This window comes from Ixodes scapularis, unplaced genomic scaffold (assembly GCF_016920785.2).
Source record: "Ixodes scapularis isolate PalLabHiFi unplaced genomic scaffold, ASM1692078v2 PGA_scaffold9__187_contigs__length_104089568, whole genome shotgun sequence".
NCBI classification, from domain to species: Eukaryota; Metazoa; Arthropoda; class Arachnida; order Ixodida; family Ixodidae; genus Ixodes; species Ixodes scapularis.
This window is the reverse complement of record NW_024609884.1, coordinates 48,562,887-48,683,757: the sequence shown is the minus strand read 5'-3', so window position 1 is coordinate 48,683,757 and position 120,871 is coordinate 48,562,887. Positions and strand designations below refer to the sequence as shown.

General features: G+C 46.1%; 2 protein-coding genes across 2 annotated transcripts; one reads left to right on the top strand and one right to left on the bottom strand.

Moving 5' to 3' along the window:
* Positions 1-4,534: 4,534 nt before the first annotated feature.
* On the bottom strand, positions 4,535-90,699 carry LOC121833785. The gene is made up of 5 exons (XM_042287409.1): positions 90,514-90,699; positions 89,851-90,036; positions 61,960-62,067; positions 11,074-11,225; positions 4,535-4,928 (listed from the first exon to the last, which is right to left on the bottom strand). The coding sequence occupies exons 1-5, from the start codon at positions 90,697-90,699 to the stop codon at positions 4,802-4,804; spliced, it is 759 nt and encodes a 252-aa protein (XP_042143343.1). The 3' UTR covers positions 4,535-4,801.
* LOC8034073 (elongation of very long chain fatty acids protein AAEL008004) lies at positions 46,583-48,231 on the top strand. Its single transcript, XM_002407631.4, has one exon. The coding sequence runs from the start codon at positions 46,666-46,668 to the stop codon at positions 47,479-47,481; it is 816 nt and encodes a 271-aa protein (XP_002407675.1). The 5' UTR covers positions 46,583-46,665; the 3' UTR covers positions 47,482-48,231.
* Positions 90,700-120,871: the final 30,172 nt, after the last annotated feature.

Genomic DNA, 120,871 nt, shown 5'->3' with positions numbered 1-120,871 from the left:
AAGTATGAACTTGTACTTTACTTAAAGTATTTTTTTTTTCTGGTACTTCCCCAGGAAAGTACAACTCCCGACTTCAAAATACATTCCCTAAATTTGGTCTCATTAAATTTGTGCCACAAAGGGATGATTTATGAAGAAATGAATGCCCTATAAGTTTATTATGCTAAATAAAACGTGCCCCCCCCCCCCCCAAAAAAAAAAAAAAATTAAAAAATAAATTACACATTTTCGAACGCTCATTTTCCTCCCAAACGAAGCGCTAGCGGTCCGATCCGTATGCCAAATTGTGAGCGGTAAGCATTATATTGTTCAAAAGTTATAAGTGATTTTCTGAAAAATTTTAATAGGAAATGGGGCAAATTTTTGCCCGTTGGCGTTAACTGGCGCCATTGATTATTCGAGAGCTCTGTCGGCTGCCATTTTCCCATTGAAAGTTAAAAAAAAAAAAAACTTAAAACTTTTGAATAAAATAACGGTTACTGCTGAAACTTTGACATCTGGATCGGAGTGCTAGCGGTACATTTGGACGGAGAGTGAGCGTTTGGGGATGCGTAGTTTATTTTTGAGGTGAAAATACCTCGTAATTTTCGGGGGACACAATGTAGTTCTTCTGCGAGAGTAAAACAACCATACTCTGTGGTCACTTGACTTTAACCAATATTCTCCGCCATTTGCGAAAACAATTGGTGCCCCCCGATTACCCGGTCAATGCATAACAGTTTAAAAACAAAAACATTGTATACATAGAGAGGGGAACGAAATGGCATAATGAACGATGGTATTAAAAAGTACTTGTATTTTACTTTGAAAGTACTAAATCGTATTTACAGTAGTTTACTTCTAGTACATTGCTCCCGGTGTACTTACTACATTGCTTGAAGTACATAACCTCTAATTTACATTGTACTTTACTTCAAGTACCTTTTTAGATGTACTTTACCCAGCACTGACAATACCTAAATTCCGGTGCGAACTACCGAATCTCCGTATACCGTACCAGGTTCAGAGACCAGCTTTAGCAAACCGAAGTCAGATTACGATAAACGCTGCGAAATCACATGATGCTGAGTGATGACAGCTTGAAGCGCATTGAAGCGAATGTTTTTTTTAGCTTAACTTAGCAGTATTTATGTCAAATGAATCTTGTACAGGCAAACGAGTCATGTAGGTATCTTTCCCGTATATTTTACGATTAGACAGTCAGCGGTGTTTGGAGCCGTAATGTGGTGTCCCGAGGCGTTTTTATATCACTGACGTTATTGTGTATAAAGTGATAGAAAAATGAGAGGCTTGATTTCAGGTCACGCCTCTGTTAATCCGAGCAAGCGCGTGCTATTACAAGGAAACTCCACGGGCCGTACGCCATACGTGCTCGCATAGATTGAAAAGCTATTATTGTATTCTTACAGGAACGCTAAGGAAAAACAACCTCGAGGGTTCGCTTCGTGGTGAAGGGTGTGAGGAGTCGGCCAAATCCCTTGAAACCTTTTACGACCGCCCTAACCCATCAATCATCGCAGAGTAAGTAAAAAAAACAAAAACAAAAACAGCATTTTTAGCATTTTTTAAATCTTGATTTCCCAGAACCTCTCTTTACAAATTATTCTAACAGGGAGAAGTGGCTTTGACCGAATAATTTGTTGAAGCAGATCTGATTGTTAGAGGTTAACGCGCTGGTAGAAACGACACCAAAACATTAAACACAAGGGCGCACACCGAAAATCGGACGACACATCTTTCGTCCGATTTCCGGTATCTCAACTCTCCCGTCCCCTCCAGGAAACTCTAAAAAGAACCGACGTCTTCCTTGAGACTGCAGGGAGTTACGTCCGCAATCGTTTGACAGCGGTCATTCGTTGGGTGGTCGTTGATGCGGTATGCGGGTGTCACCTTCAACGCCCGGAAGGAAGACGGAGAGACCTCAGGAAGGGAGAGGACGTGAAGGACCTCGGCAGCGACCCGAGAAACCACAGAAAACGTGAGTCAAGTGAGCCGGATTCGGGGGTGACCCGAAGCTGCGGTCTCCCGGCAAAGACCCGAAGAAACTACCGACACTGCTCAGTTGAACACGATACACCGGCTACGGTTTTTGGCACATCGACCATTTGACGACGAGGGGTCATCTCCACGTCGTCAAACGGTCACCTGGAGCAAAACCTAACCTATTTGCAACTCGAGCCCACCTCTCGCCTTCTCAACGGTGGCAGGAGCTATCGGCCTTTTTGCTGCTGTCACCGCACGGTTCTAATAGACGTGTTCGTGCATCATGCAGTTTAAACGGAAAAAGCGAGTACGTTAAAAGAGAAATTATTGCGTTTGCAAATTTTAAAAATCAATATACTAATTTCTTAACGCACTGCGCCAACATCTCCGCCACCTGTGATATGCTCCTGTCGCGACCGCTTCGTATTTGTAGCCAAATAAATTAATTTTAGCATACTGACGAACGTCAGTGAGCAGGCGCATGAGAAATCCTGGAGAATCTATCCAACACGGTAACGGTTTGCTATAGTCCCTACTATCTCGGGCGCTGAACGTGACGTACCGGAACTGTGGTCACCATCATGAAGAATGTGAGACTGTTCCGAAGTTTAGTGCGCTTGTAAATATTCAAGCTGTGTTATTTATTTTTATCTTCGCGTAATATAACGTTTTCTGTTCCCACGATCAGGCGCTTTCTTTTCTTTACTCAGGAGGCTAGCTTGAATCACTACAACAGGGTATATCGTAGCAGCTCTAAAGTACTTACGTTTGATGAGGAGCAATGAACATTTGATGCCAAAGTACTTATGAAGTTCGAGACCCGCGACTGGCGAAGTTGCGAGCCGCTCGGCAGTGCTCTTTAGAAACGTTGGAAAGCATTTGCACACCTGACACGACATAGACACTGCAGCTGATATGTAAACATCACGTTATCAATCGAGAGAAAACACTCACCCGAGGTTCCTGCGCAAAGCACCACGCGAAACAAATGATGCCGCTTCACCTGTCCTGAGAAACGTGAAGTCCTCTGTCGGTGAAGCAATTTTTATTTTCCACAACCGTGGCGTTCCGAAGAATGCTTTTGCTCAGGGCTACTGGCAGACAAAAGTTCCCATAACCCAGGCCTGCCTCTAAATCGGCAGAGCTCGTGTTTTTCTACTCTGAGCGTGGTGCCAAAACAGTGACTGTTGCGCTGCGTGCAAAGCAAACGTGCCGCCGGATCAAGTTCGTCGGTTGTTCGCTACATATTCGCACCGTGGACTTCAGCCTCTATGCCGGCATCTCATTGGCTATGGAGTTTTTAACATAATCCTTCGTGCTTGCCACGCCGTGCTATTCTTAAGCCGTCAGTGACCATACATTCATTAGAAGCCTGCAGCGTCTGTTTTCACGCGAAGCACTTGGGAGAGCCAATCGCTGCAATTTACTGAGCGAGCTCGGCAAATAACAAATTTAATAGTATGCTTAAACCTTAAAAAAAAAAAAAAAAAAACTGTCTGCGCTGTGGTATTGAGCCTGATGTTTCATCGTGCTCCAGGGCGCCGACCTTCCAGTGGGCAGTCTCTCCTCTATATAGATTCGACTGTTCACTTTTGTAATCACTGAAACCTTAAAGGAGCCTTGCAACGATGGTCACTTGTAATGCTTTTTTTTTTTTTCTCGCTTTACACGAGCTTATTGGCAAGTATACTGGCACGCAACGTCACTGACCAAGAAACTCCTTTGTTGCGGTGAATTATGGAGGACTAAGGTGAGCGTTTTTATTTCAATCAATCCTTCGCAAAACTTGATAAGATAGCTGGGGGGTCGAAGTACTCCCCAGTGACGATATTTGAATGCGGCCCATAGACTGGACCCGAGCATTGCGTGAGCACTCGATCTGGGTTTGCGATAAGCAGTACATAGCTCGACAAGCATTGCATTCGGATAGTGGCCCGTGTCCAATCGGGGCTATGTCGACAATAGCCGAACCCTAACAATGTCTGGAACTCGGCGTGTGTCCTGCGCCTTGCCAACCCCAGCGAGTGGCTAGGATCAACATTGGCGGCATGTAATCGGCTCCATATCAGGTGGCCGCTTGTTCTGGCCGCGAGTTAAAGGAATGAACGCTGCTCGTTTTTTTTTAATTTTTTTTTCTGCGACTTCTATTGCGTGTGGTGCAAAACGAACGCCTGTGTCATGGGTCATTAACGTCAGGGATTCGTTCTAAGCGGTATTTACGTAAAGTACAAAAATCGTTCCATCACTTCTTTAAGAAACGCAGGGTGTGCCGAGTCCCGGACATGCTAGATGATCGCTTCTTATATAGGCCAATGCGAGTTTTGCATTATCCTATGAGAACAGAGAATAACGAACCACTTAGCAAAAAGCGATACGATATGAGCCTCGTCCTGCGTTTATTAAGCTCGCGGTGACAGTAGCCATCGGTACTTGAAGTAGAAGGAAATCTATAATAAAAGCTACAGTCGTTGCATCATGATGTGCCGTACGTGTATGTTTCGCTTTTACAAAAAAAAACAACAAACAAACAGGAAGAAACGGTCGAACTGTTTTCCAGCGTTCACTTTCACGATTCGCGCGTATTTGCCAATCGCGGCTAACGCGATGAACCACAAAGTACAGATTCTCTGATTGGCTGAAGTAAAGTGTACGTCAATCTGCGACACTTCACTAACTAAAGAGGGTATTATATACATAATGCATGCTTGAACTGTCGCACTGAATGAAGACCGATGCTGTGCGAGGCAAGCCGAAGTTGTAGCGAGCAGCTCGCCCTTGAGGCTGGTTTGTTGCCGCCCTACGACAGCGGGGGAATGCGTTACAAGTACTCGGGATAAACGGCGGTGGATTCCCTTCGCGATGGAATGACGGTGGATTCTCTTCGTACCGGAACAGCGATGGATTCTCTTCGTATCGGAACCGCAGGTGCGGGCACGGGTGTTGCTCTGAAACAAAACCCAGGCAACTGCGTAAGGAAGCAGTGGCTAAAAAAAATAAATGTGTCTAATAAAAGCGGGAAAAAAAACACACACACACACACACGGGGGGAGGAAACTCACAACAGTAGAGGAAAGAAAACATTTCACGTAGTACTTTTAATAAGAAAACGGGTATTCAGTGAAAACATTTCACGTAGTACTTTTAATAAGAAAGCGGGTATTCAGTGCACCTAAATTTCAAATATGATTGCGGAAAAAGCGTGCTTGCGATTTCTGAACAATAAATACCCACGCGTTTTTTTTTTTTTCTTTTTTTGAAAACATAGCGAAGTAGCACTATTTTACCATGTTCCAAATTTGATGCAAATTTCGGCTGGTTTTTCGCACTCTTAAGGCCTATCTAGTGCGATGCATGACGAGTTTTCCGAAAGTGAACTAAGCCCATGGAGACGTGGCCTATTTCATAGGCCGGAAGTTTATTAAGCGATTAGCCATATATTGTATCGATTGATGTAATGATTTACACTCTACGGTACTTCGCCAAGCGCAAGTCTGAGAAAAACATTTTGCTATTCATTTCCTGAACACAAGGTGCGCTTTGAGTATTTAAGCACGCTGAAAATTGAAAGGTACAAAAGTAGGGACACCGTGCGAGCCGTGTAAATGTTGACGACTATTCGAGTTCCCCATCAGCGAAAATGGGCATCTATATGCGTACTAATCGAGGCGGTCGAACGCGGCTGATTAGTCTGGATATATAAAGCCATTTGCGAGTCCTTCGCGGCGTGGACTATTATTCTCGTCTACGCATCGCTAAAATAGGCCGAAGGAAAAACCGCGGGAATTTTTTTTAGAATTCTAGAAACCAAAGATAGCCATACTATTGTGTTATCCGTGCAATCGTTTGCGTGAGTATCCTGCTCAGATTTCCCGGTTGTAACCTTCCGAAAAACACAATCGTATAAGTTTCGAAGTAAGGACAGAACGGGCGGATTGGTAGGGATAATTAAACTTGAGGAAGAAAACGTTTGTGTTCGTCCGTCTCTTCTCGTTTTCTTTCTCAAGTTTAAGTATAAGTTTCCTTTTTTCCTTGTTTTCGTGCTTGAAAAATGAAAAGGATGGTGCATGTACGGAGGCAAATATACCAAAAACTAAGTTGTCCTACGCGTTGGTAGCGAGTTTGCTTTTGCGTGGCTTGGTTAGTATGAAGAGGCGCGGTTTTTGGTTATGTTAAACGTGTTTCTGTTTCCTTTCGAAGTAGAGGCAGTGAAACTTATTGCTCGTCTGCATATTTCTATGCGAAGTTACAGTGAGCGCCGTGTACCAGGGGTCCGACTGTTTTGCTCTTGCCACGCATGAAAGCATATATTTCAGGGTTGTTATTACACGTTTTTTGGGTATATATATATATATATATATATATGTGTGTGTGTGTGTGTGTGTGTGTGTATAGGCTCGCTGAAGCAGAACGGATACAGGGTGTGACTGGTAGCACTATGCTCACCACAAACAGTATATATATACAAAAAATGCAAATTCTTACGCATGCGGGTGGTCACTAGTACCGTTTGCGTAGTTTGAGAATTTCCTGAAATACATGCCATACTGGCTCATCTGCATACAAATAAAACAGTTGATTTCTACTATTTTTCATCCACTAACAAGAAAAGAATAAACTACCTGTTGGTTCAAGGTTGTATCAAAACGTAAGATTTTAGCGGGACTGTGGTAGACTTTCGTGTCAAGCTTCTCAAAATCTTTAGGAGCAAACAAGGGATCACTCGATAACAAGGCAAGAATAGTAAGCCACAGTACACGTAAAGATTCACGTGCTTGAGAACGACGGCAGTATTTACAAGCGCCACTGCGCTACACCTCATCGTGGTTGCATGCAAGATCGCTCGACACCACCTAACTAACTCCTGCCGAATGTCAAACGGGACCGTCGATTATTAGAATAGATCCTAAGTAACTACTTCCAGGACATAACATTGGGATAAACCGCAAAAATGTGCAACGTAATGTACATGTTAAAGGATAGGAGACTTGGAAAATGCCATGCGAGAGGTCGAACAGGATCAAGCTTTTCGATTCAAAGCCTGGTGTGTGCGCATAACGGATACATTAAAAATAAGCGATGACTCGCTACAAGTGGCCGCTGCGGAGGCTGACGTCGCATTGAGTTTAGCCATCCGCTCTTGTTTTGGTTTATAGTTTCCGTGTCTGCCTCCTTACGGCAGAGCAGAATTTAGTTCGCTAAATTCAAACAACGGCTATAATTCTGACTACGGTCAACAGCTCTCTCATTGGTACGTGTCAACTAAGGTGAATACTTCAAAAGGTAATTCATGCATTTTGGGTACCTAATTACCAAATTATTACATTACCTCGTAACCGAACGTCCGCCGCGGTCGATAACATTATTTAAAAAAAAAGATTCTATACATCCGTTAATCCTTGCACATAGCATGACAAAACACACAAAAAACAACCTCGCATCCCTGTTTCTATATGTGTTACGCAGAGAGCCGAGCGCTGCGATTTAGAAAGAAAACATAACTAATCCCGAGACCCTGAAATATTTCGAAATCGACACTGCAATCTGCGCTGCCATTTTGAGCATGGCTTTCTATGCACTTTTTATTTACTTATTTGTTTATTTCAGTACCCTCAAGGCCCTGGGGCATTACAGAGGGGAGTGGTACCAAGACAAATTTGAAATACAAACATTATACAAACACTAAAAGCCAAGCACTACAAATGTTAAAAATATTTGTAAACAGGTTAAGAAATTTATAGAACAAGGAAAACAAAGAAAGAAAAATATTAACACAAGTAGGCGGTCACCGCACTTTTAAACAAGTCAAGGGACCTTATGTTTACCAATTGCGCGGGAAGGCGATACCACTCCGAAGATGTTCTTGGAATAAAAGAGTTATAATAGGCTGAGGTAATGCAATGAGGAATTCCGACTTTAAATTGATGATCTACGCGCGGCGAGATGAAAACAGGTTTTAACATTAGTTTGTTTTTTAGCGAAGTATTGGAATGATAAATATTATAAAAAAAGACACAAACGAGATATTTCTCGGCGTAATGAAAGAGCAGGAAGTGATAAATTAGTTTTCATAGTTGAGACACTAGATGTGCGATGATAGTAAATATAAAACGGGCACCGCGATTCGGTAGGGCTTCAAGATCAGTCACGAGAGTTGAAAGACCCGGATTACAGATTGCTGCGGCATAGTCTAGTTTGGAACGGACAAGGGTTTTATAGATTAGTAGTTTTGGGGACACTGGGGCTAACCTAAAGTTTCTCTTTAGGTAACCAAGCATGGAGTTAGCGTTGGCGATGATGTGGTCAATATGAGCTCTCCGTCGAATCATATAGTGATTCGACGGGAGATATTTATCGCTTTACATTTGGTAGTATTAAGGGACATTTGCCATAAATCACGCCAATCAGCCACAGCTAGTAAGTCATTTTCAAGAAGGGTGATGTCAGTAGCATTAGCGACTTCTCGATAAATTACACAATCATCAGCGAGGAGGCTAATAGATGATGATACACACAGTGGTAAGTCATTTACGTAAATTAAAAACAACAGGGGCCCCAAGACAGACCCTTGCGGTACCCCAGAAGTAACAGGTTTCATATAAGAATTTACATTGTTAGCATGAACGAACTGTGAACGACTAGTTAAAAAACATGTTATCCAACACAGCATCTAAGGATCGAGATTGAGTTGACTGAGTTTAAAGAGTAAACGTTTATGAGTAACTTTGTCGAAAGCTTTGCAGAAATCTAAAAAAGCACAGTCATTCTGGGATCCACGGTCAAGTATGGAAAGCACATAATTAATGAAGGGCAGTAGTTGAGTCTCACATGAAAGGGATTTACGAACGCCATGTTGGGATAGAGAAAAGAAGGAATTAGAGTCCAAGTAGTTAACCAAATGAGTGAATATTATGTGCTCTAAAAGTTTACAAGGTGTGCTGATTAAAAGGAAATGGGGCGATATTTAAGAGGACTCTGTTTATCGCCTTGTTCATGGAGTGGAATCACCTTCCCTGTTTTCCACTCCTCAGGCAATACACCAGATGCAAGAAATTGCTCAAAAATGTTGAAAACGTAAATTGCGATATAATTTTTAGTATTCTTAATGAGTGTGGAGGTAACACTGGGGGGGGGGGGGGGGGGGGGGGGGGGGGTCAACTCCAAAAGGCGAAGATGTTTTTAAGCTATCAATCAACTTTACAATTCCGTCATAGTCAATTACAAGAGGATCCATAGGCGAAAACTATAATTAGGGTACACAGGGTGGGAGCACTCATCATCGACACAAAACGCTTTTACAGAAAAGTCATTTAAAATGAAGGCACAATGGTCATTTGGAATAACAACACCATTATTAGTGAGCGAGATATCATTCGTTTTGTTTCCATTCATAACACGCCAAAACTATTTAGGAATGTTAAGTAACATGGAGGGTAAAATCACATTAAAAGTATGTTAGTTTAGCGTCCTTGATGGCTAGTTTATAAACATCCTCAGCTTCGCAATAGATTTCCCAACGTGCGTCACTACAAGAAAGCTTTGCAGAACGGAACAAACGTTTCTTGTTGTTATTAAGGCGCTTAAGTGTTACATTAAACCATGGAGACAAGGAATTTGGTTTAATGAACCTATATGGATTGATAAGTTAATTAGAGATACTAATTTATTTTTAAATATGGACCAATTGCTTTCAACTGAGCGTTCAGAAAAATTAGGAAGGAATTCGTCAAGGAAGCCAGCTAATTCGTTATTTATAGCACCAAAATTTGCTTTACTATAGTCAAAGAATCGTTTTGTTGACTTGCTAGCATCAGTCATTGGTGTAAGTAACAAGAAATGCATAATGAAGTGATCGCTAATACCCGGTAAGTAGGATATAGAAGGGGCATGGTTGGAGTCAGAGAAGAAAATGAGATCTAGTACAGTGGCCGAAGACATAGTGACTCGAGTAGGTTCAGTAACAAGTTGTGTTAATGAAAAATTCAAGCAAAGATTGAGGAAATCAGAGTAAATTGCAGAATTGGAAGTGGTAGTTGGGAATGCTCCTGACCGGTCGATCAGGGGCAAATTGAAATCGCCAAGTATAAATAAAGGTGAAAACAGAAACCTAGATGTAATTGTGCATAACGCGTCATGCAGGGCAGAACAAAAAGTTGTGGACGCAGTAGGCGGACGATAACAGGAACAAAATAACATTTCTATGGGCAGAGATTAAACGCACGCAAACCAGTTCAAGCTGGGTGTTAACGCTCACTTGGTAACATTCCAGATTTACATTCACTGGGATTAGAACCCCGCCCCCCCCCCCCCCCCCCCGCCTATCAGTTCGGTCACAGTGATAAAACCTATAACACTGAATGCAATCAAAAATTTCATTATCGCGAATAACACTCGAAAGCCAAGTTTCTGTAACCATAACAATGCCACCCGACGCCGCGTCAATGACAGAGGACAAGTAATCGCGGTTGCGAACAACACTTCTTATGTTTGTAAATAAAACTGAAATATTTTTTGAAAAAAGATTAAGAACGAAAAGGTTTCTTAATCGCGACATTTTTTAACTTCAAAGTGGCAGATTTGTTGACGCAGTGTTCGATTAGTTTGGGCCGCCCTCACAGATTTGGTTAGTCTCGTAATTGAAACGAAATAGTTTATTCCCCAGATGTAATCTGTCAACGCGAAGTTTGTAGAGGCCTCTCTGGGCTCGGGCGAACTGTTGAAGTATTTTTCTGGAGAATTGAATATTCTTAGGGTAGTTTTCGCTGACCGACACGTTGGTGTCTTTTAGCTTGGAGCATGATCTCAGCACAGTTTCTTTGTGTTGAAAGAAAGAAAATTTTACGATAATAGGTCGGTTTTTATTAGGATTATAGTTGACTTAATGCGGCGAGCCAATGTTTTAGCGTAAAAGCGTCTGCTCCGTCCCCTGATCGAGGCAAACCTAAATGCGAGAATGCATGGTGTCTCGGAGTAACAGGCGCCAGCATTTGGGCGCTCGGAGTCACTGACGACCTGCTGAGTATGGGAGACGTCAACGTTGGTTGTGTCGCACGCAGTTGGTTCAACAGGGTATATACATTGTATAATCCATACCTGGATGATTTGAACCTGGCTATGCGGGTCTCGACCAAGATTCCGGCAGTGACATCTTCCCCGACGTCTCCACGGTCCCCCTCGGGCCGCTGCTTGAGCAAGTAGCGGGTGGCCTGAACCAGGTGGAGTGCCGACGCCGCCAAAGCGAGGCTCTGAACGATAGAAAGAGATTTTCAAAAGCGAAAACAGTTCACAAACCGGTGGTATACCATGAACTATTCACCGTCTCACTTGAAGTCCAACTCCAGCCGACGCCACTTCTACCACTGCAATCGAGCAGCTGTAAAAGTGCAACGTCACGACGCTTAACGTCTTTGTCCGTTTGCTTTGACCCGCTAAACCAGTGACACAAATGCATGCGCCGAAATCCTCCGCTTTTTAAGGAGAAAGCCTTCTATCGTTCAGTTAACTTTCAGAAAGCACGTGGGCGACACGAAGGTTACCAAAACGAAAGGTACCCTTGAAACGGCACCAAAAGTGCGTCGTCAGAGAACGCGCTGTCTTCGGAGGTTTGCTCTCACGTTTACTTGACCCCTCAGGCGAATTTGAGACAATGAAATCAAGAAGGATGACAAAGCGAATTAAGAGGAATCAAAGTGAATTAAGTAAATCATGTCTGTCTTTAATGCATCGGCGCTTGGGCTTTCACTTTCAAGTCGTCTTACGGATAACAGGATAACATAAGAGAAACCGGGGTGACAGTTGGTTTTTCTTTTATTGTGCTCCTTTCCATCGCTTATCACACGGGCGAAAAATGCCAAGTCACTGAGATGTAAGCGCGTGCGCAGCGCCTGACCTACCGCACAGCAGAGCAACAGCGCATGCTCAGAAGGTGCTCCATAGACCAGCAGACAAAGATGGCAGCGCGCAGGCGATGTTTGCAAAGGTCTATAGTAAACGCGTAGTCTTTTATTTTCCTTATGTTTCTCTTCGGGTTGAAGGTCTTTCCCTTAAAATTTCTAAAACGAATGAGAGTATCACTTTATAAGCTAAACTCTGAGACGCGGACAAATAAAATAACGGACAAGACGACAAAACACCTATGTGTCTCAGAGTTTATAGTTTCTGGTGCTTCCTAACCAGCTCGCCTGCATACCTTCGCTTCTTGAGATGAACACTTCAATAGTTTATGTGTCAACGACGTTTACCGAACTCTGATTGTCTGCCTGATTTGAAGGTTTGAAGCTAGTGTGTATTTGTACCAACAGCTGCACTTTGGTTACTGCTCTGAAACTCGTGATAAACGAAATATTTGGCTAAATAGGAAAACCGGGACGTGGAGAATGACGCATATATTTTCAATTAAAGCCTGTTTTGTGATGAAATTATTTTATTAAGTAGTGCGGAAATTTTTCCACCTACGAAACTCGACCAAATTACTCGTTCTTACTAAAAAAAAAAAAAAAAAAAAAAACCTTTGCGTTGCTGGACAGAACAATCAGGTTCAGTAAGAGAACTGCCATCTCGCCCCCCCCCCCCCCCCCAAAAAAAAAAAAAAAAAAAACGACACATAAAAACACAAAACAAAAAATCTTTGACGCCATACACGCGAAATTCGAATGACGACAGATGGTTTGGTGGCGTACAAAATTATTCCAACCGTTTCGCTGACGGAACTATGCTACTCAAGTGAACCGCTTGTTGTCGTTATCATTACCACCTCTCCTTTGAGAATTGCTTCCTCGGAATTTATAACAGCAAAGGTAAGTGAACATAAGGCGATCGAGTAAACACGCGCTTTTGATGCTCTACTCTGAGGTGGGTACACACATTACGCACGTGGACGGTCGTTTCCTCTCCCGAGGCAAACGATTACCACCGACATCGAGGCGTACACAGTGAAAAAAAGTTGGATCAGTCATTAGAGTACGTCACGAAATCGAGTGTTGGCACGGCCAGGAAATAACAGCAATTTGTGAGCGTGGGCAGACGTATACCATTCGTGGAAGAGCCTGTCGGTAAAATTTTAATCTTTCTCCTAGTAACGAGGTCCCATCCGTTTTTACCTAGAATCATTACTCATGGACGTTAGTGCACAGTGTACGCCCAGTGCGCCCGAGGAAACATCAGTTCTGCTTAATGTTTGATGTACGTGAATTTTGCCATTCTACTACCCTCGGATATTGTAAAGAACATTTGCAAAATTGTTCTCTTTGACTGTCGAAACTCCTAATTAAAGGTTTAAAAGACAACTCCGGTCAATATATACTTTTTTTATTTGGGATTACGACTGTTTTCAGCTAAGGCAGTGTCCCTGAATCACAATGCATAATTATTTTGTTTTCGATATTCTGTGTACAGAGAGTTTTATAAACAGCACGGCTCAAACTTTGGTTTCGGGCGTCTACGGCAAAGCCGAAACTATCTGCTAGAGGGATGGCAACACTTATGATGAGCCGTACGGCAGCGACGTGACGTCATCGTGGTGTTGTGGTACGCGGTACAACCAATGAATCGCAGCTCCACCGCGACGTGACATCACAAGGGTTCTGCTCCAATGTTCCTTGACTAAAAACTCACCCGCGTGCCACCCGCTTAAAGAGCAGCTGGTCGCATTTTTAAAATCGGTCTTAGTGGAGTACGCGGTTTGACTTGCACGTAATATTTCGGCTGTGATCCTATTTCGTGCCACTAAAGCAATAACAGTAATTTATTTTGGTTTGGTTTACGACCGGAGTTGCACCCTTTGAGAAAAGTTATGTATTTTACGAAATATTTGTTGCATCATCGCGTAGAAGATGGTAGATTCGTTGAGGACATAGCGTGCTATCAGGACTTTTTTTTTTCTTTATCTCACATTATTAGGATTTGTAGTGCTGGCGATTTAGGTGGCCTTTTTGTCCCGGATCTTCACAGGTGACGAAACATCTGCTCATCGTTCCTTTTGAGTCTGGGGCGAAAAGGCAGACAAAAGAGTGGCGTTATCCGCGATCGCAAAAGACATACACGTTCAAGATGATTCCTTCCACAGGAAAGGTCACGGAAAGGTCATTTAGGGGCATTCATCGAGAGATATTTGTGAATGTGATACCCGGGATGGAAACCGTCAATTCAGACGCCTGCATTACAAACATCCGAGAGCTTAAGTAGTGCCACCGACGTGTGCGGCCCAACTGCAATCTGGGAGACATTTTGATCAGCACAACAATGCCTGTCCTCATGCAGTCTCAGAAACCCAGGAGGCAATGGCCAAGTTTGATTGGACAGCACTCCCCCGTCAAACTTGATGCCGTCAGGTTCTCATCTTTTTGGCCCACTGAAAGATGCACCGCACATAACGTAGCTTGAAAACGCCATAGCGTATTTAGTGGAATGAGGACATGACTACGTGCGAAGTAGACGAGCTGGTGTACACAGCTGGTAAGCAGGGAAGGCGTATACGCCCTTGTTACACGCTGTCGTGATGCCTTAGAAGTGGGCGACGACTACGTCGAACAATAAATTATGTAAACAGCAAAGAGGCTGGGATACATTGTGTGAGTTTCATGCACTTTGAATAAACCGTTTTGGAGGAGAAAAAATCACGTGACACGCTTTTTCAACTTGTTTCTGTTTAGCTTTCCTCCTCAACTCATAAATCGCGCATTGTACCAAACAGTTCAAGAAGTCGGAAAGGGGGGAGTCCCCTCTTGCTCGGAATCTCGCTTTTGTAGCCGGACACAGCTATTGTCCCCCTAGAAGATTAGCCCGTCGCTCAAAATTCCGACCCCGTTCACCCCGAAGCTGACAGTGCTGTGGAAGCTACGTGCTCGTTGGGCCAGCCACACATTTTCCACGTGATCACGCTCTCTCGCGCATATCGACCCGCAGAGAATGAGGTCAGGTGATGAAAGGGAGGCGGCTGATTGGTCCGGCAAGCGCGTAGCTTCCACCGCAATGTCAGCTTAGGGGTAAAGGGATTAAGTGAGGTCCGATGTCGTGTGACGTACGCTTGGGCCCTGGTGACGCGCTGCGGGGGCCCGGTTATGGTGGCTAGTAGCCCGGTGACGCGCTGCGGGGTCCGCGGATGTATCACAGTGAAAAGGCGGAGAGTTTACGAAGGGAAGGAGGTACGAAATAGTCCGCTATGTTTTGCAAATTTTCGTAGCGAAAGTCAGGCTTCTGACTTTCTACCTTTGTTCTTTTGGCCCACTGAACGACGTGCTATTAGTAAAATCCCAATATAAATTGATTTACTCCAGCCCAAAATTCGTTTCATGGGTCCTTTAACTTTCTGACCAACTTTCGTATCAGTAGTCCAAGTTGAATACAAACTTCAACTTGCTGTTTATTAAAAACAAAATTCTAATAATTTTAGAGCACCAGGAAATGACTATGGCGGCGTCTTCAGGGTAAGGAGTGGACAAGACAGTTGTAGGGTTTAAAAACTCTTACCACATTACTATATCTAAATCAGTAACTTGTTTATTCTATATCGTTCCCCCTTGTCGTCGTCTTAATTTTTCGCTGGAGTCTCAAAGCTTTTTTTGTTTGCTTTTTAAAAAGTACGAGCTCATTACAAAATCTCAGTTTGGATTACAAAAACACCGCTCTACAGAACTTGCCTTATCTGAAAAGAAGTTTATTTTACATAATCTAGAACTTAAAAAATAGTTTTCGGAGTTTGTATTGATTTTACCAAAGCTTTTGACTATTTAAACCACAAACTGTGATTACGAAAGCCTAAATATTAGGCACTCGCTATGGTGAGGGGGCCCCGTCACTGTAGTGCAGCCGGCAAAAGTGAAGGGGCCCCGTCACTGTAGTGCGGTAGGCAAAAGTGAGGGGGCCCCGTCACTGTAATGCAGCCGGCAAAAGTGAGGGGGTTCGTCACTGTAGTGCAGCCGGCAAAAGTGAGGGGGCCCCGTCACTATAGTGCGGTAGGGAAAAGTGAGGGGCCCGTCACTGTAGTGCGGTAGGCAAAAGTGAGGGGGCCCCTCACCGTAGTGCGGTAGGCAAAAGTGAGGGGGCCCCGTCACTGTAGTGCAGCCGGCAAAAGTGAGGGGGCCCCGTCACTGTAGTGCGGTAGGGAAAAGTGAGGGGCCCGTCACTGTAGTGCGGTAGGCAAAAGTGAGGGGGCCCCTCACCGTAGTGCGGTAGGCAAAAGTGAGGGGGCCCCGTCACTGTAGTGCAGCCGGCAAAAGTGAGGAGGCCCGGTCACCGTAGTGCGGTAGGCAAAAGTGAGGGGCCCCGTCACTGTAGTGTAGCCGGCAAAAGTGAGGGGGCCCCGTCACTGTAGTGCGGTAGGGAAAAGTGAGGGGCCCCGTCACTGTAGTGTGGTAGGGAAAAGTGAGAGGCCCCGTCACTGTAGTGCGGTAGGCAAAAGTGAGGGGCTCCGTCACTGTAGTGCAGCCGGCAAAAGTGAGGGGCCCCGTCACCGTAGTGCGGTAGGCAAAAGTGAGGGGGCCCCTCACCGTAGTGCGGTAGGGGAAAGTGAGGGGCCCTGTTGCGGATTCCAGAACGCGATTTCCACCCCGGCTGTCGTCCTCCGAAGCACGCGCCGGGGAAACCCGAGCCGACATCTCCAGCAGCCCGAGCGCGGCGATGGGGGCTGGGGTGAGGGCAAGACGGGAGAAGGAAAGCGCCGGACGCGCGTGAGTCGAACAAAGGAACTCGAACGGACGAGATCGCGACGACGCCGACTTCAACAATGACTGTATTTCTGTAATCGAGTTGGTATAATATAGTTATTTTTGCTTAATTGGGAATTCCTTTAATTAATATATATAGAACCGCGCTCAGCTTCTGCCACAGAAAACTATGGTGCCGAAACCCGGGAATGAACATCAAACGATGTGAGCGGATTTGATCTTTGTGACCGCCTCACTGGAACGCTGTGAAAGAGCTGGGTGCGCGTTCGTGAACGACAAACGATGGAGCGGCTTAAAGGAAAACGTGAAGTCAAACGGGAGCAAACCACAAGGCTAATCAGCGAGGCGTCGGCGGGACTGGAGACAGCGGATCTGGCCACGGTGACTGCCTGGCGAGAACGAATCAGCGCATGCAACCAGTCGCTTCGGTCTCTAAATGCGGAGATCGAAGACCAAGTGCCACTAGAGGAGCTCGTCGCGGAATACACGACTGTATCCGAATACGACGACGATGCTACCAGAGTTCTAGCGCTGCTGGGCTGCAAGATTGCATCGCTACGACAAAAGGAACTGCCAACGCCGGTGCCCTTGAACGAGACCAGATCGGCGACAGCTTCAGTACCTCCTCCCAACAGGACAAGCGGAGTGAAGCTCCCGAAGTTGCGACTCCTGACATTCAACGGAGATGTCAGCGGTTGGCAGAGTTTTTGGGAACAATTCAGTGGTGCTGTTCACAACAACGACACCATCACACGATCGGAAAAGTTCCACTACCTTCGCACACTCGTCACCGGACCAGCTGCTGCCGCAATCGCAGGACTACAGGCCACGGAGGCCTGCTACGACGATGCCATCCACATCCTGACGCAGCGGTTCGGCGACAGGCGAAGAATTGAACAAGACCACCTGGCGAAGCTCCGATCGCTGCCGCCGGTGGCGTCCGCGAATGACACGAGGGGACTGAGGAGAATCTACGACCATGTGCAGACCAACATCCGAGGGCTAAGAGGTCTCGGCGTGGGATCGTCGACTTACTGCACAATGATGTCGGACATTCTTCTCAGGGCCCTACCGAAGGAGATTGTGCTGGACTACCACAGGCGGCAGTCGGGCAACACCGCCTACAGAGCGTCCGGGACGTCGGAGAGAGATCCAACGTCGCCGAATGCAACAGGACAAGACGCCGGCCGCTCGATCGACTCGCTCTCCTCTGCACGGATCTGTCCCTCGCCGCTGCAATCCGAAGATGCCGAAGGTGAGCTCGCCGAGATTCTTGGGTTTCTTCGTGTCGAGGTAGAAGGCAGGGAGAGAGCCGGAATCGCCGCAGAGACTCGCCACCCGAGGCAGACCCCAGCGCGTGAGGGCTACATCGAACGGCGGAGACACACGACGTGGCCAACCGCAGCTGTACTGAACACAAACGCAGTCGGCTGTTTTTTCTGCCGATCTGCAAAACATCAAACTGAGTCCTGCACTGGCGACCTCGTACTTCAACAGAAGAAAAGGAGGTTGGCAGAAGACATGAGGTGCTTCCGATGCACAACAAGAGGACACCGGGCCAAAGACTGCCGACGGAAGGTGAAGTGCGCGTCATGTGGAGGAAGGCATGCAAGCTCGATGTGTGACCCCAACTGGACCCCACCGAAAAGAGTTAACACCAATCTCAACACCACGAGCGTCGTTAACTCCAACGTTACGATGGACTCGGGTGTGCTTCTGCAGACTTTCCGAGCTTCCGCCGTAGGAGACCGTGGAACCAGCCACTTTCGGGGCGTCATCGACGGAGGAAGCCAGCGGACTTTCATACACACGGACGTCTCAAGAAAGCTAAATCTCCGAGTGATCGGTACTACGAACCTTCAGTTGAACACCTTCGGGGAAACTTCGACACGCGCCCAACGACGCAGGCTGGTTGAGGTGCGCCTTCGTAGTCAGCAAGACGGAAAAGAGTGTGTCCTCGAGGCTATCGAAGTACCTTTCATTTGCAACGACATCCTGCAAGTTCCGGTGGAACACGACTTCGTGAGAAGCATCGAGGCTGACGGAGGACTCATCGCGGACATGACACCGACCCAAGGTACGGAGCCCCGACGTGGCATAATTTTTCTTCTTGGATCGGACCAGCTTTGGAAGGTCACCCGAGGCGAGGTCCGTCGGTTCAGAGAGAATGAGAGCATGGTTGCAATCGACACAATTTTCGGTTGGACCTTCCAGGGTCCGATTTCCTTGCACAGCACCCTGTCGGGTGGTACAAACACGATGGTTTGCGTTCTGAAGATCAGCACGCGGGCGCACGACGAAAATGAGGCGACACTCCGTCGCTTTTGGGAGCTCGATAGCCTCGGAATTACGGACGAGCCGAAAACCAACAGCGAGGAACTGGAGGCTGTAAAAAGCCAGTTTGAACGCACAATCACGAAGGTAGACGGACGTTATGAAGTTGCATTGCCGTGGAAAGAGACTGGACAAGACCTCCAAGACAATCGAGTCATGGCTCACAAACGACTGGAGGGGCTCCTCAAACGACTATCCCGCAACGAACAGCTTCTTGATGAGTACGACCGATCCATCAGGAACTACATGACGGCAGGGCATGCAGAAAAGGTGCCCGAGCGGGCACCTCAAGCTGACACTCAACGAGTTTACTACATGCCACACCAGGCAGTAGTACGCAGCTGCTCCAGCACCACGAGACTCCGGATCGTGTTCGATGCGTCATCACATAGGCCGGGATGCAGCCCACTGAATGAACATTTGGAAAAGGGCCCCAAGCTTAACGCCGACCTGGTGGGAATCTTGGTGCGATTCAGGCTATTTCAGGTCGCCATCACAGCTGACATTGAGAAGGCGTTCCTGCAGATAGGCGTTCGCACAGAGGACAGAGATGCTCTCCGATTCTTGTGGTTCGAAACGAAGCCAACATCAGGAGCAGCAGCAAACATCGAAGAATGGAGAATGACCAGAGTGCCGTTCGGGACCACCTCAAGCCCCTTTCTATTGACCGCAACTCTAATGCACCACCTGGATAACGTGAAGGACCAACACAGGGAGACAGCTGATCGTTTGCGAAATGCGTTTTACGTGGACGACCTACTTATCGGAGCCTCCGACGTTGGTGAAGCCAGACAGATTCACGATGAGGCCAACGCAATCATGTCTGAAACCGGAATGCGACTCCGCAAGTGGACGTCCAATGCTGCGGAACTACAGTGTGGATTTGATGAGACCGAGGAACCACAAGCATCTCAAGAACCAAGGAAGGTTCTCGGACTCGTGTGGCAGCACAACCAAGACAAATTGCTGATTCCCATGGAAGGAGTATTGCATTTCGTCAGCACTGCAGCAAACACCAAGCGTTTTGTGCTACAGGCATCGGCTCGAGTTTTCGACCCCCTGGGCCTTATAGCTCCGTACATGATTCGGGTCAAGATCATATTCCAGCAGCTGTGGGAACGTGAAATCGGCTGGGATGCGGAGCTGCCTGACGACCTTTCCGAGCTGTGGCAGCGGTGGTGCACGGAACTGCCACTCTTGAAGGCTCTGGCCGTCGGCCGCTGCACCATGCGGTGCCCAGCAGAAGGCGCCAGGTCGGTTCAACTTCACGTGTTTTGCGACGCAAGCCTACTCGCCTACGGGTCGTGCGCCTACCTTCGAGTGGAGGGCGAAGACGGAGACACGTCTACATGCTTCGTGCTCGCGAAGTCACGAGTGGCGCCGCTCAAGCGACTGACACTCCCTCGTCTAGAACTAATGGGAACGGTCATTGGGACACGTCTTGCCCGCTATCTGAACGACACAATGAACCTCCAGATGAAGACGTTATATTGGACGGATTCGACTATTGCACTACACTGGATTAAAGGACAAGCCTCAAAGTGGAAGCCGTTTGTAGGAAACAGGGTGAATGAGATTCAGTCCGTAAGCGACCCCGCAAGCTGGAACCACTGTCCTGGAAGTCAGAACCCAGCGGACATGCTGACGAGGGGAATTAGCGCCGAGACATTGATCGAAAGCGAACAGTGGTGGCAAGGGCCTGAGTGGCTTTCAACATAACCTTGCAACTGGCCTAAGGGTCAGGTATTCTACGACAGCATCCCAGAGGTGCAAGAGGAACGAAAGAAAGAACACCACGTGCTGCACACTGCGGAGGTGAAGGGGCCGGAGCTCCTAAATCTGAGCAGTTACAGTCGCATAATGAGACCCCTCAGGGTTACCGCCTGGATGTTTCGCTTCATCAAGAATAGCCGAAACAAGCAAGAACGGTCTAGGGGTCCACTTACTGCAGAGGAGCTCGAGCAAGCCGAGAATTACTGGATTGTGAAGGCTCAAGAAGCATACAGAGCGGAAATGGGCACCGCGCGTGGAACCCGAAGCACAAACAGCGAAACCGCGTTACTGAAGCCCTTTGTGGATGCGGATGGACGAGTGAGGGTCGGTGGAAGGCTTCAGAATGCACAGACCGATGTGACAGTCAGACATCCGCTGTTATTACCGCCATCTCACCCCCTCACTGAACTTATTGTGAACGACGCGCACCGAAGGACGATGCACGGTGGCGTCCAAGATACCTTAAACGAAGTACTTGAACGCTACTGGGTACCACGTGTGCGTCAGCTCGCCAGGAAAGTAATAAACCGTTGCAACGCCTGCCGGCGAGCAAGACTGAGGCCAGCCTCCGCACCGACTGCTCCGCTGCCGGAAGAGCGCGTCAACCGGGCCGCCCCCTTCGAGGTGGTGGGAATTGACTTTGCTGGACCACTACTGGTGAAGGCTTCACCGTCGGACCAAAAGGCCTACATCGCTCTGTTTACCTGCGCCGTCACACGAGCCGTGCACTTGGAACTCGTGTCCAACCTGACGACTGAGGCCTTCGTTATGGCCTTTCAGCGGTTCACTGCACGTCGGGGACTACCGAGCGTCGTGTACACGGACAACGCCCTCACCTTTAAAAAGGCAGCAAAGGACTTGTGCGGCATGGGGGACGTGCTAAGGAACCCACACTTCCTGGACCACTGCTCACAAAATCGTATCAAGTGGAGGTTTATTGCCGAAAGAGCAGCGTGGTGGGGCGGTTTCTGGGAGAGGATGGTACAGACAGTGAAGCGGAGCCTACGAGTGATACTCGGAAAGAACAAGTTTGGATTCGAAGAAATGACGACCATACTACAAGAAGTTGAAGCCGTCGTAAATTCTCGACCCCTGGCTCCCGTTCACGACGCTCCACACGAGCAGGAGGCGTTGACGCCAGCGCACTTTTTGTCGGGGGGGCGGCTGACGGCGCTCCCATCGACCAGCGTGGAGAACGTGCCAGTTTCGACAAGGGGGGACGTCACCAGACGGTCGCGGCACCGACAAAGACTACTGGACCAGTTCTGGGGGAGGTGGCAAAAGGAGTACCTCCTCCAGCTCCGCTCAGCACACCGGGCAACAGAGACACGCACGAACGACCTGCGGGACGGGGATCTCGTCCTTGTCCATGAAAACAAAACGCCACGGCTCATGTGGAGGATGGGGCGGATAGAACAAGTTCAGCGGGGTCGGGACAACCACGTGCGTTCGTGTTTGGTGCGCCTGCCTGGTGGGGTTACACTTCGGCGCCCCGTCCAGCTCCTCTTCCCCCTTGAACTATCCCAGTGAACGAATTCTGCGCATCGCTGGGGGGAGGGGGGAGGATGTTGCGGATTCCAGAACGCGATTTCCACCCCGGCTGTCGTCCTCCGAAGCACGCGCCGGGGAAACCCGAGCCGACATCTCCAGCAGCCCGAGCGCGGCGATGGGGGCTGGGGTGAGGGCAAGACGGGAGAAGGAAAGCGCCGGACGCGCGTGAGTCGAACAAAGGAACTCGAACGGACGAGATCGCGACGACGCCGACTTCAACAATGACTGTATTTCTGTAATTGAGCTGGTATAATATAGTTATTTTTGCTTAATTGGGAATTCCTTTAATTAGTATATATAGAACCGCGCTCAGCTTCTGCCACAGGCCCCGTCACTGTAGTGCGGTAGGCAAAAGTGAGGGGGCCCCTCACCGTAGTACGGTAGGGGAAAGTGAGGGGCCCCGTCACTGTAGTGCGGTAGGCAAAAGTGAGGGGCTCCATCACTGTAGTGCAGCCGGCAAAAGTGAGGGGCCCCGTCACCGTAGTGCGGTAGGCAAAAGTGAGGGGGCCCCTCACCGTAGTGCGGTAGGGGAAAGTGAGGGGCCCCGTCACTGTAGTGCGGTAGGGAAAAGTGAGGGGGCCCCATCACTGTAGTGCGGTAGGGAAAAGTGAGGGGCTCCGTCACTGTAGTGCAGCCGGCAAAAGTGAGGGGCCCCGTCACCGTAGTGCGGTAGGCAAAAGTCAGGGGGCCCCTCACCGTAGTGCGGTAGGGGAAAGTGAGGGGCCCCGTCACTGTAGTGCGGTAGGCAAAAGTGAGGGGGCCCCATCACTGTAGTGCGGTAGGGAAAAGTGAGGGGCTCCGTCACTGTAGTGCAGCCGGCAAAAGTGAGGGGCCCCGTCACCGTAGTGCGGTAGGCAAAAGCCAGGGGGCCCGTCACTGTAGTGCGGTAGGGGAAAGTGAGGGGCCCCGTCACTGTAGTGCGGTAGGCAAAAGTGAGGGGGCCCCATCACTGTAGTGCGGTAGGGAAAAGTGAGGGGCTCCGTCACTGTAGTGCAGCCGGCAAAAGTGAGGGGCCCCGTCACCGTAGTGCGGTAGGCAAAAGTCAGGGGGCCCCTCACCGTAGTGCGGTAGGGGAAAGTGAGGGGCCCCGTCACTGTAGTGCGGTAGGCAAAAGTGAGGGGGCCCCATCACTGTAGTGCGGTAGGGAAAAGTGAGGGGCTCCGTCACTGTAGTGCAGCCGGCAAAAGTGAGGGGCCCCGTCACCGTAGTGCGGTAGGCAAAAGTCAGGGGGCCCGTCACTGTAGTGCGGTAGGGGAAAGTGAGGGGCCCCGTCACTGTAGTGCGGTAGGCAAAAGTGAGGGGGCCCCATCACTGTAGTGCGGTAGGGAAAAGTGAGGGGGCCCCATCACTGTAGTGCGGTAGGGAAAAGTGAGGGGCCCCGTCACTGTAGTGCGGTAGGCAAAAGTGAGGGGCTCCGTCACTGTAGTGCGGTAGGGGAAAGTGAGGGGCCCCGTCACTGTAGTGCGGTAGGCAAAAGTGAGGGGGCCCCGTCACTGTAGTGCGGTAGGCAAAAGTGAGGGGGCCCCATCACTGTAGTGCGGTAGGGGAAAGTGAGGGGCCCCGTCACTGTAGTGCGGTAGGCAAAAGTGAGGGGCTCCGTCACTGTAGTGCAGCCGGCAAAAGTGAGGGGCCCCGTCACCGTAGTGCGGTAGGCAAAAGTGAGGGGGCCCCTCACCGTAGTGCGGTAGGGGAAAGTGAGGGGCCCCGTCACTGTAGTGCGGTAGGGAAAAGTGAGGGGGCCCGATCACTGTAGTGCGGTAGGGAAAAGTGAGGGGCTCCGTCACTGTAGTGCAGCCGGCAAAAGTGAGGGGCCCCGTCACCGTAGTGCGGTAGGCAAAAGTCAGGGGGCCCCTCACCGTAGTGCGGTAGGGGAAAGTGAGGGGCCCCGTCACTGTAGTGCGGTAGGCAAAAGTGAGGGGGCCCCATCACTGTAGTGCGGTAGGGAAAAGTGAGGGGCTCCGTCACTGTAGTGCAGCCGGCAAAAGTGAGGGGCCCCGTCACCGTAGTGCGGTAGGCAAAAGTCAGGGGGCCCGTCACTGTAGTGCAGCCGGCAAAAGTGAGGGGGCCCCGTCACTGTAGTGCGGCAGGGAAAAGTGAGGGGCTCCGTCACTGTAGTGCGGTAGGCAAAAGTGAGGGGGCCCGTCACTGTAGTGCAGCCGGCAAAAGTGAGGGAGCCCCGTCACTGTAGTGCGGTAGGGAAAAGTGAGGGGGCCCCATCACTGTAGTGCGGTAGGCAAAAGTGAGGGGGCCCCATCACTGTAGTGCGGTAAGGAAAAGTGAGGGGCTCCGTCACTGTAGTGCAGCCGGCAAAAGTGAGGGAGCCCCGTCACTGTAGTGCAGCCGGCAAAAGTGAGGGAGCCCCGTCACTGTAGTGCAGCCGGCAAAAGTGAGGGGGCCCCATCACTGTAGTGCGGTAGGCAAAAGTGAGGGGGCCCCATCACTGTAGTGCGGTAGGGAAAAGTGAGGGGCTCCGTCACTGTAGTGCAGCCGGCAAAAGTGAGGGGCCCCGTCACCGTAGTGCGGTAGGCAAAAGTCAGGGGGCCCCTCACCGTAGTGCGGTAGGGGAAAGTGAGGGGCCCCGTCACTGTAGTGCGGCAGGGAAAAGTGAGGGGCCCCGTCACTGTAGTGCGGTAGGGAAAAGTGAGGGGCTCCGTCACTGTAGTGCAGCCGGCAAAAGTGAGGGGCCCCGTCACCGTAGTGCGGTAGGCAAAAGTCAGGGGGCCCTCACCGTAGTGCGGTAGGGGAAAGTGAGGGGCCCCGTCACTGTAGTGCGGTAGGCAAAAGTGAGGGGGCCCCATCACTGTAGTGCGGTAGGGAAAAGTGAGGGGCTCCGTCACTGTAGTGCAGCCGGCAAAAGTGAGGGGCCCCGTCACCGTAGTGCGGTAGGCAAAAGTCAGGGGGCCCGTCACTGTAGTGCAGCCGGCAAAAGTGAGGGGGCCCCGTCACTGTAGTGCGGCAGGGAAAAGTGACGGGCCCCGTCACTGTAGTGCGGTAGGCAAAAGTGAGGGGGCCCGTCACTGTAGTGCAGCCGGCAAAAGTGAGGGAGCCCCGTCACTGTAGTGCGGTAGGGAAAAGTGAGGGGGCCCCATCACTGTAGTGCGGTAGGGAAAAGTGAGGGGCTCCGTCAGTGTAGTGCAGCCGGCAAAAGTGAGGGGGCCCGTCACTGTAGTGCAGCCGGCAAAAGTGAGGGGGCCCCGTCACTGTAGTGCAGCCGGCAAAAGTGAGGGGGCCCCGTCACTGTAGTGCGGTAGGCAAAAGTGAGGGGGCCCCATCACTGTAGTGCGGTAGGGAAAGTGAGGGGCTCCGTCACTGTAGTGCAGCCGGCAAAAGTGAGGGGGCCCCGTCACTGTAGTGCGGTAGGCAAAAATGAGGGGGCCCCATCACTGTAGTGCGGTAGGGAAAAGTGAGAGGCTCCGTCACTGTAGTGCAGCCGGCAAAAGTGAGGGGCCCCGTCACCGTAGTGCGGTAGGCAAAAGTGAGGGGGCCCCATCACTGTAGTGTGGTAGGGAAAAGTGAGGGGCTTCGTCACTGTAGTGCAGCCGGCAAAAGTGAGGGGGCCCGTCACTGTAGTGCAGCCGGCAAAAGTGAGGGGGCCCCGTCACTGTAGTGCAGCCGGCAAAAGTGAGGGGGCCCGTCACTGTAGTGCAGCCGGCAAAAGTGAGGGGGCCCCGTCACTGTAGTGCGGTACGCAAAAGTGAGGGGGCCCCATCACTGTAGTGCGGTAGGGAAAAGTGAGGGGCTCCGTCACTGTAGTGTAGCCGGCAAAAGTGAGGGGCCCCGTCACCGTAGTGCAGTAGGCAAAAGTGAGGGGGCCCGTCACTGTAGTGCAGCCGGCAAAAGTGAGGGGGTCCCGTCACTGTAGTGCTGTAGGGAAAAGTGAGGGGCCCCGTCACTGTAGTGCGGTAGGCAAAAGTGAGGGGGCCCGTCACTGTAGTGCAGCCGGCAAAAGTGAGGGGGCCCCGTCACTGTAGTGCGGTAGGGAAAAGTGAGGGGCCCCGTCACTGTAGTGCGGTAGGCAAAAGTGAGGGGGCCCCTCACCGTAGTGCGGTAGGCAAAAGTAAGGGGGCCCCGTCACTGTAGTGCAGCCGGCAAAAGTGAGGGGGCCCGTCACTGTAGTGCAGCCGGCAAACGTGAGGGGGCCCCGTCACTGTAGTGCGGCCGGCAAGAGTGAGGGGACCCCTCACCGTAGTGCGGCCGGCAAGAGTGAGGGGGCCCCTCACCGTAGTGCGGTAGGCAAATGTGAGGGGGCCCCGTCACTGTAGTGCGGTAGGCAAAAGTGAGGGGGCCCCGTCACTGTAGTGCAGCCGGCAAAAGTGAGGGGGCCCGTCACTGCAGTGCAGTCGGCAAAAGTGAGGGGGCCCCGTCACTGTAGTGCGGTAGGCAAAAGTGAGGGGGTCCCTCACCGTAGTGCGGCCGGCAAGAGTGAGGGGCCCGTCCTGTGTTGTATGTGGTGGGAACAGTGAGAATTAATAGCGTGTAATTTACAAGCACATTAACCCACGCATCGCGGTCCTGTCCCTGTCCCTACACGTAAATATAGCGTCTGTGACCTAAATAAAAAATAAAAAGTGAAAAAAAAGTATCGCCCAGAACGCGATTCGAACCGTGGACCCCCGCTCGTGAAGCCGACGCTGTACTTCAGCGCCACGAAGCACTTCTGGAATGGAGGTATCCATTGAACATCTGTATCGGCTGCTGTCGCCCCGCCACCGTAGTGCAGTTCTTAAATATTATGAAGTTCATGGTCAAGCCTTACTTCTACTAAAATCATATCTTGAAAATCGGAAACGATATGTATGTTGTAATACTTTTTTATTTAGTAAAAAATCAGTATTCTCGGGTATACCAGAAGGAAGTGTTTTAGGATCTTTTCTTTTTAATGTGTATATAAACGATATCGTAAATGTTAACCATAACACTAAATGTATAATATATGTGGATGATTCAACATTCCTGTATGTTGCTGATGATAGGGAGGAATTGGTGTCTAAAGTTAATTTAGTGTTTGATCAAATATCATTATGGACTAGGATGAACGCTTTAAAAATAAATACAAGCAGAACTAAGGCAATTATATTTAGACCTAAACATAAAATTGTCCCTTCCTCACATAATATAATTTTAAACTCGGTTAATATTGAATTATTCCAAAATTTCAGGGCACTGTGTTTTTTTATAATGTCCTGGGACTATCATGTAACATTTTTAAATAAAAAATTGTAAAAGTCAGTAGGAGTGATACGTCGGCCTCGCTATATACTTCAAAAATCGGTTAAAATATTGTTATAGAAATCGTCATTTAATTTCATTAAAACTATTGTTCCTTGGTTTGGGTTATTACCACGGCGACAAACTAAGAGAAAATGCACCGGATGAAAAAATAAATAAATAATGATACGTATAATTGCAAATGTACCTTATCTTTTACACAAAGAAAACATTTAAAAATGCATAGCATTCTCAGTATTTATAACCTCTACAATTATAGGCTATGGACAAGACTGAAAACAGAACTTCAGTATGACACTTCGTTATAGATGGAATTGTCCAGCTTACAACCACGCGTCGTAACAAATGAAATTCATAACCCTGATTACTGGTATTTACCGACATGTCGATAAACACAGAAGAAGAAATGTTGGTCTACCGAATCTCAAGACTTCTCAATTTGTTGTATTCTCTGGGTGTCTTTATTGACAAATCACCTTTCAAGGAATTACGTTCCATTATCAAATCAAAGCTTTTTTCAGAAACACTGGAAGGAGTCCCACACAAAAAGCTGTTAGAAGCAGCTTGACTGGGTCTGGGACCCTTGTTACATTGGCAGCAGCTTTGGTAGAGTACACTCTGTTTGTATAAACATATAATGTAATAAAAAAAATGATACGATACACTGAGTTAGAAAGCAACGAGGATATAAATAAGATCGCAAACCTTGTTTGCTGATCGTAAATATGTCTAGGTTGTTTGCGATCCTCGTCGCCAAACCTGTGGAGGCGGCCTAGGCAGCGACCATCCGAGTCGGAGCTACATTGCAAACTGTTTTAATTCTCCAAGCAGAAAAAAGAGAAAAGAGAAGAAAACAAACCAGCAAAGAGCAGAGCGCTGCGGAGCGCGCGCTCTTGGCACGTGGCGTTCGGCAGCGTCGCAGGTGTTTGGGAGACGCTGCCACAGATGACCAGCAAAGAAGGAACAAACGAAGGAGGGAAGAAGGTAGATCGAAAATTAGGCTGAAGATAATAGCGAGTCATTTATTTAAAACGAGTGGTACATTGTAATGTAAAAATTTTAAATTGTAGCTTGAACGGGAATGAGGGAGGACCCATGCCTCTCAGCGGCGTATGCTTATATCACTGTCGTGCTTTGCAAGGTCAGAAACAGTGCATGGGAAGTCTATGCAAGATGCAGATGAGAAACGAATAGAACAAAGTAAACGATATTCGTGCATGCCAATACATGAAATATTTGATATTTTGAAAATAAAGGCTCCCTACTGTCTAAATAAGAAACATTGACAATATGTCTTTTTTTTTTTGTAGTAAACGTATATGTTTTTAAGATTGGATTTTGTTGTAGTAGCCCACTCGTGAGAGTAATTAAATTGGGATCGAAACAATGCCTAATAGATTTTAAGTTTAATGTTGACGGGTAAAACACTGCGGCACCTAGCGCAATACCAATTACCCGAGAGAGTTTAGTTATCAAATAATTCACATGACAATCCCAAGTCATATACTCTGAAGAAGAAAAAAATACACCTAACGTTTTCTGTTCTTGGGCTAGTACGATTGATGATGTACCCAGTGGAAGAATATGATTTATAAAAATTGGTTTAGTTTTTTACCTGAGCCAGATTGCTTTGGTCTTCATTGTATTTAGCTTAAGACCATTATTATCAGACCACACTGCACACTTCGTTAGAAGAGAATTGGCTTTCCATAACAGTGTATCAGCATCGGTCGCAGAGAAAAACATACCCGTATCATCCGCATATGTAACGAACTGCACTTGGTTGTCGATACTAACTCGATCATTGATGGAAGAACGGCTGCTTCATCATGTAGGCATCGAATAAAAAAGGACCTAGTATACTTTCCTGTGGTACACCACATAGAACATGTTAGAAAGAAGATAAATAACTACACACTGTTTCCTATTTGTTAAATATCACTGCAGTAAAGCGAGTGGTACGCCCCGGTCCCCATTTCGACTGAGTTTCATATGTAGTATTGCGTGATTTAGAACATCGATCGTGTTTCTGAAATCAATAACACACCTAATGTAATCAACATTTTTTTTCTACATTTTGAAGCATAATTTCTTGTTGCGATAACAAGGCGGCTTTTGTAAATTTACCCTTGCCAAAGCCGAACTGAGAGTCTGTTAATATAGAATGTTTACAGGAAAAAGTGGTCATGGCGTGTAAGAATAATTTGTTCAAGTGCCTTAGAAAAGACTGGTAACGATATTGGTCTGTAATTATTTATTACGTTCTTATCGCTTCCTTTATGTATACAGCGTGCAAGCTCGTATGTTCCTTGCGTACTTCTTGCTTTTGTTTACCCCCCAAACGCACCCAGGTGATTTTGTTTCCCCCTGACCTCAACCAACGACGGTGCGCGCTTGGCTGCCTCGTCATCGTGCGTTCCCTGCGCCTTCACTATGTTGCCCTTTGGTTGGCGCGCTCCTCCTTGCGTTCCCATGCGCTGAAGACGCATTTTGGAACACTTGCTCGCCGTACTACCGTGACTTTGGCCAACTTCATTCTGACGGGAAACTCACCAGATTATAAAGATACCTTATATATATTATATACAGGGTGTTTCACGAAAGGTGGACAAAATCGATATTGCGAACACTACGCGTCGCTACATAAAAAGGCTTGTGTCGTTTTGGGCCTGGGCACGGGGCCTATTTAGGAAAAATATTGAAGTCCGGGATAACTAAGTTGTTAATTATTTTTGCGTAATTAACGTTTTTTAATATTGTGTTTAAGGGCATGGTTTCAATTAGAAATTTGCTCAGCATCTTCAGAAAACACTAAATCAACGTATTGCAGAACGATAGAAGGCACGTGAAGCCTTTTACGGCTTTTTGAAAAACCGCACAAATTCGAAGGGTTTTTAATGGTACATTCCGCTCGCAGATCTCGAGCGCTCCAAAAGCGTTCTATTTGGAGCGCGCATATTCCGCTCGAAGATCTGGCTCGAGCTGGTCATCTTCTGCTCGTAGATCTCTGGCAGCGCCCGCTCCACGGAGCGCCTCAAACCCCGCCGAACTTGCTCTGCGGGATTTCACAGATCTTTCCGGAAGTTGACAAAGCGGCTAACGTGATTTCCTTCTAAATCGGCAGTGCGCGTGCGCGGCGAGGTTGGAGAGGTCGGCGGGCCGGTCGGGCCACGGTCGGGTCGTCGAGTTGGATTTGTTCTGGTGCGTCGGTTGTTTACGCGGGATTGTGACGGCTCGAACGCTTCTACCTCGCGTAGATTAGGGATACAAAGCCTGGGCTGTGGAGCGTGGTAAATCGTAAGCGCTGACATCTGTGATCGTGAGGAAGAACGAGAAAAAGAACGACAGAAAAGCCGGAGGCAGAAGCAAGGTTAGGCCTGTTCATTCTGCAGCCAATGATTGTTTACCTTTTTACACTGCATTCCGCCGTTGTTTTCCCGTACCATAAAGCAAGAAGAGATTAGGCAACGACCGTGCAAGTGATGGTTTGTTATCTCTGTGTTTATTAAAGTCGTACCAGAAATCTGAACTCCACCGCTGGCAATCGCTGTCCGTGCCCCGCCGCTGCGAGGCTGTCGAAAGGTACGTGACGGTGCCGAACGCGGACGTCTTCGTTATTTGTGACATGGGCGCCGTGGTACGTATAATTTCGCCCGGCCTGTGTCGCGTGTTATTTCTGCACCTAAGCAGTCAAAGTTGTCACTGGTCGTCGGAAAGATCAGTCGGCTGAGGCGTTGGTGGGCTTGTTAAGTTCGAGCAGCCGCCATTTTGAACCGCTGAGGGGGAAGCGGTGGGGAGGGGTGGGGGGGAGGTCGCTCCAAAAATGTAAGTTTATCTTCCCCTCGTCGATTCGCAGTGGGTCCCACGGAGCAGAATTTTGCCTCCCTCGCGGATTTTGGAAAGCGCTGCGGATCTACGAGTGGAATTCACCATAAGTTTCGGTTCGCTATCGAGCGCAACTCGGCCCCGACGGCACCGCGCCCCGTGAAGAAATAGTGACACCAGCCTCTGCTGCGTCGCACAATGACAGCGCAGCAGAGGTTCGTGGCACTATTTCTCTACGGGGCGCGGTGCCGTAGGGGCCGAGATGCGCTCCGATAGCAAACCTAAACTTAAAAACCCGTCAAATTTGTGCGGTTTTTCAGAAAGCCGTAAAATGCTGCGCGTGCCTTTTATCGTTCTGCAGTTTGTTGATTTAGTGTTTTTTGATGATGCTGAGCAATTTTCTAATTGAAACCATGCCCTTAAACGCAATATTAAAAATTCAATTACGCAAAAATAATTAACAATCTAATTATCCCGGACTTTAATAATTTTCCTAAAGAGGCCCCTGGCCCAGGACCAAAACAACGCAAGTCTTTTTTTGTTGCGACGCGTAGTTTTCGCAATAGCGAATTTGTCCAATATATATATATATATATATATATATATATATATATATATATATATATATGCAAACGTAGGGTGCGCAGACACAGCAGCCGTAGGAGGATAAAAATAGCAATCTAATTTAACGGCGAAAAAATAAAAAAAGAGTAAAGTGCCCGAAAAAAAGTTGTATTAGTTTACAAGAATCAAGGCTAGGCACAGGAACGCTAGTTACGCTGAGGAAAAAACTTAAAAAAGGACGGAATGAAAGTCAAAGTTAAACACAAGAACTTACAAAAATAAATTGTTAAATAAAAAATAGAATACAAAATTATAAAAAAAAATTAGGAGAAGGGGCCTGACCGTCCGTCAAAAAACAAAATCAACAACAAAATTAAAAATAAAAATATAAATAAGAAGAGGCCTGACGTCCGTCGACGTTTCCACAGTGCCACTGTCGAAACGTCGACGGACGTCAGGCCCCTTTCTTATTTATACTTTATTTTATTTATTTTTTATTTTTTATTCTATTTTCCATATAACAATTTATTTTTGTAAGTTCTTGTGTTTCAGTTTGACTTTTACTCCGTCCTTTTTTAAGTTTTCTCCTCGTAACTAGCGTTCTTGTGTCTAGCCTTAATTATTTTTATAAACTAATACAACTTTTTTCGGTACTTTACTTTTGTTGTTGCGTGATTTCTTTTGCCATTAAATTAGATTTTTATTTTTAGCATCCCACAGCTGCCCTGTCTGGCACCCTACTTTTGCCTATAGACGCTTTGCAGCAGCTGTGCATGGGCGCCGCCATAACTGACCTTCAGTTTTTGTTCCCCATTATTACTTTTACTTCACTTCATTATTATCATAGCAAGCCAGGTTATTGACATCTTAGATTTTATTCTGTCTTGCTCCCCAGCATTGGTCTTTGTAAAGGCTCGTCCACACCAATTTCAGTGGCTCGGTATCTCGGTAAAACAAGAGAAGGTCAGCAATGGCGGCTGTATTCTGGCGCGTGTACAAAGCGTCTATACATCAACGGAAGAATATATATATATATATATATCAGGGTTCTCCCCACGGTGGGCGGCAGTGGCTTTGTCGCCCACCGCTCCAACTGACCGCCCACCACTCGATTTTTTTTTAATGCCGCGGGATGACGATGCGATTGCGCCTGCGCACATGGCTGCAGACCGTCGCCGTAGTACACAGCAGGTCCGCGCACCGCCACGTTATCTTTCGCTATCGCATCGCTGACTGCCGCCACTGCCACACTGCTCAATCAAAGAGCGTGGGCGCCACGGCGTGTTTTTTTCTTTCTCTATCTCAGCGGCGCGCCGCCGGCACTGCCCGGGGGGCAAAAAACATACGCGACGAACCTTCTCCCCCGCCCCCCCCCCCCCCCCCCCCCCCCCAAAAAAAAAAAAGACGGAAAAAGATTATTTGAAGCTTTTGATACCGTTAGCGATTCAATACTTCTGAAGAGGCTTTACAGCTACAAAGTTTAAGGCCCCCCCCCCTTTTTTTTTTATTAAGCTTTTTTTCAGATCGCTTACAACTTGTAATTGCAGCTGGGGCACGGAGCCCGCGAACAACATTAAGGACAGGCGTACCTCAAGGCTCAATCATATCTCCACTCCTATTTAATTTCTTTGTTAATGACATTTCTACTTTTCTTTCCCAAGTCAAACTTTATCCATATGCAGATGATACTGTAATTGTTACTCGACATATTAACTTCGAAGATGCTGCCCGCTCACTGCAATGCGCTGCAACTGTAGTCATGGATTGGTTTCAAAGAAATATTTTGAACGTTAACGCAAACAAAACTAAGCTTTTTTTTTTCATAATCCTCTTAAATATGTGCCTTGATTTCCCTTTCCTTTTACATAACTCAAACTGTGTATCTTGCAAGTGTGTTCCTTTATTATATGTTGAATCTGTAAAGTACTTAGGAATTTTGTTCAACTGCTGTTTAACTTGGAATGCTCAACTCACGTCCCTCTGTAAAAAGTTGAGGAGTACTTGTTCTCTGCTATATAATACAAAATCACTTATGGCCTCTCTCAGATCGCAGACAAGTCACCCATGCCCTTGCATATAGTGTTTGGAAACTGTTCCGGCTTCTGGCATGAGAAAATTGACTGCATTTTGAATAATATTTTGAAAAGTGTTCCTTGCGGCATGCAACTGCCCGACTTTAGACATTTCCAGTTGCCCGGTCTCAAAACAGTTTTTATTTAGACTGTTGTCTTACGTTACTTTTAAACATCTCAATTTAAAAAAAAAAAAAAAAAAAAAAAAACGTTGTTTTTTGTTTGCTTCGTTTTCAAGATACCTTTCGCCCGAACGAGATATAAACAGTATACACGCGACTTTTACGTGCCTGAACTCTTTAATAATCTGCGTTCTGAAATTCTACAAGCGAATTCACTGCGTCAACTGAAGAGAATGCTGAGACATCACCTGCTCGAATGAGATGTCGCCTAACGTGTACCTATTTGTTAGTATCTGCGCAGTATGTGCATAATAACCTGTCCAGTTTTGTACAATCCAAACTTTTTCAGTTTGTTTTACAAAATGATATTTGTGTGTGACAAACTTTACACTGCTTTTGTTCATGAAATTTCCATTTTTTTTTCTATGATGTTTTGTGCGGCATCACACAAGGCATTGTTATTTAGTTGCCCCCGCACTCTTGTATGCTTTCATGAATGTGTCCTGAATACAAGTGTATTATTATTATTATTATTATTATTATTATTATTATTATTATTATTATTATTACTACTACTACTACAACTACTACTGGTTCAGCAATACATAGGGATATGTAGCTGACGCATGACACGTGCTACCTGGAGGTCTTTAACGCGCGTCACACAGTGATGATTACACGGTCGCACACCGATACGAAGCCCATTCATATTTAAACTTGCAGGGCCGTGAACCAATCCTACGTTCAGGAGCTGCCATCTGCTGTTCTTTTTATTATTGTAGCTGCTCCAATCTACGGCGTTTGAAAACAGAAAACTACTGTAAACAACTTTATTTTCGCGAAAACCTTTTTTTTATTTTTTTATTTCATGGTATAAAGAACACCGCGAATGATTCATCACGCGAGTGCATATTTACCACATGGTAAAAAAAGATGCATGGCGCTCCCGAATGCGAAATTTCGTGCCTGAGAATTACCCTCGCAACCGAGGTTGCAAAATTCGCAAAAGATGAAGCCGCAAGTAAAGTCGTTTACAGCCATAAGTCGTATATGCAGCCAATCAAACAACGTACCTTTCTTTATACGAGTCTTGGGGCTGCGCCGTTCACGGGGAACGTTTTCAGCAGAGAAAACTGCGTGTTGCCGCAGCAGGCAATATGTTTTCCTCCGCTCTTGTATAGCGGACCTTGAAGACGACAACTGCACGGAACGTCATGGCCCGCTCAAAGCGCTGGATGACGCCAACAAATGTCAACAAATGTGGAGGAGACAAAAGACGAAGGACAGACTTTAACTAAGGAAACCGCAAAGCTTTGACGGCTCCGCCCACGACGGGGAAAGAATGAGCACAAAGAGGAGGCAAACCTTCTGTGAAGCGCGGCTGTATTGCGACGGCTAGAAACAAATTTGGTCGTCCAGTCGCATCATTTGATACCGGAATATTATGCATCAAGTCATCTTTTTCTTAGGGGGTCTGGCTAGGGTATAGGAGGGAGGGTAGGGGATAAACAAATAAAGGGATTTGGAGAAAGAAAAACAATTATTCATTAGCTTTTCTTGGCAGCAGGTGCATTCCGAAGGTGGTCCCAACATGCGTGTGCTCTTGCGGTCAAAATTTGCGCTTCCCTCGTCCCATCCAAGTCAGAAAAAATACGACCGGAGTTCGGTAGAAGTAAGGGCGACTTTCGCAAATTCCCATGGACGTGGCAGGACCGGTGGTGGCATGCTGCTCTAGGAGTACGGCAGGAGGAAAGTTTCCGCCGCAGAACCCCCCCGGATCTTGGGTTCACTTCCCGATCCTGACGATGGATGTCGACGTGGACGGCCACTGTTTTCACCAAATAAAGTTGAAGGAACACTGAGCTCCCCAAAAAGTAACAATTTTTTTTAGATGATTGACACCTCGAAATAGAAGCATGTTGCGCTATCGCTGAAACCTGTCTCGCAACGTAAACATCCCGCTTTTTTTTTATTAGTTTTATTTTGTGCCATACGTGCCCTATTGAATCTGACGTCACACTGCTTATAGACCCTTTTACTGTTTAGAAACATGAACTGCCGCTTGTGTCCCAAGCGACTTCCGGTCGCTCCGTCTTTGCAAGCCTGTTGAGCTTGCTTATATCGTGCACCGGTGCTAGAAAGCATAAATGCTACACGTACACCAAAGTGGAGATTTAACGAGGGCCCTCGGCTGGACGCTTTAACCTCTTGGAGGAGGCAAGTTGGTTTACAAGAATATGCGAACATTTTTAACAGACCTCGCGCTTCTTCGTTCTTTTGGCGTTCACCTGGAGAAATGGTGGTTAAACGTTTCATCGATATTTCAAGCAGCGGTGTCAAGGTGGGCTTTGTTCATTCTTTTTATGAACCGGAAGTTCTCTGGAACGTCAAAGACGGGAGCACCGCCTGGTGGCGTTTGCCATGAAAAGGGTCTATACATCATACAAAAGACAGTCTGCATACAGATTCGAACGCGAGATTAGTGCTTCGAATGCCACATGACAATGAATTCAAGGAGGGAACTTGGCACGCGGCATTCGAGCCACGGATATTGACGTGACTTGTTTTTGCAGACTGTCGTTTGTACGATGGATGAACAGTGTGATCCCGGCTTTAAAGAAACTTGTTTTTAGAATTCAGGGTCCCTTTAAAGGAGTCATGAAACGATGTCGGGTTGGAGTGTTCACGACTTTACAGAGGCGTACTTGTCCCACCCTGGCCCAAGTATAACTCGCACAGACCACCACTGATTCAGAAGCTTCTTGGTAGCAGTGAAATTGCCCGAATAAAAGGGGACCATTTCTTTCAGTCTCGCCTTCGCAAAGCCTGATGACGTAACTGTGAGATCGAAACCACCCGCCTGACGACAGCCGAGTGCGGCTCATGGATTAAACACGAGAACTGTGAGCACTCGACTTCGTTTCGTAGCAATCAATGCCTCGGTGGACACTCGGGTAGTGGCTGGTTTTCAACCCTCAGCACGCGTTTTCTACTCTGCCAACCTCAATGCGTGGCTATATGATTAACGTTGGCGTCATAGGATAGGCACCGGACCACGTGGCCGCTTGTTCTGACTTCAAGTTGAGGGGATGAACGATGCTCATATCTCTCGAATTTATTTGCCGACTGCCATTGCTTAAAAAAAAAAAAGACAATCTTATTCGGTTATTAACGTTAGGCAGTGATTTTCAGTATAGTAATTAGCGAAAGTAGAAAAAATTGTTTTATGGCCGCCAATTAAGCTGAACATGAACATATACACACGCAACTGAAACGAAGGAAGGCAGCTGTACATGTGTCCAACCCTTTCTCTAGTCTTCGTGATTTTATGTGCAAGCTTGACCTATCGGTGACACAATGCAGCGACGCGCGGCCGCGCACGTTCGCCGACGGGCGGGGTAATGCACGCCCAAGATCCAGGTATAGTCTGTTGCAACATAAGATCAGCAGTAGATGCTCCGCCCCCAGCGCGAGCTTTCTAGCTTCCATACCACTATGGCGCCCGCGAAGCCACACACACAGAAAAGTAAGGAGTGCGTAGGCAGAGCACCTACTGCTGATTTTAAGGTGTATTGCGCTGGCTATCTGACCACTCCGCAGCGTTCAACCAGTGAAGCCAAGTCGCAGAACATGTTCCTCCTCAGTGTATAAGCAATAACAACGTCAAATTTGCGTTGTTGTTTCTACGAGATGAAAGAATTGCAGAGGTGATTTTATAAACGGCATGTGTTAACGGTCATGACGCGGCCGATCAGATGTAGTTGAAGGCGATTATACCGGATTGCGTTACAGCTCGGGCGTGTTTACCTAAGGAGGAAAAGAATTAGAAGGAAAGGTTTTGACACTGCAAAACAAGTATAGCCACAGACTCCGAAGCGCTTCCCTTATCTGCAGAAAAACAGCGATCGGTCTTACTTCAGATTAAAGGAGCTGTGCAACAATTTTTGTACTGTGCACAAATACCGCTTAAAACGGATCCCTAACGTTAATGACCTATGAAACACGCGTTCGTTTTTCACCCCACGCAATAGAAGTCCCAGAAAAAAATTTAAGAAAAACGAGCAGCGTTCACCCCCTCAACTCGCAGCCAGAACAAGCGGCCACGTGATCTGGAGCCGATTATATGCCGCCAGTGTTGATCATAGCCACGCGCTGGGATTGGCAAAGCGCTGGACACGCGCTGAGTTCCAGACATTGTTATGGCTCGGCTGTTGTCGTCGTTGCAGCGATTGGACACGGGTCACAACCCGAATGCTTCTCGAGCTAGCAATTGTCACGAGCCCAAGTCGAGTGCCCACGCAATGCTCGGGTCCAATCTATGAACCGCATTCAAATATCGTCACTTGGGTGTACTGCGATCCCCGAGTTACGTCATGAAATTTTGCGAAGGAGAGATTGAATGAAAATGATCGCTTTTGTCCTTGAAATTACACCGCAACGAAGGAGTTTCTTGGCCAATGGCGTTGCGTGTGAGTATCCTTGAGTCCCAGGTGTGCCAGTAAGCTCGCGTAGAGAGAAAAACATTCCAATTGAATATCGTTGCACAGCTCCTTTAAACTTTTCCAGTGGGTTACAACAGCCGTGGGTGTTTTCAAAGTTTCTGTGGATTGCAGTCGTAATGGAAAAATAGTGATGCTGCCAGGTTGCTTATGTCACATTCAATTGGAGCGCACGCAGCACCGAGAAAATGCTGCCCCCAAGGCCGCGCCACCGCGCGGGTGCAGCGTATGATGCACTACCTAGGGAGCCTTCATGTGCGCTTTGCTAGGGTGATGCCATCCTTTGTAATACCACTCGCCGACAAACCAGCAGCCATTTTGTTCCTCGGCGATAATCCGTGGGGCTTATAACCCTCCCGGAAACAAGCACCTTATCTCAGAAGTTCGGAGCAGCGTTGTGGAACCCACGGAGGGAGGATTAGCATTTTCCCCCTCGGATGGGATTACCGATGGACACAAAGGCCACTTTCCGGCGCACGGGAAAACAATGAGAGGAACAAAATGGCGGTGGACGAGGGTGTGGGAAAGGGAAACAGGCAGTTGGCATCACCCTATGCGAAGCGCACATGAAGGCACCCTAGCACTACCAAGTGAACACGAAGCATTCCGCCGTGCAACGCGCTTGGCGCGGTCACTTCAAGGGCAAAACATGAACGGGTGGACCATTCAACAAAATCCGCCGCGAGTGGGGCGGCGGCGCGCGCCATCTAGCGAGAGTCTCCCGAGCCGCCATGTTTACCGAGACGAGGAAGACGAAGCGAGGGAAAGAAAGGGCCGAAAGAAGCGGAGAGTGGTAGCTCAAGGCCGCACCGGACCGCAGTGCGCGAAGCTGCACGGTCTCCTTTCGACGGTGCAGCAGGTGCAGCAACGCGCCGGTGTCGTGCGCCGCACCAAGTCCCAAATGAACGTAGTGCTGCCGCACCGACACGACCATGTGAACGCGACGCGTCCATCGGTGCAGTGCGGTGCGGTGTGGTGCGCCCCAATTGAATGTGACATTAGATGTGCGGGTGCGGGTGCGGGTGCGGGTGCGGGTGCGGGTGCGGGTGTAAACACTATGTGCGTAATGCACATAATGTTTATGGTACCGAGCAAAATATGTGCGAGGACGTTCTGTAGGAGGGAGTATTTGTTTTTGCAAAGTGGCAATGTAACGACCCGACGACGGTTTTGCAAAGTGGCAATGTAAGTTCGGTTCACCGTATTGTAATATGCGCGTGAACAATATTCAAGGAAGATCCATTGGGGGATCTTTAGGGAATGCGTTAGCATGACTTTTGTTAAACGTTACACAAGTCCCCCTTCGGGAAACGTTAACGCTGACCCTTCACTTTTCTGCTTTGGATTTCTCTTTTGGCTTCCTCTTTTCCTTCCTCTATTTTTGCTGCCTCTTTTGGTCTTCGTTACGGTCCTTGAACTCATTGCCATGCGGCATTCGAAGCGTGGATCTCGCGGTGACTCGCGTTTCCAACCTGTATGAAGACTGTCTTTTGTATGATGGGGCAGTGTAACCTCGGCTTAAGATCTGCCTTGCCGCTTATACTTGGACCAGCGATAGTACTTCGTTCACACTCCATCTCATAGCACAAACCAAAATATGTGTGCTCCGACCACCTGCAAGTTCAGACTCCCCCCAGTTCACAAAACTGAAATGATCTCAGCCCGCTTGTCTGGTTCGTTGGTTGGAACGTTTTCCGCGCTTACCCAAGCACGGCATTGATCAAGGCTCGTTCGCTCGTCTCGCAAGATGTTTCAGACCGCTTGTCGTCTTCTGTACTGTACTGCTTATTGGCGAACAACGCTTACCACGTCAAAGAAATCGCGACATAAAATAAATTGCGTTTTAACACAGCGGCGCCTCGTCTAGTATCGATGAGACGTACTGCTGAATAGCGGCGTGTCAAAGTTGCCGCGACTCTCATTCGTTCGTGCTTACGTTGAGCGATCAGTCAGCTGTGGATGTCCTTAAATGTGCTGGCTGCCCGCGCGTCATAAAAGAAAAATCGACTGCCCACCGCACCAGGGAAGACTGGTCTCGCTGGAACGCAGTGCCCACGGCGAAACGATCCCCCCTTCGACCGTTCCGCTGCCAATTTTTTTTCATCCTTGCGTTGCGTGGCCTGCAACTACAACGTTTCTTTTTATATATTTTTTTTTTATTTTTCAAATGTCTGATTAGCTGCCCGTGCATCTTAAAAACGGACTAATTAAACACTGGAGTCGATCGCGCAGTAATAACTGTCACAGAAAACGACGATATCAATCAATTGTGATGCCCACGGCGAACCAATTCCCCTTTTGACCGCCATCTTTGATTTCCGCAGCGTCCCCTATATTCACTGCAAGTTGCGGATAAAGCGAATATGCGACGAACAAAGGAGAAACTTTGCCCTGTGGCACGCTTGCTTTGAGCGCGGCGCGACAGCCCCTGTCCTCACCGTCCTCGCGCAGAGCGATCGCCACCGGGCGAAATTCATCCCTTTTTTCGCTCCATGGAGGTCAGCCTTTAGTGTGTGAGTATATTACTCTATAGCAGAAAATCATGATCGGCTGACACAGCAATACAGAAATGTCAAAACTGAATATATATCTCTATGTACAATTTACCAAAGCAAGAATGTCAGTATAGCCGTCCAATACTGGATAGGGCCGGCAAACGACATTTGTGGACATTTGTTATTAAACTTAGCGTCCTTGGATTCGATCTTCTGAAGCAGCGGGCTCTCGTAACCTAGAGCATGCAGCTAACGGAAATTCGCAGTCGTGAAACAGTTAGTCAGAAAGTACGGTATCATCTACAAAATATGTCCGTCACTATATCAAGTTAGATCCATTCGGGGCTTGTATATTCGACGCTTACGTTCTTTCAACTACGCACTTATATCAATTCAGTCGATTCTTATGACGGTCAAACCATTCGCTACTGCGTAACTCGGGGCCGCACATAGCGTGTTTAATGCTACATCGGCTCATGCCAAGACAACGGCAGCGCTCGGGTTGCTTCTCTCGAGAAAGGGATGAAAGAAACCCGTTAGCATACGTTGCTCAGGTAAAGGTATTCGACCTCGCCGGAGAGACATATATAGCTTTCGCCTGGCGTTCACAGGTAGCACGACTGTCGGGTTTCTTGAACCACGGTGCAGCCTGAGAGAGAGAGAGAGAGAGAGGGGGGGGGGAGGGGGAGGCAACGCCATGAGGAATTGGCCTTGAGTGTGTTTACGAAGTTCGGCGGGACTCCCCGAAATCCGGGGATTGAGCTGACGCGGTACACTGCTCTCGTTCCTTTCTCTCGGGCGACACTGCGCCACGCAGCCTAATCCAGTTCAGTTGGGACAGGGAAGGTAGGTCAGAGCAGTTGGCTCACTTATTCTACGCGAAGAGCGAACAATGTGACTGAAACAACTCGTGTCAAAAGAGCGGATGGCTCGAAAAGATAAACCACCAAGGAGCCCATGAGTATTCCCGCGGTGCTTTGCTACAACAATCAATAAAATCGCGTACAACAACAAAAAAAAAAAAAAAAATAGAAAAAAAGAACGAGGTAAGGTTGAAAATGGGAAGACCAAAGGGCAAATTCAAGAAGTGAGCTTAGGCAAACAGAGGGGATATCGTGCTCTGTGAGAGCGCTTCCGCTACATTTTTATTTTATTCGACGTCATACGTCATATTCGACGTCATGAGAATAGTGGTTTACACCGTAGATGAAAAATTTAGCCAATGCAGCGTTACTGCTAGCCTGGAGTCTTTAACGTGCATCGTGCAGTAGTGATACAAGATCACACTCCAGTAAGATGATCATCTGGGTAGAAAGAGACGAGGGGCAAAACTGAGCCCATGGGATCCCTCGGTTCTGAAGCGCGAGCTTGCGCTCCATGTGCTCCGAGCTGTGGTACTCTAACACCACCGTTGGCTAACACACTCAACTACTGATCCTTCATTTTTCTCGTGACGGTGGCTACTCTTACCTTTAAACTTCCTTGGGTTATAACTACCACGTTGATTAGGGGTTCAAATGCGAATTCGACCGAAGTTGCTTCACAACCGAAGAACCCTTCACCGACTTACTCAGCTCCAGTTAGTGTATGATCCCATCACAGTATTCACAACAATTCCCCACGAACGCGACTCGTTTTATATCTTGCAGGGTTCTGATCTGATACACTGCGAAATTCTGCACCACCTTTTTTCCGGGCACTCTTGTAATAGACGGCAGTCGCAGCCGCGCAGTAAAAGTCTCATTAGTTGTACTTTGCATTTGAGTCACGTTGTAGCAAATGGGAATGGCATGCACCAGTCGTTCTTTTCAGCGTTCCTCCTGCCTCTAGGTACAGTTGTTGTCACTCTTTGATCAGCTAGCCTCTTCCACTGGGATATCACACTTGAGGCAACGAGGTGCCTGTTCAGTGAAGCGTTTAGTAGATATAATTTACAACATCAGTCGTGTTATGTCTTGCCTGCGTCCCTTTATGAAGATCTCTATATAGTGGGTTTAAAGAAATAACTAACGAACCGTTAGCAATCAATATCGGATGAGGGCGACTCTGAACAACGACGAAAGCATTGAGCCCGAGAGGTCGAAATCCTAAGAGAGTTTGACCATAAACAAAATTAGTGAGACTTGTTCACCGTGAAGTGTTGCTGTCCCGTTCTTTGTGTTGTGTCCATTATCCCGCTGTGTCTTCTAGTTCATTTTGATAGGTACAATAACCTACGGTACAATGAGTTACGATACAATGACCTACGTGATTGGCAGACTCGGCTATAGCTACTTGTGTCGTCAGCGATTTCAAGGGAACCCTTTCAACTTAAACAAAGAAGTAAAAAGGAGTGCTAATTTTAATACAAGGTGCTTAACTACAGTCAATAGAATCAGCTTACCACACTCTCAAGCCTATCTCCAACGCGGAAAATATATATATAAGTTTTACTGATTGTGTTTTACAAGTTTAAAACCAAAATAAAAAATACATTTGTATAATTTTTTTTTTCGCTTTACGCGAAAATAATGTTAGCATTACTGCGGTCTTGAATCTTCGTGGAAGGCGAAACAGGAAACGTGAATTTATAGTGCGTGTTTGAGGGTAGAGTGGCAGCCTGAGGACTGCGAGCCGGGGGGTCCCTAACAAAGAAGTGACCGAGGACACTGCTGGGTAAAGCAAGCCGACATGGCTATTGCCATCAGTGCCGGAAGCGCAGACGCGATTGCGGCGGGGATCTTAGACTAGTCAGAAGCAGTGACCACAGATTCCAATTTTGACGTGCGGCGCGACTCAAATGCGAACGTTTCTGTAGGTCGCTCCGTTTCACTTCTGATATTGTGACGCCTGGCACAACCCCTCGATCCCCAAGTTATAAAAAAATAACTTCACACGTTAGGAAAGGTATGTTTAAGCATCTCATTACCACAGTTTGTCCTCGAGCGCGGGACTGTCTAGACATTGAGATAAAGAATGGCATACGAACTCTCTTTTTAATTGCAGCGAAGAAATTGGAAGCAAATTACTATCGGAATTGTTAAAAGTATTTTTGTATACTAGACCAAATTTATAATCAGTTTGTAATTTGGACAATACTTATTTTTCCAACAACATGACTGTGTGGCTGTCATACCTTTGATTGTATAACAAGACCAATAATTTTCTGCGATACACCTACAAGATGAATATGTGCAAGTGTGCTGTCTTCTCGTACCAGTAAAAAGTAATTAAGGCGAACACAAGTCAAAGAGGCATAAATAAGACAGAGCACAAACGAGGGTAATGTATTTGTGTGCTTGCAACTACACCTATAATCTTTAACAGCTCTCTATCATTTGGTCTGCTTTGTCCCACCGCATGTATTTGTTAAAACTTACACCAAGACCGTTCACATTTTACAGTATTTCTAACGGCATGAGCCTATAGTGAGAATGCCTCATTATTGTAATATGTATTCCTTTTGACCTGAATATAACAGCTTTTGTTTTAATGTTGTTTGTAATTAATTACTAACAAATTCAAACCATTACGCGCATTACGCTTTTATATATATATATATATATATATATATATATATATATATATATATATATATATATATATATATATATATATATATATATATATATATATAAAGAGATTCGCCGTTATTATAATGCCATAAATGTTATATCCCGAAAGAAATATATGGTGCTGTCATCTGCATGCTTGATTTGTGATCAATGTTTACTGAGTCGTCGATAGTGAGCACACAATGGCCCTGGATCTTGGCTGCAACCGGATCCCTTTATCAGCTCCTTGCCGTGTAATGTTCCGCAACCAGACATTCCGAAAGTTTTATTTGGACGGCACCTTGTGGTATCAGACATCTAAGTTTCTTGCCATATTTGATTTGCAACACGGCACGCCACAATTTTCATGCATTGCGTTCTTCGCAATGCCAATTAAACCCCTGCACCTGTTAAAATTACTATATGAAACGACCGAGAAATCAGACCGCTCACACGAGCGAAGATAAATGCCGTGGAGCGGTAAAAACGCCTTGACTTTGGCCGCGTCCAACGCTTGCACCACGCCTTTGGCTTTCACCGTCTCACCCCCCCCCCCCCCCCCCCCCCCCCCCCTTCACTATCCATCACAGCAGACGGAAGACTTCTTCCCGTCATAAGCGCTCCTTCGTTAGCATGAATAATCGGCAGGCCGCTCCTGGGGCAGCGGGAGAGGGTATCGGATGATGGGGTCGAGGGGCCGTGGATGTGGTATAAGTTTACTCTTTGGACAAATGCAAGGTGTTTCATCTATGAAAATCTTCTAGCAGCACCTGTTAGTCAGGAATCGCTTTAAGGAGTCCCCTGAAATTGAGCATAGGTCATTGTCTGCTAATATGCAAGAGCTACGAGTGTGGACATTGAGCATGCGAAGTATCAATTGCACGTGACCAGTGTCCATAGCCACGCGACCTTTCTGTAAAGGGTACGGGCGGATTGACGCACATTGGCGTCGCGTGCACTTTTTTATGTTGTCACAATCTGACTTTTTTTTTTTTTTATGCTTCATTCCACAAACAGTACTGGAGGAAAGTGAGAAAGAAAATCGGTAAGGTAAAGAAGTGCTGTCTCAGGCAAGCGTGTACATTTTCTGCGTCAACAAGGTGCGTCTTCCCGTAAGTCCATTCAGCGACACACCTCGGTTCAGTCAATTTCGGAATGCTGCGGAAACAGGAAAAGCTGGAGCTGTCACTTGCCGGCGTCATAGCTCAAGCGTCGTCTCTGGTGTCTCGGCGCCTCTCGAAAGACAAACGAACGAGCAAATGGAAGGTCGTTGAAGCCAGCGAAACAAGCAAACGAAAGAGAAAAAAAAAAAAAAAAAAAAAAAAACAGAAAGAAGTTATTTGTTTTTTGTTTTTCTTTCATCGTCTGCTGCCTTGTCGCGCCCGCTAAATTACACATGGAGCGTGAAGGGGACTTCCATCTGCCGGGTTAAGGTTGCACGGTCGCAGAACCGTTCCCAATCAAAACGTTAGGAAAAAGTGAAAAATAAAAACGAGAGGAACACCCAAGCCCATTAATTAGAAACAAAAAAGTGTGGCGAGGCTTACTATACGAAACATGTGACAATGGCTCGATAGTCGCGAAGGTCTCTTCGTTTTTTTTAAGACGTGGAGAGATAAAAAAAATAAAAATAAAAACGCGTACGACTGTACACAAACGGGGAATCGCACCACGGACGTCATAAGAAGATTGTTTTCTGTTTCCCCCTACTACGCTCATGCCGCAGTAAAAATAGTCGAAGGCCTGATAAGCTGGCGGGAAAGAGCGGAGGAAGAGCGATTGAAAAAAACCAGTTCTATTGCATAGGTGTTCGGTAAAGCAGTTCGCTGCGAGGCACGCGAACAAAAAGCGAGAGTAATAGAACTTACCTCCTTCCCCATCGTTGACGCTTTCTCCTCTCCATCGCTTTAAATAAAGGTGAGTATACCTCCATACCACCAGGTTCGTCTTTCCCAAAGCAAAGGCTGACACCGGAGAGGTCGGGTCCTTCCATCCTTGCTGCCGAGTGCCACTGAAATTGCCGGGATGTCGTCGGCGAACATGACTGCAGCCGAAGTCTTTCTGCGCCGCGACCCGCGCACCCTTGGTTGGGCATTAGTCGGCAGCAAGCAGTTTCTGGCCACGCTGCTGCTCAGCTATGTATACATTGTCAAGATTGGTGGGCCACGCTTCATGAAAAGTCGCAAGGCCTTCGACAACCTGAAGCCAGTCATTATGCTCTACAATGCTTCAATGGTCTTCATGAACGCCTACTTCGTGGTCAACTTTTTGACCAGATCCTACTTCGGCGGCGGCTACAACATAATATGCCAAGGCATCAACTATGAAGCTCGAGACCAGATTACGCTGGAATTCCTGGAACTGTGCTGGTGGTACCTCTGGGTGCGGGTCGCCGACTTCCTGGACACCATCTTCTTCGTGCTCCGCAAGAAGGACTCTCATGTGTCTTTCCTTCACGTCATCCATCACGTCTTGGTCGTGTTTAACGGGTGGTTCGGACTAGCGTACGGCGCGGACGGGCAGGTAGCACTCGGATTGGCCCTCAACAGCTTCGTCCATGTCGTGATGTACTCGTATTACTTCCTTTCACTGCTGGGACCGTCAGCCCGACCTTACCTTTGGTGGAAGCGGTACCTCACGCAATTTCAGCTGGTTCAGTTTGTAATTATGTTCATTCATTGCATGATCCCCGTAATCAAGGAATGTAACTATCCGAAAACGCACTCGTTAATCACTATACCACAGGCCTTATTTTTCTTTGGTTTGTTCATTCGCTTCTACTTTAAGTCCTACAGCCGAACCTCTAGTCAGCAGCGTGATACCAAGGAGAAAGATCAGTGATACCTTGCGCTGGACTCGGTTGGCAAAACGTACACGAGAGCGATTGCTTAACTTTCAGAGGCGCTCAGCAACGTTAGTGAGAGTTCTGTATTGCAAAGCACGCGCTTTATTTGCTGCACCTCGAAGCGATGTAATCGCATCAAGGCGCAGCCTCTAGATGTGTCCGTTTTTTCTGTTGTTTCTTTTTGCGGCACGCTTTGAAACGTACGAGGTCGTATGCTACCAGGTACATCGATAAGCAAGCGATCTCAGGGATTACACTTTGATGTAGATGATCTGCAGTTGACAAGATTTATGCCGGACCAAAGTTGCCCATTGCCACCTGTCTTACTCTTCTGTTGCGTAGAAAGCGGGATTTTGAAGGCGGTGTTCTGTTTGGGGTGGTAGGATTGTGATGGTTGTGTTTTATTCACTAGATTCAGTCAATAGTTTGTTGCCATAAAAGTGAATGCTTGTAAGATAGTCAAAAAGCGGTAGGCATAATCATACACCAGTGCGAGCAGGCTCCTCTGGATGCTGCTTGTTTAATGCCAGCGTATACTGAACAGGTTCCACGAATGACTTGAATGAAATGACCGGTAATTGTTCTTCAACAAAACAAATGTTAGATGGTTTTGTTGTTCTTGTTTTAAACGGGGAGTGTGCTAGTTAGTTAATAGTTACTGTTGCTGTTCATGTTCGTGCCCCATTTTTGTTACTGCAGTCATACTGATGACCTTGCATTGTAAATAAAAGTGTTTATCTTTTCTAGTTTCTGTAGAGTCTATTTCGAGATTCTACCACGAATTCTTGTTGTGGTTTCACAATGCCACGATAAATGGGGTCTCAAAATATGGGCCATATCTGCAGGCTCAATCTTCCAGGCGGCTGGTAACCACGACAGCGGATATCATCCTTCACACATGTATGGATCGTGGGATGACGACCCTACTATTGCTGACGGCAGTGAAACAAAACAAAAACAAAGGTGAGTCAAAACATTAATTTTTCTTGGTTTATTTTTTTGGATGGAAGTAAATTGTATACAGATTATGCTTGATGTTCAGTCGTTTTGCGATCTGTTTAGATACAACGTGAATATAGTTGAATAATAATAAAACTAGCAGTGTAAAAGGGTTTTACTGTGACTGTCAATGAAAGCAGAAACTCCTTTAACCCTCATAAAGGATTTTCAGCTTTTAATAATGATATCTTTCAGCTGGGTGCTCGTGAAATGCTTTTACCCAAAATCTTGAGCTCCGAGTAACTCTGACGGAAAAGCCCTCTTGGCGCTGTAGTGCATTCTCTGATTCAAATATTTTAAAATTCAAGAATGCCTTCAACCGAGAAGGTTACAACTGTTTGCGTGGTATGTTTACCTGTGGTAGTTTGTATCAAGGACGAAATTCATGACTTATAAGGATGAACGCACTTTATACTTTATACTTTATTTCCTGGGTATTTTTTTTTTTTTTTTGTTGATTGTTGAGTCTAAAAGTCATCATTCATGTCGACCTGCATGCTGGTTTCTTGTCAAGTGTAGAATTGGATTTAATATTATTATCAGTATTTTACCCCCCCCCCCCCCTTTTTTTTTTCTTTCTCTTTCGCGATTGCCGCAAATTTGTTCCTACCAACTTTGAAAGGTTATTCAGCTCTCTCACGAGCCTGTTCCTTTTAGTGTGTTTTTGTCGTGCGAGTGTATAAGCTTTGGACTACCTACCACTTCTTACATTTGTAAGATTTATTTAAAGCCAAATGCACGTTTAAAATATTATTGATGTGTGATTAGCTCGCTGCCTAGGCCAACCATATCACGAAGTTCGCGTTACTAAACACACGCTACTTCTACTTTTAATCTCCTTTCCGCTACCCCGTGCGAATCTCGCTCATGCTAGAATATAGGGCGTCACGAAAAAACAAATTACACGTTTTTCTTTACCACAAAAATAAACTAGGCGTCGCCGAACGCTCATTCTCCGCCCAAAAATAGCGCTAGAAGTCACAACCAGATGCCAAAGTTCCAGCCCGATCCGACACCTTATTCAAAAGTTATCAGTGATTTTCTGAAAATTTCAATGGAAAAATGGCGGCCGACGGAGTGTTCGAATACATGGGCTCCATTTTCCCATTGAAATGTTTAGGAAATCACTTATAACTTCTAAATGAGGTATCAGATCGGGCTGAAACTTTGGCGTCTGGTTGTGACCTCTAGCACTACCTTTGGGCGGAGAAGGAGCGTTCGGCGATGCCTAGTTTATTTTTGCGGTAAAAAAGACCGTGTAAATTTTCTTTTGTGACACACTGTAGATAGCAACACATACGGGAAATCACTAACTTTCCGTCTAAATCGGAAAAAAAAAAATCTTCGAAAAGCAAGGACGCGAATATTTGTCAATATACCTCGTTGTTAAGTAAGCCAACTTCTAAACGAAAAAAAAAAAGTGATGTTGTTAAATTGCCTAACCTTACCTGCTCGCTGACTAGCCATTATTTTCTAAAATCGAAGTTTCAGGAGCTTGTCTCAACATTACGTGCGTGTGATCGCGGGATCAGTATTTTTCGTCAGAATGCCGCGCATCACGGACGCTACTTAATTCAGCTCGTTGGTAACCGGCTGAGCAAAGAGTTGGACGCATAGAATAATAATAGATAAAGTTGTCTCGTTTTTTACCAGCTCTTTATTTCGACACCGCGGCTCGGCGTGCAGAGTTCCTGCTTGCACTAACAATATTGCGCTTGCCTCAAATTACCGGGACTAGAAGGCGGTGCTTCTCCACGTACTATTTCCCGAACTAATCTCTTTACCGTCTCGTAATATTCCTAGAACGCAGTCTGTTTCACTTCACGCCACGTTAACACTTTCGCTTATTCAAATCCGTGCGTGTGGCTGTGAGGAAGCTGTGTTTCGGCTTTCAGAAGAGAGAATTATTCCACTAGGTGGGGAAACTTTCTGCTGTCTCATTTATTGGATTTCACTAAACTCTTATCCCAACGCAACTAAAGTAATTTGCCGCATTTGTTTTTTCTTTTTTACAGTGGAGGCAGATTATTCTGTTTATAGTGAAACAGTTTCTTTCTCGAAACCGCCTCATTTAGAACTTTACGTGGCACGGAAAATTTCCGCGGTCGCTCAATACTTGTTTTAAAAAAGTATCAAACAATAAGTGGTTGCATTGCTATGGCGCCTGCTAGGCAAGCTTCCCGTTTCACCGTTGGTCGCGGATTGAGCATCAAGTCACTCGAGTCTTGTTTTCCCGAGCTGGCATATTGTTTCTTGAAGAATTGCAACAAAAGATTTTGACCTCAGCATTCAAATTTATAGAATATCTCCCTCGTACTACCGCCACAGTAAATCTAGAGTTTGCTAACGCGCTGAACTCCTGCCTGACTCCGTATTATATGTTGTCCCTCCAATTATAACTAACATATGCGTGTTCTTATACTGGCAATCAAATTGTACCATCGCTCAAGAGATATTGTTCACTTATAATATTATCATGAGTTTCGATTTTTCACGACTTTCTCAACTGTGTACTGTGCTGTGCATTTTCAGTTTGTCACGAAGTTAGAAAGATTCAAGAAAGTAACATAATAGTAACCAAGCCACTCAGCAATCCAGCGTGCTGTCTTCCGTACCCTAAGCACAGAGCACGACACAGCTAACAAAAGCACGGGGTCGGCGGATATCATTCAATCCACTAGTATTTTACAATGTCCTCATGTGCGATGCCAATGTAGATGCTAAACTTTGATGTTCAACATACGAGGTCTGTTAATTGTATTATGAGACTGACACAATAACTCATCTTTGTTTATAGGCATTAAAATTATAATGCTGGTCCCCCTTCAATATACTTCCCCTTTTTACAACCACACACTATTGCAGCCTTTTTTCCACTGGCTGAAAGCGTGGGGTCGATCAGTTTCTGTCAGCTGGTTCAACACGACTGCCGTTTTCTTCTTTACTTCATCAGTTGATTCAGATCGTGTTTCTTTAAGCCCCGATCTTAACCTTAGGGAAAACAAAAAAAGTCATTTTGCCAAATATGACAAATTTGGAGGATGTTCAAGTGTAACCATGCGTTTGTCGGCCAAAGACTCCTTCAGCGAAAAGTTCTGTGTGAGCAGGCGTATTCTGTTTATAGAGAATGAATCATTCCTCCAGAGTTCTGGACTATTTTTTTTTTCTGACTCTTCCTCTCAGTTTTGTCAAAAGCTGGTTCACTGATTTACCTTCTTGAACCCATTCTTTAAAAATTACGCTATTGATGTCAAAAAAGCGATGAGCATGTCCTTCCATTTGGAATGCTTTGGCGTACTTTTTTTTCATCCTTGGTGATGACGATGTTTTACTGCGCATGGACTGCATTTTTTGTTTAAGGGTCGTATTGAAAGATCCACGTTTTGTCACAAGTGAAGATATTTTTTTCTTAAAGGTTCGTGTTCACCTCAAGTTGCTGCAGAAAGTCAGCGCAAAATTTCTTGAGCCTCTCTTTTTGTTCTGGTGTGAGATCCCTGGACACCATCTTGGCACAAAATTTTGTCATGTTGAGATCCTCATGCAAAATTTTCCACGCGGTACATTTTTCAATGTACAGAGCTTCAGCTATCCTAAACTGAGTCGCCGTTATTATTTTTTTTTTAAACAACCCGGATAGCTTGTTTCAACATTTTCTTCGATTTTTGAAGTGAAAAGTCGTCCAGGGCGTTCATCACCTTCAACATTCTCACGTCCTTCACTGAATATTTTATGCCACTCTAATATAATCTCACGAGACATGCAGTGTTCCCTGTAACTCTCAGTAAGCATTTAAAGAGATTCGGTGATGTTTTGTTCAAGTTCATTGCTCGACTTTTAAACTGAGCATTTTTCTGGTACACAACATAAAACACGAGTGCTTCAAACGGTGACTTATAATCAACTGAACGGCCGAGAGGGCTGATGTTTTCATGCAGGTTCAGACATGTTCAATGTTACCACTCAAGTGTTCACAATCGGTTATCCCTGCTTTATCTAAGAGGTAAACACACAGTCTCGTTACGTATTATACAGACCCTTAGGCTGAACTGCCTAATGTGAAAAGGCGCCAATGTCGGGTTCCCGCTTTTTCTGCCGAGCAGAACACCAACGCAACGCTTCGTTTGGTAGGGCCAATTTACTACTACTCAAGTTTCCAGCCTCGCATCTGATAGATTCGGGTTCTTTTGGCTTCAAACGTCCCATTTATGGTATGGACGCGTAGACAGCGGAAAACTATGTCTGCCTTAAAATTACGTCCCACTGTACGTGGGCAATTTGGACAGTGCGGTACTTCTAACTTAGGTCTTTAACCTGTATTCGTAAAGAAGGCGACTTTGTCAATGCCTCGTGCGCTCGTAGCTATAGAAGGGCACAAACGGTTATGTAAGCAGAGAAGGCAGGTATATACTAATTTATTATCATTTTTCCGCAATTTCCCGTGGGATGTACAAGCGTGAGTTTCTTTTCATGTGATAACAGCGTTGTTAAGGCCTCAGAAATCACATGTGTCGCCGTAAAAATAAAGTACAGGATGTTCAGAAAAAAAATTACAGGGTGTTTTTAACCGCAACATTGAACTATGCATCGCCGAACTCTCGTTCTCCGTCAAAATGTAGCGATAGAGGTTCAAACCAGATGCCAAAGTTTCATGCACTAATCCTTATCATATTCAAAAGTTATAAGTGATTTTCCGAAATTTTCAATTGGAAAATGGCGGCCGACAGAGCTCCTGAATACATTGAGCTCTAATACTCCAATTACCGAAAACGGGCGAAAATGGGCCCCATTTTTAGGGCGCCTAAATTCCACGCGCGGCGGGGAAGGAATTATATTTCTCAGCCTTTCGCTTTGTTGTATAATATTAAAATATTGTTTTAGAATGTTGTTGATGTTAGGCGTGTTGTTTGAATATGTTAAGACTAAGTTATTTTTACGAACCTCACTTCGATTCGGCGGCGTGCCAGTTAGCAGTTTATCGCGGTCTAGTGCCCTGGGTCTCTCGATTGCGTTGTCAATGACGGGTGGCGGATAATTTTGCTCGATGAGGGCGCCCCGAATGTGGCCTGAATTGGCGTTGAAGTCACCCTCGTCCGAGCATATCCGTCGGAATCTGTGCGCCTGACCATACGGAATAGGGAATACTAGTTTTACAGTGGCGGGGTAGCAGCTGTTGTAATGCAAATATTTCAAGCTGTCTGTAGGTTTCCTGTAGAGTTTTGTTTTTAAAGGGATACTACAACGAAATTTCGGCGCTCATTTTTTGGTCTATATGTGTTCAAAGGAGCGGAATCACATCGAACATACCAATATCTTGTTAAAAAAAGTCACGGAAGGGAATTTTAAAACGAATTAAACGATTAGCACAGAGCACCTGGTGGATGTCGCTAACGCCTCGCTTGTATGCCCGTTTAGGAACCTTGACAGCTAGTGACGGAGGTTGTCTCGCCTCCGGCAACGACGAGAGAAGTGGGGCAGAAGGAACTCCCCTCTTTCCGAGAATGCCTTTTGTGTGTCGCAGAAGTCGCTATTGTCCCCCTACAAGATTATAAAAGATTAACCCGTCACTCAAAATTCGTACAAAAGCAGCCACTTCGGTGGCTGGAACGACTAGGCCATCCTTTCGACGTCAGCCTCGCCGTAGCTTTGCTCGTCCTGAGACGACCTACGTCACGATTGCGTTGGATGTCACGTGGTCTCCGCTGGGCCTTCTCCGAGCGCTTGCCAGAGTGGGCGGTTTATAACGAAACGTACAGCCACCAGGCTCAAAATACAAACGTGCGATTGTCATTTACGGATATTGTGGATCATATTCAACCTATTTTTGAACACGACGGGAATATTTCACATTTCGTTGAAGTATCCCTTTAAACTCTCTCCCACCACCACGACCGTGACGTCAAGAAAGTTAACCTCGGTTCGGGAGCACGTGTGCGTAAATTTAATACATGGGTGCGCCGAATTAAAATACCTGATAAACTCTAAAAGCTGGTCCTCCATGTGTTCCCATATTCAAAAAAATGTCGTCAGCGTATCGTCTGTAAAAGGAGGGTCGCAGAGGTCTGTCCGAAAGAAATGTTTTTTCCAGTCTATTCATAAAGATGTTTGCGTAGTTGGGAGCCATTCTAGTACCCATTGCGGTTCTGCTGACGTGCAAGAAGAAGTTGTCGTTAAATTCAAAGCTATTAAGTTCTAATACAAGGCGGGCAAGTATTGGCAAAGTGCCACAGTCGGGGAAGTCGTGGCGCCTTACGCTCTCGTACGCATCAATCAGCGAGGTAATTCCGTGCTCGTGAGGGATATTTGTGTAAAGTGAAGAGACGTCTAGTGTAACCAGGAAAGAGCCAATTGGAACTACGACCGTTGAGATTTGTGAGAGAAAATGGTCAGTGTCCTTAACAAAAGAATCAAATGTCGGTGGAATTCCACTAATAAGGCGGTCTATGAAACTTGAGATGGGTTCAGTTAGTGTACCCGTGCCGGAAGTAATGGGGCGGCCAGGGTTCCCCGCTTTATGTATTTTTGGAAGCATATAGAAGATATTTCTATATGCTTCCAATATTTTGGTTATTTTGGAAGGATATTTTGTTTGAGAAAATCAAAAATCGTCGTTGATTTTTGCCCCTATCTTTCAGGTCGGTGAGTGCGTTCAGAACAATGGCGGAATCTGCTTTAGAGGATCATGTTCGGGTGCCTGATAAAATGACGTGTTTCGTAAATGGCGATGGCCTCCATCTAATTTATCATTTGGTGTTTTCGGCTTTATTGCTTTTTTGTGTGTGTGTGTGATGTAAGTTTTTGTTCTTACTGTTTACTTTCCGGGACTTCAGAAAAATCGTGCCAAGTTTCCTCAATCCGTCATTCTGATGAAGAGAGGACGATCATTGTCATTTGCTGCCGGCCGCACATCTTCGTAATATATATATATATATATTACGAAGATGTGCGGCCGGCAGCAAATGACAATGATCGTCCTCTCTTCATCAGAATGACGATTGAGGGAACTTGGCACGATTTTTCCGTAGTCCCGGAAAGTAAACAGTAAGAACAAAAACTTACATCACACACACACACACACAAAAAGAAATGAAGGCGAAAACACCAATGATATATATATATATATATATATATATATATATATATAACCCGCCGTTTGCGCTCTCATTTCAAGAATGCTCCCAAAACATACGTATATATTTTTTGTCAACATTAAAAATTCCTCCAGCAAGCACGTGCCTGAGCTGAGAAGAAGACACCCGTAAGCTACACGTCTTCCGTTTGCAGTCCAACCGTCGCATCCGCCACTATTTTCCTCGGGAACCAAGCAAGCAGCGGGCCAAAAGTGCATCGTCATGGCGCTCGTTGTCTTTGTGCGTTTCCTATATCACCAGATAAACCAATCACACCCAGAAACAAACAAACAAAAAAAAAAAGATCGCTGCAGGTTCGGTGCGCGTTCATTGTGCGAGATTCGTTTGGTCCGTGGCAGCGTATACGCACCGAGACGCTGAGCGCCGTCTGGTCATAGCGCCGGCTGCAGTCGGACCAAAGTGAAACGAGACGATAGACCTTTGCATTGTTTATCACCCGGGGCAAAAAATGACGAGTCACTAATCTGTGGACGCAACCGCACACAGCGTCCGATATACCGCGCAGCAGAGCAACAGCGCACGCTCAGAAGGCCTTCCACAGCCCAACGGAGAAAGATGGCAGCGCTCAGAAGGCGATTTTCGCGAAGGTTTATGGATAGGCCACTGTAAAAACAAAAACAAAAAAACGTGTCTGGAAAAAAAAAAAAAAAAGACCGCATCTCCACGTGGTGAATGATGTTGATTGGGCCGAAGCTCTGGTGGTGCTGATGATACTGAGTTTATTGTTCATAGGTAGTGCTGATTTGTTTTTATTGCTCATAGGTAGTGCTGAGTTCCGGGTTGCGTTTCGACTTCATTATTACTGCTTTATGGTCGGTGAAATGCAGAGCCAGTGGTTCTTCTAGCGGATCAGCTTGGATCCGCTAGAAGCCGTGGGAACGCATCTCCACCGCTTAAGTCAACAGTCCATGTCAGAAAGAGAATGTGTGGTATGGAACGTGGTTATATACGCATTTGAGCATTTGACCGCAGCGCCCTCTCGTCTACAAAGGTTGAGCCAATGCAGGCAAAGTTTAACGCGATTATATACGCATTTGACCGCAGCGCCCTCTCCTGTATAGGCGTTGAGCGGTTACATGCAACGTTTCCTCCATGACAGAAACCCCAGCTCTTGAGTTACTACCACATCTCAGAGCCCCCCACTCGTCCCGCAGTCGTGGCCGAGAAAATAAAGAAAAACAATAAAAAGCAGTCGTGCCCGAGTGATTAAAACGATGGACTATAAATCCATTGGGGTCTCCCCGCACAGGTTCGAATCCTGTCGACTGCGCAAACATTTTTTTTTTTTCTTTTTATGTGAGCACGGACGCCGGCCGGACGGACGCCGGCCGGACGGACGGACGGACGGACGAACGGACAGATGGACGGACAGACGGACGGACAAGGCTAGACCCTAAGGAGCTTCGCTCCTAAAAAAAGAATTTGCCTCGGTAGCGAATTTTCGTTTAGGAGTCCCGGATCATCTCCCGGCAGGGGCACTGGAGGTTGAACAACTTTCAAATCGAAGCGCGCTCGCTCGCTCACCCGCCTGCCCGGTACCATTAAATTAGAACCAACGAATAGACCAAACGCGCGTCTAAATGGATACTTCTTTTAGAGAGACGTGCATTTCAGACTGACTTGCGGCGTGCCGAACTTTTTTTTTTTTTTATCTAAATAAATTGTTTGGGAAACCCGCAGAAACCACTGATTCACTCGCGCTCAACTCTCGCATATGGGCGCCATAACGACTCGGGCTTGTTCGATACCGCGCTAGACGACATCACTTTCCTAATGGATTGCTCGCACTATATTAGAATTTGACATTGAATTTGGTGGAAACGTCGAACATACTCGTCCTGGCTAGCGGCGGCTCAAATGATCGACCTGCCTCGGTTGTGTCTCCCGTAGGCCTGTGTTTCCCAAACTGTGGGTCGCGACCCCGACAGATTCAGCACGGTGTCGCGAAGCGGCTCTTAATTTTAAAGAAATGCGACCGTGTCTGCTCTTCGGTGACGTTGATGACAATAAAAGAGCAGGTCGCAGCTCAATCGAGCCGCAACTGAGAGGTGCGGAGCCCAAACTCCGCCCTTGTTTTGAGACAAACCAAGCTCACTTTGGCCATTAGGAAAGGTTACTCCTACTGGCATGCGTGTTTTATTTTTGCGATGGTTTTTTTAGCCGAGCTGATTTAGTCTGACTATGTTAACTGGTAAATAAAATTCCAGCGTTAATTTTGTGTATTACTTTTCATGCACTAAATTCGAAAAGCTTGTGGCATCGCGGAAAGCCTGAGAGGGGTCGCGACGCGTTTTTTTTTTTTTTAATTTTGGGTGGGTTGTGGTGTGGCAGAGAGTGAGGAGCACTGTAGTAAGCTTTATTTTATATACCCTACTAATCAGAAGCGCAGCTATTTTTTTAGGCTGTTTTAGTTATTTTTTTATTTCATGAAATGGGGGGATGGGCAACCGCTTGCGCGTGTAAAATGTTTTGTTTCAATGGTGCGTGTATTCCGTGGGCACACCATATGACAGGCTATTTCTTGAAGACATAACACACAGTTCTTATACATTAAACTTTTCACCCTAACCGTTTCGAGTCGATGATATCCCCATGACTTCGACAGCAGACATGAAAGTGGCGGATTATCAAACAAGCTAGTAAATGGAGAAAGTGCTGTCGTAGAAGATGGGCCAGGGTCGGTTTGTTCTTAATAACCGTTCTCTTCTCCTGTTTCTTTCATGCAATCGGCATCAAACATCAAAGTGTTCACTGCTGCTACAATATACGGCACTTTTCTTATCCGATGTTGCAAAAAGCTGCCTTTCCGCGGGTCCTTCTCTGGTGTTTGAAATGTTTGGCATATGAGATGGAGAATCCGGAAATATAGTTGGTACGCCGTTCTTTGGCCAAGAATGCGCGTCGTGCAGTGCTAACCAGTACGTTTTTATTGTATTCACCCGTCCAGGTTTTTGATAGATAATCAGCTTCGACATGCCTCTTACAGTCACGATCTGTCGCCTGAAGTTGGCGATCTTTTCTTTGTATTGCACGTCGCCAGATGTTCCGATGTACATCTTTAGAAGCAGAAAATAGCAACGACTTCTAGCGACAGCTCTTTTGCCCTCCCTGCATCGAGGAACAAAACGCTTTGCCCATCGCAAGATTCTTAAAGGGTTCGTGAAACGATATCGGGTTGGAATGTTCATGAATTTATCGAGACGTACTCGCACGGACCGCCACTGATTCAGAAACTTCTTCGTCGCGGTGAAATTGCGAGGATCAGAGAACTATTTCTTTCAGTCTCGCCTTCGCAGAGCTTGATGACATAATTGTGGGGTCGAAACCAGCCGCCTGACGACAGTCGAGCACGGCTCGACTCCCGTCACACGAGAATTGCGTGAGCACTCGACTTCGGACCATAAGAATCTGTGCCTGCGATGATGAGAATAGCCGAACTCTAATAATGCCTGGAGCTCAGCGCGCCTTTCATGCTCTGCCGACCTTAGCGCGTGGCTATGATTAACGTTGGCGGCACAGGATAGGCACCAGGCCACGTCGCCGCTTTTTCTGGCTCCAAGTTAAGGGGATGAACGATGTTAATGATTCTCGAATTTATTTGCCGACTGTTATTGCTTAAAAAGAAAAACTAAGGCAAGTTTATTCGTTTGTTAACGTTAGGAAGGGATTCTGAGTAGTATTGAGCGAAAGTATAAAAAGTGTTCCATGGCCCCTTTAAGTAGCATGACGAAATTACTCACCAAACAATATAAAACATGGCAACGAGTGGGTCTCGAGTGACTTCATTTGAACCCCATGCACATATAAAAATGTAGGTATTTTTCCGGCGCAACCTTTTTAAATCGGAAATTTATTAAAAAGACACGCTTAAAGGGGCCCTGCAAGCACTTTTACTGGTTTTGAATTTGCACCGAACCTGAGCGCACTGTATGTAGTAACTTAATGAAACTTTTCTTTTTCTCGAATATCGCTTTATTTTAAAAGTTATAGGCAAATTAAAATTACAAAAACAAGCAAAAAATAACCTCCTTCATGACGTCCTTGGTTGCTTGAGTGGCCGTGAACTAGAGGAGGGGTATAGTGAGCTCAGCGAGCGCTCACGGCTGCCGCACTCTATGTCGACGGCGCGAGAGGGCGCCACTACTAAAGCAGGATCTGGATAGGCTGTATGCAGCGGGCAACCAGAGCGGCTCTCATTGCATTTGCTGCGCGATTAAACACTAATTCGGCATGACACTTCATTGGCCACAAACGACAGCAAGCACGGGGTAAAGATCAGATCAGAATGGGAGCCACTTCGCGCTGCCATACCACGAAACGGCCAAACCGCAATACAAAGCTGCTCGCCGAAGGCCTTCGGAACGCTTGGAGCCGGTCGGATCCTCCAGTCCGTGAACGACCGCAGCGCCGCCGCGTACATCCGGGACCTTTCCGTGTCGGCGCCTGATCCCACTACTCCTCTCTAGTATGCGCCGCCTTTTCCACCGCTTGGTGGCGGGTATGTCAAAGGGTCATTTCTTGTTTCCGTACTTTATAAACTGCATTTGTTTCTTTTCTCATCTAAAATACTGAACAAAAACTACTTCTATAAATAATTGAAACGGTTCGCGCCACTTATATTTTGTATTTCGACTAAAAAGAAGCTTCTAGCGGCTCTGACCAGTAGTAAGCCCAGGACCAAAGACGTCACATTTCGCGCGCTTTCGGTACCGCGGGTCGCCCCCGTCGGTGGAGGAGGTTTCCGCGTTGCCCGGTGAAAATATGATGCACTGATATTTAGTTACTCTCTCCGTGCCCGCTGGCTTGCCCGAACCCCAAGAGACGTGGAAACCGCAAAAAAGGTAGACGCTTAAATATGATTGCAGGGCCCCTTTAATAAAGTCAAAGAAAGGAAGTCCCGGAAATTGTGTGTGTCTCATATCTGATCCGCCAAGCCCCGAGCTTACCGTTAACGCCTTCTGACGGCGCTTGTCAGAGCTGCGAGTGAATCTTCGCGACGCTTGCTTCACGGCGAGACTACACCGTTCAGGCACCTTTCTTCTTTTACATAAACCTCGAGTCGGTCCACCAACGCCGACAGGATAGGGCGGCACACCTTACAGTATCGCCCCACGACACCTATTACACAGACGCGACAGTCCAGTCCCAGTCGGATGTCACTGCCGTTGTAGGCCCCAACTCCACTTCCACACGCCTCCTCAGGGAGGTCTCATCACCAACCACCGCGGAGGTTCAGGCAATCCCAGAAGCCATCAGTCTCCACGATCACTCCACCCCCGCTATAACCGTTCACACCAACTGCCAAGGAGCACTCCGGGAATTGTAATCCCATACGCTGCCGGGCCACATCCACATTGCACTCACCGACTACATGAACACAGTGTTGCGAAGTACTTCAAGTACATTGTCAAGACGTTCTACTTGAAGTAGGCTCAGAAAACTTGTACTTTACTTGAAATACATTCTCCGACTTAAAGTTTTTTTCTTTTTTTTTCCTTTTTTTTTTCTGGTACTTTTCAAGGAAGGTACAACTCCCGGTATATTCCCCAAATTTTGTCTCGGTGAAATCAAGCTCTTTGAAGGACCACACGCTCGCGTCCTTGGCTTTCTCACTACTATACACAACTTCCGAGGTCGAGGACCTCCAAACAACCGTTTGCTCTTCACTGGCTGCGCACGTTCGTCGGATACTCCGGAGGATGAAAAATCATCCTCATTCCCAGGAGGGGGATGAGGAGTCTAACCAAACCAACGACCAAACGACTTAAAACTGAGTTCTTTAACGACCAGGAATTGAGTTGCAAGCAAAGTTTATTCAATTTATCTTTCTCTCTCTCTCTCTTCCACTGTAGTATAGGCGTTTCATTCTTTTTCAGTGAAAAGCGCAGGTGACGAGGAGAAACAACGCTTAATACAAGCTCATAAAGACTGTAGTGACCCAGGGTTAATACAAATGATGCCATCTTTCTTAAAACTAGTTCGTTTTTATGATACATTGTAGCTATTTACCTACATTCATTACAAATAACGAACACCTGTTTCACTGAGTAGCTGTGTCGCCGACATAGGTGATCAAGTTATAAACTGGTAGCTAGGTTGCGGCTACAATTCACCATGTGGTCACTACAGTTCCTTGAATCAGTTAGCCGGATGTTTAACAGACCTTATGGATACCCTGTTAAATCACGACTTATGATTTGAGCGTAAATTCAAAGCACGACTTTACACTCGTATATCGCATTCATAGCCCACTGTCAAGTGCTGAACTCTATACAAGAATATGCAAGAGGCTTACGAAAGATAAGAGTGATGATGTTGAATTCTTACACTTGCCGTTCGTATGATGTCGTCGGACTGGGTGTACATGGAACTGACCAGCGTAGTCACTGCGCCACCCAGGTACAAGATGGCACCAACACCATGGTGCAGGAGATACTGCAATTTCGTTAAAGAAAGAAGTAAGTAAGTAATGTTCCTGCGTTCTGTTTTTTTTTTTGTTTTTTTTTTTTTTGCACACTGCCTATTGCCATCGTCGCTTAAGTGTGCGTGACAGGTTGCACGCCTCAAAGATGGCGGTCTACGTGTGACGCGGCTTAATTACTTTCACTGCGCACCATGGGTGTCATGCAAGGAAGTAGGCATATGTGTATTGCGATCTTTTCTTTTTTTTTTTTTCGGACTACATCTTAGTTATTCTAGGAATGATGAGTGCCAGAAGTAACTAAGGCCGTGAATGATTTTTCATTCATGCTGGTGCCGACCTCAGATGGCACATCAGTAAAACTCTATTAAGGGAACACTAACACCCTCCAAAAACTCATTATTATTTTTTTCTATCTTTTTTGCCAGGCGGTTCAATGTGGTGTGAGAAGACTACCCCTGTCTTTACTGTGCAACAGCGTCACGTATATTTTAATAAAGTAAAAAAAAAATGCAACTGTTCGAAACCGGAAAGGACCGGGAGGGAGAGGAAATGTAGAGAAGGCGAGAGTTGGGGGGGGGGGGGGGGGGGGGGGGGGGCAGGTTATGGGGCTGCACCCGGCCGTGCTTCCTTTTCTTTCTTTTCTTCCTTCGTTTATCTGGCCGAGCGAAGCAGGCGAAGAAACGCGCACGTCGATAGCAAACCGGAAAAGACAAGCAATTCGTGCTTGGCATTTGCGCGTTTTTCAAGCTCTTACCAGTTCGTGTCCGTATGACGAACACGTACTGGTGTTCGTAAGACGAACACGAGGCCAGGGGCTTTATGTTGCACTTTTTGACTCCCATGGCGACTAGGGAGAAGGAAGTGACGTCAACAACGCAGCAAATGCAGATTGGTTTTCATTGGTGAGAGTCGCTGATGACGAATTTCCGCAGAAGAAAACAAAGAAAAAGTGAGCTTTGTTTGTTTTTTGTTTTTTCTGAAGAACTTCGTCATCAGCGATTCTCACCAATCAACATCAAATCTGCGTTTGCTGCGTTGTTGACGTCACTTCCTTCTGTCTAGTCGCCGTGGGAGTCCAGAAAGCGCAACATAGGGCCCCAGGAGAATCGGCGACGACTCGGCCACGTCTTCGTGCAAATCAGCTTGGTGGTCGGGCGCGTCGTACGGAATAAATCCTAAAGGGCTGTTTATACTCCAACCTCGACGAACGCAACGCGCGCCGGCGCAGACCGACGTTCGTCGGCCACTACGTTGCGCCGAGAAGCGCCCGAACGATGGTGTTTACAGTCCAGCGCAGACCAACGCTGGTCTGGCGCGCCCCGACGAACTGCCCCACTTTACGCATGCGCGGCTCCGTGGCAACCGCATCGTCTCTACGCACACAATGGGCGGTAGCTTGCGCCATCTAGTCTAGAGGCAATCGGTCAGTGTGGTTCGTCCTCGTGTTGTCATGTCACGCTTCAAAACAACCATTCGGGGTAGTGGTTAGCAGTTCAAAAACAAGCAAATGATGGTGATAACGAGTGAAAACCAGCATTTATTTTCTCCTAAATGCCACACAAATGTCAACGAAAAAAAAAAGAAAAAAAGAAAGCCCGATAACGTTTGAATTTAGCTGCTTGCAGGTTCACCGGAATCCTGCCAAGCGACTCCGGCGATTTCGCCGGAATGCTTCAATGAAATCTATGCACTCGATATTCCACAGAAACCTCTTCTTGACAGGTAGCCGGTATGTTATCATCATAGTAGACTTTCAGGCTGACTTAAGAAACGGACACCGAAGAGAGCGGTGTCCGTTTCTGAACCTGAAACCTGAAAGAGAACCTGAAACACTCTGTGCATTCTCTGCGCAATTTTCAACATGGCGTCGTATCGCTGAAGTTGCGGGATGGACGGCTGAACAAAGCGGACTAGGCGATGGTGGCGGACGACGGGCGTGGGGCCTCTACTTCAGAACTTTTGTTCGCGACACCGGCGAATCTGTCTAGCTTCGAAAGAGAAATCGTTTATCGATCAAAACAACTAGGATTTATTTCCTACGGCACGCCCGACCACCAAGCTGATTCGCACAAAGACGTCTCCGAGTCGTCAACCTTCTCCTTGCTGAAGACATGGTGTATTCACACGGCGGACAAATTAAGGGAACCAGGTCCGCGGACCGGAGAAATGTGCGTATCACGTGACCTTGACGTCATTAGGGAGACATCCGCAGGCTCTAAATCCAATGGTTACCGTGGACCGAAGTGCGAACTGTGAGCCCGCGCTCGTAGTTTCGGTTGCTGCTTTCGCTGCACGTGCTACCTAACAAGATCAGCATCTCTCAAAGTTGCAACCTTGCGCACAAAGCTTTCGCTGCACTCCAAGCTAAAAAAAGAACCACCAGGCAGCAAACGTCAAGCTGGATTTAGCGTCTGGCCATTTCGCCAGTGAAGAAGACAAAAATAAATGGCCCTAGCGACGAAACGGCGTTCTTTACCCGTATAAGAATTTCTTCAACTGCAGCGACTCCAATACGATCATTACCGAAACTACGATATAAAATGACAACTCTGGCCACTGCATAGAAAGGCAGTGGCTGCTTCTGCATGTATGGGCCTTACACGGCCGGTGAAATCACTGAACACTGACTGTTTCATGTGAACCGTGCTGTTCTATTTGCCCGGTTATATTTGTTTTATAATTTAAAAACAAAAAAGTAGAACGTTGTTTTTAAGAAGAACGATGTATTTTTAAGCTAGAACAGGAAAAGGCAGAAAATAAATGGCCAAATTGCCGAAGATGAGTGCAGTAACCTGAAACCTGAAAACTGAAACCTGAAAAAGAAGGTTCTACCGCGGCCTCCAGTTCGTAGGGTGCAACGGCATGTGCTTCCCCGGGCATGCACAGAAATCGACCGACAAGAGGAGGATCCCTTTGCCGTGAGTAACCCAAAGACGATTTCATGACTTCTTTTTTTACGCGCTCCCTTTCAATTGATGGAACACATCGACTCATATGTGAAACAAGGCTGCCGATGTCTAGCATAGCTATAGCTTTTCGCAGCACCGCTGGCTTTGAACCCGGCCATGACGACACTCTGCATATTTCGCCATTTCTTCGCTGGGGCATGTAACGTTCTACTGAAATGGTTGGTTGTGTTGTTTGCCAGACGTGACATTTGCCTCACTCACGGTGGGCACGTTTCACGGGCCTGGGTTATTGTAGGTTGATGAGGGTGAATGCGGGGAAAGGGAAGGGAAAATATGGTGATGAAGGGGTCCGGGGATGACGAGGGAAGCGTTAGCAAAATAATGACTAAACACGTTTCACGGGCGAAAAAAAAAATGATTAGGGCCGTTAAGACGAACTGTGACATATGTTCAAACAATGTTATACACGACAGAACCCCATAGTGCGCACCAGCAAGCACAAATTAAATAATGAGAGTACTTATATCGACCTAACTATACTTCGTTTCACCCCACGTGCGAGCGAAGGCAAAGCTGGAAGCGCGAGCACGAAAGCTCCGCGCGTTCAGGCTTTGCTCGAGCGCGCGAGCTGGGGAGAAGCGCTAAAAGCGCTGGTCTCGCTCTCTCAGCCCCGGCCCGGCCCGCAGATAAGGCGAAACGCCGTGCGCGACCGAAAGCGTCGCTGTGGTCGGCCTTCCACGATTGGACGAACGCTGACTATGACGTAGGAAAGGGGATTTATCATCGACGGAAATAAGAGGAATGAAAGAACTTTAATTTTGACGGTGTTGGCAGTGTTGCTTTAAGAGCTCAATGATTTCAAGCTTCCACCATGCTATTTACGGACACCATCGAACTTGTTGTTTGCAAGGTAATGACGTAACAAGGGGGAACCATAGGAGGGCGCCACCAAAACATCTCGCCGCTAATAGGCTACCGTTCTAATGTTTCTTACACGTCACAGTCACGGTCTTGAGAGTAGTTCGCACGCGCCCAAAATACAAAACGCAAATATTCTCAGCCGTATGCACGTGGAAGTTGGTCCCTTCAGAAATAATGTAGCTTCGAGCGTGAAAGGAATGTCCAGCCCTCTCAGGCAGTTCAAGAATTCAATTCGTTCGGATGCGTAGTGTTCGCACTTAAAAAATATGTGTTCAATTGTCTCTTGTTGGTCACAGTGTTGGCAATTAGGGCTTGCCGCTTTTCCAATCCGGTACAAGTTAACGTTTGTATAAGCGGAATCTGATCTAAGACGGTGAAGAAGGGAAGCAAACTTGCGTGTTAAGCCCCGCGTACATGCCAGGGGAGGCGGGTCATGCGCTGCAATTCTTGAAACCGGATGTCTATGCTGTATCCAGGTTTGGATTGATAGTTTTGAGTCAGTCTGGGTCGGAAGCTGTAAAGTAGCAGTAGGTAGGAGCAGAGCGTTGGAAGCCAGTTGGTCCGCCTTTTCATTTGCCAAGTATGCTAACATGTGAAGGTATCCATTGCACTCGAATGTTACAGCCTCGGAAAACAAGTAGACGTCCCAAGTTAAATATCTCACGAGTAATGTTGGCATTAACGCCTCTACCACTTCGAATGCTTTGCACTGCACACTGGGAGTCCGTTGCGAGCAGCCAGTTTTCTAGTGGCCTTTTCAAGATATAAAGAAGAGCTGCGTGAATTCCACAAAGCTCGGCCGTAGTCGATGAAACAGCGTGATCAAGCCGTCCTGACCAGGAATGGTGTTCTGATGGGATATGGTATGCCGCAGACGCGGAATCGTTAATGAGATTAACAGAGCCATTAGGGAATATGATCTTAAATGACGCGTGGCGGGACTGCGCGACGTCTTCCGTCAAGGCGCGGCTGACCAGCGAGGAATGCCGTGATTTTCCATGAAAGCCAGGGATGTCATCATATACGGTGAATGGATGCTCACTCCACGGTGAATCGGCTGGAGAACGCTGAACAGCTGGTGTAGATCCGAGCGCGTCTATCAAAGTGTTGCAGTGTCTGCCATAATGAGAACAATGCCGCCGTTGGATATCCTCGTAAAGAGAACCACCGCTGCTCGACTGGGCGAGTCGAACCAGATGGCGAAGAGCCCGTTCCTTAGCGTGCAAAGATACTGGCATTTCCTGGGCCTCAATCCACGTTGCCTCTATTCGAGAGTAAGAGGGGAGTCCTAGGGCCATCCTTAGTGCAGCGCGATGGCGTCGTTCCAGCTGATCCCACAGAGAGCGAGTAGGGGGCAAGTACGGCGCGACATAAAGAATCCGAGACAGGTTCAGCTCTCGATGCACGTTAGTTAGGGCTCGAGGAGTTGGTCATCAATCAAGACCACGAAGCCTACGAATAAGAGAGGTTGTCATCGTGCTCTGCCGTACAAGAGTAGTTACGTGGCGACGCCAGCAGAGCCGCGAGTCGAGATCAACGCCCAGATGACGGTAGTTTCGCACACGTGGCAATCGGATCCCAGGTAAAGTTAAACGTGGAAACCCGTGGCGAAAAGGACGGCGGGAACATGCGAGCACAGCCGTCTTTTCTGCCGAGATGGAGAGGCCGAGGTTTTCCAGCATGTTTGCAACTCGTTTAAGGCAGGTTTGCATAAAAGGGCGAAGTATACGGCGATCGGAATGGGAAGCGCACAAACAAATGTCGTCAGCATAAATTATCATACCACTAGGATGAGGTGATGAGTCCATGCACAGTGGTTGCGTTGCCATTACGACGTTGAAGAGTGTCGGGCTTAGACAGCTACCTTGATGTAGTCCCCGCAGCAGTGGGCGAACAGCACCTTTAAACGTTCCCAGGCGGACACTGATAATCCTGCCGTTCAGGAAGTCTTCGAAATATCTTAACATCCTTCCCGTTACGCCAAGATGTCTCAAGCACGCAAGAACAACATCATCATCATCATCATTTATTATTCCTTGCAGGCCCAGGGGGCATTATACAAGGGAGTGAACACTTAGAAAAACAAACAGGTAACAAAACTATTTATCTACAAAAACACGCTGTAATCTAGTTATGGGTTAGAAAAAATAAGCTAATGGCTGCAGAAAATTTCTTTGTATCAGATAAGGAAACAATTACGTCAGGCAGTGAGTTCCAGTCGTCAATGGCCAATGGTAAAGTAGACATTTGGTGAGTGACGGTTGACGATGAAATCGGACGGAGTTTAGAAGAATGGTCGAGACGAGGGAAAATGTGGTAAGAAGGTGATAAAAAACTTTGTCTGAGATGACTGTTGTAATAAAAGATCCGATGAAGAAGAGAAAGACGAGACACCCTGCGGCGGTGAGAACGAGTGTCAAGGTTAGCTGATTGGCGAAGTCCTGAAATGCTTGCGTAAGGGGAATAGTCGGAATAAATAAAACGGAGGGCCCTGCTTTGAACGGATTCCAGGTTGTTAGTTAGGTATGCCTGCCACGGTGACCATATGGAATAAGCGAATTCTAGTTTAGTTCTGACCAAGGTAGTATAAGCTAGTTGTTTTACGGGGGATGTAGCTTGTCTGAGGTTACGGCGAAGAAATCCGAGAGTGCGGGTAGCATCGGCGATGACAGTTGTTATATAAGTGGTCCATGACAGGTCAGATGTCAGATGAATTCCTAGATATTTATACGATGAACAAGCACTTACTGGGATGCCAGAAAGGTGGTAAGAGGAGGATAGATCGTGAACCGCGGGAAAAAGATAGCGATTTACATTTATTATAGTTTAAAGCCATTTGCCATTTATGACACCACTGAATTATAAGTTAGAGATCGTTTTGCAAGGTTAGCTGATCGTGGCGTGAATGAATGGGTCTATATATGACACAGTCATCGGCGAACAAACGTACTTCAGAAGTGATGCCATGGTGGAGATCATTAATGTAGATTAAAAAAACAAAGGGGGCCAAGAACGCTTCCCTGAGGGACGCCAGACGTTACTGTGCTTGTGGTAGATTTTATATCGTTAATAGAAGTGTACTGTGTGCGATTAGTAAGGAATTCAGAATTCCAATTGACTACTGAGGGGTGAAGATTAATATTTCTTAGTTTCATTAAAAGACGTTGATGAGGAACCCTGTCAAATGCTTTGGAGAAGTCAATGAAGATGGCGTCAGTTTGAACATTGGAATCGCAATTTGAGTAAACGTCAGTTAGAAATGCTGTTAGCTGAGTTTCGCATAAGTAGGACTTGCGAAATTCTAGATGGTGCTTGAAAAGGAGGTTATGAGAGTCTAAAAAGTTTTTTTATGTTAGAATAGAGAATGTGCTCCAAGAGTTTGCATGAAACGCTGGTGAGCGAGATGGGACGATAGTTGCTGGTTTGTTGACGATCGCCTGTTTTATGAACGGGTATGACGTTAGCAACTTTCCAATCTGATGGTACTTCAGAGAGTTTAAGAGATTGAGAGAATATGTTGCAGAGGAAAGTGCAAGAAATATGTTTAGTGTTTATTAATACCTTAGAGTTAATTTGGTCATCTCCGGAGCTGGAGGACACCTTTAGTTGATCTATAGCCTTAAGCACTCCAGTACGGTCAATTACGATAGGATCCATGAGAGGGTGAGTGGATTGGCACGAGTCGGGAATATTTAGTAAGTCCTCCTTAGTAAAGATGGAGCAGAAGAAATTGTTAATAGCAAGAGCGCCGTGTTTATCAGAACGCGGAAGTCCGTCGTCATCTACAAATTGCAAAGGAAGTGAAAGTGCCGGATTGATTATTTTCCAAAACTTCTTTAGTTTCGTGTTTAGTATGTTGGGGAGGTCGATACTATAGAATTTGGTTTTGGCGTGATTTATTGCTGATTTATAAGCCCTAGCGCATTAGTAGTAGGCGTTGCAAGAAGCCGTAGTGTTGACAGCCTTAGTCCGCTTATAGAGTCTTTTTTTCCTATTGGGTTGACTATGAATTGTTTTATTGTACCAAGGGTTAGTGTTATCAGATATAATACGGGTCAGTGGAATAAAGCGTTCGATTAGGTTGATCATTTTATCTTTGAATAGAGTCCAGTTCTCATTAACCGTTCTTTCCCAGAAGTTAACTGAGAAAGTATGATAAAAATCTTCGACAGTGTTCAAGTTGATTGATGCGTAATCAGCTCTCGCGTAATTACGAATGAATTTGCAGTAATGTGATCTACGAGGAGCAGAGAGAGAGAGATAGAGTTAACTCGATGACGAGATGGTCACTAATGCCGGGTAAGTATGTGATGTTACTGAAGAGTGAGGGGTCTTGGCTTAAAGGGGCCCTCCGGAGCGTTCTGCGATGGTCTATTTATGGCGGTAACTCAATCTACAGGCCTTAAGGGTCCTAAAAATCATAAAATTACGGTCATGCGCGGCGGATTTCCCTATTAAAATAGCTATCAAAGTCCCCGGCACGCCCCCCCTTTCTGAGATGAACCCGGAAAACGGGAGGGGCATCTCTTTACGCGCCAGCCAATAGCAAGCGAAGGATTCCGGCGTCACTGCGCGTCACCAACGCGGCCGACCGCCGACTCGCGGAGGCATCTCTCGAACACGCGCGGACCGTCGTCAAGGAGCCCGGACTTTGTGCTCGGCAGTCGTCGTACGTCGCACCGCACCGTCGCGCTGCTACTGCATTACGCAGTCGCATTCCACAGATGACAAGGAAAAGTTTGACTGGCTGACGTGGAAGGATCGCAAAGCTGGCTTCGGAGTCGGGATCCACGGGAAGAAGGAACGCGTGTCCCGCAAACGCACGCCTGCACACGCCCCGGGAAGCAGACGAGCCGACGCGCCGACGCATTACCCCCTAGCAACAAGCTTGCGGGGGGAAAACATAGTTCGCTGGTTTTGTAACGATAATTGCGGACTATGTTTCCCGCACCACAATCAGTTTACATTTTTCTCATACTCTACTTTGCAACAAGCTTAAAAAGTGTTGCAATAATAACGTTCGCATTCCCCGCGAGATGCGGCATTTCCATTGGTCAAGTTTTAGCGATGGGCAGGGAATGGGGCATTGTGTTCCAAGAGAAAATAGTCCCGATATATTTCTACTGCCATCTGCTTAATAAACGGTTTTGTAATCTAAAACTTTGTATGCATATTAACTTGCACCTACTACGCAATATAACAACATAAACATACCATCTCAGAAAGCTCCGGAGGGCCCCTTTAAGCATAAGTCGAGTATATTGCTACAGTGATTGGTAATCCTAGTAGGCTGAGTGATAACATTTGAAAAGTTGAAATCTAAACAAAAGTCTATAAATTCTTGAGACAATGCGCAACTAGAAGATCATGGGGAACAGAGTCAAATGCGCGTTCCACGTCTAAAAATACTGCCAAGCCTGTATGTCCCTGGGAACGGGCGTCTTCCAATGCTGACGTGAGAGTCGCAATGCAGTCAGCGGTGCAACGTTTGCTTCTGAATCCAGCGAGCTCAGGGGGAAGAGCTTCAGTATCGTCGAGGAACCACTGAAGGCGTGTAAGGACCAGGCGCTCTAAAAGCTTGCCAACACATGATGTCAAAGATATCGGGCGATATGATGACAACTCCGAGGAGGGCTTGCCGCGCTTTAAAAGAGGTGTTATTAATGCGTGTTTCCATTCCTGAGGGATCACACCCGAAAACCAAACTGAATTTAGACGTTCGAGTAAGGAGCTGCGTGACTGATAGTTGAGATTTCGTAAAGCTTGATATGTTATGTGATCAGGCCCGGGAGCGCTGTGACGCTTGCATCTTCGAAGAGCAGATTCCAGTTCTGACATGGTGAGGGGGTGGTCCAGATTCTGCGGACTTCGCGATGGGCCAGTCAGGGATAGGGGCCACGATGACCTTACAGAGCGTGGAGCAACGACAAAGCGTATTGCAAATTCGTCGGCAAGTTGACATAATGCCAAGCCAGTTTTTAAACTAAGAGCAACGAACACGTCTCGAGGTGTCGGAGATCCACTCATACCTCTGAGCACTTTATAGATCTTCGGCTTCGGTGTACATGGGGTCAGCGACGAGCAGAACTGGCGAAATTGTCTGCGACGAAGTACTCGGGTGTGCCGGTGTAAGGCTGACGTTAGACGGCGACACTCCACCCAATCGGCGATCTTGACAGAGCGGAGCGCACGGCGCTGGGCACGACGGCGAGCTGCCCGAAGACGAAGAAATTTCAAGTCCGGGCTAGGTTGCGATACTCTGAGTGTGATTCTTGTTGTAGATTGGACGAGGTAGCTTGGAATGGCTTTTAGGATATCCTCTGACGGATCGAGAGACAGAAGACTTTTCCGGAACAGGTCCCAATTGGTTACATGGTACAGACGACGCAGCAAGCGGCCCACCCTGGGTATACTCATCAAAACTGGGAGATGATCGCTTCCGCGCGTGTCCACGTCCAGCGACCAATATACGTCAAGATCGGGCGAGGCGAAACTAAGGCCGAGGACGCTAGGCACGATGGCCGAAAAACGTTGGAGAGCCATTATTTAAGAACACCAAGTCTGTAGATTCAATGGCGTCTGCAAGGGATGTGCCCCGCGGCGTCGTGCGTTCACTACCCCACAAAGGGTGATGCGCGTTAAAGTCTCCACATAAAAGCAGAGAACCGGAGAACTGTCGACGTAAATTTTGAATGCTCTTCGCATCGAAGGGACCCGCAGGAGATATATACACGGATACAATAGTCCTCATAAAAGAACCAAATATGACAGTGCAAGACGCGAACTCTGCTGTTTCGGTACACAGATGTGACACATCTTCTGCAGCTTGTTGAATGGTGGAGCGAACAAAAACCGATGCTCGCGACAGACTGTTTGGATTGGATACGGCACTTTCGTAATGAACATATGGCTGAATTCGAGATTCAGGTGGGAGCCGGCCTTCCGAGATTGCAAGTATAGGCACTGGTGTAGAGGCAAGATAATATTGCAACTCAGGTAGTTTAGAGGCAATGCTGCGGGCGTTCCATTGTAAAATAGAGGGACAGACTGCCATAATGATAATGCTAAGCATGATAAGGACCTTCATCGCAGGAAGCTTTCGATTAAAGTTTCTATCAGTCCAATGAAATGCAGTAACTTTCCTGCCCATGAGTACTTTATGAATGGTAAAAATTCTCGTACTGCAATGAATATCTGGCGAACGATGCTAGAGAACGAAGAGGAGCCGGAGAAAATTTGAGGCGGACGTGAATCTGCGATTTTCGGTGCGGTGTCTGGGAGTTCCTGTGCAGGCTTTGGTGTAGGCCGCATTTGCACTTGAGGAGCCAACGATCTACGGCTGCTGCACAGTACGTCTTTGAAGCTTCGTTTCTCGTTTTTGTTGACGGAGGACACGAGGACCGACGTGGTACCTGGACCGATGTTTACTGCACTTGATGTCTCGGGGAGAGCTGAAGAGGTTGATTTATCAGCGCAATGTTGTTGCACCTGGCGTCGTCACGAATGTCTTCACCTTTGTGGGTGTTCCGGAGAAGAGCCGACGACTTCTGGTGCAGCTTGTGCTTCCGGCACACCCTGCGCATCAGTAGGCTTGTCAAATGCTGCTCGTGCTTGCGCAAACGGCACGTTGTTCTCGCATCGATAGCGGCACACGGTGCGCTCGGCTTGTCAGAACGGGCATATGTCAGACGTTGCTTCATGCGACTTGTTGCAGTTTACGCAGTGGAGGTCAGAGGCGTCACACTGCGGAGTTGCATGGGGCTGCGCACAGCGGAGGCAAGCCAACTTCCTCTTGCAGCCAGCCGCAACGTGACCGAAGAGCCCGCATCGGTGGCATTGCAGAGGGTTGTTAACGTACAGGTCGACTTCATGCCGGACCAAGCCAACGTAGATGTGTCGGGGAAGTGTGGCAGATGCAAACTTATTGCGAACTGTGCTTGATTTTCCAAGCCGACGAACACAACGGATGCTTACACTTGACCGTGGCGCTCCGACAATCTTGGTGTCTGAGTGAGCGATGTCAACGTTGCGCACGATGCCTACACTGGAAACTTTTCCACGGGGCTCAAAGGCTCGAACTTTCATGCCGCAAAGCGTGGTCAAGCCTAAAAGAACCCGCGTTGTCTGGTTATTCCGGGTGTCAACCGCGAGAAGATGTTTTCGCCTGTTGAATCGAGCCTCAATGACGCATGAGGGCACCAGCGTCTCCAGGGTATTAGAGACGCGGACCGAATCAATGGAGTCGATGCTCACGTCTGGATTCAGTGGCGTGAAGAGAACCACCAGACGAACTGTCGGCTCTGTGAGGGTGACGATGGTCGCGTCGCTGGAGCCAGAGTTGTGGCTGCTGCAGCGTCTCTTCTTTCTGCATGTCCCTTCCTGGAAGGGACCTTCAGTGTCTTCAATCAGCGAGTCGGACAGGCTTACGGCGTCATCCTGCGCGGTCGGGTCGGGTGTTTCATACATGGCAGTTGGAGCTCGCCGGTTTAAAAACCGGATCGAAGGGTCCGAAGGCCCTGGAGGGGACTATAGGGACCTCCCGATGACGTTGTGAAGCTACTTGCTGACATAAAGTCGACGTAAGCAAAATATTCAATGAAAAGAGAGGAGACAAGAACACACGTCCGATGCGTAGCTTTGTCTTTCTTTCCTACTGAAATGGTAAGCAGACGCCGAGTGAAGCTACTAACGCAAGTAATTGTCACCGGAGTCACACTCCATCAAGGCGACAAAGTTGGAATGAGCATGTACTACTACAATCATAAACGTTGGCTTGGAGAATATAAAGGCTTAAAGCCGATTCGGAAAAGCATTTAGCAGCTGGTTTGGTAAAATAACTGACGGGATGGGGCTCATGATAGCTAAAAACACGGCAATAACTCTTTTTGTTTTGTAGTCTACAGTTGTCTTGCGAAATAGAGCTGGAATTTAATCTGGCTTATACGACAGCATCCTGCATTGATACGCCCTACACCATAGGTCGGCATTTTAAGCTGTCCTCATTCAAACTCACAATCACCATTTTTTCCGCAATCAGAACTCACGCCCACTCACCGATCACGATTTATCATCCGAACTCACCCTCATGGTTCAACACAAAGCCAAAACTCAATCGCCGTCATCATCACGGCCGTCAAGCCCCCAGATCATCACGGTCCTCACGCTCACAGGTCATCACGAATCATCAGACTCACAGGTCACCAGACTCACAGGTAATCACCAGGTCCTCACGGTCCTCACACTCACAGGTAATCACGGTCCTTACGGCACTCACACTCACAGGTCCTAACGGTCCTCACACTCACAGGTCATCACGGTCCTCACGGCACTCACACTAACAGCTCCTTACGGTCCTCACACTTACAGTTCATCATGCTCATCACACTCACAGGTCATCACGGTCCTCACACTCACAGGTCATCACGGTCCTCACACTCACAGGTCCTCACACTCACAGCTCCTCACGGTTCTCACACTCACAAAGGTCCTCACGCTCATCACACTCACAGGTTCTCACACTCACAGGTCATCACGGTTACAGGTTGCTTTCTTTGTGATTTTCTTTTGCTTCTCGCAAGCCGTTGGTTTGTCTTCGCGTCAGTCGTGCGGCGGGGAAACTACCCCAAAACAGTGAACTTCTGAACCGTTTATCCAATTTGAAAGAAATGTACTATGTTTATGTTTATGCTCCGTACATGTCTACCAAACTTCGTTAACCTGGATTAATTACGAAAGAAACTAAATGCAAGCTGGCGAAAGTGGGCGTGTTGAACTTTCGCCTGCAGACAAGGGCAGCTGTAAAACACAAACGCGCCTTCAGACAGGTTACACAGAGAACGTCTCAGTGATTAAAGCATCGCCTCGCTGTGCATACCTCGCTCATTTGTACACAAACGATTACTACATGCATCACCCCGTTTCTTTTTTTGTGCCACCCACGTGTACTTCTACGGAAGTTTATGCAGCATATATGTATAGTATACATATGCATCGACCAAATTTCTTTTTCTGTTTTTTTTTTTTTTTTGGGGGGGGGTAATATTAGGTAGGGTGGTTTCACGTGACGTACCTCTGGGTTGAAATTTTACCATAATCCCTGTTGTTGGCAGCGGTGTCCGTCAGTCTCATGCTACTCTACGAGCAGAGGCCCGCCGGAGGCCGAGTTTTCCTTCTCACTCGAGTTCCTTCTGCTTTCGTTGATCGACGGTGCTTGCCGGAGTAGGCGGCGATTTAAGGATTCATCGGCCAGGATTGTTTTTCAGCCCTCTTGGGCTTTATAAAACACTGTCAGCATTTATTATCTTGATACATCGTTTGGATTGGTTTGGCATGGCTTTGCTTGGTTTGGAGTGGTTTGGGGGTTTAGGGTCGTCCCCGTGCGTCTCTTTGTCGCGCTCTGGATCACGTAGGGCGCGCCACTTTTCATGTGGCAAGCCGCGTCATTCTTGGTGCGTAGTTCTATAATGGGCAATCAGTTAATTTACAAGGTTTCATAGACAGGTCGTTTCATCGACACTGCGATGTTTCATCGGCAGAGCGTTTCTTTGACATTTGTTTCATCGATGTGTCATTGGAAGGTCGTTTCTTCGACATTCGATGCTTGACAGAGCTTGCTATACATTTCGTCGACACCTTTGTCGATTCACACGAGAGACAAATCTCGGGGATTTCTCCCTCGTGTGAATACCCCTTTAACGACGTTTCTCTTTACCTTTCATCGACGCGGCGTTGGCTTCTTGACGTCTGCGCTCTTCGCGTGTTCGCAGCGCGCTACGGTGTCCGCTACGGACAGGGCGCAGGTGGCGCAAGCGCAAATGCTCGTGCACTCTTTGTACGCAGTGCGCTGTGCACTTACGTTGCTGTAGTGGTGCGTGCGGCATGGCGGCCTTTTGGATACGTTTGGCCGTTTGGGCGCGTGCTCAGCCTGTCTATTGGATATTTGTTTACGCAAAAAACCTGCCCTATGAAGCTGAGGCTCGGGGCTCGGCAGCCAGACCGCCGGACGTAATTGTTGCTTTCTGTCGTGCTTTTGGCCGGGTGCACACTCGAAGCTCGCGATAGGCTGAATCGTTCCAAACTTGTTCTAAAAGGGGTGTTTCTCGACGCAGTATTGGCCTAGTATACCGATCATTTTTTTTAGAATCATGTGAGGCTTATTTTGTGCGCAATAATGCACGCGAAGTACCAAAACTGACGTTTTGCATTCTCGTCTAGCAAGTTTTCCGAAAAAGGTAGTGACGTAGAGGTTAACCTGTCGGTTTCAGTAATCTTTAAGTGTCGATGAACGAGGTATTTACATTGTTGTAGCTTGTAGAGTCGGCTCTGGCGGAGATCTATTGTCTACGTCGTCGTCTTTGCCATTGGGCAGCTGACCGAGTCTAAGTGCGCGAGCTCTCGCCGGAAGCGTAATCCTATTTATATATTATTCAACAGTGCTCATCCGTGTGTACTGTAGTGAACATCTCAGGCCCGACATATCAATACCTTATTGTTATCAACCAGGAAAACGCAATATCTGTAAACACCTCCCGACAAAGAAAGAAAACGAGAGCTCGCCGTTCGCTTTGACCAATAGACCTATCTCACCAACCGTTTGAAGCGTGCGTGACGCAGCCATAGTTGTACTTCACAGGAGGCAGCGGTAGTGCACGAGACGGCCCCTGATCGACACGCGCAAGCCTACAGCGGCGTTGACCCTTGTGCGGAAAGACTACAGTTCCCGCAACGCATTGAGCCAGGGGAGGCGTAGCGAAACTGGCGGTGAGGTCGACCTATTACCTCAAGCCCGGTTCACACATCTGCGTTCCGAGCGACACAAATGACAGAAACGACAAGAACGACATGACACCGGAACAACCGTGACACATGATTGCTTGATAATGCTGCTCATGCAGTCACGCTCTCATGACAGATAACGCAATCAGCAGCATTATCAAGCAATCATGTGTCACGGTTGTCCCGGTGTCATGTCGTTCGTGTCGTTTCTGTCGTTCCTGTAGGTCGGAACGCAGGTATGTGACCCGGCCTTTACGAATCTACTCTAACGTTAGGCTTGAACGTCACAGGAAATCGGTCTTCCCGCCTTTTCGAGATGTCGTCACGGGTAGGAATACTAGCGGGGTCTATTTAAGTGATTTGTTCGGCACACAAGCGTCATTACAGGTTATGACTTTGTCAATATTGCCTGAAGCCTATTCCAATTGTAAAATAAAATATCGAAGGTGTCTTCATGGTCCCTTTAAGTGTGCGTGCTTGCACGACATGAAGTGTCACAGCTTTGCGACCGCAAGACCTCGCACGGCACAATGTCCGCCCATATCAAAATTAAACTGGGCGGTGTTTTCAAATGCAATATTTATCATTATTTCGCGCATTTAGTTCCCGGAAATTAGCAACACATTGAAAAAGTTGAAGTTAATTTTTTTTTTTTTTTTTTTTTTTTTACAGCGGAGCTGTTAAGGGCTAGGTTCCCCAGGATCGTGTCCGTGTATGTCGACACAAATCTACCTGGACAGCTACCGCCATCTATAAGTGATGGCGGCAAGCACACAGCCGAAGTAAAAAGTTTGTCTCAAGGGACTAACGGCAACATTTGGTCCTCTGAACTCCCAGTTGCTCCCCGAAAGGACCATGTGGTTCAAGCTAGGTATTGTGCGCAAAAGCTGGGGACTAACTGCACTCGACTGGGACTAACCGATAGGCGTGCGCGAGCAACAGCATCCATTAGTCCCCCTCAGACTGGGTGCATCTGTATCGTTTAGTCTCCGAAGGCAAACGGAATGTTCGCCAGGAGGACGGATTCTATTTCACTTGTCGTGGGGATCGGCGAGACTCAGCCCAGCACGGCTGAAAGTGTTGACAAAACTCGGACGAAACTGGCGAATTTGTTTAATGTGCCACGAACGTTAAGACATTACATGGTAGAGCTTCGCGCGTTGTGTAAATTCGAGTTAACGAATGTGTTGACTCGACTTCACCCAACTATCTCGTCAAAAATGACCTGTTGACATTTCACAAGTTCCATTCACGTAATTTGCCTTCGCGCATTTATCCAAACGGAACGAATCCCGGAGAAAAGCTCACCGGAGAAAAGCTCACCGGAGAAAATCTCACCGGAGATAAGCGCACTGGAGAAAAGCTCACCGCAAAACCGGCGGATGCGGAGAAAAGCTCACCGGCCGTTGAGCGTATGCGGAGGAAAGCTCGCCGATATTTTTTTCTTCTTTTTATATGGAGGCTGCGTGATTACGCGTAACACATATCAATTTATTGTCATTAAAATTCGTCAGCTTTGTAAAAAAGAAAATGGTATTTTCTGTAATATTTGTTAAACTTTTTGGGTATACTGCTCCCCAATGAATAATTGCGGGTGCGTGTTTTCTGTGACTTACTTTCTTGGCAACTTTCAGTTGCCAAGAAGTGGCCTAAGGCCCGCTTCAGACGGGGCAACTTTTCCAGCAATTTTGAGGTTGCTGGCGGGTTGTTCCCTAGCTTTCCCTAGATCGAGAGGAATTGCTGAGATAGGCTCCGGCTCGAACAAGCGAGTAAAGGGGTGTCCAAACAGGACACTACAAAAGGAAAGACTCCGACAAATCGTGAAAATGGAAGCGGACGCGCCCGCTTCGCGCCCGCTTCAATTTTCACGATTTGTCGGAGTCGTGCGTTTTGTAGTGTCCTCTTTGGACACCCCTTAACTCGGCGCAATTTGAAGACGTTTGAAGCTGCTGCAGCCAATCAGTGACGCGATATTTTCACGTGACACCCCTGTGGCGGTGATGGTGACAGCGAAAGACTTGGTTCTGGTTTGAAACGGATCGTTTTTGAAAATAAACCTTTTCAGAAAGATGAGTTAGTATTCTCAACACCATTTAAAGATATAAAAACATGTTTTTAGCATGTGACTGTGCGTCTAAATAGTTCAAGAAAAGTAAAATTTTATGATGATGATAGCAAGTTGTAGCAATTCGGTTGCTGCGTGTGAACGTGGGCGGCCCGTGTTGCTGGTGTTGCAACGTCAAGTTACTGGGTGAAATTGCTCCGTCTGAAGCGGGCCTAACTGAAAACTTTATAAACTTGAAGAACAGGAAAAAGTTCGAAAACTTAATAATGTGTGCCAAAGACCTAAGAATCAAAACTGTAAATGCCAAAAAAAATTCGTAAGTGCATACGCAACAACGCTGTGTCTGAAATTCTCTTTGAAGCTTTTGTTAACCTTTGAAAACAGGATAAAACAGTCAGTAGGATATCGAGGGTTCTTTCTTCCACGGACATGAACGTTTTCTAGCCGTTCGTGCTGGTGTTTCCACACGTTGCCTTTGTGTGATAGTGCCCTTCTACAGCGAACCACCCATGACCTTCAGAGCTGCACACTGGCACCGTTGTTACTCGTGACCTATATAAGAAGTAGTCTTCTGTAAGGTAGCGAATAGGGCGAGTTGGTATGGACCGAATCTGCCGAACTTCAGATTCGGCTAAATTCGGCAAATGCCGAACTTTTGCAGGAAACTTCGGCTAAGATTCGGCGAAAATTCGGCAAATGTCTGCGCACGCGACGGAGCCAACGGAGCCACGGAGCCTTGGATTCCAAATGGACGCCGTGCAGTCGTACGGTTACCAACGTGCAGCGTAGTACAACCAGCGGTTACGGCGCGGTGTGGGGTAGGCAACACGGTAACTGCGCGTTTGTGAGCGAGTGTGGTTCTCTTCAATATTCTCTGCCTCAAGAATAGAAGATCGACCAGTAATTTACGGAGTCCACCGCGCAAGTGACAAATGATGCGGTGCATTCTGAAACATCGAGACATTGGCCGCCGATAAAGCACTCCTCGCAATTATAACAATTCTGTTTTCGGCTCACGAGTATTGTTTGTGCGAAAACAAAATAATATTGCTTTTTCAATTAGTGTTACTTTGCGATTTTCATGTATCTGCATAAAACTAAACACAGAACTATAATGCTCGACGTTGCACATCCGACATTCACTCTCCATATCTTCCGAAACGTTCGTGTGTGTCTTAACACCGGAAACAAGCATTTTACAGGTTAAAAACGAGACTTTGTGAATATGGGACGCACACTTTTATGCAAAGCTGACGTCAAGTGACTCAAATCGAAGAACATGCATATTTACAGTAATATTATTCTCTTATCTGGTGAAGGCTCAGCAAGGGTTGCATTCGCTTTCGCGCACAAAACGGTGACTCCCGGAGAAAGCAAGAACGCAGCGTTATTGCCTTCCTTTTAACAATGTACGCACCAGTGGTACGCACACATGCAGGCTTGCGCTGAAGGTGCCTCAAAACCGAAACTCTCGTAGCGTGATTCATGACTGCGCCACGCTCGTTACTACCCAACCTCGTTGTCACGCCACTTCTGCGAGGAGTCACTAAAATTGCCAGTAACCCACAAAAACGACACCGATACAATTATCTTGCAGAATATCACCTTATTTAGTAAACATGTTGCATTTAAGTTAAAAAAAAAGAAACATAAAACCTTTTTTTTTTTTTTCGCCAGGAACAAAACGAAATATCAACGAGTCGTAACAATGTATTTTTGCCGAATCTTTAGAAAAGTTCGGCCAACGTTCGGCATTGCCGAATCCCAAGATTCGGCACCGAACTTTTAATTCGGCAAAAGTTCGGCCCATCACTAATGAATACATGATGAAAACCGCTCAATCGACGACGGCGGAGTGTAGACAACAAACACGACAGGGCGAAGCTGTTCTCGAAACTAAAGGTTTGTTAGTCAAATTAACAGAAAGAGAACAGCGTAGCCGCCACTGATTATATCAGCAAACACCTACTTATACATTAGGCACTACACAATATTTGGAGCTGAAACAGTTCACACACCGCTATTCATATTAGCTCGCAAAAAACGAACCCCTTTATCTGACAGAGCCACCGACAGCGCACTGCCAGCTGTCAATATATTGTTGTCTTTTTTATCGGTGTACGATGTTCTTATTTTATACTTGCAGCTTAATTAATATACTGAATGGGTGATTACTAATTTCTGAGAAATTAGTAAATATGCCCAATGCACTTCAAGAATATTACAAAAAAAAAGGGAACATATTTTTAATAAAGTGACGAATGCGAATTGTGTTAAATTGCCACGTTTGATGCAGAATCCGCTAAGTTAAAAAAAAAAAAAAAATCGGTGAGCTTTTCTCCGCATCCGCTCAAAGGCCGGTGAGCTTTTCTCCGCATCCGCTCAAAGGCCGGTGAGCTTTTATCCGCATCTGCCGGTTTTGCGTTGAGCTTTTCTCCGGTGAGCTTATCTCCGGTGAGCTTTTCTCCGATGAGCTTTTCTCCGCCGCCCATACAGAACACCACCAAATGCTAACACTTTTTTTTTCTGAAATGAAACTTAACAGATTGTAGAAACCGCGCTTTCAACACCGGAGTCTCGCTGTCAGAATACATGGTCACTTCGATCGCTAAATCTAAGTTACTGAGAAAAAGTCGAGCCTCGTCTCCGCGTCTCCCCGTGACCAACCTTTCTGGGTAGTCCAATGTCGAACACAAGATCCGCAACGACACACTTGATGCACGGCACGTTCCACTCAAAAACCACATTCAGGGGCAGTATCCAGACGCCTTCATGCCATCGTCGTCGCTGTTTGAGACAACATTCCAGATGAACAACGAAGAACGAACCGCGCCCGGAACGTCATCCATGGCAACACCCTGCTAATACAAAACAAATGCGAACTAAAAAAAAGGCACCCGAGAAATTTGAAAATACTTGAAAGAGAGAGAGAGAGAGAAAACGTGCTCACTTGTACGTCATTCGACCGGCGTGTTGAATATGGCGACCTTCTTCCGGTCCTTGCGGCTGTTCTGTCACTGCTGTATCCGTGTGTTGTGTGTAGTGGGAGGAGGAAAAGAGATTTTCGCGCGCGCCGCATTCTTTCTTGTTATCCTCGCTCACGCGGGGGGTTGGGCAGATGGGATAGGGTCCATCGGGAAAATGGGAAGGGGTCTTTGTTTGAAAAGAACCTGTTTTTAGTACGTTGAAACTTGAAATGCAGCCTTCGTCGGAAGCTAGTCGCCGTTTTTTCTCCTTGTGTCGCCTCCGATCATTGCGGGATCCGGTTTGGATTCGTGGTGAAGCCACAAGTCAAGGGACATCGATTAAGGTATGTCGAAGTACTTCTGTTTATGGTGTATTCATTAACTGTGGCTTCAGAAAATGTTTTATTTTGAGTGCGTTCTCTAGCTTGCAAAGCGCGCGCCATGCTCTATTCTTTTTGGCACCATGGTTGTTGATTTTGTTATGCCAGCACAGACCTCATATTCATTCGTATCGAGCGAAACGCCACTTCTACCGATGGCTTATTTTTTTGTGTTTGGCAGACCCTGGCATGATCACTTGACCATAAAGACCTGTCCACACATGCAGCGGAGCGCTACAAGCATAGCGCTGACCTTGCGCTAAGCGCGTGCAGACGGGAGCGGTCACCAACTTCGTATCGCGCCGTCAAAATTGTTGCTTCATGGCAGACGAAAAGTAGCTCACGACACGTGAGCAGCGCAACATCAGCGCTTCGCTGCGTGTGAGAACCGGCCTTAATGAAGACATTTATTCGATTGTACACTAGACTTTCGCGTTGATGGCGGGAGCTCGTGCCGTCACTATGAAGCATAGTTTGAGCACGCACACGGTGGGTCTGTAGTTCGCAGCGAACGGTCTACTAAAAATCGAATATTGCGCTGGTCTGCTGTCAACAGATCGCATGTTGGATGTGAACCATTGTAGCACTTATGCAGCCTATTTGTTATTTTATTATGCGTGTGTTATATCTCATACGTTTGTCGAGCGATCGGGTATCTTTCGCGCTGCCCTGTTACTAATAATTCAAATTCCTCGCAAACAGGCAAGAAGCTGCCGGTGACCCAATAAACGGTGCTTGGACCACGACCGGTTTGGACAGACGTCCCAGTGTCCAAGCCATCGTCGACGCAAGTGCACTCTTCGGAATTTGGCCTTATCGTGGATTCTACCGCCCAGGAACTTCGACTTCAGTCATCCTTGAATGCGATGTGTATCTACGAGGCAATAAAGCTACGTCCAACCTGAACTGCACAATTTCGTTTCGGAGATTTGTAGCTCGGGACCAAATGTAAATGATAAACCTTTAGTCCCAGGGGTCTAAATCTAAGGGCGCAACGTTTAGACCCAGGGGCTCAAGTGCAAGGGCCTAACAGTTCGTCCTCGGGGTTCAATTGAAACGGTGTAACAGTTGATCCCAGGGGACCAAGTGCAAGGGCTTAACAGTCTCCAGGGGTCAATTGCAACGGCGCAACACTTGATCCCAGCGGAGGAATTGCGAGAGACTAATGGAGGGGTGCAACTCTTACACCCCTTCCCGTTAATCCCCGATGGGACTAATGGTTGTGGCAACGCACTTGCTCCCCTCGGGGACTAAGTCGCGCTCCCCTTTTTGTTATAGTGCAGTATGGTTTCCGCCGTCGCTCGTAGATGGCGGCAACCTTTCCAGCTATAATAGAAGAATGGATAGTTGGGCGCGTTGGTGGGAGTTCATCGTAGGAAACAGCGCGAAAAACAGACGACGACGAAGAAGCACACAGTGTATTGAGTACAGCTCCGCTGGTCTTCCTTCTTCACGAAAGTGGAAAGGCTGAACGTTTTTGTCTTTATTTTCATAACTCGCGGAAATTATGACAAACGGTCTCTCTAGTCACTTTGTTTCAAATTCACAAGAAATGTTATAATTTTTGTTATATAATTATCAAACCCGTGGCGTTTCTGTGACCATCGGTTCGACGCAGATTCTCTGTCGCTCGGTTAACAATTATTCATTCAGCGTAGTAGCGCACTTTAACGACTCGCTGATCAATCTTGCCCTCTGCTTCACCATTGTAAAATTTCATTACGGGCTTGGATCATCGTGATATGTGTCATAGGCCTTCAAGCGATAAGAAGTGCTTTAGAATTGAACTGTAAAAAGTTGGTTATCAAATATATTATTGTTGTTTTACAAGCAATTCTTACCTCACTCTGGATCCCTATGCATTCAACCATAATAACGTAAAAACGCAACATGAGTAAGCAACGGGCAAGGGGAGCACATGCACGAAGCCCGACAAGCCCGGGCAATGGGCGCCTCGAAGTCGCGTCCAGCCGGCGCGCCGGCAACCCGGCCGTGGCCGTGGGGCAGGCGCCGCCGTCATCTACTTCTCAGTGTAAGCAGGCATAAGGCACACGGCGAATCCTACGAATCCCGATGAGCCAGTAAACTTATCGGAGTGAGACACGTGACAGCGTCTCACAGGCGTCCATTCTAGATGCCACCTGTCTCTATGCGACGCTCTAATTGGCCCACTGAGTCGTAGCTTCCACAGTTTGCTAAGTCATACTGAAACCGGCTTATTGGTGTGCCCATAGGCAACCAGCAATGCAGTTTGGCACTACACGTTGCGTTATCTAGCGGCTGAAAACTATAACCAATTGAATAGGCCAGGGCGGTCGCGGGGATTGAAGGCGGGCGCATTTAGAAACCACGTGTGAACGGGGAATTTCGGATTAATGTAAGCCTTTTTTGGAACCGTTTTTTTTTTTTTTTTTTTTTTGTAAAAGTAAGTCTCAACTTCACGTCTAATGACCTCACCGGGTTTCTGTGACATCTCGCCTACTCCTATAGTTTCCCACCAAAATAAACGTCGCTGCTGCTGCGTGAAAGACTGCCACAGTCGCGAAGGTTACCCAAGCGTCAGACTTTACCGCTTCCCTTTAAGATCTTGGGAAGCGACGAGGCGACAAAGTGGATTACTGCAGTGCGACGCATCAAGTAAGTGAATTTTACATTAATTGTTGAAGTGAACGAAAATAGATGTGCAGGTTTGGAAAGTGGTCTGGCAAACACGTTTTGCAAACTACTCGGCAAAATAGCATATTTATACAAGTTGTTTTACGAGTCTCTGAGACAACCACATAGAGAAATACGGTAGGAAAAATCGGGCCGATTGTTGGCTTCGCTGTGACGTCGAGAATCAGGCGATCAGGTCTTCAAGCGTGATGCCCGTCGGCAGTGGCGTCACTAGGGTCAGTGGCACCCGGGGCGGTGGCCCGCGGCTACACCCCCCCCCCCCCCCCCCCTTCTCCCCTCTCGTTGCCCGCCGCGACACCCCCCGGAGCGCTGCACCCGGGGCGGTTCGCCACCCCCCCCCCCCCCTTCCGCACCCCCCTTGTGACGTCACTGCCCGTCGGCCCGTTCCGGCACGCGTAGAGTTGTAGACGTGCATTTGGTTGCGACCGCGCGCGCCGTTCGGCACGCGCGGCAGCAGCCAGAACCTTGGCAAACCTGCGAGTTTTCAAATAGTAGATTTTCGTAGAACAAATTTTTGTCTGTTTCGGCTACCAAATTTAATGCTGAGTCTGGTAAGAAATGTGACGGCGTGCAGAAAACAGGATGCAAAAGTTTTTCTTTAGAAAAAGCTCTTGCGAAGCGTAAATATCCTTCTCACACGTACACGTTGTTGCCTGTCGCCTTTTTACACCAGGCTTGTGTTCAGCAGACTTGTACACGTTACTGAAAAAAGTAACCGATTACAATTACAGTTACTTCACTGTAAAAAGTAACCAGTTATGCCGAGGTTAGATTATTTGATAAGTTTTTGTAAATTGGGCGATAAGCGTATGTCACATGGCTAAGCGCGTGCGTGGACGAGATGAAGATGACGAGGATTGTATTCCTTTCTTTCTGCACTTTTCAAATATAGTTGTGAGTGGCGCCTGTTTGTCTCTTTCTCTCTTGTGTCCGTGTTTTTGCGCCTTGTAACATGAATACCATTCGAGTAAGATTGGAACGCAGCCCCAGAGTGGCCCATCTGCTGACTGTGATCTGGCCAATCTGATCTGACCTACCTCTGGGCGCGGTCATCTTAACGTCACGTGATCACTAATGTGGCAAACAGGCAAGATGGCGGCAACCGGGGCGGGGGGGGGGGGGGGGGTGCCATTTTTGGCCGCTGGTTTACCGCTCTAAGTTTTCTCGAGCTCGTTATGCAGTGTTAACTTTTCTCAAGCAAATTCCTAAAACAAATGGCCTCTCGCACGCGCGTTCGTCAAGGCTTTATTCTGGTTATTTACTTCGAATTTTTATACGGCGAAGGCGTGCGCCTGTGGCACGTGGAACACCAATCCCTTTATTCTCCTTGATGCTTGGGTAATATGGCAATAGGTCTATTGAGGCAAGTGTCTCTGGCTTAAAACAGTTGACAGCGCTCGTGTAACTACTTCGCCTCACCTTAGCATGAACTAGCTGCGAAGGCTGTGCAAGCGCGAGCGGCTAGCCTCGACTGCCTTGACTGGCGCACTCGATGCACGAGCGCCAAAGCAACTATAGCTCGCGCTTTTAGCATGCTAAGGTGAGACGAAGTATAGGATAGCCATATAATACAAACGTTAAAAAAAAAGAAGATTATTTGTGCATTTGTTGTCGTGCGAGCAGTCTGGCGCGATTGGTTCCTTCCGAGTTAAGCCCGGTTCACACAGTTGCGTTTGACTGCGTTTGACTGCGTTGCGGCAGCGAGAAACGAGGACATCCCTGCTGCTTATATCGCGTGCCAAGATGATTCCTTGAATTCGATTCCACGCTTCATACGAAGCACAGATGCGCCGGTGACTCACTTTCGGTACTCGACGCAACGCAGTCAAACGCACTCAAACGCAAGTGTCTGAACCGGCCTTTAGCCGAGTCCACGTACCTGGCACGGACCTCGCCGGACCAGGAAAAAGCGGAAATTTATCGTGTTTAAAATCTCGATGGCCGTGGTACGACAGGTCCGCCAACCTAATTTATGGCGCTTACCCACGTGACAGGCAAGATTCAACAGGTTCGCGGACTCGTCCCCAAATACGTTCGTGTGGTCCGCGGATGACTTCTTAAGTTTTGCGTGCTTTTTTCGCCTAGAACATGGCGGATTTCGAACCACAAAAAAGGTGACGTCACCGATTCCGTTGGAACTTGTCCGAGGACATGTTCGCCTGGTGAACCGTTGCGCAAACGTCACGCACGAAGTGCTTGACTTTGGCGTTTTTCGTGCGACGTGCGAGTTTTTCGTCAGCTCCAAACGGCCGGAAAAACGAAAGAAAACAAAAGAAAGAAAGCGCGATCGGGTGTAGTTACGGGACTTCCGGCAACGCTCTCTTCCTCTACATTTCTTCTTCCTCTCCACTCTAGTTTCATTTTATGTTTCCAGCAGTTGCGTTTTTTTTTTTTATTATTAAAAATATACGTGACGCTGTAGCAAAACATTGATTGTGTAGTCTTCTTACATAATATTGAATCGCCCGGCAAAAACAAATAATGAAAATATTTTTGGGGGGTTCCCTTTTAGATCGACCTAGCTTCGTCCGTTTTCTTGCACGAGAACCTTTCTGTCACCATTAGCGAAAACGCTTTTTTTTATTGTTTCCATTATTAGAAGTCTCATGCTTAAGTTTCTACGTGACGATGTATTCTCACGTGATGACACGGTGTCACGTGACGTCATGACATCACGTGACTCACTGTGTCACCTGACATCATTAAGTCGCATGGCATCACTGTGCAACGTGACATGACGGCGTCACGGCATCGTGTCAGTTGACGCCAGGTAACAGGTGATGTGATGCGCGGCGCGAAGTCAGAGTCGTGTCAAGCGGCCTGACGCCATTGTGGAATCGTTTGGCAAAGTGCCGAAAATGGCTCGCGTCGATGTGGAGCGCGGTCGACGGCGCGAAACTCGCGACGCGTCCTACTAACTGCTATCGTAGTAATAATTGCTGCGTCCATCCGGTCGTGCTCTTTCGGAATTACCTTTAGAGTGCTGGGCAGGCTTGCAGCGTTTTGTTGCATCAGAGTATGATTACAGGAAGCACCTTACAAGGACCGATCTCACAGCCAGTTTCATAACGCCACCGCAGCTAGCGCCATGCATCGTCGGAACTGTAGTCTTTCTGCACGAGAGCTAACTCCGCTGACGGTCTGCGCAAGCAGAGCACGAAGCGCCACAAACTGTCTCGTGAATTGGCGCCTGCCTTTTGTGAACTACAGTTAAGCTGCGTCAGACGTGCGCGGAACGCTTAGGGAGTTCGGTCTATTAGAAGCCATAAGAAATCGACAGAGTTTCCTTTTAGCATTCGCGCTCCTATTGTAAGGGCGCGCGTGTAAAACACTAGGAAAGATAACGTGATATTCCGTGAGCTCTCGTAGGGGCGTCAGGTACGCGGTTACACAAAGATGACGAAACGGCACTTGGCCGCTCGTCTTACGGAAGTTGAGGGCCTTCTCGCAGGCTATTCTTTTTTTTCCTGTTTTTTCAAACAATCCGCTGTTTCTTTTTTTTTTTTTTGGAGTTGTTTGGGTCGATAGCGCGCGTGCACAACACGTACGTTCGCAGGAGCCTCTCGCTTCAATGCGGGTCCTGGCAATATACCCCTAAAGTAGAACACTGTACCTAAAGACAAGGCCTGAGCCGTCATCCCTATTGGGCAGGAGATCGAACTATAGGGGGCGCTTTATCGAGCTTGTTGTCCACAAAGCCCGGTGTTTACTAACACAGCATAACAAAGGAATTGAACCTCACCGAGCACAGTCTGGGCACGAGCGCTTCGCTCTGACCGATGCTTCGGACGCACGAGGAGCGGTCTTCCAATCGTCATCTTCGATTTCTCTGATCAACAACAAACAATAAAATCCGGTTTGTTGCCCACACAGCTGAAGCATGCCGCCAGAGGCGTGAATGTTCGATCTCGTCCCCAATACTCCGCTCCCCCTTAAACTGAGGCTAGAAGCTCCCCTTTCAGCGAGAGCTCGCTCTCTTCCGCAGTAGTTTGGTTGCGCGTGACCGCACGTTCACACTAGTGTTAGCAAGGGCAGAAAGCTCGCGCTGGAGGCGGAGCTTCTAGTCACAAACACACACACACACACACACACACATTCTTACCAGCAGCAGGGAGCGTATGCGGGCACCGGCCGCGCAGAAGGCGATGGTGGCGTGGATGTAGAGGCCGGTCATCCACTGGAGAAAGGACACGGTCACGAGGAACTTGTCCAGTTCGTTGGAGGAATCCCACAGGAGGGCGTATATGGTCATTCCAAGGATCTGACAACGAACGCCGTCGGGAAGAAGCTGGAGCCATCGCAACGTGACTTATAAGTCGTCGCTTGCAATCGCTGAGGGAAACAATTCTACGAGCCGTCTCTGTGAGGTGCGAGAAAAATGTTTATCTAAATCTCCGTGATTATATCTTTAGCGTGTAGAGCCAGCAGGGTGGTAGCAAGGTCGACATCTGTATTCTGACGCGATCGTTCGGTAGGTGTCTGCGACTCGTTGCAATCTACATAAGCTGTTTTTAAACATTTGAATGCGTATCTTCTAGCCTACGCCATTCTACTCAGTTTGGTATACCGGATCACGCCAAAAAAATAAACTCGACTCCTACGGGAGTTATTAAGAGGACCGGATATGTTACAACTAGTTCTTACTGAGGCCAACACGTGCAGTATTCAATGTCCTGCATAGGGATGTTCGCGCAAAGATGTGTAGTGTCCGAATCACCAGTTTCTCTCAACAGATAAGCATTTCGAGAAGTGCATGGTGTCTCACCTCCAGCTGCATGCTACTTACAATTTCACAGAGCGCCATCAATCCGCTGAGTGAGAAGAAGTAGCCAAGGTTGTAGAGCTTGATCCTCGAACAGGGTTTCTTGGAGTGCCCTGGTCCGTGATGGTGCGCAGCGTGCTGATTGAACGCATGGTGATTCCTCGACTCTGGAGGTGGTCTCTCACTCATGGCTGCCGGCAGTTCCGGGAGACCGTGGCAACGTACAGCTATGTCAACCTGTAACCCCCCCCCCCCCCCCCCCCTTTTCGTATTTTTTTTCACATCCTCGTTTTTTGTTGTTAGTTGCTGCAAGGGTGCCCAGCGTGATGAGGTGTATATGTTCTTTACTTCCACCACAAATCCAAAGCTCCAAGCATGTATACGTTTCTTATTCATTCATGGTCAAATAACAAAATGAGTCTGTTCCGTGAACGATCAGCATTCAAGGAACAAGAAGATACACTAAATGACAACCGACTGGCAAAGAATAGACACCTTAACATGCCATTAAATTAGAGAAAACAAATTTTAAGCGTACCAGAGAAATTGTACCTTCATGAACAACCACTTTGTTACCACGGAATTTCGGACTCATACTCTGTTTCACATTACGTCCGACTGCAGCAAACGTTACGATCCTCGGGAGCCAAACAAGCAGTGGGCCAAAAGTGCTTCGTCAAGGCGCGCCTGTCATCTTTGTGCGTTTCCTATCTCACCGGATCAACCGATCACGCGCAGAACAAAGCGCAGGATCACGCCGCATGCGCTGTGCCTGATTGATTTATCCGGTGGTAGCAAACGCACAAGGCCGATAAGCGCCACGACGGTACAATTTGGTGTTGCTTGATTAGGTCCAACGGACCGTAGCATCCGCTGCAGTCAGACGTAAGGTCATTTTTTCCCCAGTATGTCGAAAAATACGCAGTTTTCTCAACGGAAAGTCGAGTGAAAGCGATTGCTTCATTCTATGATTATACCATGCCAGTCAGAAAGAAATGACGTGGTGATTTCCTTTCGTCATGCCCTGTCGTGATCATCTTAATACGAAGGTGGCGCTTACTGTTATGTCGCTTGCGACCTATCACTTTCTGACGGAGAAGAATATACGCACGCCCCTTTGCGCTTCCTGAGCCGCTGCTATTCCTCAGATTGGTGGTTACTGATTACGTGCGGTATACAGCTCATGGTTTTCCCGGTCACGGGTTTTCCCAGGAATTGAAATTATGGGGGTGACTACATTTTTAGTGTGTGTGTGTGTGTGTATGGGGGGGGGGGGGGGGGGGGGGGGCATTGAGAATAGAGGAGTCGTTGCGAATTAAGGGGTGCCTTCAGAAAAACAAGGGTGCGTGGTTGTCAGGCACGTGGCCAGGACTTTGTTTCGGGGGGGGGGGGGGGGGGGGGGGCGCCCATGACAAAATGATGTTTGAGTGGGAGGGGGAGAGGAGGACTTAGCAAAATGGAAGATTTCGGGGGGGGGGGAAGCGGGCCCCATGTCCGACCCCCCCCCCCCCCCCCCCCTGTGGCTACGTGCCTGGTGGGTGTACACCCCCAAGGGGGTGTGTAGGAAAACCACTCTTCCCAGTAATGCTGTCATCGCTGTTGTTTCAGTTGGTGTGGACGCCAGCGACTCAATTATACGCACCGGGCTTTTCCGTTTCTTTTTACAGCCTCAAATTGATTAGCCGACTTCAGTATTCTATACGCGTTATCGGTGCTTGCTTCGCCATTAAAAACAAAATAACTTATACAATAACGCCGTTGCTTTTTGCCCTAAGCTATTTGGCGAGGTGGCAACGTTTCGTCAAAAGTCCGGAATCGTTATTGTTCCATCATTGCATAAACCAGAGCGTTGAACTGAGATTCGTGTGTTGTGTCTCCAGCCCACCACCTCGCCTGCTTTTACCAGCTCGCGTGCGTTCTGAGAGTATTGTTTCTCTAAATTTGTGTTAACATCAGAACTTATTGTAGAGCGCAGCTCTTAGGCGCCCGTTTCCGGCTGGAGCGGCGTCGGCGTAACCGCGAGTTTGTGCTGTACTTTAAGAATAGCGTACTAAAGGGCAACGTAAAGGTAACCTCTTTGCGTTGCCTTTCCTCCCAAAACTCAGAATATGCAGGTCTTCCAAGATTCGAAGATCGTTCGAGAAATCTTAATAATTCCCCCGCCATTAAAAAAGAAAAAGAAAAGTAGTAGTGTTGGAAAGTACTATATGTAAGTACATGGTACTTAAAGTACCACTTCAAGTAGGTTTAGAAAACGTGTACTTGAAGTACATTCTCTGAGCATGTACTTGTACTTTACTCAGACTTGTACGTAATGCGTCACAAGTAATGAATTACTTCTAATCGATTACATTTTACTGTAATTTTGTAACGCTTCAATTACTTCCTTTAAGGAGTAACGATCCTTGTGATTGAATTGCTTTTAGAGCGCAGCTCTTAGGCGCCCGTTTCCGGCTTGAGCGGCGTCGGCGTAACCACAAGGTCACGTGACCCCCCAGGTAACGTGACCCCCCAGGTCACGTGACCCCCCCCCCGAGGTCACGTGACCCCCCCCCCCCTTTCCGCGCCTTCCCCCCCTCAAGAGCTGCGCTCTAATTCGGCATTACAGGGAGTTGTAAACGGCTTTCATTTTTTTTCTGTAATCATTACAAAATTACCAATTAAAATGTGTCTTAATTTCTTTTCTTTTTTTGTGTGTGTGCGTGTGTGTGTGTGGGGGGGGGGGGGAGGGGGAGGGTTAGATGTGCTGGAGTCACTCAGCTCTCGGCAACAGTTAATTTTTGTTTTTGTTTTTTTCGAAATTACTAAGCATGGGACCTCTGGGATTAGTACGCCACTTCACTATGCTTCGTTTCTAGGGTACATTTTTTTTTTTTTGACACACCAGAGACTACGTCCGGTATCAAAAATGAACTTATCCAGCTTCTTGTGAGTAGTGCATTTAAACAGCGCTCTTTTTATTTTGTTGATTTTTTCCACGAGAGGGATTTGGTGTGTTGGCGTCACTCACTCAGCTCTAAACAAAAACGGGCAAGGCTTCTTTTTTTTTTTTCGGAACAATTGGGCGCGAAATTTTCAAAATTATGCTACCGTAATAATAAAAAAAAATTGTATGAAAAGTAACATGGGAACTAATTGATTAGTTTAGAGTTATTTTTCGATTAATTTTTTTAGGCTGTAATTGTAATTGTAATCGGTTACTTTTTACAGTGAAGTATTTGTAATTGTAATCGGTGGCTTTTTTTCAGTAACGTGTAAAAGTCTGACTTTACTAAAGTGTTTTTCTTTGGTAGCTTCCGAAGACAGTTCAACTCCCAACTTAAAAGTACATTCCGAAAATTTCAAAAACAAAAAATGGCGTATCATCATGTAAAAACGCGCTATCGTCTTTCGAGACGTCATCTGGTCATTTCACTGAGTGAAGTGATGGCGGCTGTAAGACCGATAGAAATAAGTGCCTTATAAGTTGATTGTGTTAAATAGTTCGTCAGCGAGAGTAAAACAACTACCGTATTTTCCGGACTATAGTCCGCACCCGGAGTATAGTCCGCAAGGGGAAATTTGGGGTCAAAAATAAAAGATTTTCCTTAGATAGCCCGCACCCGGTGCATAGCCCGCACCCGGTGCATAGTCCTCACCTGGTGCTTAGTCGACACGAAAATCTTCTCATAGACGGCACACGTTTACAAATGTCTGCTTTTTAGCTCACAATAAAGCTTATAATGTGCATAAATCATCATTAACATACACTTTCATGCACAAAATTCGTCACGTCTCGGCATAATAAACGATTTTGAAAAACATAATTCCTGTATAGTCCGCACGCGTAGATAGTCCGCACAGCCAGAAATTTCAACTTTTAAACATGTATAGTCCGCGGACTATAGCCCGGAAAATACGGTACTCTGTGGCGACCTCACTTCATCCAATGCCGTATGTACTCAAGTAATAGCCGCACAGTTTATGAAGAAAACCTGAGGGTTCGCTTTTCCGCGGAGCACGCGGATTGCCAATCACCGCGATGGACAGCATAATTCCAGCTGTTTACAGGACAGAGATAATGTCTTCGTGCGAAGATACCATCTGTGAAGGTTGCATTTGTATGGAGAATCGTGTTCTCGATCTGGTTATTCGCTATATTACTTCTGCGCAGCGCAATAATTGACTGTATATGTGTTCTGTGGGAAAGTAGACGCAAGGGCCTTGTTCATAAATAGTGCGTCTATTACTCGAGTAAATACGGTATTTGCCGTCATTTCCGAAAAGAAAACTGATGCACCTCCGATTACTTCTGAAGCAATGCATACCAGTTAAAAAAAAAAAAAAAAAAAACTATATAGGGGATGAATTATGGCACCATGAAAGATTGTGTTAACTTGTACTTGTAATTTACATTGAAATTACATTTCATTTATAGAACTTTACTTGAACTACATTGCACTAGGTTTACTTACTACTATACTTGAAGTACATAACCTCTCATTTTCTTTGTACTTTACTTCAAGTACTTGCTAGATGTACTTTACGCGACCCAGTAAACAGGCAAACACTATCTGCAAAATCAAGCTCAGGCAGTGCTGAACCTCTAAGTAGAGATGACACATTCGCAATCCATCATTGACCAAAAGACAAAAAAGTACAAAACAATTAGGCACGCTGAAGAGCCACTAAAGCATCTCTGTAAAAGCACAAGCTGCTTTAGATTTGTCTAGCACAATTTCGCTAACAGATCAAAACCTATATACTTTCTTATTACCATAAAAAATATAAAACTAACTTCCAAAGTAATTCGTTAATTTTTACGGTAGTCAGTCATTTCCTAAATTACTTTCCATTTGAGTAATTTCTACTCTACTAAAATTCCTTTTGGAACGAATACTCAATAAGTTAAATTAATTCCATTTTTTTAGTAACTTGTACATGTCTTGTAATAATAGAACATCATTAAAGTCAGATAAGGGTGAAACGAGCTCGGCATTAGAAGTGAACATCACGCCGTTTACAAGCAATGCATTTTTAATTATGCCGTAACGATTTCCTTGTGTCGTTCCCGAAGAACTCGTGCTGCAGAGCAAAAGACTGAGGTTCGCGAAGGCACGTATCGAAACACTTTTTGTGTGTATTTTATGTCACGTTATTCGTCCGTCGGTCATTTGCTCTCACATGGACTTATTATTCTTATAAATTGTGACACTATTATCATGCTTTTTTTACTTTTAAGTATAACTTCATCATCTTTATAAATTGTAACACTATTAAACTTTGGATTGGGATAACACTATATATAAGATAATGATTATAATATCTTATTTTCTGCGAAGGCCTTTTTATATAGTATACGGCACAGCGCTACCTCTGCGCTATTAATCAGCGCTGGGAATAGTGCTTACCTTACTGATGTAGCGCTGACTTTGCGTTATATACTGCGTTGATACAGCGCTGCATCAGTGCTGTGTACCTTAAAGTCAATGTTGCAGCAGCGTTTTTCCTGGCGTGCATTTAGCGCTGCGCTGTACGTGTGAACCGGCCTTGGGTGTCAAGAAAAGCCATGAAAGCCTCCACAAGTGTATACAATATGAACAAAAATAACCGAAGCACTGAATGTATACTTTAAAAGGTGAACCAGTACTGGCCATATTACAGTAGAAACAATTCTACGGACAAAATTAACAAATTTAATGCACAAATATTAGGACGCCATCGTTAACACCGGAAACTAAAAAGTGAAAAAAAGCTACAAAAACCAACAAAACAGAATATAAAAAAACTTCAACCGTTTTATCGTTCAAAAAAAAAGTATTTTAATTATAGGTGCTGTAACGCAGTGTGTATCTTTTGCGAGTAATGCACACATTGCCAGTGTACAATGCCTCGGCAACACTAGTAGCAGTTAATTTCATATTACTCAAACAGTCAACCACGCTTGGCCCCGTTACATTGTAAAACATTACGAGATTTTGTCCAACGTCTCTTCCTTATCTTTCCCTCTCCCTGCCACGTAGGCAGAGAGAAGTAATGGTAACCATTTAGCGCTTTCATACCTGGGAATAGAACCTATAGTCTCACAGCAGAGTACTGTAATTTGTGCCAGATCTGTAAGTAGAAAAAGTTTGAGTGTACAAATCAAGTATTTTTTTTATAAGCGCTGTTGGATGAGAGCTGTAAAGCTGCTATCTTACTAGTACTGAACAGTGACGCTTCCAATGAAAAACAAAAATGTTTCATGGAGGCTTCCAAAGATTAAGACGGTACACTTCGGTTCTAGTAAGGTGGCATCTTCATGGAATGCTTCACCGCAGCATGCAGTCCTGCCTTAGGAGCCACTCAGCTTCTAAAACACAAATTTAATCGCTAGACGAAAGCCTGATTTATAAGCTAGTATTGAGGTGAATGAATGGCTCAAAGTCGCGAAAAAGGGCACTTTGTTAGATATGAGACGTCCCAGACACAAAACCTTGCATCACTGCGTCGAAGGTCACGAGCGGAACAAATTTACTCGACATTCGTCAACTCACCCACTCTTCGGAGTTTGGCGCCTGCTCCTAAATACAGCGAGACGAGGCGTCGGAAACGCGCTCGACGCAAACTTCCGCCGCCGCCTGCCGGTTTCACTCTGTCGCCGAGCGTTCCTCGTTGCACAAACCACCGTCTTGCGATGCGAGTATGGATTTCAAAGCAGGCAACGCGAGTGTTAGCCATCACGCTGGCGTCGTACGAAACGGAGACCAGAGAGAGGTTCTCTGCCTCGTGATCCTGTTCTAGCTTTGTTTTGGTCCATGATGGTGCTACCAAAGATAAGAGCCTCCAAAGCTATATAGTCGTTTGAATCATAGAAAGGCAACAAAAAGCTAGCTCTTACAAAAAAAAAAAAAAGAAGAAGATTAAAAACACGCTTTTCTCAGGGCTTAACGCGCCGAGGGGCATTAAGTATCAGATGGAGTTTTGTTTGGCTAGCACAGTGGTGACTGTTGAATATGCCAATAACCATTACAGTAAAAATAGAGACTAAACTGAAAATGACATCTATTTAACAAAAACGAAGTTGCATATTTTCTGTGTGTCTGTGCGTGTGCGCGCGTGTGTGTTTGTGTGTGTTTGTGTTAAAGATTGTCAACGACATGGATGATTCTACACGATAAAATGCATTGTCGTATGGTTGTAAAAACTTCAGAGACCAAGGTTCGGAAGTCATTCCAATCCCTTTTTTATTGTTTCGATCGTGCTCCCCTCTTGTTTTTCCTGATTATCTTTAATAGTTTCGGCGTGGGAGAACACAAGCGACACGAACAACTTCGAGACGAGTCGGTGAAGAGAGGTGAATATACCAGAGAGTCTCACGAAAAGGCGAACGATCCCTTTCATACGGTTCGATCCAATTTTCCCTTCCTCCTTCGTAGAAAAACCACGTTTCGTCCTTGAGGCCCCTTGTGCTATTAAAGACGTTCACAGGTCAGAGCAAACCAGTCGAGCAGACAAGTACCCACACAATACACAAATAAAGAATACGCGCCCGAGAGACGTGAATCGACTCGATTTATATACAGGGCGAGTCGCAGCGTGAACACGAAACATCTGGTTTTATTTTTATTTCTTTATTTTTATAGCAAGGTTGTCATAATTGCTGGTAGCGTGGAGGAAAGTGCTCAGTCAGTACACTAATTTAAGGGTTGGTGCCCATCAGTACTCTGAGCAAAGTGCAAAACAATAAAGCGCCGATGTCCTGTTCGCGCTAACTGTGCCACATATCTGCCTTACCTAAAACAGCAGACATCGAGCTTCTTCTTTTAATTTGAGCTGAAGTATTTCATGCGATGATTCATCATAGAACTGTCGTATACCCAGTGAATATCCGACATACTTGACAGGTCAGTGTAAATAGAGCCGTTCGCTATATCAGCACAATATGTAGCGGAGCTATGCAGCGCCTATTTACTTGGAGGTTTCAAACTTTGTTGAAACTCACTGAAAAAAAAAAAAAAAGGAAAGTAGAGGACATATAATGTGAATCTACGCGAGTTCTGTTATCGCTGTTGTCATTGTCGAAGTGTCCGTTGCTTCCATGGCTCCTGGATTTAACTTTGCTTTATTCGCTACCCCAGTATGTTCTGTCGGGGAAAATGAAATGCGAAATGAGGAGCGGGTGGCTCGGCGGTACAGGCTGCGCCACCTTGGAAGTGAGCCGTGAGCCTAGGGGCGAAGGTGCGTGGCCTACTCCAATGTGTTTACGCCCTTCGCTCGGCGCTCCCCAAACTTCGGCATTGCACCTCTTAGTGCGCTGAAAGCAATCACCGCTATCTTTGCTCGCTCCGCGCGTGCGGCGCAAGGAAGGTTGCCGCTAGTAGCAGCTAAAGGCACGCTTTAGCTGCTACCAGCGGCCAACTTCCTTGCGCCACACGCGCCGAGCGAGCAAAGATAGCGGTGATTGCTTTCAGCGCACTAAGAGGTGCAATGCCGAAGCTTGGGGAGCGCCGAGCGAAGGGTGTAAGCACATCGGAGTAGGCCGCGCACCCTTGCCAGGCTCACTTCCAGGGAGCGCAGCCTGTACCGCGAGCCACCCGCTCCTTTGTTAGCATTTCATTTTCCCCCGATAGTACCTGAGCTCCCTTTGCCTGATAATCTGAGTTACAGTCATGTTTCGTTACTTTGGGCACCTCCGTTCCTTGAAACGTTATTCAGAAAAGTCGTTCAGAAAAGTCACCCAAGAACTGCAAGGTAATATCTGTACCGCGCCAGTCGATTTCGAATGCTCTGTTTGTGTCTCGGCTAGATAGGACATGTCGGTTGCAGATGTGCTTGGTATTATCAAACCTGTCCTGAGGGCAAAGCTAGCCTCCTGTACTAGACTTAAGACGAAATACACCTCTTATGCTTCTTTTCATATAGCTCTGAAGTCTAGGCAGAAGGGTGCCTGTTTCACCAGTTATTCGGTAAACTGAACATGTCGCGCGTGTCTGAATCAATAGATCAAAATGGGCAGCGTCGAAAGACACAATTAAAGGGGCGGTGCAATGATTTTAACACTGAACGAATGTGCAGCTTGCATTTTTTATATTGTTTACTTCCGCATAAGTAAGAGAAAAAGTGCCACCATATCCCAAAATACCTCTATTTGGCTGCGTAATCGCAAAATAAAGAACGCTTTTTTTCCCAACCTGCGGCCACATGGTGGCCGCAAATGGAACCTGTGGTGTGACGTCATTCGGAGTGGTTTTTGTAAGTGATAGTGTTAGGCAATTGTAAGCTTGATTTAAGGTGAAGTTAAAAAAATCTTGTTGTTTAGGCATGCAAAAACGCTCCAGAAGCCTAATATATTGCCGCTAAAAGGGTATGAATTATTTGTAGCGCCATCTACCGCAAGTCAACAAAACCTGCCGTCGCCGTCATCCGTCGACGCCCGCGGCCCGAGGCGCCTACGGCGGCTACACGAGCAACCCGGACGTTTTGTCTTTCCCTCGCTCGACGGAGTGCGTTGGTCGTGGTCCGTAGTATCGTGGTGTCTCGACTTCGACTTCGACTTCCACTGCCCGCCGCGTCGACTGCCCGCCGCACAAGTCCAAGACTTGCTAGACGCAAGCATCTTGCGCTCGACGTCGCTCAGGCCGTCCGCCCATGCCGCCATGTTGGTCGGGAATCTGCGGGAGAGCGGGACAGCGGCGAGCCTGGCGAGCCGGCGAGCGCTGGGGAAACGGAAGCCAGAAGAACCCAACCGGAAACCAACGCCACTCCGAATGACGTCACAGGCGAAGCTGGTGCCGCTTCAATGTTGAGTTGAGGGGTGCCAGAGATATCAATTTCTTTCATTTTTTTTAATGAAAACTAGGGCAAGCAAGAAAGATTAGTTTTCGGCCCTTCGTTTTATATGTGGCCGGGATCAATTCCCGCGATTAATTAGCCAAAGCCTGCAAATTGTTGCACCGCCCCTTTAAGGTGTACTACCAAAATATTCGTGGTTTACGACCGACGACAGATTAATTTTTTTTCGAACTTAGCGCTTTCCTCTTTTGACATAATCTAACTGAGACTTGGTTATGTAGCGAAATACATGATTAACAATATTTCCCGAACGACTACACTATGCTTCGTCTTAGCCGTGACCACGGTGTAAGATATCTTACACGGTGGCCGTGACTATAGCGTCACTTGTCAACGTTTCGGCGTGGGGGGGGGGGGGGGGGGGGGGCGGATAATTGCAGTCTCGAGCAAGTTGAAATCGCACAGTAGACATGACCTTGAGACTTGTGATGAGTGCGTATGGCTCCAAATTTTATTACGCGATCGTAGTAAGTAACTTATTAGAAACTACTATTCCCCACCTAAATTTGGATGCTCAACTTTTATTTCACACTTTGACGAATTAACAAGTCAAATCAATTTTAGCGAAAACGAAGTGCAAATATTTTGCGATTTTAACCTTCGACTGGGCTCTTGGTAGACTTATTCTTGTGATTACCTGACAGAAAGCAAACCTTCTTGATTTCTGCCACTTATCGATTTTTATGGCTTTTCTCAACGCAATAATCTTACGAATGTATCAGGCAATACCCTTGACCTGCTTTTATCAAGCTTCCCAGCCGGCGCGATAATGTCTTCGTCCCACCCCTTGGTGAGGGTCGATGGTCATCATCTGCCCTTTGAAGCCGACATTTACTTGCCATGTTTATCGCGAGAACTTTCGAAATCCATTGCCTGTTATGAAAAGGGAGATTACTTCAGCCTGTTCAGACATGTTGAATCGTATGCGTGGGCTGAGCTATATGATTCGAATGACGCAGATATTGCAGCAAAAAAGTTGACGTCGGTAATGAAAGAGGCTATCGACAAATATGTGACTGAAAGGCTTGTTAAACCGATGACGTTTTCGAGCTGGTTTTTGAGGGAATTGAGACTCGCTTTCATGGGTTATTCAAGAGAACGTGTAATCAAGAGTGGTACCAAACATTTTCCAGCTTACGTTCCTTAGCTAAACTATTGCTTGTATGTAATAAAAATTGTAAGCAGTGGTAGAGTGCAGGCGAGGTGGTAATGAATCGACATCTTGTAAGCCCTGAAATAAAAAAAAACAATAAAGAAAACGAACGAAGACAGCAAATTTGAGTTGTCTTCGTCCAGTTTTTTTTTAAAATCTTTTTATCTTAGGGTCTTCAAGATGACGTAATAAATACGTTCACGAAAGACATGTTAAAAATTGTCTATATTTTGATCTTAAATTTTTCCGGAAATTTGTAAATAGCAAACCACATTCGTTTTCACAACATTCATCTCTTCGCTCTTCTTGTAACGGGTATATTTCCTGTGTTCCATTGCCAAAAGACATCGCTGACGAGTTTGCCTCGCTTTTTTAGCAGCTGCTTCTTACCGCCCATAGATTCGGTGAAGTCAGGTCGAGTGAATGATCCCAGAGATGGGCACTCGCTCTCCCTGTTCAATGGATACTACACGGGACGCCGTCAAGCCGATAGAAATGCTCAAGTCGAAATTGTCTGTCGGCACCGTCGACATTCCCCCATTTATTATTAAAAGATGTTGTGGTCTTCTGGCGCCACTATTAGCTCATATTTTTTTTATGTCTCTGCATAGTATATTTCCCGCAATATGGAAGGAAGTTATAGTCGTGCCCATTCATAAAGGTGGTAACGCAGTTGTGTTGTATCGAATTTTGTCCCGTATCACTGCTGTGCGGTTTTGCTAAAATATTTGAAGCCATTATTCAAGATTGTCTTTCCTCTCATTTATCAAAGTATCTGACACAGCAACAACATGACTTTATTAGGGGACGTTCATGATGTTAAAACCTTGAGACTGGGTTTTAACATCATGTAAGACACAGACAGGCTGACTCGATTTATTTCGACATTTTAAAGGTTGAGGTTGATGATCCTTTGCTTGTACATAGTTTAAAACAATATGGTATCGCCCCTAAGCTTTGTGAGTGGGTGTCTAGTTACTTGTTATCACGAAAAAAACTATGTTTGTGTTGATACTGTTTTATTCAATCCGTTTTTTTTTAAACTTCAGGCGTCCCCCGGGAGTCAGTATTAGTGCCATTGTTGTTCCAGGTATTTATAAATAATATTTTAAATTGTGCAAAGTTTACTAAAGTGCTCTTATTTGCCGATGACATTAAGTTAGGTATTCTCAAATATTTGTTCCGAAATAGATTGTGAAGCGCTGGATTCTGATGTTTTTGAGTATTTCACAATGGTGCTCATCCAAGCGTTGGCCTTCGGATACCAACAAAACAAAAATCATCTCGCTAACGAGGCGTAGAGAGTAAGTACACGTTAGGAAACTGTATTAATATTCGGGATTATATCATCAGGGACCTTGGTGTGTTAGTCGTTTGCAAACTCACGTTCAAATATCATGTAACTATTTGTGGTACCAGTTTTAAAATGCTTGGTTTAATCTCCAGTTTGACTCGGCACTTTCAAGCAGCTGATGCCATATTATGTTTATTTTGTGCTGTGGTTAGGCCCCGGCTCGAATCTGCTTTTGTCGTGTGGAACCATTTATCGAAAACTGAATGCAAGCATATTGAATCGGTGCAAATGTGTTTGGTTCGCATAGTCCCATGATCGACATTTTCACAAATACTTTATTTTTAACATCATTCTCTGCTTAAGATTTTGAACCTCAGAGCTTTGGTTGACCGAAGGCATTGCCGAGATGCGGTGTTTCTACAAAGCTTCACCAGGGTGTAATTGACGTACAGCTGCAACGGAAAAAGAGTAGCACAAGAGACCGATGACCGGAGCGGCAAAACTGCGTCACGCGGCGCTATTGTTCCCGAGCTCGCCGATAGCGAGAGTGCAAGTCATGTTGCATTTTTCAATGTGGGGGTGGCCGGCAGAAAGTTGAGGGATAAGATAGCTTTTAAAATGCAGGCTTTCAAATAAGCTGCCTGCTGCCGGCCGCCCCCGCGTTGAGACATGGAACGCGACGGTCACTCTCGCTATCAGCGCGTTCGGGAACAAGAGCGCCGCGTGTCGCGATTTTGCCGCTCCGGTCATCGGTCACTTGTGCTACTCTTTTTCCGTTGCAGCTGTACCTGATCTCTTGGGCAGCATAAACTTACGTGTGCCGGCCAAATTCACGCGACATTGCGACATGTTTTTTCCCGACAGGCGGATAGAAGAATCGCCAATTTATCCTGTTCAGACATCATGCAACATCCTTGTACATCGCGATTTTTTTCCATGCCTTATTTTACCCTAAGTACCTCATGTGTCTATAATATATTTTGTTACGACTGTCACATTATGATGAATGTATTATTATGGGGGGAATATTGTGGTTCCGTATGTCTGCATATTGGAAATTTCTAGGAATCGGACTTCTGTGCACCAATGTCAAAACCATTATGGTGTTTTTGGGCATGCATTAAATATCAATATCGACAATAACAAATTCAGGTCATAACACACGCATCAGCAAGTGTAGTGGAGAGCTCGTCCTTCTTCCATTCTTCAACCTAGGTCCAACCCACGCAGTTAAAGAAGGGAAGGAGGAACTCACATCCGGACCCTCTTTTCTGTGTCCCAGACGTCTCCAAACATAGCCTTCGCCGTTTGCCAAGTTAATAGATTTGTGGGAACAGAGCTTTGTGACGAAGTCTACAGAGAGGTGACCTACTGCTTTAAGACGGGGTCACACCAGTTCATGCATCATACAAAAGACAGCCTGCAGACATAGGTCACCGCAATATCCGCGGTTCGAATGCCGCGTGCCAAGTTTTCTCTTTCAACACGTTGCCATGAGGCATTCGAAGCAGGGATCTCGCGGCAACTCGCGTTCGAATCCGTATGAAGAGTGTCTTTTGTTTTATGTATGAACAGTGTGGGCCCCGGCTTTACGGTTCATGCTTTGTTCCCGGTTGTAGGTCATACACGAACTCAAGCAACAATAGACTGAAAGAGGTAATGATCTATTTAACGGAAAAAATAAAACAGAAGCATCTTTTGGAGCGCAACTCTTATCGCAAGAACCGCAATGAGCGTCCAGATGCACACAGTGACCTTTTGGGGGGGGGGGGGGGGGGGTCGCCATGACAAAATGCTGTATGAGGGGGAGGGGGGAGAGGAGGTCCCAGCAAAATGAAAAATTTCGGGGGGGGGGGGGGGGGGGGGCAGGCTATATGCCTGGTCTTCGGCAACGCGTTACAAGTAACGGCGTTACCGGTGACGAGTTACTTTTCTCGGTAACGTGGTAACGTACTCGTTATATTTTCAAAACAGAAACGGGTGACGCACTTACGTTACTTATTTCGAGTAACGGGTAACGTAGTTACGTTACTCCTTACCGCTTCCCAAAACTTTAAAAAAATTACTTCAATTTTTTTCGTGTTTCTTAGCGCCACGCCACGTGAATTTTTAATTTTTTTTCGTTTTTCTTTGCGTTTTTTTTTGTTTGTGAGTATTTAGGTGAAACCTTAAAAAGACAACGTAATTACGTCCAGTTTCTGCGTGAACATAATGTTTCTAAAAAAAATATGGCGCTTATACGTGTACCTGTAACGTCAAAACAGTAAAACGTGTTTATTAATAATTAAAAGGTAACGAAAAAGCAATGTGCGTTACTTTTTATCGGTAAAGTAGGTCGGTAACGCGTTCCTTTTATTTGCAAGAAACGAGTGACGTATTTGATTACGTTTTTTCGGCAACGCCTACGACAGACTTGTACCCGTTACTAAAAGAAGGTAAATAATTACATTTACAATTACCCGTTGCTAAATGTAACTAATTACAGTTACAGTTACAGCACCATAAGAGTAAGTGCCGTTACTTCAAAAAGTAATCCGTTACTTTCGCGGCGCTACTTTCAACCTTACTGTCCTAAGGTAAGAAACAATACACTAGTGTTATGAAAGCGTTTTTTTTGTTGTCCCAGCCCACACTTTTGTGACTTTGAGCAACATCTGGCCCTCAAAAGGTCTCATCGGACATCTTGCCTCGTTTCTGTGTAAAAATGTCGTCCTCCGCGCTGAAAAAAACTTTTCAATCCACGTTTTCCCAAATAGGTGCTGCCACCTAGACGCGCGACTGAGTGCCTGGAAAACAACGCGTTCGCAAGACCTCTCCTACCCGTTCGACATCCAAATCGTCAGCTAGATCCTGCTGGCCCATTGAGACGTGTGACCTAGCTACGGCTCCCCCAAACTTCGCTTTCGTCCCAGTGTAGATTGTCTTGGTCGCTGAAGTTGGTACAAAGAAGTCTCCTCTCTCTCTCTCTCAGCGAGAAGGAGGTAAATAAATAATGGAGGCACAAAAATACAAGGCTAGAACAGATCCGCTACACCAACTCGCGTTAACTTTTTTTTCTTTTCTTTAAGTGAGCGTTTTTATATTTGGAGTTTGCCTAATATTGTTTGCACGGGAAATACGGTTCTTTGTTTCAGTGTGCTCCCCCCCCCCCCCCCCCCACCCCCCCCCCCCCCCTTCGTTGTGGGCGAGCAAGCTAACGAGTTACAAATTGCAAAAAAAAACCACACCACCCCCAGAGAGAAAAAGAAACGTCTAGTCGAGGCTTTAAGGGGCTTGAAGAAAGGCTTTGCGCAATAGTGTCTGGCATAGGAACAGTAACCGAAAGAATATCAAGTTTTATTGACACTATAATTAAGGAAATCCCCCAACCTTTCCGTCAGTCTCGAAGGACACGAACCATTTCATCCAGGATATATCCCAGCTAACCATACCCACAGGTTCATTTCTGGTAACATTGGACGTAACTGCGCTGTACACCAACATTCCGCACGATGACGGCATCGCAGCGGTAATTGGAGCGTATGTGAACACTCAAAACGCTTCAATCCTCGATTGTCAGTCCTTAACAAAATTGTTACGACTCGTACTTGAATGCAACCATTTTGAATTCAAAGATGAACATTACCTCCGAATTAGCGGAACCGCCATAGGCACAAAAATGGCCTCAAATTATGCCATCATTTTCATGGCGGAATTGGAGGGTCGGTTCCTCGCAGAACGTCCGATTCAGCCATATTTCTATAAAAGGTATATTGACGATATTTTCATGATATGGACAGGCACCGAGGACAAACTCAACACATTTATTTCGGAATACAATTCGGCGCATTCCTCTATTCGGTTCACCCACAACGTATCGCAGCGGACAATTAGCTTCTTGGACGTTACCGTCGAAATTCAGGATAAGAAACTTTCCACTAAACTCTACAGGAAACCCACGGACAGGCAACAATATCTTAACTACGATAGCTGCCACCCCCGCCACTGCAAAAATAGTTTGCCCTATTCTCAGGCGCATAGGTACAAACGAATATGCAGCAACGAGCAAAACGCAGATAATCTAACGAAAGCACTCATTAGGCAAAATTATTCGCCAGGCGTCATCAACAGTGCTATAGAAAAGGCTAGTAAACAAGACCGCACGAGAGCCATCAGCAAAACAAGCGTTCGAAACTCAGAGAATAATCAGTATAATTGAGTGCTAACCTACGCAAGTAACCTTCTCAACATCAACAGCATCCTACGCAAAAATTTTAATATTCTCTCACAAAACCAGCGCCTCCAATCTGTCTTTCTGCAGGCTCCACGCGTCGTCTACCGTCGAGGAAAAAGCCTTAAAGACATGCTAGTACGATCCAAAACCACACATGAGGAGTTCCTGGGATCTCGGCCATGCCGGGTGCCGCGGTGCAAAGTGTAGCTGCATGACGGAATCCGTGGAGGCAAAAAGTACAAATTCGGACTTCACCTCTAGGATAAACAGAAATTATAACTGTATATATATATATATATATATATATATATATATATATATATATATATATATATTGCGATTTTTTGTTTGGCAATATTCGAAGTTCCCGCCTTCTTTTTTTCTGAATGAAAACAAAAATATAACGGACTACAACCATTCCCTTACGTAAAAAAGTAGGAAAATTACTTTACCTTCTGAAATATGTAATTATTCCCTTACACAATTACTGATAATTGTAAGGGATTACAAGCGATTTCGTTACTTGTAACGGATTTCTGACAAGTCTGGCTACAACACTGCTGGCGTTCATAATAATGAGACAAAAATGCCTGTATTTATCCAATTCGTCCCCAAAGTAGGTGTCCATTGTCCGGACTGCGGGTTTCCATATTAACGGGGCACAATTGGATGGCTAAGATCGTTTGCCGAAAATTTCGTCCATAATGCATGTTTTCTTAGAAAGAAAGCTATTACATATTAACGGGATTCATATTAACGTGTGCGTCCGGACATTTCATCGAACGCCGTTTCATTGAACACCATTTCATCGAAACCGTTACGTCGAACGCCGTTACATAGAACACCGTTTCATCGAACGCCGTTTCATCGAACGCCATTTCATCGCAGTGTTGTGCCAAATACTCAACAAAAGTATTTAAGATACTAAATACGAACTATCTTGAGTAGAGTAGAAGTACTTGGAAAAGGTAATTGAATTACATTAGAAGATATGTCAAGTAGGTTGCAAGCTGGTAATATAAGAATAAAAAAGTAAAAGAGGTGCTCTACTTGTGATGACTTCGCTGAAAATCACATTCTGCTCTGATTGTTATGACTTTCAAGAAGCGACTTAGCAGATGCAATCGAAGTTTATTTCAAAATAATTCCGGAGATGCAGTATAATGGGTACCGAAAGATTTTAGGAACAAAGGGGACGCGCGTGTTGTAGGCATGGCAACTGGCGTGCTTTAATTTGGCGGTAGTCTCGGCTCATGAAGCATTCCGCAATAAGTTCGTAATATGCCTTGACGCGATTCGGTGGACTTGACAGATAGTCCGACATTGCATATCTCTTAGAGCCAAACTAGAAGTTGATCAGGGGGCCAGACTTGATCATGACTACGCAAGCGAAAAAAAACAAAAAAAAAAAAACGTGCACGCACAGGAGAAACATCGGCTGGAGGACAGCAGCCTCTGTCGCTGATCAACAACCAAGAGCGAGTATTTTGTCTCCCCAGCCAAGGGCGAGGAGGAGCGCCGGTACTTTCAAACTGTCAAAAAATATATTAGGATAAGGTCAAGAGGGAAACACAAGCAACACAAGAGAGTGTCCACAAAATCGCTTTCAATCTCTGGCTCCACCTGCGGAAAACTGGGTTGGGGGATTCTGAGAATGAAACAATATGCGCATTCGAAAGTAGATAGAAGAAACGCTTTTGAACGAGCTTGGGGTCCAAAGTTAAGCCACAATACGTACACAAGGGGCTTTGGGGAAGCCCAATCTAGGTCTCTGCAGCCCAATAAAACCAACAGGATCTAGCTTCCTTTGTCGAGGGGGTGTTCGCACCTTTAGACACTCCTATATATGAAAAGGATTATTTAGGTGTATTGCCTTCAACCTCGCACAGAAACGTTGACGCCCAGTATAGCCTATGCATACTATTTTTTTTCCCGGTGTGGTGTCCACCAGTGGTGGTGTGACTGGCGCATGTTCGCCATAAGGGCTTCGCACCATGTCCTGGGCCACATAAGGATTCCACCTTTTTTTTTCTGTGACAAACATTTGATAAATTCTGTTTTTTTATGCAGAACGTACAATTATTAGTATACTTCGTTTTAGCTTAGGTGCGAGCGTGGCCGATGTTATGAGCCGAAGGGCCAATCAAACAGCGACAGAGGCACAACGTCGTGGCGTGCTCTCTGCAGTTGATAGGACCAGCCGGTATTTGCCGTCTCTCTGTGCGCGCTCCTCCACCGGCTAGTCCCATCAAGCGCAGAGAGCACGCCATGACGTTGCGCTTTTTGCGCTGTTTGATTGGTTTTTCGGTCCATAACAACGGCCGCACTCGCGGACTTAAGGTGAAACAAAGTATAGCTCCCGGTAAGTACCTACTTTTTTGTTCTCAGTAATGCCTGCTTTGTTATATTCAATATCGGTGCTTTGAAATGTGACGACCACGTGCTACGAAGATAACGAGAATTCTTTCAAAGCTAATGCGGTTGTAACCTTCCTTTCTCTACCACCTCCTTCCCAAAAAGTGACGCACCGGCCTGTCGTTCTCGTTGACCCCATGATCCCTTTCATGCGTGTTCCTTGGATGAGTCGCGCGAGACTAAATGTCCAAAGAGTCTGAATGTCCAACGGAACGAAAGGTCCAATCGAGACGGGATGTTCAACGAGCCTGAATATCAATGGGCCTGAATATCCTCTGTTGAAATTTTCGTCTTGTTTGATATTCAGGCTCGTTGGACATTAAGACACAAAATCGTCGCACACCGACCCAAGTTTTATGCAGTTATCTTGTATGATTCAGTAATCGAAATTTCCGTGAGATAGTGACCAGTATAGTCCTAATATTTCTGGTTATTCGACCAGTATCAAAGCAATTTCAGAAACAAGAGTCAAACGTGTGAAACAATGATACGCTCGAAAATTCAATATATAGAAATTCGATAAAACCACTTCAAGCGATTGGATGAAATGGCGTTCGATGAAATGTCAACTCATTCGATGATACAGCGTTCAAAGAAACAGCGTCCCACGAAATGTCTGGAACCAATTAACGAGACATGAATGTACTTTTATCTGCTCCTTGCGAAGAAAAAGAAAAAAAAAACATGGAGAGCATTTATATTTTCGCCCCAAAACCAATAAATATTTTAGTCCGTTATTATACATGTACATAAACCTCGTAACACGGGCGTATCGCTGCAACTAAACTCTTAGAGGGACACTCAATTAAATACTGAGATCGTCTTTTCTGGCGCAAACTGAATCTAGGCTACCAGCCTAAAGTCACGTTCATCCGTGGTCATTCTTTTTTCTTAAAAACGCGACCAAGCATCGCATTTCGCCCCTTTTCTGAGACACTCCTTGCCTCAGCAAAATAGGGGTGTCGCAATGTGTCGTCGACTTTTTAATAAAAAAAAGGCCACGTACGATTGTTATTTGGGGTTTTCTTTGTTGCTAGGAAGCGTAGATTTAGTTTGCGCCCTCAAAAAACGATTTTAAAAATCCGCTTTAGTGCCCCTTTAAAAGTTTCCAGCAGCGCTTGAAGCTACATCTTTGTCTTTCATGATGTAGAATACCCGAGACTGTGGTAAAAGCTGGGAGATTTAGCAGAAAAATCGAGGAGAGTTGTTAATCCTTGCAATGTGTGGGCATCTCAAACAGAGCAGAACAGATGTTAAGCAAAGGCCCAAAGTTTTGTTTGAATGTTAAGCCTTCGAGATTTTGAATGTTTTTTTTTTTTTTTTCTAGATTCAGGACATTTTGAAGGTGATCAATTTTGACCAGAGAGTAGGGTTTGTAAATCAGGCAGTTGATAGAATGGAATGTCTTCTAGATAAATCTTATCCAGCAGAACGGAGGAATTTTCGAGGCGTGGTTTCAGTTAAGAATTGGAAAGAGGTTCGCTAAATCCGGCAAGTTCGCTATCCTTCCATCGACGATGCTCAAAAGAAAATCGTCTGACGCTTTGAATTCTCTTCTTGTTGAATAGGGGGGAAATATTGGCAAGTTGAAAAAAAATTGTTGTCACGGTTTTAAAGGAAGACGGGTTATACGCACTGACAAAAAAGGTTACCGAGTCAAGCAGGAATAACGTTAAGTGTAAAGTTTTTTTCTAAAAGATCCACAAAGTAGACATGCCCATTCGTGTAGTGGTGAACGAGAACGGAACGTGGCAGCACACCATCTCGCGATTTCTTCAATAAGAATTGAATCTTGTGCAGCTTGAAAAAAGTATGGCCCTTAAGAATTCGAATTGATCAGTATCCTGGAAGGGGTTCATGGAAAGCGATCTTCGGTAGTCTCCATGGACATAAAAAAACATATTATTCGCTAGAGAATGCACGTTTAATGCAGAGGGTTCGTGAGGCTATGGAATTGAATTTGGTTCATTTTCAATTCAACTTAAGAATAGCTTTCTTTCCGTTCTAGATCTGTATCTCCAGGCAACGGTAGTCGAGTACAATGAACACAAATTCGTACAAAGAGATGGCGTATGTATACGATCATCGGTTGCTCCTATGCCAGCAGAAATCTACTTTAAAACTATGGATGCAACCGTAACGGATAAATTTAATTGTACTTCATCGAATACGTGGATGTGGGTTTAGGTTGGGAGTACGAAAAAATGACCGCAAAACCCGTTTTGAGTAGGAAAAGTTGTCACTAAAAGCAGGTGTAGTCAGATTTCTGATCAGCAACGCACTGGACAAGTCGTGTGCCCATTTTATGGGCTGTGCGGTAGGGAGGCAGTGGTCAAGGTTAGAAGATGTAGGTTATGAGAGTGGGTTCATAAAAAGACAATTGAAATTGCAGAAAAAGGCTAAACAACGACCAGAAAAGGAAGCGAAAAAGCATTTTTCAGTTATTCCGTATTTCACACAATTTCTCACAACCTTAAAGCATGCACAAAAAAAAAATTGGGATAGATGTAGCGTTCAGGTCCAACTTTATACTGAACCGTTTGACACCGTTTCAGACGAGTCAGAAAGTGTCTCAGAAAGCGCACCGTGATAAGTCGGTTGATTGCAAGGAAGAGGTGGTCTATGAAATCCCAGTGGAATGCGGTTTCAAGTATGTGGGTCAAACGGCACGGTGAGTAAATGATAGATTGGTAGAGCACAAAAGAAATGTAAAAGTAAACGCACCCAATTCAGAGATTGCTAAACACATTAGTGAGTGCAACGATTGTACGGCACTTTCGTCGCAAACTGATAATGTGCAGAGAGCGCACCAACACTAAGAGGCTCATAAGAGAGACAGTTCCTATCAAATCCATCGGTAACTGTATCAGCCATGCTTCGATGCAAATCGGAAGCGCTTGGGGCCAACACATATATCGTGCCATTACATCCATCGAGCACTTACGTCCAATTTCGTGCAATTAGATCCACCGCGCCCGCACATTCATAGTGCCAGCACATCTATCGTGCGATTACATCCATTTTTGGCCAGTTCATCCAACGTGCCATTACATCCATCATTCCATTACATCCATCCAGTCATTACATCCACCGTGCTATCACATCCATCGAGCAACTTCGTCGAAAAGCGTGTCATTACATCCATTGTGCTGGTACATCCATCGTGTGATCACATCCATCGTGTCATCGCATCCATCGAGCAGCATCGTCCAAAAACATGCCATTACATCAATCATTCAAGCAGGATTATTTCTTCGTTTAAGTATGCTGTATAATATTTGAAATTATTTTGAAGAGTTATACGCTAAATGGAATGTACAAAAGCGAGTGAATGGGCCCTTTGTGCGTCATGCACTTTGTGCGGCCCTCGGCGTCTCCAAAGTCGAACCCGCATTTTCGGCTTGTTGTTTGTTGTTTCCACAGTGATCAAACTTTAGTTGCCAATTTTTTCACCCTCAGGATCAACTAAATTGTGATATACTAACGTATATCACAAATTCAGTTCGGTATTGAGTCTTGCCGTCTGTTCCCTGTGGTTCCCGAACCAATGCGGAGAGCAAGTCGTCTGCTTCTTGCGCAGGCATTGCGGTGACGTCAGAAAGACGCCGAGTTTTGATTGGCTCTGAATGAAGGATAGTGGGTAGACCTCAAAGCAAGCTGCCCTTGAGGTCTGCCCACTATTCTTCATTCAGAAACAGCTACGGCGTTTTGACGTCACCACAACCCCTGCAAAAGAAGCAGACGAACTTGCTGTCTGCATAAGAATGTGAATAATGCAAAAAGCCCAATGGCGGCCATCTTGGCTTCTATGGATGCGATAGCACGATGGATGTAATTGCATGCTAGGCGTCGTAATAGATAGGATGAGCAGTTACATCCATCGAGCAACTACATCCAACGAGTAACTACATCCATACACATGTCAACACATCCAACGAGCTGGTATATCCACCGTGCCATTACATCCATCGATGAATTTATATGGCTCGGTGGATGTACTGGCTCGATGGGTCTGTTAACACGTAATCACTCGGAAGTAGTTCCAAGAAGTTTCTTAATATATATATATATATATATATATATATATATATATATATATATATATATATATATATATATATATATAGGTGGTTTCATCTCAAATCGTGCAGGCAAAAAGGGTCGATTTTTTAATTTCGATGAAAAAAATATATGTCATGGCGCCGTTTCTAAAACCGCAGTCGACACAAACCGCAAGTTCGTCGGATGTTTTGTTCTCGACTTATGCATTTTTAAAGAGGCCGCGGCGAAAAGCAGTGTTTTTCACACCCGTCGTGGGTCGCATGTTTCGCTTGATCTCCCGCCATGGATTTTCAGTCCACATTATATTATCTCTTTTGAAACACTCTGCGGACACATTTAAAAGGCTCCAATACCATGAAATAATTTTAGGCCTTTTGCTTTTTTTCTGTAAAAATGTCAAAAACGCCTCCTCGGTCAATTGTTGACGAACTTCGACAATTAATTACTCGCGATCTACTTGGCTTACACCGATATTTTTTATGTCCACGGAGAGCCCAAAACACGCTCTTTATATTTATTATAAAATGTCTTGGCTGTATAAAATATCCTTTGCGGTACGTTTACGTTAATATTATGAAAAAAAACAAAAAGTACCATTTTTGAAATTGATTTTCTAAAAAAAAAATTTTTTATTTTTTTTATTTTTGTTCAAATGTAGATATGATAGTTGTCTACACAAAAATCAAGCCTAGAAAGTGTATATTTTGTTTGTATGTTCTACATTTACGCATCATTACCGTACAAAAACGTGTTTTTACGGCTCAAAATGGACTTGCAAATTGCGCGTCTTCACAAGCTTGGAAATAGTTTTTTTCTTTTTTTCAACGTTCGCACATAAAAATGAAATACAGTATTTCCACCCTGATATATTTATTGATTATTTAAATTTTATTATAGGCGGCAAGCTACATCGGAGGAGTTCCAAAAAGAGAAAGCAACACTTCTTAACAAACCAGCAGGTGTCGTAAATTTTTAACGTGTAGGAGTCGGCAGACGTCTTATTGATTCGGGGCCCTCATTGGCCTGCATGAACGTCCCGCCCTTTCGGAGCCAGCAGATGACCACGACCTTTCGCGCTCGTTGTGTTAGATGGGACGGCCCGTGACAGTAAAGCGAGCAGCGCACCCTGTGTCGCGAGGAGTGAAATGGTACGATTGTGTCGTTGACGCGGCGAACAGTGACAGCCACCCAGGAGGAGTCTGTCAGAGTATTGCACAAGGGAAAGCAAAGGAATCGTTGCCTGACAGGATGAGGACACCACGGCCTTACAATGTCGACGGTCAACAACTGTTCCGCCAGCCAAAACAACGCCGCGTGCGCGCTAAAACCGGCGGCGCGGGACAGAAATCCAGCCGATGCACACACGAAGATGGGCCGGTTTCGTTAGGGATATGGGAAAATTTGAAACCAGCCATCCGTGCATGCGTGAAACGATGCCGCCTGTTTGCCCTAGCTTCGAGCGCCCTATCCTTACCTTAAAACGGCCGTGCTCTCTCTCTCTCTCTCCGGGGAGATCCGATAGCACCGAAGGGTTATCTATTAAACTTGAGGAAGAAAACGAGAAGGGAGTGTTTAAGTTTAATTATCCCCACCAACCCGCTCGTTCTGTCCTTATAAAGGGTTATCTCTTTTGGAAACAGCAAAGCCCGGAGACTGACATTAAAACGAGCGTGTTGGTGAATATACTTGTGTTTGTATTGTGCCCGGAGACTAGTTGGGTCGAAGTCAGCCTCCTTGTCAACTATAACCGTTTGTGAAGAGTGGGCTTCTCCCGAGATGAAACGTTAGCGCCGGCTGGCGTGTTCTTTTGAAAAAGGGAAGGGGAAAGAGAAAGTTTGAGTAACTGCAGAAACTACCTCGAAAGCTCCTCTTCCGATATGAAGCTTGAAGCATAGTCTCAGTTACCTTCTCGCGCATCGCCTGCTCGAATCTATTCTTCACTTTCTTTCGTACAGCCACTGTTCTGCACAGCCGTCGTGGATGTGCGTAATAGAGGGAGGAACAGATTCGAGCATCATCTGGACGCCGTCATCCTGCCAGACTTCAATGTCGTGGGACCGACTCGTGTGTGTTTCTTCGCCCCGCTGAACTTTGTTTCTCGAATGCGAATTTTTCTGAACGTTTTTTTTTTTTCAATGTTTTCTTACTAATTGTTTGTTAGCACTGTTCAGTTGTTGGGTTTATTTCGTCATGGCGTAGGGGCCTGGCGGTGATGTAGAGAGCGTGTTCGCACGCATTTGGTTGCGTCCCGTTTAGGGAATGCCCGGGGGAGTTGGTTTTTGTTCTTGCCATGTGCGGCTGAGTTTTCCCGTCTTTATTAAATTATTGATTTTTTTTTTTTTTTTGTTTTACCTTTACGTGCCGTCGATTTCTTTGTCTGACTCTTCACCAGGCGTGGACCTATCGCCTTGCCACCACTCGAACCTAAATACATTATTTTTTTTTTTAACACAATTTTTTTTAAGATCGGAGTTGGACAATTTAATTCCTATTTATTTATTTTTATTTCCTACCCCTCTTCATGACACACTCTCTGTGTGTTTCGGACCGTTTCTGTGTCACCACTTTTGTGTATTACTGAAGTGAAAGGACATTCCCTGGTGACCTGTGCGATGTGCGGTGAACAAGCCCCAGTGTTTGGTTTCGTAAAGAATTGTATATAATATATCGACGATGCGGTCACTTTCTTTATCTTAGCAATATGACAGCTAATAGCTAGTCGTGCTAGTTTACTTTGAAAGGTTTATAAATCGAAACAATACAACGTCTGTGCCTTTTGGTTATTGAAAGTCTACTAGGCCTGCTAATTTGGTTAAATATGTATCTCATGGTTCCCGCTCTTATCAAAAAATACATAAATATTCAATACCACAAAATCCGTTTATAATTGATTACAAAATGCAGAAGAAAATTCAAGAAAATTTTTTCACAATTCACAGCGACGCATGGGTCGCTATGTCTGACTTAGGTCTTGCAAAACAAAGACGTCTTTTTCCGATATTGAGGCCTAAATATACAACATGCAAACAAAATATACACTTTCTAGGCTTTATTGTCGTGTAGACAACTATCATATCTACATTTGAACAAAAAATAAAAAAAAAATAAAAAATGGTTTTTTTGAGAAAATTAATTTAAAAAATGGTACTTTTTGGTTTTTGCATAATATAACGTAAACGTACCGCAAAGGATATCTTATACAGCCAAGGCATTTTATAATAAATATAAAGAGCGTGTTTTGGGCTCTCCGTGGACATAAAAAATATCGGTGTAACCCAAGTAGATCGCGAGTAATTAATTGTCGAAGTTCGTCAACAATTGACCGAGGAGGCGTTTTTGACATTTGTACAGAAAAAAAGCAAAAGGCCTAAAATTATTTCATGGTATTGGAGCCTTTTAAATGTGTCCACAGAGTGCTTCAAAAAAGATAATATAATGTGGACTGAAAATCCATGGCGGGAGATCAAGCGAAACATCCGACCCACGACGGGTGTGAAAAACACTGCTTTTCGCCGCGGCCTCTAAAAATTCGTAAGTCGAGAAAAAAAAATCCGACAAACTTGCGGTTTGTGTCGACTGCGGTTTTAGAAACGGCGCCATAACATATATTTTTTTCATCGAAATTAAAAATTCGACCCTTTTTGCCTGCACGATTTGAGATGAAACCACCCATATATATTTTACAGTTGTAAGTGACTTGCACTGAGTTATTTTGCGGGCAGTGGTTCAGTTGAAGGACTTATCCGCTCTCAATTAGACAAAACACAGCCCTTTCAGACTCCGGCTGTAAGGGAAGTGGGTCGGTGTGTTTGTTTTGTTGTGTATTTTTTTTTTCTTCAACGTTCCAAGTTTTCAGTTTGGGATTAAGTTCACCGTTTAAGGTTGAGGTGAAGACCAGTGTGGGTAGGATTGTATAAGAATGGTTGACTTTGTGACGTCGGTGGTCGGTGATTAGGCTGTGGGTATATAAGGCTTTGAGGAAACAAACGCAGTAGCTGAATTCGAGACGTTCTTTTCCCCTGTCTTTTTCCTTCGACCAAGTTTCCCAGCTTTTACCACAGTCTCGGGTATTCTGCATCATGATCAACTTCCACCACCTCCCCTGCGCACTCACTGCTTTTTCATCTTTGTCGTTCCATTCTTTGTTATTTATTTATTTATTTATTTATTTTACAATACTGCAGGCCAGTTCTCTGGCCCAAGCAGGAGGGGCAAAAAATGCAACATATGGGTGCACATGAAAAAATGACAAAAAACAATAATACAAAAGAAGACAAGACCACTGCTGCGGAATGCATTATCGAATTAGGTACCGTTCTAATTCCTGAATGAAATTGGCTGACTGAATAATGGTTTCTGGTAGCAAGTTCCAGTCCGAAATAGTGCGCGGAAAAAAACTGTGCTTAAAGGCATTTGTTTTTGCGAAGATGGGCTGTAGTGCGTGATCCCTAGTGTGTCGTGTTTTTCTTGAAGTTAGTTGATTGAGGTATGGGAGTGTATTTAGGCTTACTCTGGATGTCAGGATGATTGTAAAGAAATAAAATACGAGTCATTTTCCGACGTGTATCGAGAGGTGGTATTTGGTTATCCCTCATAAGTTCCGTGGGCGAGTCCAATCTATTGTATTTACTGAATATAAACCTAACTGCCTTTCTTTGTACAAGTTCAAGCTGGTGGATATCTTTTTTATTGTGAGGATCCCAAATGACTGATGCATATTCGAGTTTTGACCTGATGAACGTATTGTATGCGAGGAGCTTAACAGTACTGGGAACGTGTTTGAGCTTTCGCCTTAGAAAACACAGTTTAGCGAAAGCTTTAGAGCAAATATTTGAGATGTGTGTAGACCAAATTAAACGATTAGTAATGGTAACACCTAGATATTTATAGCTAGTGACCTCAGGAATGGCAGTGTTGTGAAGCTGATACTCAAATGAGCTTATATGTTTTTTTCGTGTAATTTTTAGAAGCACAGTTTTTTCAATATTCAAATCCATATCCCAAGCTTCACACCAGTGCTCTATCTCGATAATAGATTCTTGAAGCGCAAGATGGTCGTCAGCAGTGTTGATGTCTTTAAAAACAATACAGTCATCCGCAAACAATCTCATGGAAACAGACGAAGAAACCACTTCGGTTAGATCATTTATATAAATAAGAAATAGTAACGGTCCCAACACACTTCCTTGGGGCACGCCGGAAGTGACAGATAGAACGTTTGAAACATGCCCGTTAACATCAACGAATTGGGATCGATTTCTTAAGTAGGCACTTATCCAGAGAATAATGTAAGAGGGAAGTCCTATGCGTTCGAGTTTATAAAGCAGTTTTGCATGAGGTACCTTATCGAACGCCTTACAGAAGTCTAAAAAAAGAACATCGCATTGCCCTGAATCATCGAGTATCGCGAGAAATTCATGAACAGACGTAACGAGTTGCGTGACGGTGGACATTCCCTTCCTGAATCCATGCTGCTTAGGCGATAAGATACCCTTTTCAGATAAGAAGCTTTTAATATAACCGGCCACGACGTGTTCCAATAACTTGCAGCAACTACAAGTAATTGAAATCGGCCTATAATTAGACACCAATAACTTATCCCCTTTCTTGTGAATCGGTACAACCCGAGCTCTATTCCAGTCATCTGGCACTACTCCGGTAAGTAAGGAAACTTGAAAAATCTTGGTCAAAAATTCAGCTAATTGCAGTGCATAACGTTTTAAAAAGGCATTGGGTAGACCGTCTGGACCAGAACTCTTTTTTACTTTCAGTTTACGCAACATTGACAAGACACCTTCGACTGAAATTACAGGAACCTCGAGAGAATTTATAGGAGGGGCTGGTGTCCCGTTGTCATCTTTTTGAATAAATACACTTTGAAAATATTGGTTAAAAATTGTCGCCATTTCCTTACCCTCGGTCACAAGGTTCCCATCCACTTTAATTTTTGTTAACACTTGTTTATTTGATCCCAGATAACGCCAAAATTTCTGTGGGTCGCTTTTAATGAACTCAGGAAGCGTAATACTAAAATAACGTGTTTTTGCTAAATTTACCATAGCCACGAGTTGTTTTTTAAGTTCCTCAAAGTACTCTGATGCAGTGTTATGTTGTCTTCTACGACGCTTTAATTTACGCTTAATCTGAATAATTTCTCGGCTAACCCAGGGGTTTTGACGTTTATTTCGTACTTTCCTCGAAGGGACAAAGTGTTCGACGGAAAACTTTATAGCTTCCTTAAAATCTTTCCACAAGCCCGAAACGCTTTGCTCGGAGTTAATATTTAACTTATCATCAAGGTAATCGATTATGTCGATATCGTTAGCTCGTTCATAGTCTTTAACATTCACAACAGGACGATTCCGCGTACTTCCCACGTGTCTAGCAGTCCAACAAAAAGACAACAAACGATGATCAGAGATACCAGGTTCAACACTAAGCACTCCAGTGAGAAACATTTGACTAACAAAAAAAAGATCCAAAAGAGCATTTTCACGAGTGTGCTCACAAACAATTTGATCAAGGTTTAAAGCCAGCATAATGTCTAAGATTCTATCACTGCAATTGGGCATTCCATAGGCCAGTTGATTCCAATCAATAGTGGACAAATTAAAATCGCCTGTTACAATAACATTCTGTGCATGCTGGGCTAGAAGATGATCGTATAAGTTATCAAGGAACAAGTCGGTCGCATTTGGGGGCCTATAAACAGCACAAAGTAAAACAGTGAAACCCCACAGTGATATATTTAAAAACAAACTTTCATGGTCGTCAATCTGATCAAGTAAGGTTACATTGATATGGGACTTTGCGATAACTGCTACGCCTCTACCGTGCGATTTACAGTGTCCCGCAAACACAACGCCACCTCTTGATTGCCCAGATATTGAACGATTCGTGGCTACTAGGTGATCACCCATTCCTAGAAGAGGCGTCCCCGTCGTCCAACGTTGCAGATGAGACTAGGTCTTTTTCATCAGTCAGCGTGCAAAATTCTTGCATTTTCTTAGCCGTGTGCTGGAATCGCGTTGCGGTGAAACCTGCGTTTTGTGAGTATGTGTGTGTATGTGTGTTAAATCAAATTTGGGGGTTTTACGTGCCAAACCAACGACGGGCATCTGGCACGCCCCAGCGGAGGACTGAGGATCAATTTCGACCACCTGGGGATCTTTTGACGTGCCACCGAAAGCTCGGTTACACGGCGCCGTCTCCGCAATAAGCCTGCGTCAGATTGCGGGTAGCTCACCTCGGCCGGGATTCGAACCCGCCACATTGAGATCCGTAGGCCGGCGCTCTCGCCTCGGAGCCACCGAGGCGGCTGTGTGTGTGTTGACTGACTCATTGATTTTGGGTTTTAGTAGCGCAGCGGCTGCTAAGGCCATAGTGCGCCAATACAATGGTAGGAAAAAAA

Coding starts and splice junctions, on each gene's coding strand:
- LOC8034073 (XM_002407631.4), top strand. CDS start 46,666: ATGTCGTCGGCGAACATGACTGCAGCCGAAGTCTTTCTGCGCCGCGAC.
- LOC121833785 (XM_042287409.1), bottom strand. CDS start 90,699: ATGAGTGAGAGACCACCTCCAGAGTCGAGGAATCACCATGCGTTCAAT. Junction 90,037..90,513: donor TAAGTAGCATGCAGCTGGAG/GTGAGACACCAT, acceptor CGATGGCTCCAG/CTTCTTCCCGACGGCGTTCG. Junction 62,068..89,850: donor GCATACGCTCCCTGCTGCTG/GTAAGAATGTGT, acceptor ACGAAATTGCAG/TATCTCCTGCACCATGGTGT.